Below are 103,236 nucleotides of genomic sequence, written 5' to 3'. Positions count from 1 at the left end.
TATAGATAAGCATGCAAGGGATTTGACTGTACATTGTAGTCCTATACAGTGTTTCTCAACCTTGGCCACTTGAAGATGTCCGGACTTCAACTCCCAGAATTCCCCAGCCAGCGCTGGCTGGGGAATTCTGGGAGTTGAAGTCCGGACATCTTCAAATGGCCAAGGTTGAGAAACACTGGTCCTATACATGTACTTTGCAGTCTGATGCATTTTAATTGAGATGAAACACCTTAAATATGTGCTATATTTTAATATCACTGAAGAGTTTCCAACACTAATATCTCATTACACTTTAAGATTCTTTAATAAATAACTCATTACACTTAAGTTCCTCTCAGATATTCTTGCTACTACTACATCTCCAGGCAGGGTTACATTCACCCTTGTTCTTAATATATCTAAGTGTTGTAAATTGAGTTAAAAATAAGTCATCCTGAGACCTTAGAGAGAAACATCATGGAACCATATCTAGAATTCATAAAACTTCAGACTATGACTTATTCATAACTTAAAAGCAAAGTTTACGGATTTAAAACAATTCAATTTCCTACAATTTTTGTACTTATTTAACCTGCCTTTATCATTGTTATAAATAACTCACAGTGGTGAACATTCCTAATACTACTCCTACTTTCCCCACAACAACAGCTCTGTGAAGTGAGTTGGGCTAAGAGAGTATGTTACCCAAGTACCAGTAACTGAACCATAACTTTAAGATAAGGCAAATTTACTATATATATGTGCATACCAGAGACGACAACAGGTTTAGAACTTGCCTGGTTCTCTTTTTCCCCCCCAAGTAAAGATATTATTTTCATATCATAATTCTCAAATAGCAGTTCTAGCTGTTAGTATCAAGTTAATCTTTATTAGGATTATCTTGCAGAGATTCCAACATAATGATGCCTTGATATAATTTTAAAAGGTTTTTTCTTTAATAAACTGGATGGCTTAGAATTTAGACATTCAAATTTAAGTATGTTAAAAAGCAATGTTTATTGGCTTGTAGACTTACAGCAAAAGACTTGTTTATTTTTCCATTATGAACTATGTAAATATTGCTAAAACATAATCTTATTCCAGAGAATCCCAATAGCAATCCAGACCAATTTTGAGAATGAGTCCTTTATATGTTTGAAACATTGTTTTATCAAATAAAGCAACTGTGGCAGAATCGAAGGCTACTGTATATTTTCCTGGAACAAACCACTCAATCCATATATATTATAAAGAAACAAAGAAATGTGATACAAATTCTGTCCCCATGGATCAGAACTAATGGAAATTTTCTAATTCCAAGATTTTAGATAAATTCCAACTCATATTTATATACTCTCCACTAGTTCAATGAGCATAGGCTACTGTGTTGCCTGTAAAAGTTTGTCTACATTAATTATTATTTTCTATATCTTGAATTGTTTAGAAAAATGAGAAGATGAGAATTTATCCAATATAGAGTGTTTCAATTAGACATCCAGCTTTGCAAATGGTTGCTTAGCAAAGCTGTGCGAGCCATACAGAAAGAGTAAAATTGTAAAAGCCCACGTTCTGGACTGTGCTGCAGTCTCTCCTTCATTTACACCTAGCCATTTAATGGTGCCCATTTCCCATTATTATTAGCACTTACCATCTTAGACAGATCTCCTTTCAGCGCCTTGATAAATCTAATGGAAAAATCTTCAACAAATACATTCTGCTCACATACTCTTGCATTACTCAAATTCCTGGTACCTTTAGATGTCTTCAGCAGGCATTTATTCCAGATGTTACCAATATCCCGAGGCTATACATCTCATTGGCTTACAAAAATAGAACTATACCCAATTTATTTTGGCCACAGAATGATTTCAGCCTGAACATAGATAAAAGTGGAAGAAACTATACTAATCAAACGCAGTCAAATTCGATTGATCATTTATTCTCTCTGGGTTCATCCTATAAGGCTGTTTTGACAAAGCAGGAAAAAAATTACAATGAGTCACCGTAAGAAGAACTTGAGCAACCAGTTCTTGAAGGGACGAAGGAGTGTTTTAGAATTTCCTTTCTTAGAGTTTAATGGAAGACTTTTAAAGTCTTATAGCCATAATTTACGAATTTAAGAAACTTTCTTCCAGAGTTTTTTTCTGCTTGAGTGGGCAAGTCTGTGCCTATACAGATAACATGGTTTAATTCCCCTCCCCCCTCCCCGGGGGAGGGGTGCTTAAAAATCTTTCCCCAGCCAATTAATATTACGGATGGAAAATTATAGCTTAGTTAACCCAACGTTAGGGTTTTCAGAAAGATCTAAATCTATTTGATTTATAAAGAATAAGCTTGTTGATCAGTGCCATAAATACATAAATATATATTTTCTACCTTTGCAAAGCAGTGGCTCAAATTCTGTATGGTGCAACAATCTGTCTGTTAACGTCTTTTATCATCTCTGTGCAGTGATTCAGACTGAAATCAGAGTGCATTTTGTCCCCTCACTCTCCCCGATTTTACCGTAAAGCAAGGGGAATCTCCCACCTGCCATACAGCTCCACAGGCCAGCTGTCCAAATTGCTCCTCTTAGATCATTTTGTTACAGCCCCACTGAACATAGTCAGACTTCATTCTTCGTCGGGGCGTATGTTTTTTCCACTGGAGGAAAATGTATTATTTTAATAAATAAGTTGGAATTGCCATTATGTGCATGGTTTTCATTATGAGATATGCTGTCAGTAAAAAATATATATATAACCCAGCCAATTCCAGAATGAATACATAATGCTTATATAGAAAAATGCTCTCATCAGCAGTTCTCTAGAGTTTGAATACTGTTGCAAAGCTGCACAGTCCAAAGATTCTGCAGCATACACACTGCCTGGCATTGATTAGGAACCCTGCGACTATCACTGCTAAAATTCCTCAAAAGCAACGTCAATCAATGCAGCTTTATGAATAAAATCTGGCACCCGGCAAAATTATTCTGCTTTTGGCAAGCCCCAGTGGATTTATTTTCAGTTATCCTTCTTAATTCCTCTTATTCCTTGCATTTTGTAGAAAGGCAGGGATCAGCAGAAGAGCAAAGTAGCAGGGCATCCATCCACACTGTCTTTCTGTAAGCGGTGAACCCTCACACCAGGTGAACTTAAAGCCAGGCAAATAGAAATCTTTCTAAATCATAGAAAGCAAAATGTTTGAATCAAGGCTCCAGCATCTTTCTAATTTCAATTCAGTAGCCTTGATATATTAATTGAATAGCCATAGTGTATAAAGAGTTGCTGGAAGGCAGGCAGATAGGCATGAAGGAACCTGGAAATATGCATGCATTTAGTTCAATTGTGTGACACAGCCACAAGTGTATCTTCCAGTTGAGAGCTAGCTGAAAGAGCAGAAAAAGGCATTCTGTGACTGGATTCACACACTGTATTAAGCAATAATGTGTTTAATTTTGGCAGAGTTTGTATTGATCGGGTAAAACAAGTCCTGGCTTGTAAATTATGGTTGATTATGAAGCCAGCCAGTAGTTAATGCAACTTTTCCCAGCCTGATGGGATATTTATATGGGCTGGGCTTCAAAATCCAACTATTCTAGCTAGCATTTGGACCCGAATATATCAGGAGATCTACTTGAAGAAAAAGGGGTTGAAACCAGAATGTACTTCACATTTAAGGGGCAGCCTTTTCATATCAGGTCAAACTATTTGTTTATTATCCTTTGTTAAAGTAGGGATGTCAAACTTGCAGCCCATGGCCTGGATGCGTCGTGCACTGACCACATCCACACCGGTTTAGCGAAGGGGGAAAAAAGTCGTGTTATGTCACATGACGACACCTGAGTTAGAGCATTCAACTTGCCCAGTCAGCTTAGCTATACTGGCAGGGGATTATGAGATCTGTAGTGCTTGCTCAGGCCCCATTTCAAGAATGGTAAAGGATGGGCTAGTAGGACTAACAGTGGTTCTCTCACACGAAATATTTCAAATCACTGTTACATGATGTTTAAAGTGTTGTTGCTAGGAATGGAACTGGGAGTTTTCTTTATATAAAGCACATACTTTTCCATTGAGCTTATTATATGTTTCCTGTTATCTCTGGTACAAAGAAGCAAAACAAAGGAGCATTTTCAAATTTTCAGAATCCTTTATGGAGGAATCTTGACATAGTGAGTGGCTGAAACTACTTCTATTTCCTGCCTTTCAATCATGCTTCCCTCCCGAAGTATGCCAGATATTGCTGGGAATTTAAAAAAACGTATTTGGGGAAATTAAGTTGTATGATGTAATTGCATCATTTTTCCCATGCTTTGGCTTACACATCTGCCTCAAAGTGCTAACTGGGAACTCTGCCATCTACCTTGTTGTTTCCCACAGATTGGTTTTTTTTAAAAAAAAAACTTGGCTCAACATTTGTAACATGAGTAAGTTTTTGATCTGATGCTAAGTTAATTTTAGGTTGTTTTTGAATTACCCAATATATTCAGGGAAAAACAAATCTCGGACTTGGTGAAGAAGCTAATGTAAAACATTGGAGTACCCTAATGCAATTTAGGACTGCAAAGTTGATGTAACTCTGAACATCGATATTCCTGTTCAGGGTTCATTAGAGGAAGAAATGAGAGGGAGAAAAGAGTTTGCCTTCATGACCTATGATCATAAAACTGAAATTTTAGAGAGGGTCAAATGTAAGCATGACACTAATCCCAACTTCTATTGTGATTAGTGTTCAATATTCTATGTAATAAAAACTTTTTCATTCAATGCAAGATACAGATCACTGGTTTTGGCAAATTGGAAATCCTGAGTTGTTCCCTGCTAAAGACTTAAGAAAAAGAATATGCTGAATTGTTCCATTTTTTAGTGTGGGACTTTAAGGAATTTGGATAGCAAGTTTTTGTTAAAGCAAGCTGCTTATAAGAGGGAAAGTTTGTAATATTACGGAAACAATAGCCATATAACTTTAAACAGGAACGTTTAGAATAACTCTTAGGAGGGTTCTACCACAAATCTGCGGTAGACTAAAGCGCGCTCGACGAAAGCGCGTACGTGACGTCATCACAGCGCGATGAAAACGGCACGCTGTGAGCGGTAAATTTAAAATTAACGTGAAAACCTTACCCTAACCCCCCCAAACCTAACCCTAAGCCTAACCCTTAACCTAACCCTAAACCTAACCCTAACCCTAACCCTAACCCTTAACCTAACGCTAAACCTAACGCTAACCCTTAACCTAACCCTAAACCTAACCCTAACGCTTAACGTAACCCTAAACCTAACCCTTAACCTAACCCTAACCCTTACCTTTATGTGAATCGGCTTGCTTTAATTTAATTTTAATTTAATTTATTTTTAATTTTATTTGTCGTGCTGCTGATGACGTCACATACGCGCTTTGATCGGGCGCGCTTTAGTGGACCGCGGTTTTGACGGGTCACGGTTAGGAGTTCCAATAGAATTTTTTAGAACCCAAATGCAGAACCAAACCTGCTTCCACAAAACAACGAAAAGCAAGAAAACAGGATTATAAACTCATGTACTATATACTGCTAAGTATTTATCACTTTACAGATTTTTCCCCCCCTCTACATAATAAAACAACACTTCTAATGTTTACTCAGCAGTGAAGTCTTCTAATGTCAACTCATGTGTCTATTTGGGATTATAATGTTGCTTTGCTGAGGATAAGTGTATATTAAATATTTAGAAAGTGCCCAATAATTTGGGAATAAAATAACATGAAAAAAAACTTCAACTTGTCACTTCCAGGCTTAATAAGCAAACACAGCTTCTTAAGAAAATGGCAAAGCTATGGCCAAAATGATTAGTATTACCATGATCTCAAAATTAATCTGGCAGCATTTTGCACATGATGTCCTCAGTGCTTTTGCCATTGTCATTCTTAGTAGCACAGATTATTCCATTTTAAGAGAAAACACAAAAATGTGTTTGCCAGAAGCTAAAGTGAAAAGGAAGCATACAGGACAGAAAATACAACTATTTGTATTTGTATTTGTATTTTATTATTTGTATGCCGCCCTTCTCCGGGAGGACTCAGGGCGGCGAACAATTCAAGGGAAAAAAAAAAGGGGAACATGAAAGACAAAATACAAATAATAAAAGTAGACAACAGTCGCACAACCATACATGTCGAGAGGGGAGGGAACTCATCACCCCCAGGCCTGCCCGCAAAGCCAGGTTTTGACGGCTTTTCGGAAGGCCTGGAGAGAGGTGAGGGTCCGAATCCCTGCGGGGAGTTCATTCCAGAGGGCCGGAGCTGCCACAGAGAAGGCCCTCCCCCGGGTAATAGCCAGGTGGCATTGGCTGGTAGATGGCACCCGGAGGAGGCCGACCCTGTGAGATCTAATGGGTCTGTGGGAGGTAATTGGCAGCAGGCGGTCTCTCAAGTACCCAGATCCAATACCATGAAGGGCTTTATAAGTTACGACTAGCACCTTGAAGCGTATCCGGAGACTGATCGGTAACTATGCAGAGCAAACATTCTTGAGGAGACAGACAGTGCACTTTCAGCTGAACATATCAGCATTTCTCCCATCTCACCAACTCCTTCACAGATGCTATGAAGACATTTCTTTATCCAAAGACTCAAATGGAAGAAGGATGTGAATAGACATCCAAGGTCCATGGCGAAGAGGTATGGAGGTATTGTTTGTGGGTGTGTCCCATTGCTTGACAGCTTACTGGTAGTTTTCAACTTAAAACCACCTTTAATGGCTGTTCAAAGTTACAAAGGCACTGAAAAAAATGACAACTGGTCTTCACAGTTATGACCATGGCAGCATCCCCATGGTCATGTGATTAAAATCCGGACATTGGCAACCAGCATGTATTTACAGTGATTGCATCATCCTGGGGTCATGTGATCATCATTTGATACTTTCCTAGCCAGCTTCCAACAAGCAAAGTCGATGGGTGAAACATGATTCACTTAATGACTGCACAATTCACTTAACAACTGCAGTCATTCACTTACACAACGTGGGTTTAAGTTGTAAAATCAGGTGTGACTCACTTAACAGCTACCTTGTTTAGCATGGAAATTCTGGTCCCAATTGGGGTCATAAGTCAAGGACTACCTGTCCTTGCTTGCTATCACTGCCACAGAAGAAGAATGGAGTTCTCTTTCCCCCCCTTTTTTGTCCCCTCACCTGCCTGCCTGCAAATCCTTGCTATCTATAAGAACATTGGGAAAATTTACCTCAGGAGAACATTTGGAAAGAGTTCTACATCCACCAGTTCTCCACACAAGGCCCTGATTCCATGCAGGTGTTTGAACTTCGTACACATATGTATAATAGCAATAGCACTTAGACTTATATAGCAATAGCATTTAGATCAGTGGTGGGTTTCAAAAATTTTTGGAACCTACTCTGTGGGTGTGGCCTCCTTTGTGGGAGTAGCTTGCCGGCCATGTGACCTGGTGGGAGTGGCTTGCCGGCCATGTGTTTTCTTTCTTTCTCTCTCTCTTTCTCTCTCTCTCTCTCCCTCTCTTCTTTCTTTCCTTCCTTTTATCTCTCTGTACCTTTTTTCTTTTTTTCTTTCATCTCTCTCTCACTCTTTTTTCTTTTTTATTTATTTCTTTATTTATTTCTCTTTCTCTGTGTCAGTCTGTCTGACTGTGTGTGTGTGTGTGTGTGTGTGTGAGTGGTGGGTTTCAAAAATTTTTGGAACCTCTTCTGTAGGTGTGGCCTGCTTTCCGGGTCCACTGCTGGAACCTCTTCTAACCGGTTTGGTAGATTTGACGAACCGGTTCTACCGAATAGGTGCGAACTGGTAGGAACCCACCTCTGATTTAGATTTATATACCACTTCACAGTCCTTTACAGCCCTCTCTAAGCGGTTTTACAGAGTCAGCATTTTGCCCCAACAATCTAGCTCCTCATTTTACCCACCTCGGAAGGCTGAGTCAGGGCTATATGGCTTTTTTTTTTTCCAAGCCATCTTCAGTTCTGAAATGTTTCCAGTATTTCACAGCTTTTACTCAACCCCACAAACCTCATGCTTTCTTTTATCTCAGGGCCAAATTAAATGCGCAGCAGCTGCTAAAACCAGCAACTAATCCCTAATTTCCTGTCTTTTCCTACAGAAATTATCCTTGGCCTAAGTCATAAGCTTTCATACAGTATGTCTGGGTCTACTAGAAATGTGGAGCCTAGAGAAAAATATAACAAACAACATGGTGACAGCAAGTCAGTCAGGGAGCCTCTTCAACAGGATAGTCCTTCACAAGGATGTTTGAAAATTTGTCCATCCCAAATCCATTTTATCAATAATACAAAGTGGAAAACAGCAGCCTGGGTGTAGTTATAAGTTGTAACTGGGCAATAAGTTAGGCAGGGAGAGAGATAAAGCACTTTATATGTATCTGTTGGTTACCACATGGCATGTTCTCTTCTATTTTAATTATTGTTAGGGGAACTATTTCTGTATTTGTACCCTAATGCATGCACCAATATTGACATAGATTAGTATTGCATCAATGTTGGTCCTTGGAGGAAATGAGATGTTTCCTCTTTTGGAATGGATACCGGGTGGCTCAGTGGCTTAAGACGCTGAGCTTGTCGATCAGAAAGGTCAGCAGTTTGGCGGTTCTAATCCCTAGTGCCACATAACAGAGTGAGCTTCCATTACTTGTCCCAGCTTCTGCCAACCTAGCAGTTCAAAAGCATGTAAAAATGCAAATAGAAAAATAGGGACTAGCTTTGGTGGGAAAGTAACAACCTTCCGTGCGCCTTCAGTGTTTAGTCATACCGACCACATGACCACGGAGACGTTTTTGGACAGCGCTGGCTCTTCGGCTTTGAAATGGAGATGAGCACTGCCCCCTAGAGTCGGGAACGACTAGCACATATGTTCAAGGGCAACCTTTACCTATACCTTAATTTAACCAGTTCAATCAATAATAAATGTTCTACAGTCTAATTTGCCTGCAGGGCACAATAAAATTGGTTCTTGACTAAAAAAGCCAGAATACGCTATGACAAATGTATTTGTCTTTATCATCTGCCAGTCTCTCATTTCAGCTGGTTGCTCTTAAAGACTTGAAAAAGCAATGGTGGATGATAGGCAGAGGGTATCAACAATTGACTGTAGATTGCATATCAAATAGAAAAATTAACATTGTAGTAAAGCAGATACCCAGTTGGTTTGAAAAAAAGAAGGTAATTAAAGTGAATGTTCCAATTAGTTTCAAACAGTTTTGATTTGCAAAAATATATATAGAGCAGGGACGTGCAGTCACTAGAGGCAGGGGAGGCGTGGCCTCACCAGTCATGAGGAAAAGGAAAGAATTTTAAAGAATTTTTAAAAAATAATTAAAGCCAAGGTAGTTGCTACCAGATTCACAGTGACTTGGAACAGTGCTTAGTGTTAACCATAGGAGGAGGCCAGAGACATAGGGGCCTCCTGTGCATAAGCAATTTTTCGCCTTTTAAGAGTTAAGCAAGGGTTAACAAGCAAAAAATTTTGTATGCAAAGGAGGCACGTGTTCTCTCGCCTCCTGTAGAGGGCATTTTTAGAGGCTTTTTAGAGTTCTCTGGGAGCAACTAGCTCAGTCTGACTTAGAGCTCGGGCCTTTCATGAGGGCAGGGCAGGCAGAAGCAGAGTTGAAATCGTCTCTGAAACAGCTGGAAAAGGTGCATGTGTGGGGAAGGGGGAGGAATTCAAAAAGTTTGATCGGAAGGCAGCAGGGGAAGGGGGGGTATGGCAGAGGAGCTGCTTTCAAGCCTTTGGAAAATATATCCAATCCAACTTCTGTGTTTGTGTTTGTTTGAGAGTGAGTAAGTGAGAGAGGGATCCAAGTTCTCTGTGTGCGTGTGTCTGTTTGAGAGAGGGGGGAGGGAGGGAGAGAGGGAGGAAGGAGGGGGAGGGAGAAGAAAAAAATGGGAAAACTTATTTTGCAAGGGGGAAAAATGCTGTCGCTTTAAATCGGAACTGAGCATGCCTGGCTGTGGAATTCTGGGAGTTGAAGTCCACAAGTCTAAAAAGTGCCTCACCAGCCATAAAGCTGACTGCACGTCACTGATATAGAGAGAGTATTAACTATTTAGTGGACATCTTGAATTTTGAAATCTAGATGTGTTAGCCTTTCAGGCATGTGAAAGCAAGGGCCACTTCCAGTGGTTCTCATATCTGAGACCTCAAGGCTGTGCAATAAGAGATGGTGATACATTAAAGCAAAAGAAGCCTTTGACTACAACAAATATACCATCTATTCAGAAGTGTGTTGCTAATCTTTTTACTACTGGTTCGGGCGTGCTCCCATGTGATGCTTTTGCACATGCGCAGAAGCATCCAGGTGGGTGGGCGGAGCCTCCCACCACCGCTACTATCGGTTCGGCCAATCCGGGCCAAATTGGCAGCAACCTACTTCTGCGTCTATTCAAATAGTTTTAAATGAAAGAAATGAAACCATTTAAGTCTCAGGCCAACTTTTAAAGTAGGACGTAAAGTGAGATTTGGACATTAAGTGTGAAACCTACTGGGTCAGGCTGGACAGCTTCTCGGGGACCCTTTACTTCTATATTAAAAAGCCACATAGGCAGAGTTGCAGCTTGCAAAAGAACAGGAAGCAAGTGCCTAACCACAAGATGTTCTAGCCAACGTCCCTATGTCAAAACCTATGTCAAAAGTCCAAACCACAAGGTTCAATTAAAGTTCGTTAATGACACGTAATCCATACCTGTGAGAAAAGGAGAAGTAAGACCCCATCTCCTTATAAGGTTTTCTCCTCAAGGTAACCACTAAGAAATGTGTTAAGTATTTCCGTGTTGCAATGCTTTTGAGAACGTATAAGAATGCGTGCTTCGATAATGAAGGTTGTTCAGAACTTGCAATGCTAGCCATGGGCTAGCTTTCTGAACGTGGCTGCCAAATAAACTTTTCCTGTATCCTGAGAAGTCTAATGCCTGCCATTTTCTGCAACAATTCGAACTTAAGATCAAATAGATAAGCAGGCAGATATGCTTCAGCTGGAGGTGGGAGTAAGCTGACTGCTCAGGCTTGGAAACTAAATAGGGTTGGCCTTGGTCAGTAGGATGGGAGACCTATTGGGAATATGTGGGCTGTAAACTAGTTTCCATTAAATTCTCCATCCATTAAACTCTTAACAACTGCTTGTCACGAGAAGAGGTGATCCAGGAAGTTGTGGTTTTGACTCCAAAACATAGATGCATGGAGGCAATTGTCTTCTCGGTACACCCACGTTACACCTATCCTCCGCGAGCTGCACTGGTTACCGATCAGTCTCCGGATACGCTTCAAGGTGCTAGTTGTAACTTATAAAGCCCTTCATGGTATTGGACCTGGGTACTTGAGAGACTGCCTGCTGCCAATTACCTCCCACAGACCCATTAGATCTCACAGGGTTGGCCTCCTCCGGGTGCCATCTACCAGCCAATGCCACCTGGCTATTACCCGGGGGAGGGCCTTCTCTGTGGCAGCTCCGGCCCTCTGGAATGAACTCCCTGCAGGGATTCGGACCCTCACCTCTCTCCAGGCCTTCCGAAAAGCCGTCAAAACCTGGCTTTGCCGGCAGGCCTGGGGGTGATGAGTTCCCTCCCCTCTCGACATGTATGGTTGTGCGACTGTTATTATTTGTATTTCGTTTTTATGTTCCCCTTTTCCCCCTTTTGAATTGTTCGCCGCCCTGAGTCCTCCCGGAGAAGGGCGGCATACAAATAATAAAATTCTATTCTATTCTATTCTATTCTATTCTATTCTATTCTATTCTATTCTATTCTATTCTATTCTATTCTATTCTATTCTCCTGAAAGCTGGAGACAGAAAACAATTCAGAGTGATCTGGAGTAGAAATCTAGTGGAAAGGAGAAGATGTGGTGTTCCTTTTCCTCAGCTTTCCTATCTGCTTAGTTCTGACATCATCCTTATTTATTTTTAAAGTTCTTTCCCTCGTATTAAGTTGTCAATTTAAAATGCTTGACCACCTAAGTACCATTTAGCATTGTGATAATGGAAGAAAAAGGGGGCATCTGCCACAAACCCAGACCTCAGCTTAGCTTACTCTCTCCTGAAATGTCTTTAGAATGAAACCATTATTTTGTTTTAAAAAATAATAATTATTGATTAGACTATTCAGACTGTCAGTAATACCCCCAGCCAGATTCTTTTTCAAGTCAGAATCTGCCCACCTTTAATGTCTGTGCAGCCGGACGTTATCTTTTATACTTCTAAGATGATAGTGAATAGAAGATACTAATCATAATTCTTGGAAATCATCTCAATGGTGACATGGCAAGGCAGCCTAAGCACTCATGTTACATCTGTTTCAAAGATTCCGCTTAGTTTTTGCTCTGTGCCTCAAATCGTAATTTATCCAGGTAGGGTGAAAAACCTGATCTGAATGCAGCTCTTTTTTTTATTCTACTTCTCTCTTCCTGAGTGGAAAAACAAATTGGGATTTGGCTTCCTAGCAACGTTTGCTGAGATGGTGTCAAGAGTTTAAAAGTGGCACATGAAACCTGACTTATTTGCAAATATATACATCAGTGCTAAGCTGTATTACCTGGAAAGCAGTTCTGGCTGATTGATATTGAAAGGCTGCTTGCCATTCATTCATATTCCAGGAATTTTAGCTTAAGGTCACCTGAGTGTGGCTTTTACTAAGATACAGCAGAAGTGCTTTATAAACATTCACGTTAACAGAATCAAAGGGAACATCTTTCAGTTCAGAGATGAGAACCAGTGATCTTTCAGATAGCCATGCTGTTAGAACAAAACAGGGCTGGGGACATGGGACACCTGAGGGGTCACAAGTCCCCAACTAGTTCATCTAATCCAGTGTTTCTCAACCTTGGTCACCTGAAGATGCGTGGACTTCACCTCCCAGAACCCCCCAGCTAGCAATTGGTTGATTGCTCTCACCGTTAGGAATTTTCTAGGTTGCTCCACTCCTCGGTTAATTTCCATCCATTGTTTCTCGTCTTGCCTTTTGGTGCTTTGGAAAATAGATTGACTCCCCCCCCCAATCTTTGTAGGAGACTCTCAAATATTGGAACGCTATCATGTCTTCCCCTGTCTTTTGATTAGACTAAACCATACCTAATTCCTGTAATTGTTCTTTGTGTGTTTTAGCCTCCAGAACCCCAATTATTCTTGTTGCTCTTCTCTGCACTCTTTCCTGAGTCTCAACACACACACACACACACACACACACACACACACACACACACACACACACACATGTTGTATTTGTGCTGATAAATAAATAAAGGGAGACTAGTATAGATCTATTTCAAGCTATTTAGCTCTCATCAGCTAGCCATACCCTTACTGGGATTTGATGAGAGCTGATGAGAGCTAGCTGATGAGAGCTAAATAGCTTGAAATACATCTATACTAGTCTCCCTTTATTTATTTATCAGCACAAATACAACAAAATGTAACAAAAAGGCAACAGTAAAAATATTGGGTTTCTGCCTGGATGGTCTCTTGTGACGAGCCGAAGGACAGAGAATGGAAGTAGTGATCTTCCTCCCATATTTGGGCATACCGGGGGTTGTAAAAAATCTAATATATCTCTATCTCTATCTCTATCTCTATCTCTATCTCTATCTCTATCTCTATCTCTATCTCTATCTCTATCTCTATCTCTATCTCTATATCTATCTATCATCTATCTATATCTATATCTATATCTATATCTATATCTATATCTATATCTATATCTATATCTATATCTATATCTATATCTATATCTATATCTATATCTATATCTATATCTATATCTATATCTATATCTATATCTATCTATCTATCTATCTATCTATCTATCTATCTATCTATCTATCTATCTATCTATCTATCTATCTATCTATCTATAACACCACAATATATATATATATATTGTGGGGACTAGAACTGTACGTAGTATTCAAAGTGTGGTCTTACTTAAACATTACTAGGACTTTATGTGATCTCTATATTATCCTTCTATTAATATAGCCTAGGATTGATTGCATTGGCTTTTTTGGCTGCCGCTGCACACTTACATATTTTCTACCCTCCCCTTTAGCTCTACATTCAGACATTCTCTACTACCTCCTTCCAGTTTATTTTTCATTTTTTTTTACTGGACAGATGGAAGAGTGACTGCAGCAAACCATATTTTATGCTCAAAGAAATACCTCCACAATTGAGAGGTATCTCTTATGCTAGTCTATGACTGTAATAAAGATTCGACTGAGAAGCACCCCCTCCACGCAAGGGTGTTGGCAGAAGCTAGCATTTCATTTTGCAGCATGCCGGTGCCTGGGGTTTTTAAATCAGAAGAATTTATAAAAAAAAGTGAGGAGGGAAAACATCCAAGGGGCCTGGAAGCTAAGGATGCCTGTTGCTTCATCTGTGCTAAAATAGATGACTTTGAGTAAGTTGGGAACAGCTGTCACAAAAAAGGAAGTTCCTGTAAACAGTTTAAACACTAATATTTACTGTGCCCAGAGAAATGAGGTAATTCTCAGATGCATGAAGCTGGTTTGAGTATTAGTGTATGTGTATATATATATATATAGATGTGTGCTTGCCCTATGTGTACAGACATAGATATAAAGGCACACAGATACACACTGTATGTAGTATTTAATGGTGCTACACTGCTAAAGAAGCTGAGAAACTCTGATTTCTAGTCTTTCCTGAGAGCCACACAGGATGGACTTTGTAATACCAACAACATGGACTTTGTTGTATTATACTTGCTAATTAACATATTTTAATGTGACTTATTTTTCTTTCAAATGATCAAACCATTGCAAACTGGAATAGAAAAACTCTTTATCTTGGTTGATAGCTGCTAGCATTCCAAACTGAAAAGATAAAAACTGTTTTTTGTTACCCAGGTTCAGGGTAGTATGAGATGTCTGGAGTTTGTCTTCTGATAAGAAAAAGCTTTTTAGCGCTAATCAGTATCTGGTTTGTCTCTCCACAAATTCTAAACAACTGTGGGAAGTTATCATCCAGCCCTCTCCCAGAAAAATGAAATATCCTAGAAAATATTGAAAAGGCAGAATATTTCTCTGGATGTGAAAAGAAAGAAACATGCTTTAAAAGACAGAATAGTTGCCTGTAGCTTCCTGCCCATCCCCACTTTGTTAATAGGCCATTAAGAAGGCCAAGCTAGTTCACTTTACATAATAAAGACTTCTCCACTTCAGCTCCAGGGCGATGGGATTAAAGCATGATAATATTGGCCCCAACTGACCACATGGCATCTGAGAACTCAACGAAACATGGATTCAAAACGCAGCCTAGAGAGTTGCCCCTGCATGGCCCCATGGGAGTCTGACAACCAATCAGAATACATTTCTTACACAGGAACAGGAAACAGAGAGGTGGGACTGAATAGGTTATAAAAAGCCTAGCAAGCCCCTCCCTCAGCCCTTCTCTTCTTCTCCACCAACATTGAAGCATGTGATCACCTTTTCTGTTCAGGGCTCAAGCCATGTGGCCCTGTCCACCAATAAACCATCTTTCCAAGCAGCCTCCATGTCTCCAGTGTCTTTTTCCCCACTTGGAGCCGAACCCAGAAGGACATTTCTTTCATCAATGGGTCTTGAGGTTCCCTCATTGTAGGAATCCTGAGAGGAATCCTTTTTAATCAGAGTGTTCAGAATAAATTGTAATAAAATAATCTACCTGTCTTGGTCTTCTTCATTGGAAAATATGCATGCCAAGCAGTGGTGGGTTGCTAACCGGTTTATTATCGGTTTGCTCATGCTTGGGCTCATGCACAACACTTCTGCACATGCGCAGAAGCGTCCGGGTGGGTGGGCAGAGCCTCCCGCTGCCGCCACCACCACCAGTTTGGCCAAACCGGGCCGAACCAGGAGCAACCCACCTCTGATGCCATGGCACGATCCTAGAAGCCATAATTTGTCCTCATTCCTAAAGAGAGGAGTAGGCTGTGTACCTTTGGGCCAAATATCCTTTTAGGCTTAGGATGGGAAGTTTAAAAAACTGTTTTCTGCACTTAATAACGGCAGCAAGACTGTTGGTGGCGCAATACTGGAAGAAGGAAGACTTGCCTACAACTCAAGAATGGCCATTGAAAGTTACAAACCTAGCCGAGATGGCTAAAATATCGGCATATCTTAAAGACCACTCAAATGAGAGATATAAACAAGACTGGAAAAAATGGATTGACTATATACAAAACAAATACGGGACCAAGAAATTACAGATAGTCTATGTTTAAGATTAGGAATAATCTAAACTTCTTAAAGTTAGTGCAACAGGAAGAAGCTGAGTTTAATGCAGAGATGTTATTAACTTCTTTTTTTTATTTCTTTTGTCTTAATATATTTTAGATTGTATTTGTTAAAAACCTATACCGTGTACGGGCTCTGGGAAGTCGGGGGGGGGGGGGAAGGGAGGTGGGGTGTTAGGGGGGAGGGGGGATATATAGTATGTGTTAGATTTTAAAGTAACGCGGCTGCACTTGTATACTGTTGCTCTTTAATTTTACTGTAAAAATAGGACAAGCTGAATATATTAATAGATAGTAGAAATACACCGAAGGGAGGAGTAGAGGGACAGAAGAAAGAGGGGTAGAGAGGGTGGGAGAGAGGATGGGAGGGAGGGTGAGAAGGAAGGGAGGGAGTGTACTGGGAGAGAGGAGTGGTAGAGGGGGAGGGGAAGTAGGGTAGAGGGGAATGATGGAGGGAAAATGGAAAGTTGGAGGGGGGCGAAAGAAAGGGTGTATGGAGGGTCGAAGAGGTACATTGGGTTTCTACTTTTGGGGGAATTGTTGATAAGAGGAATGGTTATGTTTATTGTTCAATGTTATATGGCCCCGGTTATGCACAGTATATATGTGACTGTACGAAATGAAAATGGAAAATAAAAACACATTTACATAAAAAACTGTTTATCAACAGTCAGTAATGAAGAGGCCTCCGTCCTGTGGCAGTAACATGATTAGGACTGATAATTAAAGTGGGAGGGAGAGAGAGGGGGGGGCATAGATATAGATCTAAAGCACTCTATGTTCACCTCTCTGGGAACAGTTAACATAAGAGAAAATGCTGAGAGGTTATTATTCTGTAGAACCCCGTGTCTTATGAAGACTTTCCTGGAAAAGTATTGGAAAACCTGTACAGCTTATAAAGAAGAGCAATGGAAAATATTGATTAATCATAAAAACCTACTATATTATGAGACAGCGGAAGAACAGAGTAAACGGCTTATCAAAATAAGGTGAAAAGGTGATCCATTAATTGCTCATGGGTTAAAAACTAGATATCAGTTAGAATATCTCTATTTACACAACAAAGGATGGGAACTGCCCCTTAAAGGAATTTATTATACATATTGTTGATATCATTTATATCATATATCAGCTGACGTGGGTGGCCTATCAGATTTATTCGTTCCCCCCTTTCCCTTGTCTTTTGTGAGCCGCCCGGAGTCCTCCGGGAGTGGGCGGCATACAAGACAAATAAATAATAAATAATAAAAATAATTAGGCTGCTATGTCAGTTTTTATCAGCTTGATGCATCCTGGATGGTTGGATAGCAGCGGCCATAAAAAGAGTTACTAAACAAGAACATCTCCAGGAGGAGAAGCTGTCGGTGACGTCAAAATGGTGGGTGCAGCTCGAGATGCAACATCTATCTCATACATCACCTATGAAACCAGACCGGAGGTGGGAGGGGCTGCAATTGTCTTATCTTATCCAACATTTGGATGTTGTTTCTATTCTTTTCAGGATTTCCAGACAGTAAGACATCCAAGTGCTATGAGTTAAGAATAATTGGCCTGCTTAAGGTCATCAAGGATATCTCACAGTAAATTATCATTTGAGCTTGGCGTATCTCAGGCTCTGTACAGTTTTATACATCATGTTAACCCATGATTTGTTTTATTCATTTTATTTATTTATTAAGAAATCTTTAAGACTGCCCAACTACTCACAGTGGCGGCTTAAAGTAACAAAGCCCCAATACAAACCTGTTCTGACCCCCCTCGTCCTACACCAAAGCACGCCGAGACAAAGATACTTCCAGGATTTATTAACACACAGACAGGACCTTGGCAGCAATACAGCACAGTCCAGGCCTTGGCAGCAATCCAGCACAGTCCAGGCCTTGGCAGCAATCCAGCACAGACAAGACTTTGGCAGCAATCCAGCACAGATTAACCTTGGCAGCAATCCAGCCTGCCAAGCTAGCCACGAGAGTTCTCCAGCTCTAGTGAATACATTGACTCCTGCAAAAGGGTGTGTGCACAATCATTCCTTTTATAGTCTTGAGAGGAGCCTAATTACCACCAGCTGAGGGCAATTATCTCCTGTAACTGCACAACTGTTCCTCACGCCTATTAGCTCTCCGTTGCCGGACATCCAGGAACAACTCCCTTGTCTCCTCCCCACTGGTCCAAGGCTCAGGCGCTTCCCGGTGGCCAACCAGCCTCTCTGCACCTTGCTCAGAGTCGGAACCCTGTCCAGGGTCCTCCATATCCTCCAGAGCCGACTCATAGGGCCCCTCACTGTCGGAGTCTGGTGGCAGCTCCAACGGCTCCTGCTGGGCCACAACACAAACCCCAATAAACCACCCCTTCCCTGGCAACAACAATCCAATGACTCATTTGATAGGCTCCATCCCACTCTGGGATTCCCCAGGCCTGTTGGCAAAACCATCTTCAGGTCTTTCAACAGATCTGTCAGGACCAAACATATTTCCATATGGATGATGCTTCACAGGGAGCGAGCTGCCACAGAGAACATCTTCTTGGTCCCATCAAATGGACCTCCTTAATGGAGGAGGGTGGACACAGTGGCTCAGAGGCTAAGACACTGAGCTTGTCAATCAGAAAGGTCAGCAGTTCGGTGGTTCAAATCCCTAGCGCTGCGTAACGGAGTGAGCTCCTGGTACTTGTCCCAGCTTTTGCCAACCTAGCAGTTCAAAAGCATGTAAAAATGCAGGTAGAAAAATAGGGACCACCTTTGGTGGGTAAGTAACAGCGTTCCATGCCCTTCGGCCTTTAGTCATGCTGGCCACATGACCACGGAGATGTCTTCGGATAGCGCTGGCTCTTCAGCCTTGAAACGGAGATGAGCACCACCCCCTAGAGTCAAGAACGACTAGGACATATTTACAAGGGGAACCTTGCAAATTTAATAGAGGAAACCAGTAACATATCTTGCCTCCTTGGTCTGGTGGGTCAGGTAGTTATAGCTAAGACAGGATCTTTCAAATAATCTAGTCCCAGGCCATGTAGGGCTTTAAAGGTGACACCTTGCATTGGACTTGGAAACAGCTAAGAGACGTGACACATGCACAAATTGTGACTTTAAAATTAATGGACAGATACTTATTGGACAATCCACAGTGAATGGGTTGACAAAGCACATTATGACCTAATGCAAGACATGAATGAGAGCCGAGGTGGCGCAGTGGTTAAATGCAGCACTGCAGGCTACTTCAGCTGACTGCAGTTCTGCAGTTCGGCTGTTCAAATGGTTCTACCACAAAACCGCGGAAGACAAAATCGCGGTCGACGAAAGCGCGTATGTGACGTCATCACAGCGCGACGAAAAAGATCGAAAAATGTAAAAATAAAGCTAAAACCTTCCCCTAACCCCCCCAAACCTAACCCTAAACCTAACCCTAAACCTAACCCTTAACCTAACCCTAAACCTAACCCTAAACCTAACCCTTAACGTAACGAAAAACCTAACGCTAACCCTTAACCTAACGCTAAACGTAATACTAACGCTCTAACCCTAACCCTAACCCTTAACCTAACCCTAACCCTAACCCTTAACCTAACCCTTACCTTTATGTGAATCGGCTTGCTGTAATTTAATTTTTATTTCAATTTTTCGATCTTTTTCGTCGTGTTGTGATGACGTCACATACACGATTTCGTCGACCGCGCTTTTGTGGAATGCGCTTTTGACGGGTCACGGTTCAAATCTCACCGGCTCAGGGTTGACTCAGCCTTCCATCCTTCCGAGGTGGGTAAAATGAGGACCCGGATTGTTGTTGGGGGCAATATGCTGACTCTGTAAACCGCTTAGAGAGGGCTGAAAGCCCCATGAAGCGGTATATAAGTCTAACTGCTATTGCTATTGCTATGAACCCATGTCAAATGTGAAAGTTGCCCTGAATTTTTATAGCTTATGGTCAAAGGAACCCTGATCTCCAAAGTTTACGCTAATACAGAAACTACAGGGAGTGAAGCCGGGTGAAGCGGTATGCTATTGCCAGCAAGGCTAAACTGTCCCCTTCTTCCTCCTTTCACTGCTCATTTGCCACTTATGCACATCCCTTGCAAGTCATTCCCAATATATTTGTGGCTCCAGTTTGCTTCTGCAGAACAAACGTTGCATCCTTCCCAAGAGGCTGCCGGTTTTTATTCATCAATGATTTAATTCCCAGACACATAATTTAAAGGACCTTTGGGCTAATTCGGCACAGAAGAGGAAGTAAATATAAAACATTAATAGAGTGATTATACATTTATGAGGCAGAGCACCACTACGTTACCTGCTATAATCAGTATTACTATTAAAATTACTGAGGAATTATATGTTGCAAAAATGTCTATTTAATGCCTTTTAGAATTTGAAATCAAGGGAACCGAAATGCAGGTAGAAAGTTTTCAATCCCTTGGTGGGTGGGAACATTTGGGCCTGGATTATTCGCAAATATATGTGCTTGATCCAAACAAATCTGGAAAAAACAGTGTAGCAATAGCAATAGCAGTTAGACTTATATACCGCTTCATAGGGCTTTCAGCCCTCTCTAAGCGGTTTACAAAGTCAGCATATTGCCCCCAACAATCCGGGTCCTCATTTTACCCACCTTGGAAGGATGGAAGGCTGAGTCAACCTTGAGCCGGTGAGATTTGAACCGCCGAACTGCCGAACTAGCAGTCAGCTAAAATAGCCTGCAGTACTGCACTCTAACCACTGCTCCACCTCGGTTCTAACTCGGCTCTGTCTAAAAAACAGTGTAGCTACAGGGAGTGCTTGACTTATAACTGTAATCTGCCCACAACAGTCATAAGTCACTGTGGTTGTTAAGCGAGGTGCCCATCTGATCACCTCATTTAATAACCACAATCCCTGATCTCTCCATTGTGATTGTTAAGCAGTCGTTAAGTGGGAGGGGAGGGGTGAGGCCCCAGGAGGCCTGAAATGGGTTCAGGCAGGCATTGCAGCACCTCCCCAGTTCGCCTGTGGCCTGCCCTGGGCATCCCAAAAGGCACCCTGTACTCTGTTTCCCAGATTGTGGCTTCCCTACCTCTGAGACCCCCCTCCTCCAGTCACCTCTTGGTCCACTTACTCTTTCTGAAAATTGCCCACAGGAAGGAGAAGCAGCCAATTCTACTGTGCAACCTTTCTGTACGGATCAGTGGTGGGATTCAAATAATTTAACAACCGGTTCTCTGCCCTGATGACCAGCTGGGTAGGCGGGGATCAGTGGTCATGTGACTGGGTGGGCGTGACCAACTCAAGGTCACTCAGGTCGATGGGCGCTTCGCCTTAGCTGTTACAATGTAACAAGGCTTAACTGGAGAGGCAGTTTCTGTAAGCAGGGCAATGAAGATTAGGCTAGAAACAACCCCAGAATGTTTCCTTCCTGCCTTCCTTACAGGAATTAGTCCTGTAAATTGGGGGGGGACGGGACAAAATGAGATTTCTTCCAACAACCAGTTCTCCGAACTGCCTAGAAAGGTTAAGAACCGGTTCTCCCGAATAGGTGCGAACTGGCTGAATCCCACCACTGGTACGGATGCAACATTACGCCATCTTGGACGTGGTGCCATTTTGGGAGGAGGTGTAATTTTCATGATCCCCCCTGCGGCTGCTTCCAAAATGTCTCCCACTTCTGGGAAAGCACTACACAGCCTCCCGATCGGAAAACTGTTCGGTGGACTGGCTGTTTTTATGTTTCCTTAGATGATCTTCAAAAAACGTAAGTGAAGCCAGGTATAGTGGGGAAGAAGGATCCAGTGGGATGGGAAGTGTAGGATCCAGTGGGATGGGAAGCCAGGCCTGGAGTATGCAGCTAGGTTGGAGGTAGATAGCAATAGCAATAGCAGTTAGATTTATATACCGCTTCATAGGGCTCTCAGCCCTCTCTAAGCGGTTTACAGAGTCAGCATATCGCCCCCACAGTCTGGGTCCTCATTTTACCCACCTCGGAAGGATGGAAGGCTGAGTCAATCTTGAGCCGGTGAGATTTGAACCGCTGAACTGCAGATAGCAGTCAGCTGAAGTGGCCTGCAGTACTGCACTCTACCCACTGCGCCACCTCGGCTCTTCAGCTTGTATGGGTGTGTGTGTGTGGGGGGAACTCCAGCATCCCTGCAGTTGGTTGGAAGGGTGAATGGATTGCCAAGCGCCCACATTTTGTTCCTGTGACCATGTTGCGGTGGCCATAATTTTGGGTATGGGTAAAAGATATCTCCATTCAGCCTTATTGTAATCTCAAACAGTTGCTGAATGAATATTTGTAAGTTGAATAGAATAGAATAACAGAGTTGGAAGGCACTTTGGAGATCTTCTAGTCCTGCTTAGGGAGGATACCTTACACCCATTTCAGACTAATGGTTAGGCAATCTCTTCTTAAAAACTTTCACTGATAGTTCATAGTTCATTGATGCAAAAAGAGGATGCAGTCTCCAAAAAGTTCACGTTTCTTCATTTTAAAGAACTTTCTCTTAAAATAACTAAAACTGATGGCTCGAATGATAAGAATACTTTGGTATCAGTCCAAAACAGGATGTTTATAAGGGAAAAAAATGCTATGACAATTCATGTGATAATCTCAGTGAAAACAGATGGGAAATTGGCAAGTCCTCAGGATGCCAAAAAGCAAACTAGTGCTTCCTTCAGTGGGGAGATACCAGTGTTTCTGTGCACAGCCACAAATATTTTCAATAGACAATGTTTTTCCATCGTGGAAACTTTTTAATATAATCTTATGGTATTCGGTAAAGGATTCCAGGATTTTGTGGCTTTTTGTTTGCGATTAGGAGTGGTGGCTGCCACCAGACTCTCCTGTTCTGACCCCCTCCTCCGTGCAGTAACGAAAGCCAAAACAAGCTTAAATGGAATGTCCTTTAATAACAAGATCAGAATCTCGGTGGCTGAAAGCCAAGTAAACAAACACATAAGGACCTTGGCAGCAAGTCCGACAAACCTTGGCAGCAATCCAGCCTGCTAGGTTAGTTTCTCTTTAGTCAAAGCGTTGACTTCTGCAAGAAGGGCGTGGCACAAGCAGTCTTTTTTATAGTCTGGAGAGGAGCCTAATGACCATCAGCTGAGTGCAATTATCTCCTGTAATTACGTAATTGCTCATGACGCAGAGTAGCTCTTCGATGGTGTGCATCCAGGAACAACTCATTGTTGGTTTCTGGATCACTGTCCCTTGTCTCCTCCCCACTGATCCAAGGCTCAGGTGCCACCTGGTGGCCAACCAGTCTCTCTGCTCCTTGCTCGGAGTCGGAACCCTGTCCAAGGTCCTCCACATCCTCCAGGGCCAACTCATAGGGCCCCTCGCTGTCGGAGTCTGGTGGCAGCTCCAACGGCTCCTGCTGGGCCACAACAGAATTATTACCCTATTTCCCTGAAAATAAAACCTCCCCGGATAATAAGCCCAATTGAGCTCATGCGCTAATATAAACCCTCTACTGAAAATAAGCCTTCCCTGAAAATATTGCAGCACAGCAGCAGCCAAGAGGTGACCACGCTCGATACCTCCTGCACCTCAAAAATAATAAGACCTCCCTGAAAATAAGGCCAAGTGCTTATTTCAGGGGTCAAAAGAAAATAAGACCCTGTCTTATTTTGGGGGAAACACAGTATGTATCCACAAAGACTCCAGGTCCAGCCCATCCCCCTTGAATTCCGTCGAATCTTATTTAGTGCTGATCATTAGATGATTAGATTCTTGCCTATAGGCTTTAGTAATAAACCTTTTAAACTGCAACTTAGCATATAGTCTCGATTTTTTTTGTGTGTGTGTGCCTGGCAGAAACCTTGGATCTTTAGAATCCTAAACCTTCCCTTTCAACACAACAACACAAGAAAGAACAAAACAGTATCAAATATTTTCCAAAGCGGTTTGGTATATTTAGATCAGTGGTGGGTTTCAAAAATTGTTCGAACCTACTCTGTGGGTGTGGCCTCCTTTGTGGGAGTGGCTTGTCACCCATGTGACCGGATGGGAGTGGCTTGCCACCCATGTGACCGGATATGAAGATGCCGACGACACTAGTCAGAACCACCTTAAATTACCTCACACACAGCACTAGTATGCATAAGAATAGGATGTAAACTTGTTTTTTAAAAGGCATCTTTGGTTTGTGTTAAAACAACTTCACCACACGCAATGTTCTGATTGCCCCACAAACGCAGTACTCATCCTTACCTTTCACAGAGGCACTGAGTTTTATAAATATGAGCTTGATAGTGTAGAATAGTCATATCCAAGGACCAGTGGTGGGTTTCAAAAGCTTTTGGAACCTCTTCTGTAGGTGTGGCCTGCTTTCCGGGTCCACTGGTGGAACCTCTTCTAACCGGTTCGGTAGATTTGACGAACCGGTTCTACCGAATAGGTGCGAACTGGTAGGAACCCACCTCTGATTTAGATACTACTGATCTTGATTGAAAATAGGTCGACTTTTCTATCCCTGGCGAGGGGTACCCCTCTGCATATTTATGTATCATGGTTGGGAATTTTAGGATTGGAGCCTAACACAGCTGGAGGCTGGTTTCAGTTAGAGTTGGGGCATTCTGTGGAGTAATATGGCTATAATTATGCTCTGAAAATAACCAGTTGTGATGCATTTAATTTTACATCTCTTTTTTTTTCAGTAAACAGCTTGTCTCAAAAGCATCTGGTAATTTGTTTTGACGGAGATAACCTCGTAAACATCTCTACAATTTCAAATACATGCGATCCTTTTCTTTTTCCTTCCCCCCCCCCCAAGCACCCAGTGTTTTATGTTGAATTTAAATTAGAAATGTGAATGCTTAAACAAAGTAGTTTTCAAAGTCACAGAGATTAACTTTGTCTGAACGCAAGAAGGCTTCAAACAGAGTCATAAAAATTGGTTGGATTAATGATTCTGTGCATATGGAGGATAAAAACGAGGTCAGCACTAGATCAAACATTGTAATTATATTGGAGGATCATGGAGTGATTTCCCCCCCCCCACTTGTTTACAAACGTGGGTGGCCAAAGTATGACATTTCGGTGTGTAATGGGTAAATGAATGACAGTTGTGAAAGTTAAAGCAATGCAGGATTTCACGAACCAAGTTAAAATTACCTTCCATAGCCTCAGTTACTGAGTGTCATCGAGCAGATTATATTAGTAGCCTGGAGCATATTTCATTCATTGATGAATAGTCATTTCTGTTTTAGAAATTTGCTAGAGAGACACTACATAAAATTAAAAGCTAATTAACAACTTAGAGCAATATATTATCACCACCACCACCCACAAGTGTTGATGCATGGTGGGGGTGAAGAAAATTGGGCTGGAGCCATGCCCTTGATCTGTCCGGGCAGAGTGAAATGGTGCCATGACGACAGTGGTGGGTTTCAAAAATTGTTCGAACCTACTCTGTGGGTGTGGCCTCCTTTTGTGGGAGTGGCTTGCCGCCCTTGTGACCGGATGGGGGTGGCTTGCCGCCCATGTGACTGGATATGAAGATGCCGACGACACTTGTCAGAACCATCTTAAATTACCTCACACACAGCACTGGCATGCATAAGAATAGGATGTAAAATTGTTTTTTTAAAAGGCATCTTTGGTTTGCGTTAAAACAACTTCAACACACGCAATGTTCTGATTGCACCACAAACGCAGTAGTCATCCTTATCTTTCACAGAGGCACTGAGTTTTATAAATATGAGCATGATAGTGTAGAATAATCATATCCAAGGACCAGTGGTGGGTTTCAAAAAAGTTTGGAACCTCTTCAAACATTCATTTTTAATATAATTTGTATTAAAATTTTAAACAAGATAAAAACTAATGCAGGTGGTCCTCTACTTACAACTGCAGCTGAGCCCAAAATTTTTGCTATTAAGCGAGGCAGTTGTTAAGTGGATTTTGCCCCATTTTATGATCTTTCTTGCCACAGTTCAGAGGTGGGTTCCTACCAGTTCGCACCTATTCGGTAGAACCGGTTCGTCAAATCTACCGAACCGGTTAGAAGAGGTTCCACCAGTGGACCCGGAAAGCAGGCCACACCTACAGAAGAGGGTCTAAAATTTTTTGAAACCCACCACTGGTCCTTGGATATGATTATTCTACATTATCATGCTCCTATTTATAAAACTCAGTGCCTCTGTGAAAGGTAAGGATGACTACTGCGTTTGTGGTGCAATCAGAACATTACGTGTGTTGAAGTTGTTTTAACGCAAACCAAAGGTGCCTTTTAAAAAACAAGTTTACATCCTATTCTTATGCATGTCAGTGCTATGTGTGAGGTAATTTAAGGTAGTTCTGACAAGTGTCGTCGGCATCTTCATACCCGATCACATGGGCGGCAAGCCACTCCCATTCGGTCACATGGGAGGCAAGCCACTCCCATTCGGTCACATGGGAGGCAAGCCACTCCCACAAAGGAGGCCACACCCACAGAGTAGATTCGAACAATTTTTGAAACCCACCACTGGCTGTGGCTCTGGGTGGTCAGTTTTCCTCATTAGTATGGACATTATCCTACCTTCCAACTGTTCTCCATCTTTCTTCTTGCTTATTATTTTTCCTTGGGGGGTTAAAGAGCAAGAAATGATTAAATGGCAGCACCCTTCTTTGCACTCCCTTTGGTCAATTGGAGCACTGATGATGTTCAATCAGGTTTTGACGTTGGCCAAAGCGAAGATCATCACAGATCAGCTTCAATGCGCTTCATATGTGACAGGGAAATGGAAATGCTGCGATGTGGGTGCAGACTATACTATATCTGCATTATTCCCTGCCAAGAAACCCAAAATCTGATTTAGATAATACCCCACCGCAAGATGGAAAGAAAATTAAATGTATGTTTGCCTTCTGTCATTCTATGGTACGATTATAGCTTGAAATTTATGATGAAAATAACCGCAAGTAGCAAAAACTGGAAAAAAAATAAAGATGTCACTTGAAATCTGGGCAGGGAGACTGTAGTGTCAAAAGAGGGAAATCTGAGACCGGAATGCCTTCCGCATGTTAATACACAGAAAATCTACTCTCAAGACAACCCAGGAGAGCTGGATCAGGTACATCAGACAGAACAGGCAGGGGAAATAATCATAGATCTGTTTTCTTTTACAAAGCTGAATAACTATTCAGAAGGGGAGAATCAATACCGAAAAGAAAGAGGCATTAATGGGTCATAAAAGCTTTTGGAATGAATCCACAGGCTCTCAATTTGCTAGTGTCTCTGTGGCTTTTAGCATTTTGCTAAATAATTGTTTGGGCAAAGAGATGCCATTTAACAACATCAGCCATACGAAAAGTTAATCCTGTGAGAAATAAGCCAAGCTGATTTGAATGACATTATTTATGGTACGTCGTTCACATGATATCAAGGCACTGACATGAAATGCCTCTAACTGGATTCATCAGTAATTAACAAACTGCCTCTTCATTATCCTCCTGTATTTCATTTCTCTTTGTAGCCAATTCAGTCCCTGGGCTCTGGGCAGAGTATGTAATTCTCCCTATCTATCCATCTGTCTTTCATTTCATTTCATTTTCCTTTATTTGTATGCCGCCCTTTTCCCTGGGGGGACTCAGGGCGGCTCACAATTCAAAAAGGGAGGGAGGGAAAGACAAACAGTATTCCAATATGGAAACAATACAACATATTAAAAGAGAGCACAACAGTCACACAATTCGGGTGGGGTTGGAATCTTAACCCCAGGCCAGCCGGGACAGCCAGATCTTCAAAGCGGCGCGGAAGGATTGGAGGGTGGTGAGGGTCCGAATCTCCACGGGGAGTTCATTCCAGAGGGTCGGAGCAGCCACCGAGAAGGCTCTCCTCCGGGTAGTTGCCAGTTTGCACTGGCTAGTAGATGGAATTCGGAGGAGGCCTAATCGATGCGATCGTATCGGTCTAGTGGAGGTAATTGGCAGTAGGCGGTCTCTCAAATACCCAGGCCCACTACCATGAAGGGCTTTATAGGTGATAAGTAGCACCTTGAAGCGCACCCGGAGATCGACAGGCAGCCAGTGCAGCTCACGGAGGATAGGTGTAATGTGGGTGAAGCGAGGTGCACCCACAATCGCTCGCGCGGCCGCATTCTGGACTAGCTGAAGTCGCCGAATGCTCTTCAAGGGCAGCCCCATGTAGAGCACATTGCAATATTCCAGCCTAGAGGTCACAATCCACCCATCTCCTTAAAATTTATTCAAAGGAACAAACTTATCTCATACAAGAAGGCACAAACACAAGTCCCAGCATTCAAAAATAAAAAAGAAGTTACTAAATGATCTGCTAGTAATAACATTTTATTGATGCACAGTGTTCATGAATTTGCATGAGGTTCGCTGTTAAAGATTGCTTTTTCACTCTCTAATATTATGCTTGCAATATCTCATACCCATCTTTTGCGTTGTGGGCTTTCTGCTCCCTTATTTTTTCTTTTCCACCGCAAGCAGTTATCTGTACTCTCATAGGTTTCTATGTTGCTCAGATAGCAAGAATAGGAATCTGCAAAAGGAGGTCATAGGCTATTGTGGATCAGGGTTTCTTTGCAGTTTGGTCTAGTTGTTAACGTGCTGGTCTAGAATCCAGGAGATTGCGAATTCTAGTCTCATTTTAGGCATGAAAGCCAACCAGGCAGAGGTGGTATTCAACCGGTTCTCTCCGGTTCGGATGAACTGGTAATGGCAGCTGCAGGAGACTCCGCCCACCTACCCTGATGTAATGCGTGAGCACTGCGCATGCACAGAAGGCGGTGCATATGTGCAGATGAAGTGCATTCACATTTCCGAACCGATAGGGAAGGTAAGTGAATCCCACCTCTGCAACCAGTCTCTCTCTGTTTCACAGAGTTGTTGTGGGGAAAATAGGAGAAGGAAAGAAGACTGTTACATTTCCTGCTTTGAGTTATTTAAAACGCAGCAAAGGCAAGATACAAATCATAAATAAGAATAAAATAAAATAAAAATAAATCTTGTATTGGAATGGTCAAAGAGAGACACAACTAAGGAAGAGAATTATGCTATGGATAAATTAGCCCCAAAGAACCTGAGATTGGGTACTGCTCAGGGGTGGGTTTCAACCGGTTCGCAGCGGTCCCTGCAAACCGGTTGGTCGGCGAACCCGGAAGTAAGTAACTTCCGGGAACGGCGAAGGGCCCACCCGCGCGCCCGTGTGCCCGCGCGCGCTCCTTACCCGGTTTTGACGGGTTCTGCGCTTCCACGCATGCTCAGGACGCATACAGCACCTGCGCGATCCTCCAGGAGCAGCTGGAGCATCGCACAGACGCTAGTATGCATGTGTGTGCCACGCGCGTGCGCGTGCGCGAGGATGCCGCCGGCCCCATTCCAACTGAACCGGTTGGAACGGGGCGAGAAACCCACCCCTGGTACTGCTTGTAGATGTTTGTGCATAGAAGGCCAAGAATGAAATAATTTCAGTGCTGATATAAAAACCTGAGCTAGTAATATTAAAAACAATGTCCCCAATACTTCAAAGGAAATGAAAAGAATAGTATGTGCTACAGTTGGGGAATGCAGTTCCTAGAAGTAGAATGAATGGTGCCATCCACCACAGATAGACTATGGACTGGGGATGTATCATGGTCTTATATTATGACATCTTCTCCCCTACTACTCTTCTTGCACTTAGAAAACAGTTCCCGCCCTTGATTTGTATTAATGTTGGTTTGGCATCATTTTGCTGCTGAGAAAATTATGGTTCTCAGGAATTGTCTCTGAATTCAAAGCAGTGGAATTTCTAAGTCCCAGAACCACCATTAGTAGAAAGGCCTCCTATTGTAGACATTGTAGTAAGTTGCCAGTGTTATACTCATGACTGGCTTGACTCATCCCAGAACTTCAGCACAGGAAGAGAATAGATTATTTATCATCATTTCAATTTAAGATCCAGACTGATATAGGATAAATCCTGATTTAGTTATAGTAGATTCTAAAGCTGATGAACTCTGCCTCAAATCCTATAACTGCACCAGGGGTGGGTTTCTCGCCCCATTCCAACCAGTTCGGTTGGAACGGGGCCGGCGGCGTCCTCGTGCACGCGCGCAGTGCACGCATGCGTACTAGTGTCTGTGCGATGCTCCAGCTGCTCCTGGAGGATCGCGCAGGCGCTGTATGCGTCCTGCACATGTGTGGAAGCGCAGAACTCTTCAAAACCGGGTAAGGAGCACGGGCGGGTGGGCGGGCGGGCCCTTCGCCGTTCCCGGAAGTTACTTACTTCTGGGTTCGCCGACCAACCGGTTTGCGGGGACCGCCGCGAACCGGTTGAAACCCACCCCTGAACTGCACCATTCCCACCCCCTCTTAAATATGCTACTATATTAATTAAACTGGAGTATGTTACTTATGATGACACTGGGCAGCATTAGCAAGAAAGGAAGAATAACACATACTGTACCTATTATATGTAAAAGTATACATATACTTTTACATATACATATATACTTTGGTCAAGTAGGGCGACCAATAGACGCGCGTCTGACAGCCTGCGCTTAGCCAGCCGCGTCTTAGCCAATCAGGCATGGCTTGGCTGTTGCTGGCTGTCAGTCGTACGCGGGCGAAAACCGGCCGTACCAGAAGTCCGGAGGCTTCAGTGAGGCCTGCGTGCATGCAGGAGGAGGGGAGTGGAGGGGAGTGCATGAGCGGGGGGAGGGCATTGCATTATGGTGTGGGCATGCATGTGTGCGCTATCACACATGCGCACGCCCTTTTGGCACCCAAGCAGAAAAAACGTTTGTCATCAGTTATAGGTCGTCCTTGACTTACAACAGTTCATTTCAAATTGACAATGGCATTGAAAAAAGGGACTTATGACTGTTTTTCACACTTAAAGACCATTGCAGCATTCCCATAGTCATATGATCAAAATTCAGCCGTTTGGCAATTGACTTATATTTATGAGTCCTGGGGTCATGTGCTCACCTTTTGCAACCTTCTGACAAGCGAAGTCAACGGGGAAGCCAGATGATTTCCAGCAACTGTGGCAGTGGTGGGTTTCAAAAATTGTTCGAACCTACTCTGTGGGTCTGGCCTCCTTTGTGGGAGTGGCTTGCCACCCATGTGACCGGATGGGAGTGGCTTGCCGCCCATGTAACCGGATATGAAGATGCCGACGACACTTGTCAGAACCACCTTAAATTACCTCACACACAGCGCTGGCATGCATAAGAATATGATGTAAACTTTTAAAAGGCATCTTTGGTTTGCGTTAAAACAACTTCAACACACGCAATGTTCTGATTGTACCACAAACGCAGTAGTCATCCTTACCTTTCACAGAGGCACTGAGTTTTATAAATAGGAGCATGATAATGTAGAATAATCATATCCAAGGACCAGTGGTGGGTTTCAAAAACTTTTGGAACCTCTTCTGTAGGTGTGGCCTGCTTTCCAGGTCCACTGGTGGAACCTCTTCTAACCAGTTCGGTAGATTTGACGAACCGGTTCTCCCGAATAGATGCGAACTGGTAGGAACCCACCTCTGAACTGTGGCAAGAAAGATCATAAAATGGGGCAAAATCCACTTAACAACTGCCTCGCTTAATAGCAAAAATTTTGGGCTCAGCTGCAGTTGTAAGTAGAGGACTACCTGCATTAGTTTTTATCTTGTTTAAAATTTTAATACAAATTATATTAAAAATGAATTTTGTTGTTCATCCCAATTGCTTTTTCTTCATCCTCAAATGGTTTACAAATTTGAAAGGCCTGTAGATGCTGCCTCCCTAGACCAGAATTGCTTCAGGTAATAAGATACCGAATGAAAATGAAGGTAAACAAAATGTAATTTTCACTGCATAGGTCTGTAATTGAAGTTAGCAATGCATTTAGAGTATCCCTGAAATTAACTTACTTTTAATGCTGTGTTCTAATTTGGATGAATGAAAAGTTTGCATGCTTCCTTTATTCCTTCTAGCTCATAAAAAGATATTGGGAAAAGCATTTTCAAAGAATACTACGATTTAAATTCAAATTGCTATTAGGTAGTAATGTACAGCTGCTTTCCGTGGCATGTTCTTATCAGCTGTGAAAAGTTGTTTTAGAGAACATCACATGTCTGAACCTCAGCAACTTTTAAGATATGTAGTGTTCAACTCCCAGAATTCCCTAGCACCTGGGAGTTGAAGTCCACACATCTCAAATTTGCTGTGGTTGAGGAACACTTGAGTAAATAACACTAAGGAAGTTTTGCATGTTCTGGAAGTGCTGATGGGTGGTTTCCTGCTGACATATACTTCTGCCATATTTCCCCTCTGGGAAAATTTCTTCCTGCTTTTTTTAGCATCTTGTCTCAAACACTTACATCAGGGGTGTCAAACCCACGTCATCACGGCGGTGTCACATAATGTATCAGGATTCGTTCTCCCCCTTCACTAAACCAGGCCTGTGACGCATCTGGCCCGCGGGCTGGGAGTTTGACAGCTGTGACTTACATACTTCAAGGTTTGCTGGTCCACCAGACTAGTTATTTTGTTTAAACCCCTCACAAAAAGCAGATTTGGTGAAGATGAATTGGATGAAGGCACCTGCTGACGTTTTTGTGCCCTTCCATTGGCAAAGTTGGAGGTGGACCCCATAATTCCCCAACCCGTTTGAAACCACTAGCAATGCAACAGAAAATGTGCCTATACAGCAGTGCTCCTCAACTTTGGTAACTTTCAGATGTGTAGACTTCAACTCCCAGAATTCCGCACCAGTGGAAAACCTTTTGAGTTCAGAACATTTTGAATACCACTGCTTGTTAAAGTATTGCACCAATATTGCACAACAATCTTCTTACATTTAGTGCTTCATGTATTCATATTACTTAGAATTCTAGTCATACTGATTACATATAAAATAATATTTTGTATATAAAGTATATATACAGTGTATGTTAAAAATCAGTCTGTAACATAAGGGTTAAATCATCAAGTCTTGGAACATGCACAGCTTCTTCTATTCTGCAAAAACCAGCAATTTCAGATGTTTGAAAACTATTCAAAACTATTTAAATTCTGCTCCTTTAATAAAGATTTAAGTCTTACTATCCTCATTACAGCTTTATTCCCAAGGATAGTTACTGCTGCTTTTTCTAGTATCATACAATGATACTCAAACTAAAATTTCTTGCCCTTAGACAACCTCAAAACAAAAAGATTGCAACATTTTGCCTGTATATTAAAAAAAATAAGATTCTTATAAAGAACAGTAACTGTTGCATTGCTGAGTATATAGAACCGTGATGGCATGTGTGCCACAGGTGGCACATGGAGCCCTTTCTGTGGGGCATGCGAGCCGTCCCCTCAGCTCCATTGTGCATGTCCATGCACATCCCGCCAGCCAGCTGATTTTCAGATCTCTGCCACACATGCGCAGAGATGGGCGCATGTGGGAGACACGTGCCCAGTTTTTGGTCCCCAGAGGCTGCAGAAAGGCCTGCTAGGCCCAAAACAGCACTCAGGGGGTTGTGCGCACATGCGCAGGGGTGTGTGCAGGGACGTTGTGTATGCATGCACAGAAGGCGGAGCAGAAGGAGGGTGTCACATGTGCATTGCATTATGGATGTGGGCACGCTTGTGCACACTGTCGCACACGCGCACACCTTTGGCACACAATGACAAAAAGATTAGCCATCACTGATAGAGAATATCTAATTAGACTTTGTCTTGTAAATGACTTTCCCACCTTAGGATCCTTAAAGTATCAGGAACTTTTATTGCTAAAAGCCAAAAGTAGCCTTCCTATCATATTGGCGTGAGTAGAATTAATCCGAGTTATGTTCCGTTCACTACTGGGATCCATAGCAGGGAGCACGGCAGTTATGGAGAAATGAATACATGACAAGCAATATACCATTGTTATATTTTTATTGAATGCCACTCACATGTAGCTGCATAGTAGTCAATGTCGCAAAAATACCTGTAGCAGACAGACACGCAAGACTCATGTGTGCAACAATTACATTTCCTATGAAACAAGCACCATTCTATTATTCCCTTCTGCATTGTTTTCAGGGCTGATAAGCACTAATGAAGTGAACGTTACAAATTAGTATGAACTGAAAAGCAGCAAAAAAAAAAGATGTACAGATGTGCTATCCAGATGGCTTTGCTCCCTGGTTGAAAGAGAACAAAATGCTGATGGCTAGGATTTGCGGACTGGGGAAAAAAAATTGCGCAACCGTTTGTTTGATCTGCCAACAAAAGTTTCATGAAACACGGTAGCGTACAACATAACTCTGCCAATTATTTTGCCAACTAAATTATATGTTATACGTATATTGCTTTAAGTGCTGCTAGAATGGAAATTTTAATCTGAAACTTTCTTTTTTCTTTCTAATTAGGTTTAGGCTACAATGAAGGAAGAGTGAAATGCAATTTTATAATTGTTGCAAGTACAATATTAATTTTTTACAAACACAGCTGTTATTCTTGAAATAGTTGTCTAATTTTAAATTTTTAAATCCTTTATATATACCATTTGAATACAGACACACCGTTGATATAGATTTAAGCATTTTTAAACATTATTGTACTAAAATAACTTGAGAAATGTATACTGTAGCCAGACAGGACTGTGCAATTCATAATTTTATCAGAACGGAAGGACTGTAACAAGTCACCCCTTTATCCTCAAGTACCTCTAAAATGCGAAGCTATGAAGAATATTATGTAGATGACTGGCTGAGCATGAGGGAGGGGTCAAACACGATATCAGTCATGAGTCCCTTTGCATCCACAAGGGATCTAAGTCCAGCCCATCTTGAATTCCTGTGACTCTTATCTAATACCACTAGTACTTCAGATTCTTGTAGAGAGCTTAAGCTTGCAATAAACCTTCATATTCATTTGAACTGCCTGTACCTCCTGATTTCTCTGAAGCTTGACATATTGTCTAGTACACACACAGTTCTGAAGTTTTCTCAATAAAAGTCTAAATTATCTAGACAGACAATCCAAAGTAAATTTGGCACTGGAAGAAACAAGTGTTTTCAAAGTCAGGAAAGAAAATCAATTTTGGACTACTTTTATTATCATTGATTTGGTAGTTCTAGAACAAGGGGGTTCCATTTTGGCAACTTTAAGACCTGTGGGTTTTAAGTCCCAGAATTTCCCACATCCATTTGCCGCTGGGCTCCACCAGTCTGATACTAGAGCTTTAATACTAAAATATATCAATTCAGAAATCTTTACTTTTGAACCTATTAGATTTTCTTCAAACATATATGACTCAAATCTAATAATTGCTAATATTAAGCTCTGATAGGCAGGGGTGGGCTGCCACGGGTTCGGGAGAACCCCTAGCTAACATTATGGCTGCTTCAGAGAACCTCCAAATCCAGTTGTCCAGTTGGCTTTGCTATTAACATCTAGATATTCTTATCTACCAAATCAGTTGTCTTAAATAGAATCATACCTGATTTCCAGGTAGGTAGCATAAAAACATTGTACATGCCAACTCTGAAATCAGTAGAATTGATGCTGTATGCTTCCAACTCACTGAGTTCAGGATCACCACAATTTGTTTTTAATAATATGAATCCTAGAGATATTAGATAGGTAAAATTGACAATTTTTAAAATTCTTATTCATATATCCTCAAATGTAATTTTTAGAAATAAATATGTCCGTATCTATTTTCCTAATACAACTTTTTGAAACCCTAACCAAATACATAGAATTTTAATTAGACATTCATTTTTATGTCTCAAAATGGATAGGAATGTCAAAAATTGAGATGTTATAATAGAATCAATCTTTTATTAATGGTAAACTTACTAGTTATTAGATGAGATTCGCTGATAGTGATTGTTTATTAAATGAAGTAGTGCAAGTGTCAATCATTAAGTATTCTTAAATTATTCATAGTATGAAAGAACCAATGTAAACTTAAGTTTTAAAAAGCAATATACATAGCAGCTCAGTGGGATCTCTAAGCTGTTTATTGGCTTGTTTTACCATCAAATGGCCTTAAGAGAAAACTCCAGCAATAATTTTAAGGGCAACCATAGCAAAGCTAAAATATTGATGACTGTGAGATGGCAGCAGAGAGCCACTTTTTTGTACCTTTTTGCTGCCCTCTAGTGTCAGATGGATTTTGAAGACTAGATATGGTATCCCTACTAATAAACATAGTAGCAACAGTGCTGAAATGGAGTATCATTAAATTGTGTTTTATCTATGCATTATCAAAGCAGTGATTTTTGCCACAGTCATCCCACTAAGCTAAAACTTACTATTTCCTCCTGCAACAGAAAGTAACATCAGGTAGCCTAATCTGGCCTTTGCTGAGTAATTGCACTGAAATTATGGAACAGATGAGCTCTGGCTATTGAGTTCCAGATGATTTCACTAAACCTTAATTTAAAGTACTTAGAACAAATTGACTTAAATTGAGGGCTGGAATCTCTTCCAACCTTCTGCTAAAAAGCAATTGCCTTCCTGCTAAGTTCCACTAAGGGCTAATGCACAAACAACCATCAAGTTGGGAGGCCTGTAAATAGCTCCTTGAAATAGTTTCAGAGTGGCAAGCCTTTTATGCAGATGAGCCCAATTCACTAGGTTCTCCTTTCACATTATTATAGTAAGCCCACAAATTGAAGGAGATCCACAGTTGTGGATAGCTGCAATGTTGCAATTTTGGTGGGAGTGCCTGTGCAAATAGTAAGCAACTTGAACACTACTTGAACGTCATTTTTTTTAAAAAAAACTAAAGTTGTGGCTCCTTTCAAGACTTCTGCAGAAAGCTCTTCGTCTTACAGACAATTTATTTTCCCCCTCAATCCTAATTCATTTCAGTTATATATATACATACATATATAGACAATAAATTACATTCTAAATACAGTAATTACTTTTAACAACTTTCAAAAGTTGGCAAAATGCAAACTTAGTACATGAGACTCTTTTACTCCTACATTATAACCTGAGTAAGCTTGGTATTTTATTGTACAGCGTGGACAAACAATTACATGCTTCAAAGCAAAGTGTGTTTTTATAGGCGCTCATTGTATGTTAAATTAAAGTACCCTTCTCCACTGGGTATGCTTTGAGATTTTCAACGATTCTGAATGAGCAGTGCAAGGGCTCCCATTTGGAGCATATAAGCCACAGAAAACCAAAGTCTGGCTCCAAATTAATTATGCCCTATTGTAAAAAGAAAATAGAGGGAAAGGTGTCTTTAAAGTTTTTACAAGAAGGTAAGAAAGGGAGGGGACAAAGGTTAAAGGTATATTAACATTTTATGGATAGAGCGGGAGAGATTCCTCCCTCTTACTCTCAAAATACTAGAATCTAGGGTCAGCTAAATGGTGGGACATTACAGTAGATAAAGTTATTCAAACAGCATTGGGAATTTGCTAACACAAGGCATAGTTTTGGTAAATTTCTTTTGGAAGGGATTTGACTCATCCAGGATTAATGCTGGTTAGCCATTCTAACCAGCATTTTCAGTAACGGAGGTAATGGGCTTCTCTGGATCCCTTCCCAAGTAACATTGAATTGGAGAGAGATCTTGTATTCATGTCCTGCTTAGCAGGGGGATATTATTTCTATAGCATTGCTACTGGGGAGCAGAATATGGGACCACTTGTCTGATGTACTATGCTTCTAAGGCTCTTAAATGTAAAATTCAGGTAGTACTCAAATTACAACTGTAATCGAGACTGCTCATCATGGTCATAACTCGTGATGGTTGCAAAATAAAGAAAAGATTGATTTTACAGCCTTTTTGCAGTAGTTGTTAAGGGAACATGGTTGTTAAAGAAGCAATGGTTTGCTATGGGTGCAGTTTGGCTGAATAGCGAAAGTAAATGCCATTTTTTGGCAAAACCGTAGTAAAACATGGTCAGGTGGCTGTAGGCCACTGCAAACAGCCATAAATGCAGCCCACTTGCCAAGGGCCTGAAGTGCAGTCACATAACTGTGGCGGGACCCACTGTCAGAACTTTGAATCTGAGTTATCAGTATCCCGCAAGTAAGTTCATTGGAACTAAGCAATTGGTTGTAAGTTGAAGACTACCTATATAGAGGTACCTTAAATCAGGGCTACCATTCTAATTGGTTTCTGAAATAGAACATGTGGAAATAGAAGATACGTGGCATTTGAAACATATCAAAGTCTAATTTTCTATGCTTTTATACTTCATATACATATTGAGCATATTTTAAGATACACTCATTGATTTTAAAGATTCTGGAGTGATTCTCAAATGATGAACACTCGCATAGTCCTAACAGTTGCCAAGGAACAATAGGCATTAACAACGTCTATCAGTGGGATTTTTAACAATAAGACAAGCATTGTTATTTGCATTCCAGACAAAAGCTAGCGTTTTTATACGACAGACAATTACTGTTACAAATCATAGAGAACCTCAAGGACCACAGCAATGGACCAAGCCTGAGTTTCACAGCTGAAGGGACAATATTGACCATTTTCATTAGTCAATTCTGGAAGCCCTTTCCAAGGAGACCTGCCGAAAAACCAAGTTAACATATTACCATCTGAATAACATATCTTAAACGAATACAAGATAATGTCAGGGCAGATATAAGTTAGACAAATTAATTTACATTTTGCACTATATTTCTAACTAGCTCTTATATTTATTAATTTCTATTTATAAGAGAAAGTGGAAAATCCGATATTACAGAAAAAATTGGAATAGCTCTGTGTGCACAAATTTTACACAGCATCCATCCATCCATCCATCCATCCATCCATCCACCCACCCACCCACCCACCCACCCACCCACCCACCCACCCATCCATCCATCCATCCATCCATCCATCCATCCATCCATCCATCCATCCATATGGAATTCTGAGGGATATTCAATTATGGCATTTCAGCTCTAAATGGAATAGAGGGATATGATTTGAAAGGAAGAATAGATGTACTCCTTGGCTTATGACCACATTTGCGGCCAGGATTTCCATTGCCAAGCAAGACAGTTGTTAAGTGAGTCACCACTGATCTTACAAACTTTTCTGCCCTGTTTTTAAACAAATCACTGCAGTTGTTAAGTGAATCACATTATCATTAAGTGAATCTGGCTTCCTTCACTGACTTTCTTTTTCAGAAGCTGAATGGCAAACACATGGCTGCGGGATGATGTTGCAACTGTCAAAGTACACATCAATTGCCAAGTGCCCAAATTTTGATCATATAACCGTGTCGGGATCAGTGGTGGGATTCAAATAATTTAACAACTGGTTCTCTGCCTTAATGACCATCTGGGTAGGTGGGGCTCGGTGGTCATGTGGCTGGGTGGGCGTGGCCAACTCAAGGTCACGCAAGTCGATGGGCGCTTCGCCTTAGCTGTTACAATGTAATAAGGGTTAACAGGAGAGGCAGTTTCTGTAAGCAGGTCAATAAAGATTAGGCTAGAAACAACACCAGAATGTTTCCTTCCTGCCTTCCTTACAGGATTAGCCCTGTAAAGTGGAAAAAACAAAAGGAGGTTTCTTCCAACAACCGGTTCTCTGAACTACTTAGAAAGTTACCAACTGGTTCTCCCGAATAGGTGCGAACCGGCTGAATCCCACCACTGGTTGGGATGTTGCAATGGTTACAAGTGTGAGGATTGACAGTCAATTTTTCTCAGTGCCATGGTAACTAAATGAATGGTTGTAAGTCGAGGACTACCTGTACATGAGTGATATGTCCCAAAAGGTGCTTTTTTCAAAAGGGAACTGGACTTTATTGTTTTTCTTTGAAGACGTTCCGCTTGTCATCCACGAAGCTTCTTTAGCTCTGACTGGACGTGGGGGTTTTCAGAGCTGAAGAAGCTTCTTGGATGAGAAGCGAAACGTCTTCAAAGAAAAACAATAAAGTCCAGTTCCCTTTTGAAAAAGCACCTTTTGGGACAACCATGACCTGGATGACTGAGAATCTCCATAGACGTGAAGGTGATATGAACAACGCAGAGCTGAAATTACCTCAGCACAGTGGTTCTCACTTGTTGTTCAGGGACTACTGAGGGTTAGAGCATCTGTGTAAAGCATTTTTTTTTGGGGGGGGGGAGAAAACCATTCTGTGTCCATATCAGGGACGTGCAGTCAGGGGAGGCAGAGCCTCACCACTGTCATCATGAAAAGAAAAAAAAAAAGTAAAAGGAAAAAGGCTGAGGTAATTGCTGCCAGAGTCACAGTGGATGACTCTGCTTAGTGCTTAACTGTTTGAAAAAGCCTCTCAAAAACTACAGGAGGAGGCGGGAGAACGAGGTGCCTCATCTAGTCTGACTTTATGATCACTCGAGCAGAGCTAAGCAAGGGTTAAAAGCCAAAAAATTCCTGACGTAGATGAGGCACGTCCTTCTCCTGCCTCCTCCCGTAGAGGGCGCTTTTAAGAGGCTTTTTTAAACAGTTAAGCAGAGTCATCCACATGGTGACTCTGGCAGCAACTAGCTCAGCCTGACCTCAGCTCTTGCCTTTTTCCTTTTACATTTTCTTTTCTTTTCATGATGGACTCCATATCAATATATTTTCCTTTCCTATACAGTCTGAAATAGAAAAATCTGCTCGGCCAGTGCACTGGTTTCCAAAGTATACAGGCCTCACTTCAGACATTAATGCATGCAAGTTACTGCACTTGAAATCCTAGCCAGCCAACTCACCTCACAGGATGGTTGTTGTGAGGAAAATAGGAAGGAGTATTAAATATGCTTGCCGCCTTGAGTTACTTATAAAAACAATGAAGGTGGGATACAAATTAATAAAGGATAAAAAATAGTGTTCTCAGACACTACCCAAGCAATAGTGCAAAGCTATGCATACTAATCCAGTTTCCAGTCAAAAGGAAACAACTTTCTGACCGAATAATTTTTGTATCTAGAAAAGATCATCTTCTGAAAAAGAAAGGGGATATAGCTCAAGTTCGTGCTTTTTCCTAACCTATCTCAAACGTTGAGTTTCCTCATGAATCTCAATTCGAAGAAACTCTCTGAAGAACAAACTCAATTAGGATATGAAATAGAACAGCATTAAGACCCTCGTAAACCTTGAGCACATTTATTATTGCAGTAGCAATCCAGATGATTGTGACTCAAAAGGTATTCCCTGAACGTATATTTTTCAATGCGCTGCAGGGAATTTTATTTGTCCAAAAGCACAAGTAATCTTTGGAAGATCAGCATCTACTTTATTTCCATGTGTGACTGCAAGAAGAAAATTTACTTCGCTGATTCCCTAACTTCCAATTAGGTACAATTTATTGATATTCAGCCTATTCCTCAACACCTGACTGGTTATTGCATCTGAAAGTAAACTAAATACCAGACTTGGTACTGTTTGCAGTGAAAAAAAAAACCAAATTAAAGTCCAAAATTGAATTCAGGTCTGCCTTTTGCATGATTCAGGTTCATTCAGCACTGTACTAAGATATCTATAATTGCTGTACATGTTTGCGTAATAAAATAGCAATAATATCCTACATACATTTAATTTTAAAAGATTCAAATTTTGATTTAACTTTTCAGATTTTTTTTGTTTAATTTGAAAAACATTTCATTTGCTCCATGACTTTACTTTACTTTACTTTAATAAGATTTGTATGCCGCCCACTCCCTTGGGACAAAAGTAAAAACATATTAAAAATTTTAAAAATACAATTGTTAAAATTAATCTATCATCCATTCAATCAAATGGGGCTGGATATTCATCAACAGCCCCATGCCTGCCGGAACAGCCAGGTCTTGGTTGCTTTACGGAAGGCCGGGAGAGTGGTGAGGGTCCGGATCTCGGCGGGTAGCTAGTTCCACAAGGCCGGTGCAGCTACAGAGAAGGCCCTCCCTTGGGGAGCCGTCAGCCGGCATTGTCCGGTCGACAGCACCCGGAGGAGGCCCAACCTGTGTGATCTTATTGGTCGTTGGGAGGTGAATGACTATGAATTATGCATGCATGTACAACATGTAGGAAGTGTGAGCTCTTCTGCTTGTTTGGTGCCATTTTTCCCCCTTTCCCATTCCTGAACGCTGGCAGGCATAGATATAACATAGTTTTCCTGATTCTGAATTCAGGTTGCTACTAATAGTTCTCTCTAATATAAATTTACTTTGAATTGAGTTATAAAAAATACAAAAGTAAACAGTGACATATGAAACCTCCTAATTATTTCTCGCTGGAAGAACTGTATCAGTTCCTTTTTATAGGAAAGGAATAGCCTATAAAAACTTTTTATCATTCAAGGTATTTTATTCTGTGTATGAGCTCTGTTGTGGCCCATCAGGAGCCGTTGGAGCTGCCACCAGACTCCGACAGCGAGGGGCCCTATGAGTCAGCTCTGGAGGATGTGGAGGACCCTGGACAGGGTTCCGACTCTGAGCAGGGCGCAGAGAGACTGGTTGGCCACCAGGTGGCACCTGAGCCTTGGACCAGTGGGGAGGAGACAAGGGAGAGTGATCCAGAAACCAGCAGTGAGTTGTTCCTGGATGCACGCCATCGAAGAGCTAATAGGCGTAAGGAACAATTACGCAATTACAGGAGGTAATTGTGCTCAGCTGGTGGTCATGAGGCTCCTCTCCAGACTATAAAAAAGACTGCTTGTGACATGCCCCTTTTGCAGAAGTCAACGCATTGACTAAAGAGAACGTAACTAACTTTGCAGGCTGGATTGCTGCCAAAGTTTGTCTGAATTGCTGCCAAGGTTTGTCGGACTTGCTGCCAAGGTCCTTATCTGTTTGTTTGCTTGGCTTTCAGCCACCGAGATTCTGGTCTTGCTATTAGAGGACATTCTAATTAAGCTTGTCTCGGCTTTCGTTACTGGATGGAGGAGGGGGTCAGAACAGAGCTCTATCTTGAACGTTGGCAGAACTTCTGTCTTCATTCTTTTTTATTTTTGTATCATACATATTCAGGCAGTATCAAAATATCAATATATGTATATCAAAACCGATGTTCAACAGTAACATTTTATATTGTATAAATAAAAGCTACCTCTCAAGATGAACATAATGGCGAGAAAGAACATTCTTAATCAAAAACACAGTCTCTGCATAGATCTCTGGACCAATTAACTTGGAGAAGTATAGCTTGGCACGAAGGAAATATCCAATTGGCCAAAGCCATTCCTTAAAAACAAAACAAACAGAATTGAGGATACAGTGTTTCAATATGAAAACTGAAAATCTAAAATCAATTGATAAAGACTGATAAAGTATAACACTTACAGGTCCTTGATGGTAATTGAATCCTTTAGACACATTATAATTATCATTGTCTAAGGCATTATCGTAAACACCGCAATAAACCATATCACTAGGAAAAAAAATGAGTCAATTAATATTTCTGAGAAAGACACATCAAGTTTTATGAAAATAGGACAAAGATCATTAAGATGGCTTTCACCATTCATTTTTATAGGATTTTAGATCTGGTGTTTGTTTATATTAGTGAATCTTATTCTCAGTGGAGTGTATTTACTTATTCAGACATTATTCACTGCAACAGAATGTAAACGATGTCAATATCTCTTTATTTGCAGTGAAATTGCATTAATTAATACAATAGTGATGCTGCACTAATATACTGATGTGATGTTTCTATGACGTTGCTGTTTAAAATATTCAGTTCCAATTAGTGGATCTTATACATCTCAAAATGTACCCTCTTGATAAGGATCAAGAAAACAATAGTGATAAAATGCTGCTTGAATCCCTTTTGCAATATCTTAAGACCAGAAAACAGGATATAGAGGAAACTAACATGAAACAGAATAGTTGTCAGCCATGACCCAGTTTTATAAAATCAATCCCATCACAATAAAAATAAAAACTTTTAGGACTCAGGCCTCTGGCTATTAATTAAGTCAAATCTATCTTCAAACAAATATTATTCACGCTATAGAATTTCTTTAAACTATGATGATGGACACAAAAATTAGTACACTTGTAGCAGACTCAACTGTTTATGAAACTTAGCTCCTATTTACAGTGAGGTTCACCGACAAATGCGCGCTCGACAAAAGCGCGCCGTTGAAACCGCGGCAATGAAACCGCGGCAAGAAAACTGCGATGTCGAAATCGCGCCGATGAATGAGCGCAGAAGCGCGTGATGATGGACACGAAAATTAGTACACTTGTAGCAGACTCAACTGTTTATGAAACTTAGCTCCTATTTACAGTGAGGTTTACTGACAAATGCGCGCTCGACAAAAGCGCGCCGATGAAACCGCGCCGATGAAACCGCGGCAAGAAAACTGCGATGTCGAAATCGCGCCAATGAATGAGCGCAGAAGCGCGTGATGATGGACACAAAAATTAGTACACTTGTAGCAGACTCAACTGTTTATGAAACTTAGCTCCTATTTACAGTGAGGTTTACTGACAAATGCGCGCTCGACAAAAGCGCGCCGATGAAACCGCGCCGATGAAACCGCGGCAAGAAAACTGCGATGTCGAAATCGCGCCAATGAATGAGCGCAGAAGCGCGTGATGATGGACACGAAAATTAGTACACTTGTAGCAGACTCAACTGTTTATGAAACTTAGCTCCTATTTACAGTGAGGTTCACCGACAACAGCGCACTGACAAAAGCGCGCCTTCAACAAACAAGTAATAACAATCTAATAACCCTAGCCCTAATCCTAACCCTAAACCTAACCCTGAACCTAACCCTTACCTTAACTTAAATCACGCTTTTGTGGGCGTGGTTTTGTCAGCGCATTGTTGTGGGTGCGTTTATGATGTCGCAGTTTTCTTGCTGCGGTTTCGTCAGCGCGCTTTTGTCGTGCGCGCATTTGTCGGGTCACGTTACAGTGATAGACTTATTCATTTACACTAGGTAAGACTTCTTATGCAACTATGTCTCCATCATCCCAACAGCATTTAAGACTTACATACCTCTTCACAGTAATTTACAGCACTCTCTTAGCAGTTTACAGAGTCACAATATTGCCCCCAACTATCTGGGTCCTCATTTTACTGACCTCGGAAGGATGGAAGCCTGAGTCAACCTTGGCATACTTGGCATTGGCCCACCCCACTCACCCTGGCAGAATATGCATATTCCGGATCCCATCAACCAAGGAGGGGTTTAGAAGAGCTTTTTTCTGCCATGGCTTTGGACTATTATCTCCCTCATCATCCCATCTTCTTGGCCTTCCCAAAGAGCCGGAAATCCTGGCTTTGCAACTGGGCATGGGATCCCTATATGGTTATCCTGTTTTGGAGGTGGCTGGTAGATTAGTACAAGATCTTACATCCACCCTGTCTAAGCACTGGATTTTATCTGCTTTAATATTAATTTTCATGTTTTAGCTTTTAATGTCTGATGTTTTCATGTTTTAATCCTATAATTGTTTTATTCCTTTTTGGTGGGGTGGATCGGTGTTGGTAATTTAATAAATAATAAAATACTTACTCTGGGTCTAAAGTTTTCATCCCAAGTGGACCAAGTAATTTTTTCTCTAACGTTTCAAGTGCTTTCCAAGCATGCTCAGGAAAGAACAATTCAGGTGCCTTGATTTTTTTTAAAAAAAAAGTAGAAAAAGATATCACATGTAAACAACAGAATACTAAAAAACATAAAAGGTACAAAATTGTCCTGAAGTTATATCCCATGTTATAAGTAACATTTATTTCACAAACTTATTTATTGAAGAGCATGAGCCGTAAGCGTTCCCTGCTTTGTTTATAGTCCCATCTACTCCACTGCTTCTCCCAGCAAACTATCCCCTTTTGTATCTTCCAACATTTTAACCAATTTTTTGATTCAAAAGTATTCAGAATTGCTAACAAAAGTGCCAAAAACACATGCAAAAAAATAAATAAATCATGTGTCATTTTAAAAACCACAATACGCACCACAACCATTGCTATAGGGAAATTGGGCCTCAGCTGATAATCACACCAAGGACTTGATGCTCCGTAACTGTCTTTGTATATGCTCCGCTTATGAACCAGAGTTGGATGTGTCTCGTTGGGATCATTTGGGTCTTCAGAGACAAAAAACAGCTTTTCGAAATGGGCTTGGATTTTTCTGTTCCACTGATCGTATGTAAAGGTCTCGTCTCTCCCTGGAAAACAACATCAGTTTTGTGCAATTGACTGACACAATAAAAAGAATAATTAAGGACACATCCTGGTAGGTCATAGCTGTGCTGTAATTAGAAAAATGATGCTACTACAAATATATTACCTAAAATTCTTCAGATTCGGTGTTGTTAACTATCAATTCTGAACTGGGACAACTGTTTCCAAGACAAACTGAAGCCCACTTCATCTGGAGGACCCATTAATAACAACAAATAGTAATTTGATCTAAACAAGTATTTTACCTGGCTAAAAACCGGATGGTTCTAGAGCAGGCTTTATCACCGTATAGGATAGAAGTTAGGCATACTGCAAGGGCCAAGCTTCCCTATGCCTAAGCATGGAGGTAGCAAAAAATGGCTGATGGAAAACAGAATTTAGGACTGTCGATATATCGGTGTGGATGGAATCAGATGGATGAGGAAACTATATTTTTGAGTTATAATATGTCCTCTGTATCGGTCCCAAAAGTGCTTTTCAAAAGGCAATTGGACTTTCTTGGGTTTTTTCCCCCCTCGAAGATGTTTTACTTCTCATCCTGAAGAAATGAAGAAGCTTCTTGAATGAGAAGGAAACTGTCTTTAAGGGGAAAAGTCCAGTTGCCTTGTGAAAAGCACCTTTGACCTGGCTGATTGAGAATCTCCGTAAATTCTCTCTATATTGGGTAGAATTCATTTTCTCTTTCTTTGCAAGTATCCTGCCAAGGCAGGTTTAGGAGTGGAGACATGCCCTGCTCCTATTGAGACTATCAATATCAAACAGAATCAGCGAAGAAAATTTTCTTCTTGCAGTCACACATGGAAATAAAGTAGATGCTGATCTTCAAAAGATTACTTGTGCTTTTGGACAAATAAAATTCCCTGCAGCGCATTGAAAAATGTACGTTCAGGGAATACCTTTTGAGTCACAATCATCTGGATTGCTACTGCAATAATAAATGTGCTTAAGGTTTACGAGGGTCTTAATGGTGCTCTATTTCATATCCTAATTGAGTTTGTTCTTCAGAGAGTTTCTCCGAATTGAGATTCATGAGGAAACTCAATGTTTCGATAGGTTAGGGAAAAAAGTCAATTCTTCCATTTTTCTTGCTATCAGATCCCAGGCTCCAGGATTCGGAGGAATAGCAAGAGAAATGTGTGTGGGGGGGTGCCTTTTTACCCGCCCCACCAAAAGTGAAATGTTCACTCAGTGCTTGATAGGTGCTGTTGAATGGGCATGCTTTTTAATGTTACATAAGGCTGCTGGATACGTGTTAAAAATTCACCCCTGTGGACAAAGAGCTGCAGGGCCTAATTCACAGAAGGAATTGAACTGCGTGGGAGGTGCCATAGCTATAAAGAACTATATATCCCCCATGGGAAGGAAACAGTCTTTCAACCAAGTCGCTTCTGCATTACTTCCTGCTTTCTTTCCCATAAGGACAACAGCTCTTCAACCACGCAGTCCACCTGGTTAACCACTGCTTTCCTACCCCCCCCCCCATGGATTAGGTTCTTCAGGGTACAAATCATCCCTCTCCCTTATCGTAGGGACGCATCTAAATTATGCAGTGATGGGGTGGGTGGGAACGGAGAGGAGATTGCTTCATTTCAAGTGAACAAGCCTCTTTTCCCTGCTTTACTTCCCTAAAGCTTATCTGGATGTACCTTCTTCTTTTTTGTTTTGTTTGTTTTGTTTTATTAGACATTTATAGGCCGCCCTTTTCCCTGAGGGGACTCAGGGCGGCTTACAGTCAAAAGGGAAGGGAGTGTCAGACAATACAAAAAGAAATGTGCACAAAAGTAAATTAAATAATAAAACTCAACATTCACTCAGCATTCGGGAGGGGCAAAAGTAAACTTATCCCCAGGCCTGACGGGATAGCCAGTTCTTGAGGGCTGTGCGGAAGGCCTGGACGGTGGTGAGGGTACGAATCTCCACGGGGAGATTGTTCCATAGTGTCGGAGCCGCAACAGAGAAGGCTCTCCTCCGAGTAGTCGACGGTCGGCACTGACTGGCGGATGGAATACGGAGGAGGCCAACTCTATGCGATCTGATGGGACGCAGGGAGGTAATTGGCAGAAGGCGGTCTCTCAAATAGCCAGATCCACTACCATGGAGCGCTTTATAGGTGGTGAGTAGAACCTTGAAGTGCACCCGGAGATCGACAGGTAGCCAGTGCAGCTCACGGAGGATCGGTGTTATGTGGGCGAACCGTGGTGCGCCCACAATCACTCGCGCGGCCGCATTCTGGACTTCTTTTCTTAACTATTTTAATTGCTGCATTTGGGTGAGCCGAACGTCAACAAAAGCATTCTGTTCTGACTCTAGCAATAGAGGTTGGCTAACAATCTACGTCTATATTTGTGCTCTTTGCCTTAATTTTTTTTCTTCTCAGGAATTGTCAGAGCATTTCTCCACTGTATATGCAGGCAGCGATAAACAGGCCTGTGAGTGAGATTATTTGTTATCCTGGCTGTAAATCAGCCTGAATGAAAGCTTAGGGGAAACAATGCAACAGGCAGCCAATTATATAGCTTGCTCCCCTTTAATCTTCAAAACAATCCCACGTAACTATTTGAAATGTTCATTTCTCTTCCATCCAACCATTTCTTGATTTAGGGAGCACTCTAATCCAGCTATCTTCCTGTTGGAAGTCATAACCTCTCTGTTGCGTTTTGAGTTGCTCAAAAAAATCTAGTGTGAAACATTTTGGGCACTTTATTACTATTATTAATGTCATTTTTGAATACCCCACAGCCATATTTGCTTACCATGTCTTTTCACAGTAACTCCAGGATATGGAAATAACTTCTTCACCGACAATTCCTGTAACCAGCGAACTGTTGATTTGCATAGACCAACAATTTCCACAGCAGAACCATCTCTAATAAAAACAGCCACAGCAGAAAAGTAAGTTGCACTTCCATTACCAAATGAAATTTTTGGTTACTATATTTAGTGGCCATACCAAGAGCACACAACTCTGATTTACATGTATAATAGATGTATATTATGGAAGAGGGCAGGGTGAATGGGCTAAGACAATGATTTTTGAAACTATTTTGATATTGATAAGAAATGCACCAGACAATTCAGAGAGGTAGTAATTGGCTAGCGATACCAAGAGTTAAATTTGGATCTCAGGATTTTAGACTCCTTTGGATGTACATGAATAATTTATGGAACAGTTGTGGATTCATGTAAATTTAATGTCACAAACATGGCTTCTCTTTTAGATGTTTTTCAGATTTGTACGAGATTGACCATGTTAGGTTAAACCAATCATCTCAAGGGCTACAAGCCCTGTTGCACAATATGTTGAAAGATTCACTCCAAAACTGGACAGAGAATGGATTCAAATTTGGTGGGACAATTTATTTAACATATATCTACATTTGCGCATGTATAACCTTTATTAATTTTTATTTTCACACACTCATAGGATAGTTTTTCTCGCCTGGACTACTGTAACGCTCTCTACATGGGGCTGCCCTTGAAGAGCACCTGGAAGCTTCAACTGGTCCAGAATGCATGGGTTATCATGGGGGCACCCAGGTGCCCCCATGTTACATCCCTTTTAGGCGGCCTGCACTGGTTGCTGGTTGTCTTCCGGGTGCGATTCAAGGTACTAATTATGACCTTTAAAGCGCTCCATGGCTTAGGCCCAGGGTACCTGCGAGACCACCTACTGCCATCAGTAGCCTCCCATTGTCCAGTGCGATCCCACAGAGCTGGCCTCCTCAGGGTGCCGTCGGCCAGACAGTGTCGGCTAGCGACCCCCAGGGGGAGAACCTTCTCTGTGGGAGCGCCTTCCCTCTGGAATGAGCTGCCCCTGGAGCTTCGTATAATCCCCGACCTCTGGTCCTTCCGACGCACCCTAAAAAGTTGGCTTTTCCAGCAAGCCAGCCTGGCCTGAACAAAACAAAACAAATTATTGATCACAGTTAATTTTAATTTGATTTTTTTTAAAAAAAAATGTCATTGTCAATTTTAATTGGGTTTGGGATGTACTATTTAATTTTTTAAAAACTTTTGTATTATGAGTTTCTTTTAATGTTGTATGCCGCCTTGAGTCCTTGGGAGAAGGGCAGCATATGAATCTAATAAACCTAAACCTAACCTAAACCTAAACCTAGTTTGTTTCTCTCATCATATATACATACATTCTTCTTTACCTCTATAGCAAAGCAAACCAACAGGAACTATGGGCAATGGGGTTTTTATTTTAGTCTATGATTGCAAAAAAAAAAAAGGAAGTGACTTTGCACTCTGATATTGCGGTTTTCTCTTCGAATAACCAGAAGGATGTTTTCTTCCTGATTCCCCTCCAAAAAGAGGAAACAGTGGAGCTATTTTAATTAGCAGAAGAAGCTAGCTGTGCCACAGTCCTCCCCCCCCAGCGCACTTTGGAATGAAGGAGAACAGATAGAGAGTGCAGACAAGATGGGAACGATCAGGCAGAGATGGGGAAGAAACTGAAAAAAAAAGTGAGAGGAATACTAAGACCAGGGTTAGAAAAGCAGGAACTCACGAAATAAAAACAGGCTGAATTTGCACTCCTGTCCTAACCCATGGTTTAGGGTTAGGTCATTTGGAAATCAGGCCATAGCAAGTCCAGTCATCCTTCCTTTGAATCAGAACTGGATTGCATATTCAATTCGTGTGGAAATCTAGTGTTAATATGTCAAAAATCTCCAATTGGGTAATTCATAGATGCTCGTTTCAAATGAGGCCAATCTTGCCATTTAACTCAGCAAAACACAGATAAAATTTAAAGCTGCTGCTGCTGCTAGATTTAATGTTTAATGCAAACAGAATGGTTTAAAATGATTTTTCATGAAGAACTTCTGTATTTTAAATCCAGACGATTTCAAGCAAAATTCCTGCCTAGAAATGCCTGCATGTTTATAACTCTTTGCATATATTTTATATACACATCTATCTAAACTGAACATGAATATCCTTGAGGCAATGGACAGTTTTTCCATGTGTTTAATTTAGCCAGTTTATTTTTCCATTGAACCAGCATTTTCCACTGAAAACAGTTTTTATTTTAATTAAAAAAACTAGCTCGCAGCAATTGAACAATAACTGGACTCTGAATGCTCCAGACAAACACTGCTTTAAGGAAGAATTTGATATCAACTATAGTAACACTGAAGTCCTGATCCTTGGAAATCACCTAAATTCCACACATGGAAGATAAATAGCAAGAGCGTTGAACAAGTGCAATCTTTTAAATATTTGGACATGGTTTTCCATAGCCCCATCAAAAACAGTGCACACCAAAATTATGTCATACAAAATGCTCAAAAACTGGCCATTATTCAGCTAAGAGCTGTGCAAAACTATGTTTTGGTGTTCAGCTGGGACTTTACAAGAGCCATGGTTAGAATGCAGTACTATAAGCTACTTCTGCCGGCTGCCAATAGCTCGGTAGTTCGATTCTCACCAGGCTCAAGACTGACTCACCCTACCATCCTTCTGAGGTTGGTAAAATGAGGACCCAGATTGTTGAGGGCAACATGCTGACTGTGTAAACCGCTTAGAGAGGGCTGTAAAGCACGGTGAAGCGGTATATAAGTCCCAGTGCTGTTGCCATTTTCTGTACTCCTCTTGAAAAGATTCAACCTAAATTCCTAATGGCTATATTCCAGATAGCCCTTTACTTTCAAAAATGTAATATTATGGAAGAAGGAGGCAGGGCTATCTCAAGTCAAAATAGGCGCATGGACCTGTGTCATACCAAGATGGTGGAAGTTACTGTTCTTTCCCACAGGTCTGAGTTCCTTATTGTGAACAATTACAAGTCAATATGGTTCAGGACAACTTTACAAAAACCTCAACTTCTCAACTTTTGCAGGGATGTGTTCCTCATGATGGGTTATGAGATGCGCTAAGCACATTTAAACAATGTATCAAAAATGTGAAAGTCCAACAGGACCAGTTTTTTTTTTTTAAATTTAAGTATGTTTTTCACAGCAGTCAATCCCTTTTGATTTGATTTGATTTGATTTGATTGTATTTATATGCTGCCCTTTTCCCCCGAAGGGGACTCAGGGCGGCTCACAATTCAAATCAGGGAAGGGGGGTACAGACAAAAAATAAAAACGAAACATAACAATGCACAATTTAAAAACACACAACAGTCATACCATTCGAGACGGGGGCAACAGCTCTTTAGCCCCAGGCCTGTCGGAACAGCCAGGTTTTAAGGGCTTTGCGGAAGGCCTGGAGGGTGGTGAGGCTGGTTTTACACAAACCAGTGAGATACTTAACACCACATAACTATTTCCAAATTCTGAAGAGCATTAACTTTAGCACACTTCAGTGCTCTCCACAGAGCAATTTTTGAGGGATGATACAAAAGAATTCCTTATGAGCTGATACTTTGCCACCGTGGATAAGGGCCGGTTGAAACTACAGTTCGTGTCCTGCTATACTGTACCTTCTATAAGGGCTCAAGGATCTTACTTATAGCTCCTTGCTTGGTAAATTCGGTTCTTTTTTTATATATAGTTGTTATCAGATCGCTATGATTCAGCCTCCTTGAAGACAGCTAAAATTTGTAACGCTTGTAATACCTGTGCTTCCTGCTTCCCGCTGCCCATCTTTTAATTCATACTGTTGTAATTTCATTGTTTATTTTTATTGTTTCATTGCTTTTCTATTGTTATATTTATATTTTTATCACTCCCCCCCTTTTTTTTACTGTTGTAAGCCAGCCAGAGTAGCTCACAGAAAGATGGGCAACAGATAAACTTAACAAACACTCCCTGAAAATTAGGCAGACTTTTATGATCTACTAACAAACCCACCACCAATTATACTATTTATTTTTTATTATTTTTATGTTTTTCTTTGCAATTCTGATCAGTGATTGTGATAAAAACATTCATTCATTCATTTTGAGCCTTGGTGGCACAGTGGTTAGAATGCAGTACTGCAGGCTACTTCTGCTGACTGCTGGCTGCCTACAATTTGGCAGTTCAAATCCCACCAGGCTGAAAGTTGACTCAGCCGTCCATCCTTCCGAGGTGTGTAAAATGAGGATCCAGATTGTTGGGGGCAATATGCTGACTCTGTAAAACCACTTAGAGAGGGATGTAAAAGCCCTATGAAGCTGTATATAAGTCTAAGTGCTATTGCTATTCATTCATTCGTTCTTTGGTTCATTGTTCACAGCAATATTTTTACAATGATTTCTAATTAATTAATTACAATCAGGCCTTTAATGTGCCAACAAAGCTACAACCATTTATGTAGTACCTTGGAGTTGCTGGAATTCCTTTGTTGCGAGCTTTATCACTCTCTCCCATTTTATCCATCCAGGTACCACAATTAAAACGGTTCCCTCCAAAGACAAAGCCTGTTTCCATGTCCACTCCTGCAGTTACATTAAAGCCTACAAAACACAAATGCCAGCTTGTTTTCCAGAAAAGCCACATAAAAATGTTGCCCTTTGTGCATCCACTCGGAATGAACTGGGGTTTTTATGGCAGCCCAAATTACATTAACTGACAACACAGTGATATGAAAGATTTTCTCTAAAATTCAGGGGTGTCAAACTGGCTGCCCACCAGCTGGATGCATCGTGCGTAGGCCACGCCATCCTGCCTACAACGCAAAAAACATTGCGGTAAGTCATGTGACGTCACGTGACGCTATCGAGTTTGACACCCGTGCTCTAAATCACGGAAAAGTGTATCTTTAAGGGATTTAAAGAAAATCTCACTTTATTTCAAGATATTTTAGGAAGCTAAAAAATAAACATCCATTTAAAAAAATAGTTAAAAGAATATGTACCTTCATCTCTCATATTTCGATCTATTTGTGGGCCAGCATTCCTCTCTCGGAAATCTATGCCTTGGGCGTGCTTTTGCATTGCTTCCTGGATCACTTCATATAATGGCTGATCCTGGGAGGAAAGAATAAAAAAAATTGTAAATTCAAAACACACATAACAAGGAACATTAAGTTTGTAAAGGAACATCCTATTCAGAGGCAAGGCCAATGGACTCACTCTCAAGAGAGTGTGTGTATTGGATTTATGTCCTGTGTTTCCCCAGAATTTCAAAATGGTTACATAAAACTCATTTTATCTCTGAAAAACTATTTTATGAGCTAAGTTGGGCTAATAAAGAATGGCGGGGCCTGGTGAGTGGATTTGCCTGAAAATAAATTTGAAACTGAACATCCTCACTTTACTTACTCCAACCTCTGCACTTTATTACCCTCCCCCCCCACATTCAAACGTTTTTGAATCTTAGAGATATTTTGATTTTCTTGACAACGTTTTTCAAAAGCGGGTTGTCATTGCTTCCTTCCTAGAGTTGAGAGAAAGTAACTGACTCACATAGCTGGCTTTGCCCTAAGGCAGGACTAGAACTCGCGACCTCCTGGTTTCCAGTCTGATGCCTTAACCAAAATGACTCTCAAAACTTTAAAGTGGTCCTTTGTACTATGTAATATCAAGTGTAAATTTAAGGTACTGAAGACAGACATAGTCAGTATTTCTCCTTCTGAAGCAGGTCAGAAATGCTTCAGCACTACAGTTCAATAATATATACAACTGGTTTACTGAGAACAATTCCACTTCCTTTTAACATTTGTCTTTTAACAAATTTGATTACAACAGTAAGACTATGTCAATGAAAGTAATACTGCAATATTGAAGTTCTTCGGGCAAGTGTTTGCATTTTATATTAAACTGCAGAGCAAGAGAAATTTCTTCTCAACCTCTGTTAAGGACAAAACCTTTTTATGTTATCAAATGTCACCAAACATAATAATAATAATAATCCAAGAGGGATTTTTGCAATCATAATAGCATCAGGCAGTAACAGGCATCGCACAACACCATAGAGCAGTGGTGTCAAACTCAATTTCATTGAGGGCTGCATCAGGTTTGTGTTTGACCTGGAGGGGGCATGGCCAGGGGGGGGGGCTGGCTGGCTGGGTTGGGCTCCATTTCACTCATCAAGGCTCCATTTTTGGCTACGATGGCTTCCTGCAGCCCTCTACCAGTCAAAACGGAGCTCAGGGAGGCTTTGCGTGGCCCTCCCGGCAGAGGTGGGTTCCTACCAGTTCGCGCCTATTCGGTAGAACCGGTTCGTCAAATCTACCGAACTGGTTAGAAGAGGTTCCACCAGTGGACCCGGAAAGCAGGCCACACCTACAGAAGAGGTTCCAAAATTTTTTGAAACCCACCACTGGTCCTTGGATATGATTATTCTACACTATCATGCTCCTATTTATAAAACTCAGTGCCTCTGTGAAAGGTAAGGATGACTACTGCGTTTGTGGTGCAATCAGAACATTGCGTGTGTTGAAGTTGTTTTAACGCAAACCAAAGATGCCTTTTAAAAAACAAGTTTACATCATATTCTTACGCATGCCAGTGCTGTGTGTGAGGTAATTTAAGGTGGTTCTGACAAGTGTTGTCGGCATCTTCATATCTGGTCACATGGGCGGCAAGCCACTCCCATCCAGTCACATGGGTGGCAAGCCACTCCCACAAAGGAGGCCACACCCACAGAGTAGGTTCGAACAATTTTTGAAACCCACCACTGCCTCCCGGGCTCCATTTTTGGCCGCAACGGGCTCCTACAATCCTCTGCCACCGAAAACGGAGTTAACACATGGCCCTCCTGAGCTCCATTTTCACTGGCAGAGGCACTGCAGGTTGGTCCTTTGTTGTTTCCAGGGTGGCCCCCACGGGTCAAATCTAAGCACCCTGCGGGCCACCTTGAATTTGACATCCCTGCCATAGGGGATAAATCTACTTCAGCAATAATCTGAAATGAGCTTATGTCAACTCGCAAAACTAGAAGATTCCTCTCCCAAACGAACACACGGATAAAACATGTAAGGGACTGAACGGAGCTAAAAAGGCAGAAGCTATAATTTACCATTTTGCCTGCTGGCTGAGGTAGAGAATCATCAGTAGGATACATTCTAGATATCGGACAGTTGAGAATGTCTGTGCCATTTGGAACGGTTTTACAATAATCTTGTACACACTGAAGCCACCACCACACAGCATCACGACAATTGTACCTGGCATGAGTACCTTGGCCAAGCAGATTGGGAATGAGACCATGCCTTAGGGTGCCGGCAAATGCTAATATTATGTTCCTGAAACCAGAGAGATGGAGAAGGGAGTGAAGATAAAATGGTAGGCTTTCAAGTTTTCTATTACATCTCACTAAAAGTATGTGAAGTAAAAATGGTTGCAAAATCAGACCAGGTCATGAGATGCTCACTTAATGACTGCATCACTTAGTAAAGAAGCTTCTGATCCCACAAGGACGATCTGTATTTAGTCTTGCATGGATAAATCATTCTGTTTAATAAGAGCCTTCCAGAGGATTTTCCGAAAGGCACTCAGGCCAGGATTAGGATGGGTTACATAAACAAATAATTCTCTCCTTTCTAGTTGGGAAACCAAAAATGTACACATAAAGCATTGCTTTAAATGACTAGAATCTTATTTATCCCAATACAAATTTCTATTTTCGTTTTCCTGTTCGTATAAATCATACAAGTCCTCAACTTACAACAGTTCATTTAGTGACCATTCAAGATACAACGGCACTGAATAATGTGACTTATGACTGTTTTTCCCAATTGTGACCTTTGCAGTATTCCCATGGTCGTGTGATCAAAATTCAGATGCTTGGCAACTGGTTCATGTTTATGACCATTGTTGCGTCCCAAGGGGTGATCCACCTTTTGTGACCTGCTGACAAGCAAAGTCAATGGGGAAGCCAGATTCACTTAACAACCGGGTTACTAATTTAGTGACTGCAGAGATTCTCTTAACAATTGTGTCACTTAACAACAGAAATGTTGGGCTCAATTGTGGTTGTAAATCAAGGACTATTGATGTGTGGATATGTAGATAGGTGTGACCCATCAAATGTGCGCCCGACAGAAGCGCGCCGACAAAACTGCGGCGAGAAAACCACGAGGTCGAAAGCGCTCCCACAAAAGAGCGCCGACAAAACCGCGCCCACAAAAGCACGATTAGGGTTAAGGTAAGAGTTAGGGTTAGGTTTAGAGTTAGGGTTATTACATTATTATTACGTTGTTTTCGCATTGTTTCTTGATGGCGCGCTTTCATCGGCGCGCATTTGTCAGCGCCCTTCTGTGAGCGCGATTTCAACCTCGTGGTTTTCTTGCCACGCTTTTGTCGGGTGTGCATTTGTCGGTGAACCGTAGATAGGTAGGTAAGAGGGCGAGAGAGGGAGAGATAGAGACCGACAGAGATACTATTGACATCTGTAACTGCTTTACCTTGCTTCTAAGTAGCGTCCAGTAACTAACATCAGTCCTCTCAGTGCAATAAAGGTGTCTCTCCCCCAGCAACGGAAAATGCCAGATGAGAAATGAGGTAAACCTGAGAGTGAGAGACAAAGCAGATGTATAAAGCTTAAGAACTTAATAGCTCTCTACCTTTCAAAAAAACAGCTTACTTTATATTTATGGCTGAGCCACACACTGTTCCATTCCCTCTGAGTAACTCAATTTGGATGATGTCCATCTGCACAAAGTCATCCTAATTTATTTATTTTTAAAAATGAATATTGGGACCTTCCTTACTCTCATTAGCTAGCAAGACTTATCTACAGGATAAGATAGATGAACCTTTTGTTTCTCTGCTTGATAACATTCACTTGGAACCAATATGAGTTAGGAAATTCATATAGGAATATAGGAACACATCATTTTCTTAATAATGTAAGAAAATATTACCGGTATATATTTGTAAATCTTTTGTACTTGTATCTGACTGTAACTTTAAAATCATCTCTGTAACACTGTTCTGTCAAGCTCTATCTAAATAACAATTTATTTTGGTTCTTGCTTGACACTGGAACACTAAATCTGACATGAGATTTGACATGACCCTGATTCTAATACCTACATATTTACTTATATTTTCTTTTAACACAACTCATATGTACTATAACGCTCACTATATTTATAGACTAGTCCACCCAATGAAGAATACAGAATATATAATTACTAGATGTGTAATAACAATCCACAAATATATAATCTCATTTCAAACAGCCACTTGTACATTATATACTTGGGTACACAGACAAATTATTGGAACACACACACACACACACACACACACACAGTTGCAAGAAAAAGTATGTAAACCCCTTGGGATTACGTAGAGTTTTGCATGAATTTGTCATAAAATGTGCTCTGAACTTCATCTAAGTCACAACAATAGAAAAACACAGTCTGCTGAAAATAATACTACAACAAAAGCTAAACTTTTTGGAGGATAATAGTCTTTTGAGTTACATATCTGGTGTAATTTGACAACCTGACAACATAAATGGATGTTTCACACTCTTACTATGGCCAAAAAACTGATAACTGCAGCATTGAAAACATAAATTTATAGCACCTTTCATTCAATGAAGATCTGATTGAATGGGTTGCCGAAGAGATGTAGACTTTGTATGGATTTAAAAAATTTTTTTACTATGTTTCCCCCCTTTTTTTTGGCAATGCATTTCTAACACAAGTATCATTATATTTTGTTCTTTTTCTGGTTTTCTGTTATTATATTTAAAGCAATAAAAATAAATAACGAATTACATATAGCTTATGGTGAAGCATTGAAAGTTATATGTAGGTTTGTAAAGTTCCAAAAGTTTGCCAGAATGCTCCAATTCTTATTCTTTAAACTTTTGACAGAGGTAAGTTTCAGCTTCATAGAATTTTAGCATCAATATAAAATTGACTGTCAAATACAAATGTAAAGAATGTCAGTAGAAACTGATTTACATAAACTATTTTATCCAACCTTGTGGTCGTGAAAGATATGCAAAGGGACCAAATGTTATTAGATGAGACCAACTAGTTAAATGTCTATGGAGATTTTCCATAGTGTTCTCCAAGTGAGAACCGACTGGGTTGAGCTAATTTCAGCTGTGGATTCTTCATAACACTCTCATGTTTATGGAGATTCGCGGTCATCCAAATCATGGTTGTCCCAAAGGTGCTTTTTCAGGAAGCAACTGGACTTTCTTGTTTTTCTTTGAAGATGCTTTGCTTCTCATCTAAAAAGCTTCTTCAGCTCTGACTAGAGGATGGGGAGTCCAGTCTTGGCTGAAAAGCAAGACGTCTTCAAAGAAAAACAAGAAAGACCAGTTGCCTCCTGAAAAAGCATCTTTGGGACGATCAAACATTAGGATAATGGAATTCTAGAAAGCAGGAATTCTTAAGGCCAGCTAATGAAAGAAGGCTCTGAATCAACTAATTGAGTCTGCTGAATCTATTTTTGTTAACACAAGCTATCCTACTAAAAATTACTGATGATGATGGTGTCCTGGAAACATCACACCACCTAATTTTTGAATTTCTTTAGAGATCTAACACACCTGTCCAAACTCCAATGTTATCTCTTAATTTAGAGTGGGAGACAGAAAAAGTACTGAGTACTACTAATTGAAGGAATATGACTGTTACTATCCACTCAGATTTAATTCGATTTATACTACACTGCTCTTCTTGCCTTCCCAGCACCAGATCTCCAAGGTTCATGAGCCCAAAAATAAATGCTTCATTTCTGCTAGCAGAGATTCAAAACATGCAAAATATTTTTAAAGGTGGATTCTTTCATGGACCAGTGACCTTGCTTACCAGCTGCTAAAGAAACACAGCACTGTTCTTTTTCTCTTGTAATCTCATTCAGCCTATAAGGGACATCCTTTAAGGCAGGAGACAGAGGTGGCAAAGATGGATATTTTCCTATTCCACACATCTGGACTGAGCCCAAGGAAAGATGTTTAACAAACGTTGAACCATTCTGAACAAAGCTGTAATTAAAGCAACACTTTCAAGTCCATAAATTTTCTGGTACCAAGCTAGCAAAAAGGCACTAATACAACAATAAAACAATAAGTACAAAAGATAGAACAGGAAAATCTATATACGGTAATTAAAAAAACCAATGACACTAGAATTACACTGAAACTTCAATTTTATGGATCTTGATGCAATGGACCTCATCTCCACTGTGGTTTACATTGCTTGTGTAATCATGTCAAATTAAATTTGCATTAATATACATCATTTGCATAATATTGGAATTATAAACACGACTGCATGATAACGTTATCACAAAAACAACACAAATATACGTGATGACCTCTTCTATGTCATGGAAATGTATAAAGATATTTTCAATTTGTCCATAAAGTACCTTTTACTGTAATTAGAATCTTGGCAAAACCAATATATTTTTGCCGATTTCCTAAGGGCTGGAAGAGAGAGTGCCAAACATTGTTCTTGCACAGAGCATCCCATAACCACACCTCCTGTATACAAGATAGCTAAACCTCTGCCAATGTGTGGGGGATCAAAGGATGCTCTCCTTTAAGTACCTGGGCAGGTTCATACTAGGTGATCCAATCCCCCAGATAATCAGGCTAAAAGCCATTTAGGGCTTTAAAAGTGAACACTAACTTTTAAAATTGTGCCTGATAACCAGTAAAATTCTTTCAATGCAAGCAGCATTTTGTGTTTGTACCAGTGGTGGGATTCAAATAATTTAACAACCGTTCTCTGCCCTAATGACTGTCTGGATAGGTGGGACTCAGTGGTCATATGACTGGGTGGGCTTGGCCAACTCAAGGTCACTCAGGTCGATGGGCGCTTCGCCTTAGCTGTTACAATGTAATAAGGGTTAACCTGAGAGGCAGTTTCTGTAAGCAGGGAAATAAAGATTAGGCTAGAAACAACACTAGAATGTTTCCTTCCTGCGTTCCTTACAGGATTAGCCCTGTAAAGTGAAAAAAACAAAAGGAGATTTCTTCCAACAATCGGTTCTCTGAACTATTTAGAAAGTTACCAACTGGTTCTCCTGAATAGGTGCGAACTGGCTGAATCCCACCACTGGTTTGTACCTTCCACTAATTAATAGCCATTAAGTGCATGGATACTTGATTGACTGCTGCAATTGAGGCCTGACATTAAGAATAAAAAAAGAATCCCAAATTGTAAACCCGCTTTTCTAGAATGCAATTTCACTATTGAAAATAGTTACCAAATCCAAAAGTAATCCAGAGTTGTCCTGATATAATTTTGGTTTGTTCCCACTGTCAAAATTAAGATAACATTTAAGGGTTCTGATTGCTTTCACCTTGTTGTTGAACAATACCAATGACAAGATAAACTTTAAGGGGAACCACAGGTCAATAAACAGTAATCCCCAAGAAGCACCTTCATCATATGTTTCAACAGCAATCACCAACCATCACAAATAGTGTGTCCCACAGACCCAACCCTTACAGACAGCTCAGAAGGATCACACATTCATGGTCTCATGGACATTATATGATCTTTAAAAAGCTCAGTAGCCATGAACAGTTTACTGACGGTTAGCGGATCACATCAAATAAAATATATGAATGAGCTATCACTTATTAGTCATCTCACATTCAATTAAGATACCGTATCAACTGAAACACATTGTTTTTCAGCTAGGATACTTACATACACATTTGGCTAAGTGTTACCAAGCAGAAATTAAGAGATGACTTAGATGGTTTACTTTAATTAATATGGAGAAAAAAAGGAAATAATTTTTCAATGCAGTCAAGATTATCCCAGGGGCCGTAATGAGTCACACTGTGCTTTTAAAGAAAAACAGATGAAACATTTTGTGCTTGACACAACTGAACAATATCATGCTCTGGCTTTCTACAGCTATACTAATAAAAGCATACCTGGACATCTGTTTCCAAACCAAGTCAAGAAGGGTAGTATATGCACCCACTAATATAGCATCAAAATAACATGGAATGAGATAACGAGGGACCCGCTTCAAGTAGATAAACATTGCTTTCAGCCACTTCCCAACCTAATAGTTGAAGGAAACAAACAGTAATACTAAATTTAAAACTGTGATTAATAACAAGTGCTGAAAGTTAAGTTAATCCTTGTTAAATAATTGTACAAAGCTTCCCAAATAATATATTAGCTTTCAAGTTTGCAAGAAGAGTTTCTCAGGTAAGTTAATGTATAACAAATGAATATCTGTTTACAAAGAGAATTTATTTTTGCGAAGTTTAACTTACATCGGAGCAAGCTCCAGCACGAGAAATTAAGCGATTGCTCACATAGTCAATCATCCAATCTCCAGCTCTCAAGTTGCCACAGAAAGGATGGCCCAAGTCATTATTTGGTCGTATTTCTGCCATCACTGACATTATTCCTGAGGATCCACAGAAATATGGTTTAATAATATACCGGCAGGTCATGAAAACTATGGCATGCATTATCATGTTATTTATTTGTATGCCTTCAATCAGGGGTGTCCAACCTTGGCAACTTTATGATTTGTGGATTTCACCTCCCAGAATTTTCCAGCTAGCCAATTCTGGATTCTGAAGTCCATAAGTCATGAAGTTGCCAAGGTTAGACGCCCTCTACTTTAAATCATACTGACCCATGTTGGGATTTCAAAAATTAAAAACAAACAGCTTTGAAACATGTATTTTTGAAAACAGTAAAGATCTAAATTTAATTAAAAGAAAAATAATGTAGGATGTTTATATAGACTTAAAAAACGCGCTTCTTTTAAAAATGTGTTATGCTACCTTCAACCAGCCTACAAACCTATATACAAATCTTAATTTCTTCTAAGGTGTAGGTTTGAAAATATTCTGCAAAATTATCCTATATTCAGACATGACAACAAACAAAGGCCATGGTTCTTAGACTTATATCTGAATTTCACCAGTTTATACTTGTGATTTATGAGAATCTATTAAACAGAGATATAAATCACAGTTTGAAGTTATTTTGAAAACTCATAAATTTAAACTAAATTTATAGTTAGTTTGAAAATTTTAAATAATCAGTAATATATCATTCTCAACAGAACAACTAGGGTTTACTACCAGTATGTGTTAGCCCAGTAGCTTTGATTAATGTCCTAGTATTCTTCTGTTTTTCTAACTTCTAGAGATCCTAGAAACTGAGAATTAAAGTAGGAAGTATTGTCAAGTATTGATCAAACAGGATTGCATGGATTTTATTGGATCTATTCTACTTATAGCACAATATGTCACATGAGGTTCCCCAAAATACTTTTTTGGCCCCTGAACCTGTGGCCTAGATTGTTGACAGTTTCTCAATGGAAACATTCAAGAACTATAACACTGGCTTTAAAATAGGCTTGATGCAGTTTGAAAAATAATGTTTTAAAATGTGTAGCTTAATGCAGTTTTAAAAACTTTTTATTTTTAAAAATATCAAATTCACTTTCTCTCACACACGTACAAAGGGGGGGGGGGGGTCAGAGAAGTCCATGACCCTGCTCACCCCAAAAAGTGTGGACCTTGGATAAGAATAAAAACATACAGAAAGTTAAATTTTGAAATGGAATAAATATATATTCATTATCAATTAGTTTGAGACGAAAACATGTAGATTTCCACCTTGAAGGCCTGCATATTTAAGAGGTGTCCAGTTTGGTATGTCGTAACATCCACCACCATCTTCTTGTTCTTCTGCATCACAACGATACAGTAGTTGATTTAGATCTGCCAATGTTAATTTTGATGCAATACTAAGAAAAAACAACAACCAGAAATTAGCTGTAACAAGCATATGAAGGTGGTGTGTATAATGTAAGACCTACAGGTAGTTCTCAACATGATCATAATTGAGTCCAGTTATAGGTTATCATGATCATCATTGGAAATGTTGAATTTTCAACATTTTTTACAGTGATCATTAAGTGAACATCATAATTAAATCAATTTTCCCCAATGGGCAGTTTTTGCCAGCAACTAGAAATAAACTAGTTAGAAATAAACTAGAGAGCCGAGGTGGCGCAGTGGGTAGAGTGCAGTACTGCAGGCCACTTCAGCTGACTGCTAGATCAGCAGTTCAGCGGTTCAAATCTCACCGGCTCAGGGTTGACTCAGCCTTCCATCCTTCCGAAGTGGGTGAAATGAGGACCCAGATTGTGGGGGCGATATGCTGACTCTGTAAACCGCTTAGAGAGGGCTGAAAGCCCTATGAAGCGGTATATAAGTCTAACTGCTATTGCTATAAACACCAAAACTGATAAAAAACTTGCAAATTGAGGTCCTGTGACTGTGGACACTGCAACTGGCTGTAAAGGTAAAGGGTTTACAACAACTTGCCATGACCAACTCACCGCAGGACAACTCCACATGGGACAAGAGTTACACTAGTATCAAAATAATAATAATAATAATAGTGGAATAGAATAATTAAAGATAGGATGCCAAAGGAAGGGCAAAATGAAATGTAAATGACAAAAATAAAAATAATTTTTAATTATTTTAAATAATTAAATTGAATTGATGAATTGATGTCCTGCAATGAGTTGTCCCATGGTGAATTGGATTTAGTAAACTAGCTATGTTGAATTGGCCATGGCGAGTTTTCCCATTCCGAAAGGTGAACTGGGTGCCAAGCACTTAAAATGCAATCATGTGATTCTATGTATGTATCTGTATGTCTGTCCTCACTTAAAAAATGGGTAATAAGCAGCATTTGGAGGGTCCGTCATAACTTTGAAGGGTTATTAAGCAATTGGTCTTAAGTCAAGGACTATCTATATGTGACTACATAATATCTAGGCCAAGGGCCAAGGTTTACAATAAGCCCCAAGATGTGGTGAGAGGATGCATTCAAGATGTAAGTATACTGCTGAGATCTCCAAGAATTCTCTCACCAAGTTTTATTCTGCTCTTATTAAGGGCTGATTACAGCTTGTCTGTTTGAGATGCATGAAAGTGAATCTTATTTTGTCATTCCAAAATTACACATTTTGATCTCTTATCCAGCTAAATCACAGGTGCATGTCATAATTCAATCATTCTACAAGGGAGAAAATAATGTGGCAATCATATAATTATATTAAAAATATTGCCTCTTTCATTACACCTCCAAAAATATAACCTCTTAGCTGTTATTTGCTCAGGGAGAAAATGCAAAAAGGAGCTTTCCTCTGGGACTGAATTTGGATAGATTTCCCAAGGCCTACTGTGGGGAGAAGGGGAGATTAAATTTCCACTCCCTCCCTGCTGTGATCGTACATTGGATGAATACATCCTACCAGTGACATTTAATGACAAATACCCACATCTCTTACGCACAACTGTGATGACACATTCGCCATAATATGTAGTTCAGTCTTAGAGACAATAACAGTCTTTGAACAAGAGTGAACAAGATTGGCAGGAAGTCATTGCTAAGCACACTAATGCCAAAGTCTGAATCATTTGAACGAGATTTCCTTTCAAGAAAATGCGTACAGAAAGTCTTGGTAACCTTTACCTCTTTCTCGAAGGTCTAAAGTATTAATGGCCAAAAGTAACATCATATTTATTGTCAAACATGCTATTGTCTTACTAATTCATCATGACTGTTTTGAACACAAGACAGAACTACACAACAAGCAAAGGAGACATTTGTGTAACTTTACCTCTTCTTGTTAAGTTTCAACATAGAGACAAACTTACACCGAAAAGGGGGTTTTCAGTATAGCTTCTGAACTGTCATCAGGCAGACTTCCAGATTTAAAGTGAGGACTGAACTGGATTAGATGGTTGCGAAGTACTCCTACAGCATCTTGTGCCTTTGGATCCAGGCTAACTCTACAATATTACCACCAAATAAGAGATGTTAGTCTTCCATTCCAATAAACTCCATACAATGGGTAGAAATTATTGCTATTTACCTAAATATGATCACGCTCCCTGGTGTAAGCTTTTCAAATTCTATTTCCTGAACGAATTCATTAGGACCTTTTGTGGAAATTGAAGCTTGCTTTATTATTTTACTTTCCTTGAGCTAACAAGAGAAGAAAAGCAGCTAATATCAGGTAACTCTTAAAATTTGAGAGAGAGAGAGAGAGAGACAGACAGACAGACAGACAGAGAGAGAAAGAGAGAGACAGAGTGAGAGAGACAAAGTGAGAGTGAGAGAGAAAAAGAGACAGAATGAGAGAGAAACAGAGAGACAGAGACAGAGAGAGAGAGAGATAGACAGACAGAATGAGAGTGAGAAAGAGAGACAGAGAGCGAGAAACAGAGAGAGACAGGCTGAGTGAGAGTGAGAGAGAAAAAGAGAGAGACAGAGTGAGAGAGACAGAGAGAGACAGAGAGAGAGAGACAGACCGAGTGAGAGTGAGAGAGAGACAGAGAGAGACAGACAGAGAGAGAGGGAGAGAAGGAGGGAAGGAGAGAGAGACAGACAGCGTGAGTGAGAGAGAAAGAGACAGACAGAGTGAGAGTGAGAGAGAAAAAGAAAAAAGAGAGAGACAGAGTGAGAGAGAAACAGAGAGAGAGAGAGAGAGAGAAACAGAGACAGAGAGAGAGAGAGAGAGAGAGAGACAGAGAGAGAGACAGAGAGAGGGAGGGAGGGAGGGGGAGAGAGAGAGAGAATGAGAACTAACCTGTATATGTTCTCGGAGTTCAACTGTATACTCAGGCAGCCCATTGATTGTATGATCATCCTTTTTATAAGGATCTGCACTTCTCTCTACAGTCCTAGCTTCAAGAACTACTTCTTCAATTTTACCTATAGGAACAGTAAGAAAAAAGCAGCTATTATGCCAACTCCAAGTCAAGAGCTAAGGATTGAAGACCATATGAATCCTATTGTATGTTATTTGGCATACATTGATATCTAGCAATGGCAACTTCACAGTGCTTTATAGCCCTCTCTAAGCAGTTTACAAAGTCAGCGTATTGCCCACAATAATCTGGGTCCTCATTTTACCGACCTCGGAAGGATGGAATGCTAAGTCAACCTTGAACCGGTCAGGCTGTGGGCAGGTTAGCCTGCAATATTGTATTCCAACCACTGTGCCACCAAGGCTCTAAGTACAAAACAATATTTATTTTTCTAATGTCACTATTGTTGCTCTTATCCTCCTTTACATTCATTCTATGTTCAAAATGTGTACAGGGAGTCGTCGATGTACAATAGTTCAATGAATGACCAAAGTTACAGCAGCACTTATGACCATTTTTCACACTTATGACCTTTGCAGCATCCCCATGGTCAGGTGATTGGCATTCAAATGTTTGACAACTGCCTCATATTTAATAAAGTTGCAGTGTCCTGGGGTCCTGTGATCACCTTTTCAAACCTTCTGACAAGCAAAGGCAATGTGGAATTCAGATTCACTTAATCACCATGTTGCTAATGTCACAACTGCAGTGATTCACTTAACAAACATGGCAAGAAAAATCATAAAATGGGGCAAAACTCACTTAACAAATTTCTCACTTAGAAATGTGACTTTTGGGCTCAATTGTGGCCGTAAGTCGTGGACTATATGTATTCATTTCAACTATGCTGAAATAGTATCAACTTACCTTTAACAAGCAGCAGTAGAAGCGTGGCACGACAAAACCGCGCTCCACTAAAGCGCGCCCGATTAAACCGCGTCGCTGACGTCATCAGCAGGGCGACAACAGCGACCACGGAGAAAAAAGGGCGCTTTAAATAGCGCTTTAAAAGCAAGCCGATTCAAGTTAAGGTAAGGGTTAGGTTTAGGGTTAGGTTAAGGGTTAGGTTTAGGTTTAGGGTTAGGTTAAGGGTTAGGGTTAGGTTTAGGGTTAGGCTAAGGGTTAGGATTAGGTTTAGCGTTAGGTTAAGGGTTAGGTTTAGGGTTAGGTTTAGGGTTAGGTTTAGGGGAGTTAGGTTTAGGTTTAGGGGTTAATTTTAGCTTTAGCGTTCACAGCGTGCTTTTTTCTCTGTGCTGTTGTCGCGCTGTGATGATGTCAGCTACGCGGTTTCGTCGAGCGTGCTTTAGTCGAACGCGGTTTTGTGGTGGAACCCAGTAGAAGTATTTAAAATCATTAATCATTTTAAATTGGAGTATAAATAATTTATACTCTGAAATCATTAGAGTATAAATAAGGAAGGATTTTATTTTAAGCTATCTAAAAGGTCCATCTTCCCTTAAACTCTCAGAGATATCCATATATTACATTATATCATGCTACCATATATACCATGGGGTAGATTACTTCTATATAATCTGATTACATAATACAACCTGTCATGTGATGGACAATGTAACTGCTTCGGCTTATCTATACATGCTTAATACTGCAATACTGTTAACATTTTAGATACTAAAATATTTCTCCAAAGGATGTTCATCCAAATATGGTTGATTCACGAGAAATCCGAGTGTCGAAAGATATTATATCTCAGTAAGTTGCCTCAAGGTACTAAAATATCTGTACTGAATACAGACAGTCCTCAGCTTACGACGCTTCGTTTAGCTTCTGTTCAAAGTTACAGTGGAACTAAAAACTGAAAAAAGTGACTTACAACCCCAAGTCCTTGTTCTTACAATTATAGCAGCATCCCCGCAGCCACGTGATCAAAATTCGAGCACTTGGCAACCAACGTGTATTTATAATGTTTGCAGGATAGCGGGATCATGTGACTGCCATCTTCCCAGCCAGCTTCTGATGAGCTAAATCAATTGGGAAAGCCAGATTCATTTTACAATTGCACAATTCAATTAGCGACTGTGTGATTTGCTTAACAACCATGGCTAAAAAGGTAAAATTGAGTACGATTCACTTAATAATTGCCTTATTTAGCAATGGAAATTCTGGGGCCAATTCAGAGGTGGTATTCTGCGAGTTCTTCCTGGTTCGGGCAAACCGATAGTGGCGGCAGGAGGAGGCTCCGCCCACCCACCCAGATGTCATCACAGACACAGTCCGCACATGCGCAGAAGCGCCGCACGTGAGCGAGTGCTCCCGGTTTCATGCCTGGCCCAAATGTGGTCGTAGGAAAAGGACTAATTGTTCCTGATAGATGGCTCATTTATTCCAAGCGCTCTAGAAAGAAGGCTCATACCACATAATAGGGCCAAACATTAATACTGCCCGACAATATTGTGCCAACTGCTGGGTTTGCTGGAAGGACAGGTGATAGGTAGAAACACCTGCTTGGGGATTGATAAGGTTACCTGGAATACACATTTGGGGAACGTCTTGACTATAGAAGGAAGTCTTAGGGTTTCTGAAAGCTGTTCGGGAAACAGCCACAACGGACTGGTGTGTATTAGGGCAATGCCTGGTCACAGCCACAATATCTTCATCAACTTGGTCTACGAAGACCTAAAAATGTATTTTGAGAAAAAAATAAATAAGATGATGGATATATTTTAAATTAATACTACTCATATTGCAATTCTCATTTAGGGCATCTTAGGGCAAGTGTCACAATTTTTAGAATCTATGAACAAGAGGACATTGAAAGAGAGATTACCCAATCAGAAGAAATATTCATATTCTTGGTTAATCAGTAACCTCATTTTGGATTTTAACTTTAAACGAACATTTAGAATCTCATTCCTTTTAACCAAGATCATAAGAATTCTCTTTCATATAACTTGTTCCTAGTCATGGAAAAGCCAGTTACAGGCTTTCAAATAAATAAAATAATCATAATTCATTCAACGTTAATAATCTATTTCTTGATTTTCTTTCCTCGTAGCTGGAAAAAAAAATTGGCAAAACAAAAAAACAAATAAATGAGGATTCTGGTTTCTAGTCATGATTACAATAAGTGAATCAGTACTGTTTACTGTTTACTGTTTATTAGGATTTGTATGCTGCCCACTCTCGAGAGACTCAGGGCGGCTTATAGATAAACGGGGAGGGGGAACATATAAAAATTAAAAAGAACAGACATTAAAAAATTACACAACATTCATGTAGCTTAGGATGGGGCTGGATGAAATCAAATCAGCCCCAGGCCTGCTGGAACAGCCAGGTCTTAATCGCTTTGCGGAAGGCCGGGAGAGTAGTAAGGGTCCGGATCTCCACGGGGAGATCATTCCATAGGGCCGGAGCTGCTACAGAGAAGGCCCTCCCCCGGGGAGTCACCAGCCGACATTGACCGGCAGATGGAATCCGGAGGAGGCCTAATCTGTGCGATCTTATAGGTCTCTGGGAGGTAAAGGAAGCAGTAGACAAGTAATTGTGGATTTAAATTATTTTGCTGCTAATAATGAACTATGGTATATTCTTAACATAAATCTACCCATCTCATTAAGCTGACAACTACTTTATGATTTAGTCCACTATATACAAACAAGACATCAAGCCATGGTGCCTGGCTCAACTTTTCCCAGTATGCCATCTCTCTCAACCACAATACAAGCTGACCCAGTTCTTGCCTGATTAAAACCTTTAGCTCCCAGCTCTTGGTGTAATCTGTTCATAGCTAGCCTTCCTGCTATAATTCCAGTCTTGAAATTAACTTCACCGGGCTTTAACTGTGTTGCTGCTGGATTCCACTTTGCATAAAATCTTTCTTCAGAGACCACGGATATCTGCCAATAAATAGAAAAAATAGCAATTCATCATTTTTCCCCATGCTCAAACAACTTTTACAGATCATATCTAAAACTTTTCTATATCACTTCTTATAATTTAAAAGACAATTACCAGTACGTTATTTTTTTAAAAAAGTTCAGTTGAAAGTCAGGAGCTTTAACATATGGATCAATAAAAAATTGCTTTTGCTTGACATTGACAATTTGAATGCTAATTATTTCACTCTGAAGAATGCCATCTGCCCATGACTTTGCACTGATCAAAATAGGAAGTGCTGATGCATTAGAATGAACTCTCTGTGGAGTCCTTGGTGGTCTCTGAGCATGTTTTCTTGGAGAATGTAGTCCGATGTTTAATGTTGTTTTCGTTAGAGCTGTGGTGGTGCAGTGATTAGAATGCAGTACTGCAGGCTAAATCTGCCCACTGCTAGGAGTTTGATGTTTTCTTAGAGAATGTAGTCCGATGTCTAACGTTGCTTTCATTAGAGCTGTGGTGGCGCAGTGGTTAGAGTGCAGTACTGCAGGCCACTTCAGTTGACTGCTATCTGCAGTTTGGCAGTTCAAATCTCACCGGCTCAAGGTTTATTCAGCCTTCCATCCTTCCGAGGAGGGTGAAATGATGACCCAGACTGTGGGGGTGATATGCTGACTCTGTAAACCGCTTAGAGAGGGCTGAAAGCCCTATGAAGCGGTATATAAGTCTAACTGCTATTGCTATTGCTATTGATCCTCACCGGCTCAAGACTGACTCAGCCTTCCATCTTTCCGGGGTTGGTGAAATGAGGATCCATATTGTTGGGGGCAATATGCTGACTCTGTAAACTCCTTACAGAGGTTTGTAAAGCACTGTGAAGCGGTATATAAGTCTAAGTGGTATCGTTATTACTAAACCAAGTAAGATTATCAAATGTTTTATTTTTCATGTACCTATAACTTAGGCCCAGGACCAACATTCTGACTTGTCTATGAATAGGTCATGAGTGAAGCTTGTAGGATTGGTGAAACAATCTGAGTGAGGAAGACCAATCAAAATAAGGATCCCTACCTGCTGTACTAAAGCTTGAGAAACGTCAGGAGTAATTCTATGCACACGACAATAATATAAACAGGATATTATTGGAACCTGCATCAACACCGCTTGATCATCCCAACATGTACAAGGAGTGCACTGTTTAAAAACACACCTGATGTGGCACCAGTTCATCGTACCCTCTGGTGCTTCCTGTAGCACAGCAGGCCATGGAAACGATTGTTGAGCTGGGAAGGGCATCGTAAGCAGATCGATGCTAGCAATAAGAAATAGGGATACAAAGTGAAAGCAGTTCTGAATTCCAGCAAATCCTTCTTTCTGCTCTATGCCCTGTGCTCCATCCCGGGACATTTCCTTAAGATCTTCACGACACTTGGGAGTAGAAGGAATCCCATAACAATAACGTCAACACACGCTGATCATGAATAACAGGATTTAATCCAATGCATTTAAGAATGTGGGTTGAGAATGGCTGCCATGTATAATATATATATAAAAAAGTGAGGTGAGGTAATTTATGTTCATAACTACATGTCATCCAGCACAGCATGGAAAATAACCCAACTTGATATCCTAAAGTTCCCTCAATCCTTTGCCTTAGGTAGCATGCTTGCTAGGGGATGGGAGCTGATGTCCAGATTATTTACGTGTAATTTTACTAGTGCTGATTTATAAATTTGGCTCACAGGGGAAGTACCCAGTGGAATGCAAGAGTAAGGTAATAGTCTCTGACTTTCATATATCTCATTCAGATGAGATTTAAGACACACTATTTTCTGCTTCAGTTCACATGATATATCCTATTTATATGCAAAATAAGGAAGATAAAACTCTTTAAGCCCTGGTTCACAGAAAATTGTGTTTGTTGGAAATCTAGAACCAACAAGACAATCTATTCCGGGCTCCAAATCAATTAAGGAATACACAGCTAGACCATTTTCACCTGTCCAGATTCTGTTCGGGGGGGGGGGGGAATAATCAGCAAAACAGATGTCTGCATTGTTTATTTGCTATAAGCAGGAATTCCTTCCTATGGAAAAAGCTCACAGGCTATTAAAAAAAAAAGAATTAGGAATCAGAAAGAAAGCTAAAGCAAAACTTCTTACAGATTAGGCCTCCTCCGAGTTCCATCCACCAGTCAGTGTCGACTGGCAACTACGTGGAGGAGAGCCTTTTCAGTAGTAGCTCCGACCCTTTGGAACGATCTCCCCGTGGAGATTCGTACCCTCACCACCCTCCAGACCTTCCGCACAGCCCTCAAGATCTGGCTATCCCGTCAGGCCTGGGGTTAAAGATTATAATCCGTCCCCACCCGAATGATGAATGTTGCTTCTATTTTTAATTATGTATTGTTTTATATGTCATTGTGTGTATTCCCTACCCCATAAGTTGTAAGCCGCCCTGAGTCCCCTCAGGGAAAAGGGCGGCCTATAAATAAACTTATCTATCTATCTATCTATCTATCTATCTATCTATCTATCTATCTATCTATCTATCTATCTATCTATCTATCTATCTATCTATCATCTATCTATCTATCTATCTATCTATCTATCTATCTATCTATCTATCTATCTATCTATCTATCTATCTTACCTAGATTTCTAGGTAAGAAATAAACTTTCATTCGTTGGCCCTGTACTTAGAGCAAACTATATGGATATGTGGCAACTCCAGTAACACACAGCTTATCAAAACAGAAAGAGGCAAGAACCCCAGGAAAAAAGCGCAATACACTACTAGAGAGAGGGATGCCATGGATAAGTGCTGGAAATGTGTGCAGGCTGTTGGGTACATGCTACAAAACATGAGTGTCTGGGCACTCAGGGTAGACATGCATTACAGAGTATGGACAAATACTACGGACATGAGATATCTGGAATCTCATACTCCATAGTGGAGAAAAAGTGGTGCAAATGAAAGCCCACATCGAATTTGTTTATGGGACGCTGGCAGGGAAGGTCACAGATAGAGAACGTATGATTGCATCTAAGCCTTCCATCACACTGCCCAATATTTAACCTTTAAGTGTGAGCTGGTTGTCAAGAACCCAAATTGTAACCACATCTGGATCCTCTAAAGGCCAGAACTTTGTGGACTGGTCATGGGTACCACACGTTTAATGCTATTCTATTCTATTCTATTCTATTCTATTCTATTCAAAGCTATTCTAACTTTGAAAGATTGTTGAACGAGTCTTGATAACCTCAGGACTATTTGTGTGTATTTGTATTTGTGTGTGGTTTTTTTTTAGTTTAATTTGCATTCACATTAAATCATAATTTTTAGTATAAAATTAAAAGACAATTCATATTAAAATGGGATTATGTATTTATTACGGAGTCAAAACATGGATTATACTACTTGATGCATATTATTTATGAGATCTTTAAAGTTACACCTTGAACAACTACAAAGAAAGAGAAGAAAGGGGGGTAGGAAGGAGGGAGGAAAGGAGGGAGGGAAGCAAGGAGGGAAGGAAGGAGGGAAGGAAGGAGAGAAGAAAGGAGGGAAGGAAGGAGGGAAGGAAGGAGAGAAGGAGAGAAGAAAGGAGGGAAGGAAGGAGGGAATGTAGGAGAGAAGGAAGGGGGGAAGGAAGGAGGAAAGGAAGGGGGAAACGAAGGAGAGAAGGAGAAAAGAAAGGAGGGAAGGAAGGAAGGAGGGAAGGAAGGAGGGAATGTAGGAGAGAAGGAAGGGGGGAAGGAAGGAGGAAAGGAAGGGGGAAACGAAGGAGAGAAGGAGAAAAGAAAGGAGGGAAGGAAGGAAGGAGGGAAGGAAGGAGGGATAACAATTAAACAATTGTAGTTAAATGGAGGTATAATGATGGTAATATGTATAAATATCTGAGTTAAAATACTTCAGTTAATATGAATTATGCTTGATGACTGTGGAAGAGATGCACAAAAGTCTTTTGAAACCAACTGATACACTTTCTACAGTATGTAAAAAAGGAAGATTTTATGTGTTGTGTTTGATTTGAAAAAAAAAAAAAATAGAAAGCTTTACACTGCCAATGCTTACCTGAATTGGGCATTCATTATCATGCGTTATGTCCATGAAGAGTGCATGTGCGATAGCAGGTGTTAAAGGCCTCAAACGTGGCTGGACGAAAGATCCAACAGGTTCTCCACCAAAGCGGTAGACTAACCTGCCCTCCTCGTGGCTATTGTAGGCACTCATTGCTTCTGCATAACAACAAAACCAACCACCTTTCAATGAGCTTTGGTTGTTAAGATTCATTCATCAGAACAGGAAATTTTCAGAACTTATTAAGTCATGTTAATATTCACTCTGGCCATAAATACCAATTTGTAAACACAGCCAACAACATGAAACATGTATTCCACAAGTCATATGGAAGCTTTCCTTTCCTTGAGTCCCAAAACATGCACAATCCAACACCTATTCAAGTCAGTACATGCTATGCTTATTATTTTCCTGGCTAAAGGATTTAAAGAACAATAATGTATCTTTTTGATGGAATTTTCACTCTGGTAGTGATTGAAGACTCCATGCACACTGGGTACTTGAGAGACCGCCTGCTGCCAATTACCTCCCAAAGACCTGTCAGATCTCACAGGGTCGGCCTCCTCCGGGTTCCGTCCACCAGCCAATGCCATCTGGCTACTACCCGGGGGAGGGCCTTCTCTGTAGCAGCTCCGGCCCTTTGGAATGAACTCCCCGCAGAGATTCGGACCCTCACCTCTCTCCAGGCCTTCCGAAAAGCCGTTAAAACCTGGCTGTGCCGGCAGGCCTGGGGTTGATGAGTTCCCCTCCCCTCTCGACTGGTATGGCTGTGTATTTTAATTATGTGTACTGTTGTTTATGTTCCCTTTCCCCCCTGAGTTGTTCACCGCCCTGAGTCCCTCCTGGAGAAGGGCGGCATACAAATAAACCAAATACAAATACAAATACTACCTTGAAGTTAGAATCTATGGGTATTGGAATGATAAAAGAGACATTTGAGTAAGCCTTGTAGTCTAACATGATTGTATTTATCAAACCCAACTATCATGTAGTTTAATATACCTCAAAAGCAATGTAGACAGTCTCTTGGTCATCTTAATCAAATAATTGATAATGTGTCACATCCCTCCCATTTCCTATCCTATCAAGGATTTAGAAATGTCAACACAAAGTTTAAATGTGGTTAATTCTATATCTCTTGAGTTATTTATAAAAATAATAAAGGCAGGATAAAAAACAGATGAATGAATGAATGAAAGAAAGAATGAATGAAATGAATACATACAGTACATACATACTTAAGCAGGCTTTGCCTTTTTCAAGCCTTTGTTAATAGTGAATGTGGCATAGTTCCAATATATCCTAACTACTATAACATGTTTTATAAACCATGTTAAAGTAATGCCTTACAATCTGTGAATGTAGACAAGTATCTGACCTGACCAACTACCTTAATGCTTATCTTTTAGCCATGTTTAGGGAGATAAAGCACGTCACATCTGCACCAACCAAGATATATAATATCTGTTGTTCATATGAGATGTAATACAACATTTATACAAAGTTTCATTATTCATTATTTTGTTGAGCTATGAAAAGTGGTCATCGCTACTTCAACCTTTTAATTTTCACCTATAATTATGATGAAACAATACTATCACATGTTTATAAAAGAGGAATGCAAACGAAAATTTATGCTGTTCATGTTATTCACTCATAGGAAATCATGCATAGTAAAAGACTAAATAAAACAGCAATTTAAAGCAAGCCTACCTCTTATTAAAGAACTAATGCCCAATTTATTCACAAAGATATTGTCCAGCTCTTCACTTCCAGTGAACAGTTCAGCCACTATATACAAGTTGGGCCGTAATTTTCTAGCTGTGTCCATCATATACTGCAAGAAGCATAGCCAAGAAAGCCACAGATAGGGAAATGCAGAACAGCAGGAAAAAAAAGAATGCAAAGCTAGGCATGGATTTGGAGATCAGGGAAAAACGCCATGCGGCAAAACCAAATTAGGAAGCCAAACGTTTAAAGAACCAAAAAAAGGTTCAGTGATGAAGATTCAAGAAAATGAGCCCAAGACAAAGAATGAAGAATGAGATGGAAGAGGGAAACCAAAAGGGGAGAGAGAGGGGAAGGTGTTTGAAATTGGCCAAGGGTACAAGAATAAATACAAATGAAAAGACAAAATTAGTTCCGCGTAGAGATTTTGACTTCCTTATAAACACAGCAGCCCTACAACAAACCTTTCAAGCATTTTATTTTTTTTAAGGGTACCTCTAATCAGACTGGTAATTCCTAGGCGGTTGACAAAGACATTGTCAATGACCTCGCTGCCAGTGAAGAGTTCAGCTATCACATAAAGATTAGGTCTGACCGACCTGGCTGCTGCCAGCATTTCCTATAGATTGCAACACATTTTTTAAAAAGTGCCTTCTTATAGCATGACCTTTTCTGACAAATATAGGACTTCCATTCTATTATTCTCTAATGACTATGGTTTCCATAATAATACATAAAAAAACTTAAATTAAAACAGGAAGAATGATAGAGATATCATTCTGCGTGGCACGACAAAACCGCGGTCCACTAAAGTGCGCCCGATTAAAGCGCGTACCTGACGTCATCAGCAGCGCAACAAATAAAATTAAAAATAAATTAAATTAAAATTAAAATAAAATTAAAGCAAGCCGATTCACATAAGGGTAAGGGTTAGGTTTAGGATTAGGGTTAGGGTTAGGTTAAGGGTTAGGGTTAGGTTTAGGGTTACGTTAAGCGTTAGGGTTAGGTTTAGGGTTAGGTTAAGGGTTAGCGTTAGGTTAAGGGTTAGGTTTAGGGTTAGGCTTAGGGTTAGGTTTGGGGGGGTTAGGTTTAGAGTTAATTTTAAATTTACCGCTCAGCGTGCTGTTTTCGTCGCGCTGTGATGATGTCACGTACACGCTTTCGTCGCTTTAGTCTACCGTGGTTTTGTGGTGGAACCATCATTCTCTTCTTAATTTTTGGATTCAAACAGTGCAGTGCAGATAGTCCTCACTTAACAACACTGATCCAGTGCTTGTTAAAACTTGTGACAGCACTGTACAAATAGTACTGATGACCCATCTTTGAAGTTTCGACTATTCCAGTGTCCCTCAGTCACGTGATTACAATTGGCGATGTTCCCTGCCAGCTTCCCTCAATGGGAAAGCTGAAAGGAGTGATCACATGAGGTCCTTGCTTAATGACCTGCAGTGATTCGCTTATTGATGGTAACCAGGCACTTCCGGATCTGCCATTGCTAAGTGAGGCAATCATGCAATGTTGTTTTTTTCATTGCTTAGCAACAGAAACTCTAGGACCATTTAATGTCATTAAGGAGGACTACCTGTATGGTACAATATAGTATTCTAGCTATGTTTAAAGTTAACCAGGCCTTTTAGAACCATAATTTGCATGCCAAGGTCAAATTCTGCTTAACCTTAATCCTAGTTAGTATTGAAATGAATATTTTCATTAAATAACTTGCAATTGAACCCTACTTCTTCATTAAAAAAAAATATCTCAGGAGCAGCATCCCTATTTATTCCGACAATAACTCGATAAACTGAGAGTGATAAACCAACATCATCTATTAAGTCAGGGGTGTCAAACTCTCGTTGTCACATCAACATCATGTGACACATCGGGGCTTTTCTCCCCTTCACTAAATCAAGTGTGGTCGCGGCCAGTGCATGACACATTCGGCCCACGGTCCGGGAGTTTGACATCCCTGTTCTAAGCTGTGGTGGCACAGAGGTTAGAATGCAGTATTGCAGGCTAGCTCTGCCCACTGTTAAGAGTTTGATCCTCACCGGCTCAAGGTTGACTCAGCCTTCCATCCTTCTGAGCTCAGTAAAATGAGGACCCAGTTTGTTGGGGGCAATATGCTGACTCTGTAAACTGCTTAGAGAAGGCTGTAAAGCACAATGAAATGGTATACAAGTCAAAGTGCGATTGCTATTCAGTGAAAACAGTACCTGGGTTTCCCTACTCTAATACTGAAAGCAGAGTTCTTCAGATGTTTCAATGTATTGCTACACACCATGCCGGCTTTGGCTGAAGGCTAATGAAGTTGAGGACAGTTGAGGCTATCTTCCACTGTTCTAACTTTGCTTCATGGGGGGGGGGGGGGGGAAACATTAAATCATGATTAAAAGCAAATCATGTGAAGAAGATTGTATGGGCAAAAAAGAAGCAATTCCATCTATGGTACAGTTTGCACATGAGAAAGTGAAGCTGCTGAAGTCAGATTAGTTTTACTTATCTTACAAGTAAACTGCTTTCAATAGCATTTTATCAGGATTACTTTTTAAGCTAAGCTTAAATCCAAGATTTTAAGTATATCCAAACAGGTTATTTTTCTCCTGGCCTAATATTACACTAGATTCAGATTCTTTTACCCAAAAATGAGAGGATGTTTTTTACAATGATACCAACATAGCCGAAGTGGCATTTTATTGTAGGATCACAACGATGTGTCAGATTAAACTACTGTCTGCAATACAAATCTAATAACCATAGCTTGCCTTACACGATTACTAAAACAGATGTCAAAGTTATCATCTCCATCCATTATGACTATATTTTCCTAATATCATCAATAACTATGTATAAATGCATTTTTCTATACCTCAGCCACATGAAGAGGAGTAGAGTGGCAATTGTCAAGACGCACTCCATGGAAATATTTGGCAGTAATTTCAGTATATTTTTTCATGTGAGCCCATAGATATGGGCAGTCTTCTGGTTTATTCCCATATCGCAGCTTGACGCTATCACCCCAGCAAATAAGCTCTCTTCTAAGGTAGACATTTGAACCTATATAAATGAAAATCTAATTTAAGGTACAATATAGCAATTGTGGTTTCAATATTCTTACTCATTTTAGGTTATTATTTGAATTTACTTTTAATTTACCAAAAATTACAATTGCAATAATAAAAATTAACAGTCCCTTCAAATAACATCTTAGAACTTAATTTTTTCGCTTGTTCTGCTCACAAAATTCTTAAAAATTTAAACAAACTTTTGTAAATCCAATATAGGAAAAATTAGCCCTTTTAATTATAGACATCGGTACTGGGCAGGCAGAAAAAATGGGAGACAAGTAGTCTTTCAAAATCAATTCAACTAATACATAAATTACAAAAGATATAGAATTAAATGTAATGCATTGTCATCAAAAAGTCTCTGAAGTACCATCCTAAAATCTCATATTTTTTGGTAAATTATGCTTGAAAAATTGATATACACAAAATAACCCTACTCACTTAGGCCTCAAAAAGAGCCGAAGTGGCGCAGTGGTTAAATGCAGCACTGCAGGCTACTTCAGCTGACTGCAGTTCGGCTGTTCAAATCTCACCGGCTCAGGGTTGACTGAGCCTTCCATCCTTCCGAGGTGGGTAAAATGAGGACCCGGATTGTTATTGGGGGCATTATGCTGACTCTGTAAACCGCTTAGAGAGGGCTGAAAGCCCTATGAAGCGGTATATAAGTCTAACTGCTATTGCTATTGCTATTTATGCACTCATGGTTTTTTATGTCCCAACATCAAATTGATGCCCCAGGATGAAATATTACTTCATTAAAATTCAACTGCTATCCCAAAATTAAAATTTTCTTACATTTGTTAGAAACTAGTTATGATGATTTGAAAAATCATCTTATATTAGATCTGGACGTTTTATTTTTAGAGGAACATCTTTTTAGTAAGAAAGATAACCTAAAGACAAGATATTGCATGCATTTTACTTCTCATTTTCCTTGTCCACAAATGAAATCCTTAATTCATTTTATTAAGAATTCACCATTCAACTTGGTTAAAATGATATCATTCCTAAATGTTTCCCATGCTTATTTTAACCTAAAATCATTTGAGCTTTGATGCATTTTGATTATAATTCATTTTCTTCGATGTTAGGTGGATTTGCAGCTGCCCTATAAATCTATTTCAAAATTAAATATATAACGCCTTTTACTGCTATTAGAAATATTAATAGAAATATTTTCGAGAAAAGACCAACTCAACTCAAGAATTATTTGTAAGTGTACTCTTTTGCTATGCTGAGACTAACTTTTCTGTAGTGGATTTTCTGTAGTAAGCAAATGCTTACACAGCCTTTTTTCTACCTTTCAACTCTATATTTCCATATCCAAAATAAAGATATTTTTAAATGACTCTTTTGGATTTTGCAATAGCACTAAATATGTAATTAGAACATCCAAAGTTAATATGTGTATTTTATTTATGAAAATCTGGCAACATGCTATTCCCTGTGGAGTTTCTTACATTTTTACATCATGATATACAATACATACCAGGGGTATCAAACTTGTTTTAACTGAGGGCTGCATCAGGGATGTGTTTGACCTTGGGGGGATGGGATGGGCGTGGCCAGAGTGGGCATGGCCAGCTCAATATCACTGTCGGAGGGGGGGGGCAATGATAGCCCAAGCACTCTGCCAGCAAAAACGGGGTCCCGAGCTCTGTTTCCGTATACGACAGACCCTCTGCCAGTGAAAATGCAACTCGGGAAAGCCATGAGTGGCGCTCTTGAGCTCTGTTTTTGCTGGCAGAGGCAAGATGGGCCAGACCACTGTTTCCAGGTCGGCCCCATGGGCCAGATCTAAGCACCTCGCGGGCTGGATCTGGCCCATGGGCCTTGAGTTTGACCCCCCTGATATATACGGTATTTCTATTTCTATTAATTTACCTGCAAAGCATTGTCACCAAAAAGTCTCTGAAATACCAACCCAAATGTACAGTAAGGAACGTGTAGAACTGAAATTCATCAATCCTTAGCATATTAAACCATTTAAACTAAACCACGGATGAAGGCTATTTGAAAAACTATGCTTTATTCAAGTACTTCAAGTTGTTCAATTCACAAAGAAAGGTCACACACAAACCTGGTTCAGCAAAATTTTTCAGAGGATCATCTCCCATCACCCAACCATTGAAGGCCATAAAATAACTTGCTTTGTCAGGCTGGTGCATCATAACTTCCTCCTCCTCCAGGGTTAGGTCTTTAAATGGGTAGGTAAAGTACCTGCAAAAGCAATAATGAAGTGGATACTGATAAATGGCTGATAAATTTCTTCAAGAGGAATAATTACATTCACAATATTGCAAGAATTACAGAAATACTGTTTTTTGAAAATGAACTAGAATATAAAACCAAGGTTTAAAGCTAAATTAAGATTATGGCTTGCTTTAAATCTGATAATCCTTGCTTAGAAGAAAGTATGGTTAATTAGAGAAATATGGGCTTAATTACTGGTTAAGGAGGAATAGATCTTCTCTTTGGCTGCCCCTACCCACTGGAACAGATTGTATGAAATCTGTATGTTTTATACAAGACTCTGGAGTAGAATGCTTGTGATGGGCTTATGATATGGATTTGTACAGTAGTCTTCAACTTGCAACCATTCATTTAGAGACTGTTCAAAGTTACAATAGCACTGAAAAAATGTGACTTATGACCATTTTTCACACTTATAACCATTACTGCATCCCCATGGCCATGTGATCAAAATTCAGATGCTTGGCAACTGGCTGCAGTGTCCTAGGGTCATGTGATCATCTTTTGCATCCTTCTGATAAGCAAAGTCGACGCCAGATTCACTTAACAGCTGTGGTCCCAACTTAACCACTGCAGTGATTCACTTAACACACTGTAGCAAGAAAGTCGTAAAATGGGGCACAGCTCAATTAACAACTGACTTGCTTAGCAACAGAAATTTTGGGCTCAATTGTGGACATAACTCAAGGACTACTTGTAACATGTTGTATAATTGCTTGATTTTATTTCCTTTTAAATCTGTATTCATTACATTGGTACGTGTAACCTAGAATTGCTATGGCGATTAAGCAATTTTATAGATGGGTTAAATTAATAAATGAATTGCATACTTCTTTACAATTCATATCAGTGGTAGGTTACGACTGGTACACCCTGGTACGGGCATACCGGTGCCTGCCGGGAGCACAGGGTACCGTTCCGGTATGGCGCTCCGGAGGGCCCACCCACCCTCCTTATCGGTATTTGAGCTCTTCGGTGCTTCCGCGCACGGAGTGTATGGCGTCTGTGCGACGCTCTGTCGAGCAGCTGGAGTGTCGTGGAGGTGTCACGAACCATCGCAGGCGGTAAGGATGCATGCATGTGGTCTGTGTGTGCTGCGTGTTCTGCGCGTGTTCATGTGGTGGATGCCTGGCCCCACTGCACCATACCGGTTGCACCGGGATCCGGAACCCATCACTGATTTATATATATACCCTAAGTAAAAAGGGTTCCACCACAAAACCGCGTTCGACTAAAGCGCGCTCGACGAAACCGCATAGCTGACGTCATCAACAGGGCGACAACAGCGCGGAGACAGAAGCACGCTGTAAATGCTAAACCTAAAATTAACCCCTAAACCTAAACCTAACCCCCCTAAACCTAATCCTAATCCTAACCCTAAACCTAACCCTTAACCTAACCCTAAACCTAACCCTAAACCTAATCCTAACCCTTAACCTAACCCTAACCCTAACCCTTAACCTAACCCTAAACCTAACCCTAACCCTTAACCTAACCCTAAAGCTAACCCTAAAGCTAACCCTAAAGCTAACCCTTACCTTAAGTTGAATCGGCTTGCTTTCAAAGCGCTATTTAAAGCGCCCTTCTTTCTCCCCGCTCGCTGTTGTCGCCCTGTTGATGACGTCAGTGACGCGGTTTAATTGGGCGCGGCTTAGTCGAGCGCGGTTTTGTCGTGCCACGAGTAAAAAGAACCCCAATCTTTTTTATGTTTGTACCATAATTACATTATCAAGCTTTCCTTTTAATGGAGCACAAACAATTCTTACATAACCTCATACAGGAAAAGATGCATTTAAAAATACTGTACATGTTATTTAAAATAGAGAAGGTACAATACCCTGTAACCAATGGATATTTTCTGGTAATAGCACCAAGTTTAGGACCATGATCAGCCAGTCGTTCGTAGCTCACTGTTGCCAAAACACAGTTGATAGCCTGGAAGCCATTGAAAGGTTAATACAGTCAGGATTTAAGTGTTCAGCACAAGTATGGAATAAAGATGATACAAGCTACGTTGGTCACATGAACCATGATTGTTACAACCTGCTCCTGATGGTAATTTGTTTGTCGGAACTTTTCATCATTTAGCTCTTCAATTCTTTTCCGGAGCCAGTTGCAACACTCTTCTATTGCAGCTGGTCCATTGCTAAAAAAAACAAAACACACACACACACAAACGAAAGCGACTACTTTTAGAACAAGTAAAAATGTGAGTTTAATGTATGTATAATCAGGAAGGAAACTGATATATTCTGACTTGACACACATTTTAACTTTTATATTAAGCATGCTTCTTAATGTAAACTATAGTCTTAAAGGTGTTTGCAATATATTGTATTTTTTTTTTAAAAAAACCCTATTTTTCCATTAAATATAGATAGACCAAGGACAGGCCGGTTCCACCACAAAACCGCGGATGACAAAATTGCGCTCGACGAAAGCGCGTACGTGACGTCATCACAGCGCGACGAAAACATCGCGCTGTGATCGATAAATGTAAAAATAAAGCGAAAACCTTACCCTAACCCCCCCAAACCTAACCCTAAACCTAACCCTAAACCTAACCCTAAACCTAACCCTTAACCTAACGCTAAACCTAACGCTAACCCTTAACCTAACGCTAAACGTAACCCTAACGCTCTAAACCTAACCCTAACCCTTAACCTAACCCTAAACCTAACCCTTACCTTTATGTGAATCGGCTTGCTTTAATTTTATTTTTATTTCAATTTTTAATTTTTTTCGTCGTGCTGTGATGACGTCAAATGCGCGCTTTCGTCGAGCGCGCTTTTGTGGACCGCGGTTTTGACGGGTCACGGGACAGGCTGATAGACCTGTGAATACTGAACAGCAGTAAAAAGCTTCTTCATAGAAACTGAAGTTTTAAGAGGAAAGCAACTGATTTCATCTCTGGCCATGAACTGTAGCAAGCAAATTATAATAGAAATGGTACATTTCTGAGGTTCCTCCTCATCTGATATATTGACAATGATTTGATCATCAAATGACAACTTTAATTTTGTCTTTAGAAAATATATACCTGTGTGGTATGAATGTATTCAGTGCTACATTCATATCTACAGTGCAGCCAAGTCTTCTAAATTCAGGATCTTGAATGATTGCAAGATGTTGGTTGGGATCGGTTTTAACCTTTGAGCTACCTGTTGCAGGGAATGTGTAATCAGTTTCAAGACATGTATTTTTTATTTATGGCAGCAATTCTTAGTTTTCTGAAAGCTCAAATGCAATAGGACATAGATACAACCCAGAAGTTTTAAGTACTGTTGCACAGGTGCATGGTCCCTGACATTCTCTTAGAATTACAATAATCAGACAGAAAGATTAGTTTCTAAGTCCGTAAAAATGTGCACAATTGGACACTTTTTCAGAATATTTGCTAGCTCAGGGTGTACCAATTGGGACTCAAATGGGATTGCTACCAACAATCCCTCCCACAATTGACAAGACAAAAATGTGATTTAATCCCCCCCCCCAAGGATAGAGGGGTTGAGGCATAAAATGTGTGACATGTGCCTTCTAAATGCCTATTTAATCTTTTAAAACATCCAAAAGGGGCGCATCAGTTGCGCCCCTTCCTGGATCAGGATGCTCCGTGCACAGTCACTTATGCCTCCGTCCTTTCTCGCCTGGACTACTGCAACGCTCTCTACATGGGGCTGCCCTTGAAGAGCACCCGGAGGCTTCAGCTGGTCCAGAATGCGGCCGCGGGTTGTCATGGGGGTACCTAGGTGCTCCCATGTTACACCCCTTTTAGGCGGGCTGCATTGGTTGCCGGTTGTTTTCCGGGTGCGATTCAAGGTACTAATTATGACCTTTAAAGTGCTCCATGGCTTAGGCCCAGGGTACCTGCGAGACCACCTACTGCCACTAGTAGCCGTCCACCATCCAGTGCGATCCCACAGAGCTGGCCTCCTCAGGGTGCCGTCGGCCAGTGTCAGCTAGCGACCCCCAGGGGAGGAGCCTTCTCTGTGGGAGCGCCTTCCCTCTGGAATGAGCTGCCCCAAAGCTTCGCATAATCCCCGACCTCCGGTCCTTCCGACGCGCCCTAAAAAGTTGGCTTTTTCAGCAAGCCAGCCTGGCCTGAACAGAATAAAATAAATGATTAATTTAATTGTTAATTTTAATCTAATTTAAAAAAAATTATTGTTAATATTAATTGGGTTTGTTTTTGGATACTTTATTTAATTTCCTTTTTAACTTTTGTAATATGTGTTTTTTTATGTTGTTCGCCGCCCTGAGTCCTTTGGGAGCAGGGTGGCATATAAATCAAATAAAGAAACAAACAAACAAACAAACAAAATAATCCACAAGTTCATCTGCCTTTGGAGTATAGCAAAGTCTGTCAATCAAGCCAAAAGATGGGTACTCCTGTACCAGATGAACATAGAAGTATTCTGGTGTCTATTTAAACTGAGTTGTCTCTTGAACCTTGAGTTTAACAGAAATGGAGTAAAAAATGTCCACACAACATCCATCTTCTTTTAAGTTCTTAAGAAAACATTTCCAAATCTGACCACAATGTTAAGGATACACTTGTACTGTATTTTGCCCTATGTCTTTCTTGATTGAGATGTAGAAACATAACATTTGGGGCCACTTACAATTTTTGCATAGCTCAAAGCACTGGGTAATAATGGACACTTTTGAATCATAGAAAAAGCTGGGTTTCTTAGAGCTAACTTGTAAGTCTACAGTTCTTAAATCTTTTAAAAAATATTTTACTGAGTCCTTAAAATTTCATTTTTATCTTATTCTGACTCACTTGTCTTAATATTTTATATTCCTAATATTCTTTTAAGTTAAAATTCTTTTAAGTTAAAATTCTTAATATTCTTTTAAGTTAAAATTCACATAGAATTATTTATTTTAATTCAACCTGTCTAATTTATAAGTTGTAACTATATTTGCTTCACTATTTGCTTTGTGCTGATTAATGATGAATAAAGATTGACAACACTGATAAAGCTTTCCTCCTAAGTTCAGGATTCCTCCAAACCCAACATGAATTGAAAAACTTAAACCACAGGTGGGGGATTGTCCATTCATCATATAGCAACTTTAGTGTTCTTGTGATTCATCATAGGATTAACCAAACAAAAATTGTATGGATTTTACACTTTTCCAATAAATAGTTTCAGGATGAAAGTTTCATGGGTTTTCAAATATTTCTGTTAACATTTTGATTGTTAACTACATTAATAATCGTTGATGTGGGGTAAATGATTTTTGAAATCAAGATAATTTTATTTTTCTCCATGTACCCAGAAAAATGATCAAGCATTTCCCTTGACTGCAAAAGTATTTTTTCATACCAACCATTGTTTCTTTGATGTTTACACTATAAAGAATCTGAGTTATTTTGTTTACCTTTAGTTAAAAGTGTTTTAAATTGCTGCACTGCTTTGTTAACATCAACTTGGAAGAATTCCCATAATTTTATCTTGGGAAAAATATCGTCCCAAAAGATTTTACGGATACACTGGAAAAATAAGAACCATGTCAAGTCAGCAAATAAACAGAAATTAGCATTTCAAACACTATTCACTATAAATGTATTTGTTTCGAAAATGAAATATCATTCCTTTATGATATGACTCTGTAAACCTTTCAAAACAAAAAAAAAGAACTAAAAAGTATTTTTTTATTATTTTAAAAGCAAATTAATGTCAACAGAACTATAGTGGATATGTTACTAAATATCAGTGATGGCTAACCATTTTGGCACTGAGGGCTGAAATTGGAGAGCGCATGCCGGAGCGCTGGAACACCAAAACCCAGAAGAGAGTAGCTGGCCGATGTGCTTGCGCACAGTGGCCATCTGCTGTTCCGGGTTCTGTCATGTGCAAGCTTGCCGGCCAGCCGGTTTGGCGCGCATGTGTACAGGCTGCTCTCTTCTGGGTTCAAAGGGTTCACGCTGGCCAACTGGCCAGCACGCATGCGCGCACTGGAACCTGGAAGAGCAGATGCCTGCAATGCGCATGCACCCTGGACCAGCTGGCTGGCGTGTATGCGCACAACAGAACCCAAAAGAACAGCTGGTGACAGTGCAAGGGCTCTGCATGTCACCTCTGGCACACATTGCCATCATGGCTATGTATGATGCCTTTTTTTTTGCCATCTACAGAGTATCAATAAATAATTCATGGCAAGCAGATTGTAATGAAACAAAATACTTGTTTTCAGAAAACATGCTGAAGTGTAATTTTAAAAGCACAGGAGAACTATTTAAAAGTATGACAGAAACCAACACAGAAACAATACATTAAAAATATCCTGGAAGAAACAACTCCAAAGATGAAAAATGAGACAAGTGTCAGCTTCTGCCTTGCTGTTGCTTCAGCTGCCATGAAACAGGGAGGGAGGGCTGGTATTTGGGAGGGGTTAATTGATGTGCTGGAGGAGTTTTCTAGGATGTTCGAGATGCTCGGATGGCGCATGCGTGAGATCTTCCCGCGTACAGTAACGGCCTCGACATTCCATCTTCATGATGCCTTTTGAAGTTATCTCACACCTGACACTTGAAGGACTTATGATTGGCCTGGAGCTATGATCCTAAGGGGTGGGGAATGGGCTATTCTATATATCAATCGCTTTCGCGCCTAATTAAGTAGACTTTGCTTCGCAACTGCTTGCTTACCATTTATAATTAGTAAAAGTACTTTGGATTTCCTTCCCATGGAGTCTCTTAGTCTTTCTTTCCTAATTATGTAATGGAGTGATGCTGACACAAGGCTGGAAGCAAAATTTAAAATTCCAGAACTGGGCTATAAAGTAAAGTAAAGTAAGTAACACACCCATAAAGTAAGCATAATCATTGCTTTCCTTCACGGATGACATGCACTATCAATAATGTTTGTATTTTCTTACATTCAAATGTTGGTCATTTTCAATAAGTGGCGGCAGTCCTTTGTCACTGTATTTGCCCGCAGCCATTTTGCAGGTGAAATGCCAAAGTGCTCGGTCCAAAAGCCAGGCTGGTTTCAAGTGAGGGGAATTTATAAGGTTGTATCCGCACTCGGGATGCTGAGTCACCCATTCACTGTTTGAAGCTTAGAGAAACAAGAAATGAACAACTAATAGCACACCTTGCTGGAAAGTTTTAGGCACCTTACCAAGGTGACTATATTTTCTTTAAAAAAAAAACAAAAGTAAAGGACAAAGCTGAATAAGGAGCAAATCCGAAAGAAGTTCATAAGGATTAAAAAAAAATATTTTTATGCTTGTAACTTTGCTTCACCAAGGAAAATTCAAGAGCAAAACCAAGAAAAACTCTGTAACAACCAATTTCTAATAAAATTTCTAAAATCAAACGTATGTGTACATTTATTTTAAAAAGGCTGTTCAATCTTCAATGTTTTTTTACATGAATGTGAAAGGCTGTGTACATTTAAGTCGTACTATTTGCATGGTAAAAAATAAAGACAAAAGTGAGTTTTTGGAAAATAAAATTGGCTTTTTGAAATAAAGAACTGTTCTATAGATTTTAAATTAACTACGAGTGGTTCAGTAGTGGGATTCAAATTTTTTACTACCGGTACTATGGGCGTGGCTTGGTGGGCGTGGCTTGGTGGGCGTGGCAGGGGAAGGATACTGTAAAATCTCCATTCCCTCCTCACTCCAGAGGAAGGCTATTGCAAAATCCCCATTCCCTCCCGATCAGCTAAGACTCGGGAGGCAGAGAATAGATGGGGGTGGGGCCAGTCAGAGGTGGTATTTACTCAAATAATCTCCAAATTATTTTGGTGAGGCAGTGAATATCTGGCTCAGCCTTAGAAGGCACAGTACGCCTGGGTGGTCCCATCCACTACTTTTGCCAACAACCCAGTGGTGGGATTCAAACTTTTTTGCTACCGGTTCTGTGGGTGTGGCTTGGTGGGCATGACATGGCTTGGTGGGCGTGGCAGGGGAAGGATACTGTGTAAAATCTCCATTCTCTCCCCACTCCAGGGGAAGGATACTGTAAAATCTCTATTCCCTCCTGATCAGCTGAGACTCAGGAGTCAGACAATAGATGAGGCCAGTCAGAGGTGGTATTTACCGGTTCTCTGAACTACTCAAAATTTCCGCTACCGGTTCTCCAGAACTGATGAGACCTGCTGAATGCCACCTCTGGAGTGGTCTTCAACTTATGATCACAATTGAGACGAGAATTTCCACTGCTTAGGGAAGACAGTTGTTAAGTGAGTTCTGTCCGATTTTACATCCTTTTTTTGTGAGGGTAGTTAAGTGAATTATATAATTGTTAAGCAAATCTGACTTTCCTCACTGACTTTGCTTGCCTGAAGCTGACTGGGAAGGTCACAGATGGCGAACACATAAACCTAGGACATTGCAAGCAGCATAAACTCACGCCAGTTGCCAAGCACCCAAACTTTGATCACATGATTGTGGGAATGCTGGGATGGTCATAAGTGCAAAGACTGGTTGTAAGTCACTTTTTTCGTGTCATCATATCATCAAGCAGTTTCTAAATAAATGGTTGCAATAACCATTTGTTTAGAAATAACCATCTGTAAAGCATCTAATCATGATTTAACTACAAGTTAAAACTATTTTCAAATGTCTAAGGTCAAATATTGTTTGGATAGTTTTCATTCAATATCAACCTGGGGCTACTTTAAAAGAGAAAATTTAAATGAATGTAAAATTACGTAAGTTTTGATTTAACAGTGCCCTGGTTCTTCAAACAAGGAAGTTCAATCAGTACCAAAAGAAACAGGACTCGGACACATGAAAATGATTACAGCCCCTTTGCACATCAGCAAGCAACAAGGATAATAAATATAATGAAAATAAGCATACCAGTGTGATTGTAGACTACATCTGTAACGCAAAGCATATTCCATTCATTTTTCATTTTTTCGACTAGTTTCCCCATTTCATTCCAAGAACATTTTTTGCTGGAAGATGAAAAGTCAGGATTAACTTCCAGCTGATCAGCCAATGAGTAACATGATCGAGACAGACCAAGTTTCTGCACTGGGGTTAGATGAATCATGTTATAACCTGTAAAATAATAATAACAAAATGTATAAACAGATGCTTTCCGCTTTCAAGTGGATAAGAGGACAGACATTACAAACTACCGTATATACTCGAGTATAGGCCGACCCGAATATAAGCCGAGGCACCTAATTTCACCACAAAAACTGGAAAAGTTATTGACTCGAGTATAAGCCTAGGGTGGGAAATGCAGCAGCTACCGATAAATTTCAAAAATAAAAATAGATACCAATAATGCCATTGCCCATTGAATAACATATACAGCCTGCCTGTGCCCATTAAATATACAGTAGCCATTGTAAAAATTTGCTCTGCATAACAAATTATTATCACACAATACCGGTGTATTCAATGAAATACTTCACTCACCTCATGATGCTGATGTCCCGCTGTGATGATGATGTCCCGCCTCCTATGACACACGGCACAGTGATTCCTATCATTGGATCACTGTACCAGAGGAGGTGGGACATCGCTATGTGGCTGCTTGCCATAACAAGGAGGAGGTGGGACATCGTTGCAGAGCGGCAGGAGGGGGAGGAAGGGGAATCGTAAGACAGCCTTGCATTACATTAGAACGTGAGGAGGGGGGATGGTGCGGTGCACGCTGCGCGGCAAACTGACACAGAGGGAGGGGAAACTCAGGGGCGCTGGGCCATTCACGAGCGTCACCCAGCGGCATGGCCCCGCCCCTTTTTCTCCTCCATTTCGGGCAAATTTTTCACTGACTCGAGTATAAGCCGAGGCGGCTTTTTTCAGCTCAAAAAGTGGGCTGAAAAACTAGGCTTATACTTGAGTATATACAGTAGGTAGCATTTATGATCTGAAGCTATAATGCCAAAAAAAAGTGGTTAAACCAGGTAGGCCTGAGTATACCCCATTCTAAGATCAAAGATTGCTTGGAATTTTTAGTGTATGTCAGCCCATTTAGGGAGACCAAAACTGTGATTTCCACAGAAAGATTAGCAGTAGTTTTATTCAGAGTTACTGTAAACATAGAATCTTGCAAGTCTGATTGTGCTGTATCTCCTCCCATTCTTATGTGAATTATTAAAACGTTTATCTGAGCAGCTTCCACATACGGTACTTTCTGCTTGTTTGGGATTTAAGGTATATTTTTCCCCTGATCCTTTGATAACAGATCTTTCTCTACCTCCATCAAAGTTATCTTCCTCATTCTCTACAGTGTATTACTAGAATAAAGATGATAAATACACAGCCCAAAAGGTAGAACCACACAAATGACTCTCTAAAGTAGTATATGCCTTATATCTCAAGTCAAAATTTGGCCTGGGGTAAATAAGGTTATTACCAGCTTCTTTTGCAACTTTAAGACGATCTTCCCATCCATCAAATGGTCCCAGACACTTGGCTAGGAATGTCTGGAGTGTAACACAATCCAAGGGCAAGACATGATTGTCAGCACCAACATGTAAAATAGGATCGACAACTAGATAACCTCCACCACCTTTCTGATTCCTGGAATAAAAGATACACGTATTGATTTTATAGCAATACAAAGAAAATAGACATTATCTTCACTCACTAAGATCAATAATACTCAGAATTCGTTTAGCCTTGTTATTTGAAAATGCAATTCAGTTTTTTAAAATTTTCTAGCTTACAGATCACAAAATAAATGATTCAAGAAAATGTACTTAATCACTTGGAATGATGTAAAAATAAAGTCAGACCCAAAGCAACCTAGATTCAAGAATATTTTCACTTCAATCATGCGGTCTCAGCAAATGTAAAATACTGGTTATGTTATGGCCCTTTATAAAGGATTTTCAATCCTTTCACTCTAGAAAAGTTCCCTTGAAAAGAAAGGTGTAAGACTGTAATCTTATGCCTTGGCATTCGAGAAGAAACCGCTATGAATGTAATATTTTAAGGGTTGCCGACCACACTTCTGAGTAGTGTGTTAGGAGCCAAAGTTCTCAAATAATAGAAGAGGCTAGAACAAGACTATTACATATTTTTAAATTAATTGATATTTTTCCCACTGAAAGCTACACCTGAAAAACTTTTGAAAGTCTCTGAAACCCTGGGTTTAGACTTTACTCTCTGATATGCAGAATTGCACTGGTATAAAGCTGAAGGCGATACTGAACTATGAGAAACACAGATTAGCAATAGGACCATTTTTTTGCAAAAAAAAAAAAAAAAAAAAAGCATAGGGATTTACTTTAAGGCCACAAGCAGATTTATCTTTGGCTTTTCCAAGACCATAAGGATCTTTAACTTTAATTTCTATTATTTGTGGTTTGGGCTTAGCACTTTGAAACCTCTCACCTACTTTATGTACTTCTAGAATCACAAACATATAGTGGTGTATCTGGGAGGAAGCCCCATTGACTCAATGTGAATTGTTTTCAAGTAGACAAATGATGGATTGCTATTACATCCCCCCCCTTATTTATGGCAGGCAACACTGGATTATATGTTGGCCATTAGGGGTAGTCTAGATAAGAAGCACCAACTATGAGTGCAGCATTAACACTACATTTATTTTAAGGTTACAGTAACAGAATTTTTTGAATCTGAATGAACACCTGTCTTTTACAGTCCCAGAAATCTGGGATAGACTCATTTGAAACATATGCCATGCCCTTATTGTTTCTGCAGGGTAAGCTATCAGTTGTCTGACCATTGCCTACTCTGCTGCTGCTCTTGGTTCTTCCCTCTCTCAAGGACATTCTCACATACTATGATTCACTCTAATGAACAAAATTGAGTATACATGTTCCTAATATGTGAAGCAATGCCTGTATGCCAAAGCAAATACATGTGGTAATCTCACTGGAATGAAAATGTCAATTTCTAAGAGTGGGGAACTGTGTAAATCAGTTCGAAGTATAGACTGGGTCTTATGGAGAGCTCTCTTCATTTATCTCCTTAGGTGAACCTGACAAAGCTGAAGATTCTCTGACACAGGAAGATTCCTTTGGTATATGGCCTGTTCCACAGATACCCAAAAAGCATATCAAGACAAGTTTAGTTTCCGTGTCCCCACAGAGAAGACAACTGCTTATGATACTTCCACAAGCTTTTACATTTTGCTTACTCATGAGTGAAGTAATATTGGTATGATCCAGAAATCTGGAGTTCTAATTTACAATATTTGTCAGAATCATCTTCTTTTCCTGTTGGGTTGTGCCACGTTAAGCATCTGAACTTGTGGCGATCAAACAATTCTCCAGGAGCTGGGTAGTTTGTAGACACTGTAACATGCTTGCCTTGCAAAGTAGGACCCAGGCGGAATTGCAGCTCATAACCTAAAGAAAGCAAGACAGACGTTTATTAGAAAAAAGCCTTGTCTTGGATCTCTATCTAAGGCATTTGTGTCCCCACAATGCTTTGCAAATTGCCAGGGATTCTATAATTTGAAACAGAACTCAGCACCTGCTCCAAATAAACACTTGTGGTCACTCGGATTTCCTTCCATTGTCCCCCCACCCCACCAGCCAAGGAGGCATGATCCATCCCATTCTTATGTAGCAAGAGGGGCTTCTACCATTCTCTATACAAACAATACCTCTCCTTCCCCTTGCCTGCCATCCCAGGAAAAGTGACAGTAAGAGGCAGGCTATGAATAAGAGGACCTATTTTTCATCACCCTCCATTAGCCAGTTAGATACCCTTCCTCATTTTTCCCAACCCAGAAAACTCTTGTTGGTGACATTTTAAAAGGCCTACTAGCCAACTATTAAAATAAATGAACTTAAAGATCAAAATATATTTTATAATCAATGCAACCTAATGTATAGTACATCCCAATCTGGACAGATACAAAAAGGGAAGAACTTGTAACTACAATATTTTAATACCACAACAAATCAGGAAGAAAGAAAGTAATGTTAAGTCTAATCCTAAAGAAGTCCATTTTCATTAGTCTTACATTTGATCATTATGCTTTTGCTAAAGTTTGACTGGTTTATATTTATCGCATCTGCTAAACATAGACTGGACTACAAAGATAATATTGCATAATAACTTATTTCCCAGAAAGTGTGTTGACTTTTAAAAACTGTCTTATTCAAACCAGCTACATATCCTTTGGAAGCAATATTTTTATGTATGTGACATAAAATTATAACTTTGTCATAATCATTCAGGATCACAGAATAGCAGATTCCTAATTTTTGAAATAAAATGCATTCGTTTTGCGTATTCAGATCTTCCTGATTTCAGGAAAAGATTCACAAATAGGTCTAAGTTTTATAATTTTTTACGTTTACATCACTAGAAGTTACCTCAGAATCACTGCTCTAACAGTTATAGAAAGTAAACACATTAACCTCATTTAAAATGTTGCAAGTAAAAGCATAAATAGTTTAAGAATTTGTTTTTTTTTTCAGACAGTGATAACGACATATAATTTTAGCAACTTTCTTGTCCACAAATAAAAGGAAGATGAATGTTTTATTTCAGATGTGACAGAGTTGATAAGATAGTATCAATGCACAGGAGCCATTTTCCTGCAAATAGCTCCTGTGTACTTAGGATAACATTTAAAGCAATCCAACTATGTGAGTGAAGTTTAGCTTCATGGGCTGGACTGTGAAATCAGTATCTCTCTTTTGGAGAGCTTCCAAGTTGGCTCAAGTAGAATTAGGAAAACATTTAAAAGGGCTCCATATTGAGGAACAGGATTTAAGAATAGATATTACGGCTTTTCACTGTAGCATCACATCCAAAGTTGCCTTTTTTATTTTATTCTTTGCATTTTTAAATAAAATTTTATCTGTAATGAACTTTAATGAACCACCAGACATCCATTATGCTTCTTCTTACTATAGAAAGGTCTGCTTGAAAGTAACCCTTTATACTAAAAACTGTATAATCCAAATATTTTCCCCAAATGATTTGTAGCGAATATATCAAGGAACAGAATGTTCTTCTTGCTGTAAAAGATGCCCCATTAATCTTAAAACCATTTTACTTGGAAGGAAGCTCTTAGATTGATTCTTACTTTAGCTTAAGTAGCTGCAAATGTATGACAGATTTATTAATGAAGCCCAATCGCTCAGCAAAATGACTCCACGGTTATTGTGAAGCTTTAGAGAACAGAAATTTTCTATCAGTGAATTTATTTGCAATACCATATCTACTGCCTTCAATAAGGCAAACAGTACTTAGTTTACTATATGATAATTGTTTGAAAAGGGAAATGTATCCCATTGAATTCACCTAGTCTTATTTTCCAACATACATGCTTCCATGCATTATGTAGCTGGCCAAAGTCTCCTCTCTTAAAATAGTTCCACCAGTTATGTCTCAACAAATGGTGGCACCTCTTTCTGTTTCTTGAAAGTAATAAAAATGCAGGCCTTTACGGTGTCCACGCTGGGATCTCTCTAAAGCTTCACTTGCAGAGAACATAAACCGACTGAGCTATGGCAACCATTTACATTTCCTTATTGCAAAAAAAAAGAGACAACTAGGACCCCAGTAGAGTTGCTCAACCAAGAGAAAAGATGCAGGAAGCTGCTTTTGGGATACTGACCTTGTTCGAGTCGGAACAGAGTTTTGTCCAGCTTCTCCATGTCGTTGAGAAGAAGAACCCGGGTGTGCTTAGCACGGCTCATTTTCACTGCTTAGACTTTTCCACTCTTGTAGGCAGCCGCAGAAACTAACTCCAGAAAGGTGGAAGGGATCCCTAAACAGGGAGAAGAACCAGATACACAAAACCAAAGGTTAAATACACAAGAGAGCTGGGTTGTTGTTTGTGTCCCCCCCCTTTTTTTTTCTTTTTCTTTCTCCAGCTGATAGTTTAGAATACTCTTGACATTTAACACCCCCCCCCTTTTTTCTTTTTCTTTCTCCGGCTGATAGTTTAGAATACTCTTGATATTTAACACCCCCCCTTTTTTTCTTTTTCTTTTTCTTTCTCCAGCTGATAGTTTAGAATACTCTTGATATTTAACAACCCCCCATTTTTTTCTTTTTCTTTCTCCAGCTGATAGTTTAGAATACTCTTGATATTTAACACCACCCCCCTTTTTTTCTTTTTCTTTCTCCAGCTGATAGTTTAGAATACTCTTGACATTTAACACCCCCCCCCCCTTTTTTTCCCTTTTTCTTTCTCCAGGCTGAGAAATGAAGAGATGGGTTCGAGACCCCGGGTCACCTTGAAAGTCACAATGACAGACCCACACTTACATTTCGTCCTGCCTCAATCCACATAAAACAACTTGTCAAGAGCTGAAGGAGGATGGTGGAGGGGAAGGGGAATGGGGGGGACAGGCTTAGAGGCGCCCAAACTTTCTCCTCCAGGCAACTTGATCGCGGCTGCAGGCAAGACCCCCCAACTCGGCGGGTCTGCAGCTGGAGCCCTGGGAGAGGGCGCTCTCCCTTTGGGGCCGCCACGGGCTGACACCTGTCACTCTCCATCTGAACAATGCGACCTGTCCTGGCGCCAGGGTGCAACCCAGCCCCCTTCCCTTCTCGCCCCCATTATCCCCCACCGCTGTTTGTCTATAAATATAGGGCCGCCCTTGATTCACTCACCCCCGCAAGCGGGCAAAGGCGGCTCGGGTGTTGTTGGCACACAAGCGGAGCCGGGAGGGCTCCAGACCGAGAGAGAGGAAGAGAAGGAAAGGACAGAACTCTAGAAGGGAAGAGGTGCAAAACTACGGAGGGAGGAACTGGATTGGGCAACCCCAGAGCTCCGCCTGACGCCCGAAGGGCTTTGCAGGAAGAAACGCAGCTTGAGGCTCAAGGACGGTCCTGGCTGTGGGGCGCAGGCCCGGTGAAAGCCTCCCGTTTGGTTCCCTCCTCCTCCTCCTTCCACAGCCTGTGCGTCGCTGCAGCCGTAGGCAGAGAGCTGCCGCCGACGCTGCTGCAGAGCTGAGGGAGGGAGAGCCGAAAGCAGAGGCAGGGCGCCAAGCTTTAGTTATGGCAGGCAAGGGAAACCGCGAGCCGAAAGGAAGCCTTGCTGGGAAGGCGTTGCACAATGCCTTAGAACAGTGTTTGGCAACTTGAAGATGACTGGACTTCAACTCCCGGAATTCCCCAGCCAGCGAATGCTGGCTGGGGAATTCTGGGAGTTGAAGTCCAGACATCTTCAAGGGTTGAGAAACCCTGCATTAGAAGGAGTCGTTTTGCTTTCGCTCCCGGAATGCAACACTTGAACGCTTGCAAGCCGCTCCTCAGCAAAAGCACGTCTCCTTCCAGAGGACACCTAAGACACGTGAATTCTGGAACTCAAGCAGTGTCAGCGTCGCGAGTCCGGAGGAGAGAGAGAGAGAGCTTAAGCTATCCTTTTGCCCCGATGGCGATAGAGATAGAGCGACTCCTCGGCAGGAATGCCGGGAATTGCAGTTCGTAAACATTTGAGAGGACTACAGGTTGCCCAGCTGAAATGACGGTAGTGATTTAAATGCTTGGGCTATAAGCCATCACGGGCTCAGCTTGTCCTCTGAAACATAGCCATTGTGGCTTATCATGTTAATTTATAATGTTCACACTGCATGAGCCCGGTCAGTTGGAGTTTATTCAGTAAACCTTGGCAGGCAGGGTGTTAATAAAACCAGGGCATTCAGTTTTCCTGATAAACCTGTCTTTCCAGCAGCAAATAGTGGTATAAAATTGGTGCTCTTGAGAAAAGGAATGTTGGGTACATGGTTGTCAAAGGGTGTAATTTCTTGGCTATGCTTGGTTAACATTTGTTCTTTAAAACTTCTAGTGTTCAGTTGCACATAACTTCAATGTGAGCAGGATGTAAAAGATGATTTAATCATTTATTAGGGATTTTTTAAAATTATGTGTGAAGCAATGTAAGGGCGGACTTTTTCCAAAGAGTACTAGTTTTATTTATTTAGATCATAGTCTTCGAAGTTGACATGAAATTAAGATATGCTAGATGAAGGTAATTTAACAAATAATGCACCTCAGAAATAGAGGCTTAATTAACAAAAGCCAGACTTATGGCTATGTATTGATCACATACAGCACCTTAGAATAATTGCAATAAGAATCATGCAGTTTCTTTTTTTTTAAATTGAAAATTTTTAGAAAAAAAAACTTTTATAAATGTTTACCTCCCCCTCTGCCCTCCCCCCCTGAACCCCCCCCCAACCCCCCCCCCCAACTTCCCAGAACAAATACAGGGTATAAATCTTTAACAAAGATGTTCTAAAATAAACTTAAAGAATCACGCAGTTTCTAATGGGGGCCAGTCTCTCATCTCATCAGGAGAGAAATTAGCTCCAAACTTCAGGCATGTTGTAAAAACCACGTTTCTCAAATATGGAAACTTTAAGATGTGTGGACTTCAATTCCCAGAATTCCCCAGCTAGTACATAGGAGAACGTAGAGACAATCTCATCTAAATACACACATAGGCATTTCTAATACCAGAATGTACTGAACACTACAGCTCCCAAGATTCCCATCCATCACATTTTATAGTTCTAACCCAGTGAGGGTGGGAACAACCATTTTGGGACAATCTTCCCAAAGGGGAACCTTGCCTAAATACAAATACGCAATCAAATTATTTTTAATGTGAAAAACAGAAGTGCTTTGTTAATTTACAAACGCCCATTCTAAAAATCTTGGAACTCCATTAAAGACAGAATGCAAAAGAAAATGTTAACTGGAACATAGCCAATTTGCTTATCACTAGAAATTTGCCTTTTGATTGGGTTTTTAGTGTGTGTGTTTTTTAACCAGCTGGTTCAATGGCTTGGAAAGGTGTGAAAACCCTTGGGCAAATGTAGGGATTGATTGAGGACACTAATTTTTAAAAAAAATTCAGGGGGAACCATAACAGCCTAAAGAACAGCCTGTGTATCTCAAGTATTAAATGTGCCCAGAGAATATTGGAGGGGAGGCAGGAGAGAAACAGAATGGGATACCATTAAAGAGAACCGGGCTGGCTTATAAATCCTGAACTGCAATATTGATTTACTTCATAGTGCAGATACAGCATACTGTGCTATTTAAAATATTTAACAGCTGGGTTTATTTTATTTATTTATATCCCACCTTCCTTATTTTTTTACAAATAACTCAAAAACATACCCAATACTCCTTCTTTCTCCTATTTTCCACATAACAACCCTGTAGCAGAGGTGGGTTCCTAACAGTTCGCACCTATTCGGTAGAACCGGTTCGTCAAATCTACTGAACTGGTTAGAAGAGGTTCCACCAGTGGACCTGGAAAGCAGGCCACACCTACAGAAGAGGTTCCAAAAAAATTTGAAACCCACCACTGGAGGAGAGAGAGAGAGACAGAGACAGAGACAGAGACAGAGAGAGACAGAGAGAGACAGAAAGACAGAGAGAGAATCACATAGAGAGACAGAGAGGGAGGGAGGGAGAGAAAGGCAAAGACACACACAGACACACACAGAGAGACAGACAGACTCACAGAGAGAGAGAGAAAGAAAGAAAGGAAGAAAGAAAAAGAAAGAAAGAAAGAAAAAATGAGAGATAAAAGAAAAAAAGAAAAAAGGGACAGAGAGACAAAAGGAAGGAAAGAAAGAGAGAGAGAGAGAAAGAGAGAAAACACATGGCCGGCAAACCACTCCCACCAGGTCACATGGCTGGCAAGCCACTCCCACAAAGGAGGCCACACCCACAGAGTAGGTTCGAATTTTTTTTGAAACCCATCACTGCCCTGTAGGGTGAGTTGGCGTGGCCCAAAGTCACCCAGACAGTTTTTATGCCTAAGGCAGGACTAGAATTCAGTCCCCTGCTTCTAGCCATAACCACACCACCACACATCCATTATGATTAATCACTTCCCCCCCCCTCAATATCAGCCTAACGTAACCCACAGGATTTTTGCAAGAATGAAAGAAAGGCTAGGGAAGGCCTTGTAAAGCAGTTTTTGCTCCTGAAGGAACAGTAGAAAACTATTTAAGACAGAATTGAAGGTATTTATTCAGAATAGCCAGCCAACAAATTTAAATCATTTCTGAGAATTAGATTTTTACTTAACTGAAATGAATGGATTGGGGGCCACCTAAAAAATCCTTATTCTTACTATATTAATTTAAAATTGCTGCAATAGTTACTGTCTCAGGACATGGGCCTTGCACTTTGCTTAATTTCTGAGTTTTGCATCCTTGGTTCCTAATACTTTCCCCACCAATGTAAGACAAACAGGCCAGCAGCTTACAGAAATATATTTAACTATGGACCTCAGAAAAGGTCAAGCCTGCAGCAATTGAAGGTCAGGCTATTTTCAATGGTCACAACTGTAAAGAACACACTCACAGAGATTCTCAGATTACAGGAATGAGCTGGATTTTCAGGAATATCATATGGTGGCATGAAGATGACAGCGAATCCAGAACACTGAAAATAAGATAACATTTTAACTGACCCTGCGTGATTACCGACATCAAACAAAATTCTTCTTATACAAAGTGAGTTATCTTTATAAGACAAGAAGACCCAATTTACTTCCTAAAGAAAATGTGGCATATTAAGTTTCTCAAGAGTTTTCAGATTTAAACTGAAATGCTCAGAGCACCAGGAATTTTGATCCTACCCTAGTGCAATTTTATTTCTACAAAATTATAAGAATTATAATGTTAAGGTTCCAGCAGTTTCCCCGAGCCACTGAAATGCCAAAGAGAGTGAGATTGGAGACGAGGCTTGCAAAAAGTATCAGCTTTTATTTATGGCCATAGCAAAAGCTGGGTGACAAAACTATATCCAAAACATACAAACAAATGTATGTAAGGAATAGCCACCCCCTGCAAGAGTGGCTCAGAGTATTATATACATTTTAGGCAGATAGAAATAAAGTTTATCCAGTCAGAGACAAAGATTTGTTACCAACGTGATCTTTAAAACATTCTTTTGTTCAAGCTCCTGTCTCTGTCTACCGTATCTATTCCTATAGCCTTCTGTAGGGGGTGGCATTGCCCCTTTGCCAAGTTGTTTTTTCAGCAGAATGCTTTAAGGATTTATAAGCCAAGAAAACTCCTTAGTTTGGTTCCTTTATCTATGGGGCCTGATATTCCCCTTGTAACAATTTCTTCTATGTTTTCAAGAATGTCCCTAGCTTTGAAGCCAAGAATAGAAGTGAGATGCAGCAGTGAGATAACATTTGCAGTAATGCCATCCAGCATTAAGGTTACAATTTGCTAGGCTAGAAAACAACTAATTTCTGACAGTATACAATAATATAAGCAGAAGCCAATAACAAAGCTTAATTCTTAATAAATGATTTCTAGCAGTATATCATATCAGAAGCAAACAGCAAATATTGTTTTAATCAGTAACAATTGTATAGTAACGTAAGCAATTCATAATAAAAGCAAATATTGATTCATATTGATTCATATACTCCTTCAATAACAAAGAATGTCTATTAGAGTACCATTTTTTTCCCCAGTTGATTAAAATTACTGAATTTTAGCTAAAAGAACAGGATGGTTGGAAAGTGAGGATGGGCCAAGAAAAAACAGTATTTAGCTCATTCTCTGTCTGAATATAATTCATAGGTTGATCATGGCTACAATGAGCCTTTGAAGCAAAGATAATAGGACTGGGTATCATCGTTTATAATGCTGCACAAAATGTTTTGAATGCGCATGGTTTTGAAATACTAATTCCTGGTTTGGAATAGGAAATTTTCTGTCTCAAGCTTGAAATATTTCCTAAACGATTTTAAAATCTCATTTTGTCCTCTGGCCAGGATGGCAAACCTATGGGACATGTGCCAGAGGGGGCACATGGAGCCCTCCATCTGAACACGCACGCCATCGCCAGCTGCTCTTCTTGTTTATGGTGTGTGTATGCACACATGTGTGCCGGCCAGCTGGTCTTCACACACGCCGGAGTGCCAGAAACCCAAAGACCAGCTGATCAATGCACATTTGCACACCGGCCACCTGGTATTCAGGTTTCTGGTGCTCCAGTGCATGCGAAGATCAGCTGGCCAGCACACATGCATGTGCCAGAAACCCAAAGACCAACTGACCACCTTTCTGGTGCTCCGGCACACATGTGCATGCGCGCGCACACACATACACCGTTTTGGGCACTTGGTGCCGAAAAGGGTCGCCATCACTGCCCTATGGCAAAGATGGCTCAGATTCGAAATGTTTTGTACAGTCCTAAACCTCAACTTTTCAGGCTTGTTGAGTCACAATTCTTATAATATATACACAGATACAGATCAAGGTTCACGCTGGTTGAAAAGATGCTGGAAGCTAAGCCTAACCTGGGAGGCACTAATTGCAGAAGCGTCTGCAAACTGCAGTTCTTGAAGGCTAAATCTTTAGATTTAAGAATCAAAAATATATAAAGAAAATAAAGCTTTGACTATGCCTTATTACCCTATTAGTACATATCCGTTCTTCCTTTTTGTGTGTGTGTATTTCATAACTGGCTAGTTCAGTTCTCATTCCAAGTGCTGAGACTCCCTTGGCAGGATCCCCTTAGCAAGTCCCTCTTGAACTTGTCTTTTCTATGGACTCAATCCCTAGCATTGACCAGAAAGAAATGACAGATAAATGACACAGTCAAATGTCCCGCTGCTTGCCAGCTCCTGTCTTCTGGGCCATGGGACAGCAGCTGCGAGGACAA

General features: G+C 40.4%; 1 protein-coding gene across 2 annotated transcripts; it reads right to left on the bottom strand.

Annotated features, from left to right (window-relative positions):
* Nucleotides 1–33,998: 33,998 nt before the first annotated feature.
* On the bottom strand, nucleotides 33,999–97,446 carry AGL (amylo-alpha-1,6-glucosidase and 4-alpha-glucanotransferase). 2 transcript variants are annotated; one of them, XM_087719302.1, is made up of 34 exons: nucleotides 97,195–97,446; nucleotides 96,191–96,343; nucleotides 93,749–93,959; nucleotides 91,994–92,160; nucleotides 90,481–90,684; nucleotides 88,546–88,727; nucleotides 87,046–87,157; nucleotides 84,698–84,818; nucleotides 83,701–83,803; nucleotides 83,495–83,592; nucleotides 81,485–81,624; nucleotides 79,206–79,393; nucleotides 76,835–76,958; nucleotides 74,606–74,769; nucleotides 71,739–71,840; nucleotides 70,396–70,551; nucleotides 69,181–69,331; nucleotides 66,634–66,758; nucleotides 65,917–66,029; nucleotides 65,699–65,833; nucleotides 63,638–63,768; nucleotides 62,273–62,409; nucleotides 61,922–62,055; nucleotides 59,835–60,010; nucleotides 57,462–57,564; nucleotides 56,075–56,300; nucleotides 53,970–54,081; nucleotides 53,433–53,568; nucleotides 48,935–49,047; nucleotides 45,954–46,165; nucleotides 45,511–45,608; nucleotides 43,319–43,406; nucleotides 43,086–43,219; nucleotides 33,999–38,622 (listed from the first exon to the last, which is right to left on the bottom strand). In XM_087719302.1, the coding sequence occupies exons 2-34, from the start codon at nucleotides 96,270–96,272 to the stop codon at nucleotides 38,505–38,507; spliced, it is 4,596 nt and encodes a 1,531-aa protein (XP_087575428.1). In that variant the 5' UTR covers nucleotides 96,273–96,343; nucleotides 97,195–97,446; the 3' UTR covers nucleotides 33,999–38,504. The 2 variants fall into 2 exon arrangements, with proteins under 2 accessions (XP_087575428.1, XP_087575427.1); XM_087719301.1 differs by lacking the exon at nucleotides 76,835–76,958 and adding an exon at nucleotides 76,325–76,448 and having other exon boundaries at nucleotides 97,195–97,445.
* Between the last annotated feature and the right edge of the window lie 5,790 nt (nucleotides 97,447–103,236).

Source organism: Thamnophis sirtalis, unplaced genomic scaffold, assembly GCF_051295495.1.
Source record: "Thamnophis sirtalis isolate CommonGarterSnake01/CBP01778 unplaced genomic scaffold, rThaSir2_p1.2 scaffold_7, whole genome shotgun sequence".
In the NCBI taxonomy this organism is placed as follows: Eukaryota; Metazoa; Chordata; class Lepidosauria; order Squamata; family Natricidae; genus Thamnophis; species Thamnophis sirtalis.
The sequence above is the reverse complement of the archived record's forward strand: the minus strand, read 5'-3'. Positions and strand labels throughout refer to the sequence as shown.

Coding starts and splice junctions, on each gene's coding strand:
- AGL (XM_087719302.1), bottom strand. CDS start 96,272: ATGAGCCGTGCTAAGCACACCCGGGTTCTTCTTCTCAACGACATGGAG. Junction 76,959..79,205: donor CTCCTCTTCATGTGGCTGAG/GTATAGAAAAAT, acceptor TGCAATCTATAG/GAAATGCTGGCAGCAGCCAG. Junction 65,834..65,916: donor GGGAGCGTGATCATATTTAG/GTAAATAGCAAT, acceptor GTAATATTGTAG/AGTTAGCCTGGATCCAAAGG.